The 118,756-nt window shown below is 40.4% G+C and overlaps 3 protein-coding genes across 5 annotated transcripts; all 3 read left to right on the top strand.

Moving 5' to 3' along the window:
• Positions 1-8,629: 8,629 nt before the first annotated feature.
• SLC17A8 (solute carrier family 17 member 8) lies at positions 8,630-37,097 on the top strand. Its single transcript, XM_065647056.1, has 12 exons — positions 8,630-8,772; positions 15,995-16,247; positions 19,266-19,384; positions 24,589-24,703; positions 25,176-25,263; positions 28,091-28,177; positions 29,064-29,200; positions 30,748-30,897; positions 33,140-33,272; positions 34,532-34,642; positions 36,017-36,144; positions 36,759-37,097. Exons 1-12 carry the CDS (start codon positions 8,630-8,632, stop codon positions 37,095-37,097), a joined length of 1,803 nt encoding a protein of 600 aa, XP_065503128.1.
• A 25,147-nt stretch (positions 37,098-62,244) lies between these two features.
• NR1H4 (nuclear receptor subfamily 1 group H member 4) lies at positions 62,245-97,497 on the top strand. Of its 3 annotated transcripts, none has more exons than XM_065654144.1 (9): positions 62,245-62,329; positions 73,600-73,962; positions 79,781-79,921; positions 83,500-83,633; positions 84,154-84,252; positions 85,367-85,466; positions 87,361-87,507; positions 96,604-96,717; positions 97,259-97,497. In XM_065654144.1, the coding sequence occupies exons 1-9, from the start codon at positions 62,245-62,247 to the stop codon at positions 97,495-97,497; spliced, it is 1,422 nt and encodes a 473-aa protein (XP_065510216.1). The 3 variants fall into 3 exon arrangements, with proteins under 3 accessions (XP_065510216.1, XP_065510208.1, XP_065510222.1); XM_065654136.1 differs by having other exon boundaries at positions 79,781-79,933; XM_065654150.1 differs by lacking the exons at positions 62,245-62,329; positions 79,781-79,921 and having other exon boundaries at positions 73,608-73,962.
• Positions 97,498-103,944: 6,447 nt separating this feature from the next.
• Positions 103,945-115,075, top strand: GAS2L3 (growth arrest specific 2 like 3). Its single transcript, XM_065654255.1, has 8 exons — positions 103,945-103,994; positions 104,941-105,109; positions 105,478-105,596; positions 107,014-107,155; positions 111,039-111,102; positions 111,771-111,909; positions 112,848-112,955; positions 113,657-115,075. Exons 1-8 carry the CDS (start codon positions 103,965-103,967, stop codon positions 115,031-115,033), a joined length of 2,148 nt encoding a protein of 715 aa, XP_065510327.1. The 5' UTR covers positions 103,945-103,964; the 3' UTR covers positions 115,034-115,075.
• The last annotated feature ends 3,681 nt before the right edge of the window (positions 115,076-118,756 follow it).

Below are 118,756 nucleotides of genomic sequence, written 5' to 3'. Positions count from 1 at the left end.
CAGACACAAATGCATTTTTTGGGGGCATCTCAGAAGCTGGAGAGCACTGCAGTTCCTCAGTACATTGGAAAACTCCCTCTTAGGGTGACAAGGTGGATTCCCATTTGTTGTGCCAAACTTAACCCCAAACTTATAAACTAGGAATTCAGAAATAAACTTCTACCCATGCACAAACCCAAGAGCAGCTAGGTAAAACAAGTTATTCAAGCTCTAAAATAATTTACTAAGTATTCTGGGCATAAATTTTAATCTATGAATTTAAAAACCATCCAGCTTTCCTTTTTTACTCTTCAGGATATCTGCCTATTAACGATATTATTATGGCTCTAGTGTAGTTTCTTACTGCAAATTAAGGCAGTTGTAGATGTTGAGCAATTTAGAAATGATAGAGATTTAATGGCCTGCCTATATCTGCTTACCAATTTTTAAAGGGTTTTTTTGAGGGATCAGGCATTTTGCTTTTGCCTTAATCATTATTTGGCCTTTTTGAATGAAATTTCTTAAAATGTATCACCTTTTGCAGGACATTCAAAAGACTAGGTTTTACGCTGTTCTACAATAACTAGCCATGCAAATCAAGGATAATCAAAACAGAAGCTCTATTTGAAACTACATCAATGAAAACTTTATTAACTTTGACCTGAAAACTGAGTGTTTTGTTGTTCAGAGCTGAAGTTACTAAACAGGCAACATTTGTTCATGTCTTGTCTCCATGTCTCCTCAATGCTCACTTCAGGCTATGGTTTGTAAGAGTGAAAAAAACAAAGCTTTGAAGAGGTTCTTTTCCAGCAGGTGACTTAAGAACCAGGTACCGCAAGGAGGAATAACTGGCTTACCTTCTGAATGGAAAAAATCTAATACTAAGGAAGAGAACACTTAAAAAAAAAAAAAAAAAAAAAAAGATAAACCAAAAAGTATAAAAGAGATTTTTGCCCCTGCCATGCCGATAAAATAAATGGTGACCTATGGCACCAAAGCTGTAAGTGCTTAACTGATGTCACAGATGTGACTTCAAATAAGTGCAAATAAGCAAAAATGCTAACAAGGCAATCAAATACATCTGTAACTAGAGCAATAAATTTATCTAAAGAATATATACTAACATGATGGCAGACAGATATTTTTCTAAAAAGAATTTCTAAAAAAAATTTCATTTTACGGCGATTGTATCTTACAATGATTTTATCTTACAAAATCAGAGCAAGAGAATGAGAAATAAAATGTAATTTTCATACTTTTTTTGTTAAACAGGAACTTTAAATGTAGCCTTTCCATAAAAAGCCTTTTGCTACAAACCTTGGCTTTACTTGGTTATGAAACAGAAAAAAATCTATCTAAAAAATTAAAAATATGAAAACTGTCATCTACCAAATGACAGAATATCCAGTGCCAGCCCCATAGACATGGACCTGTTCTCTTTGAGACAGTGCCCCCTACCCACCCACTCTGTTCCAATTCCTAATTTGCCTGTGCAGAGGGTGTTGGCCGCTGCTGCCTCATGAAAGAGTTTTAACTTCTCCTGACAGCTACTGCTGCTGCTGAGCAGCTGCTTGAGCTCAGATTCAATTTAGCCATAACACGCTTATTGGAATGTTTCATTTCTGTGTGTTTATTTTTATTGGAAATTACTCATTTTTTTAGGTTGAATGACTGTGATTAGAAAGTTGAATAAATGACTCTTTTTTTTTTTTTTTTTTTTCCCCTCCCCTTTTTTTGCTGTAGCACATTTTCAGGTGAAAGGTAGGTATAATATTCAGTATCTAAAACTACGTTGAGTTTATTTTCATTTTAAAAGGAACTCTATTAACCCTGTGTATTTTAACACAAATTTATTTGAACAAAAGTATTAGTGATTATGAGGACTGTCTTAACTGTGCATTACCAGTCACCATGTCCTTCAAGATGCCACAGTTGATTAATTGCATTCTTAGTTCTTTTTTTATGCATGCATTGTAAGGGAAGAGAAGGTTTTGCTTCTTCAGTGTTGTGCAGTTTCTTAACTTCAAAAAAACCTGGTGTTTTTAAAGGGAAATAGAACTGATATCCTTTCCACTCTTTCAAAAAAACAGCAGCTGGTGCTAGGTGCTTAGCCAGTGATTTCAGCTAGCTTAGCAATACAAATATCTTTAAAAGTCTGGCGAAACTGTGTGCTTTTTGAATTTTTTAGTTTATAGATTGTAAGATATGACTATTTTTAGTCGCTGACTTAGGTTGTCTGGACATAAATATTAATTTTAAACAGACTTATTTTGTTCAATGAAACAAAAAGTTGACTTGCCATTTTAAGCTGTCTCTATGCCATAATAATTTATTTAATGAGAAGGGGCTACATAAAAGGTATTCTGGAGCTTATTTTATTCTGATATTAATATAAATAAGCTTTACCTGCAGTTCAGCATAAACGCAACCCCCCCTTGCAAGGCGACAGTAGCATATGTGGATTTTCAGCTCTGTTTTTAAGACGAATGTGACTGCTCAGTCATCCTTCTCCCTCATTCCCTCTCGGCTCTGTGCAACCTTGAACCTATTGCCCACTTTCAGCTCTTGTTTGATGAGTGTGATTAAGATACTCAAGGTAAGGAATTCATTGAAGTTTTACAGAAACCATTGGCTCATTAGCAGGACCCACTTTGCACTTCAAGTGAGGGCTGTAGAGTGAGATAGCTCCTATTAGACACTAGAAAATTCATGTAAGGGTGAGCCCCAGGAAGGCAAGCTTTATAAATTCTGATCTTCATGTAGTAGCTGGTCTGAATATTTACTTACATATTCTACAGGTTTGAATTTCAACAGTATTTAAATGGGAATTTTTTTTTTGTTAACTTCCATCATGATGTTTTCTTTTAAAGAGTTCAGACCTGGGATTAGAGGAACACAATGGACCCCATGCTGTAATTTAGTGAATCAATCCAGTAAGACACTGTACTCACAAGTTGGGTATCACCACATACCGTTTTGGATAGCATGTTATGCATGTACTGCCTGGCATAGATTACCTGTTAAACATGGAGAGAAGTAAGTAGCAAAGACTATTCCCATTTAAAATCTATCTTCCTAGTAAGACCAAACGTGAAATCAGAAATAATTGAAAAGATAGAATGATCTTTTTACTAACTTCTAACAAAAATATTTCTGAAAATATCAAAGCAGTTCCTTGGTGATAGTGACAGGCTATAAAAGGCTGTAAGAGATCTTAACTTTCACAATGAGCCGTAAAATATAATAAAACTACCATAAGGTGTCACTATAACCCAAGCAACTTCAAAATAAATTTCAAACATTATAGAAATGTTCTTATCCAGCTAAAAGACTTTATTTATATTGCTTTCTGAAAGTAAAAAAAAAATACCTATTTTTAAATCACATAGGGTGTTAGGAGAAGTTATTACAAATCTTTTCCCCTAGTGTAGGATTTTTATTTGCCATATTTAATGCTCTGCCTCCTGAGGTGAAGGGACAATTTCAGCTTTGAATGACTTGAATGCTCCCTGAAACTTCAGAAAGGAAGAAGGTAAATAAACCCATTTAGAAAAGAACTCTGATGCTTTCTGAGCTGTAATCTTGTGATTCCTTAGAGTCCCAAATGTGATTTTAGCTTTGTGTCCTACTGATACAAAACAAATGTATTAATCCTGTCTCTTCCTTTGTGCTCTCTCTTAACTTTTGAGCCAATTTCAATCCTTTTTACAGGAGTAAAAATTTCTAGGATCCTAATTTGCTACATTTTATAAAAGAGAAGCAGCAAGATAGCACACGCTTGACAAGACACCCAACAAATCTACCAGAAAACTTTCACAAAGGTCTTGTCCAAGGGAAAAGCATTGTCAAACTCACTCTGCTGTAGATATCAAAGTCTGTCAATCGTATGGCGTATGTGCAGATGAAACCACTTCTGCTTCATTGCTTTGCTCCATTTGGAAGAGAAAGTAGGTATTCAAAACTTCCAAAGAGATTTAATTTTGAAACATCAAAATGTTTTAATCCAATTCAGACAAGAGAGATCCAACAAGCAGCTCACAAGGATGTGATCGCATGGCCTCCAACTGAAAAGAAACCAATTAAAAATTAACAAGGTTGTTCTAGCCTGGCTGTCACTGCCCAGGCTGTGACAAGACTTTTCACTTGCGCGTGTTTCCACTGGAGGACCCCAGCAGCCCCTGGTTGATGTTAAGGTTGACCACACAGTGTGAAATGAAGCAGCTTCATGTTAGTTCAGCAGAGACAGCAAAAAGTTAAATTGACTTTCCCAGGATGTTAGTGTCAATGACTATGATGATTAAATTACCTAAAGAGTTCAAAATTGTATATTTTACAAACATTGGGAGAAGTGGTGGCTTGCAAGGCTCTTTCAGGAATTGTGGTTAACAGAAGCACACTGTCTGAATGACACCTGCACATGAAATGTGTATGCCATCCAGCCTACAAATTCTCCTCTCCAGTAGCAAAATTCTCCTTTAAATGTGGCAAAGACGTTACCTCAACCATTATTTTGAGGAATCAACAGCAACAACAACAACAAAAATAACTGTTACAAATTAGATAGCCTCTAGGTGTACATTTACTTGCACTTGTAGAAAATATTCTTCCAGGTGAGAGTTACATTCATTGCTAGCTCTGACATTTTGATGCTTAGTTTTCTTAAGGGGATGCTGCAACCCCAAAGCTCGCCCTCTGTCTGCAAGATACGGCTATTGTTAGAACGGCACATCTCCTGTACCTGCACTTGACCAGTTTCCAAGTTTTCTTACAAATAATTTTATTCTTGAGCACCTGAGGTAATGATAGTATATGAGCCCAGAGCAGTGGCTATCTGCATCCTCGTTTTGTGTCCACATTGGCTCTAAAATACAGTTTTAATACAGCCTTACTAGAGGTCTTTGGGCTTGAGTCTGTAGTTTCAGTGGTAGCTACGAGTTGTATGAGCCAGGAGTAGTTTTAATTTTGCAAAATATTTTTTTTAAGTGCAGCCCTGAATTATGCTGTGTCTTGGTCTTAGATTCCAACTTGTAAGCAGCAGGCTTACAGTAATTTGGTATAATAAAGTGCGTTTTAAGGTCTGAGACATCAGAAGAGAATCACAATGGGGTAATTTAATTTCTGCAAAATAAAATTAAGGCAGAGAGTTAGAAGAGGAAAGAACAACGTAGGAACAATGACAGCTGGGTCCACCATGGCTATCACGTTAGGCCTTGTTAAGGAAGACAAAAGATCTCCTCAGTTGATGCTCCAAAATGTGTACTGGGATTAGTCACATCAGGATTGCCATGGCCTCCTCAGCGCATCCTTGCTGGGAATTGCATGCTGCCCCTGCAGACAGTTTCCCAGCAGGAGCAGGGCTCTGCAAAGCTGCTGTGACATTCTCTGCAGCAGCATTTTGGAGTCCATGCATTTTCCTACCCTGTGAACCTGGAGAGGAGGAAGCAGGGGAGCAGCACTGCTCCTGCCTAGCAGCCCCCCTATAGAGAAGCCAAAGTGAGAAACACCCTTTAAGCCTCGGGGAAAGGCTCAGTGAGTTTCAAAAGAGGCCGCTGCTGCAGCACAGGAGAAGTGCAGGCAGGATTGCAAAGCCTAAAGCAGAGGGAGAGATGAAACCCGCTGTGAGAAATGGACAGTTCTGCTAGTGGTGAGGTGGGCAATATTGCTAATGAGAGCCCTTCCATCCATGAGGGGAACGTACCCTGCCCAGTGCCACCCAGGACGTATCTCTGAGGGAGCTGCTTGAAGGGTTCCCAGCTGCACAAAGTTGGAATTAGGACTTTCATGCTGAATGCAGTTATAGAATGTGTGGATAAGTGAACAAAGCACTAAATTTTGAGCATAGCTCCTTTCTTGTGTCTGCTCTGTGCTCTCTATAACTGAAGCGGGACCAGAAGTTCAGAAAGAAGGGCAAAGTAAAAACCTCTGTTCCACACCTGCTGGGAGATATGGGTTTTGAACATCACTTTCCAACCTGAGCCCCAGTCTTCCAAGGTGAATTCCTTGCACTGGAATTTGCACCATTTCCAGTGTGGAGGTGAGCTCTTACATGGTTTCAGGTGTTCAGCTGCCTTAAGAACATTCAGGAAACTATCTCAAATGCTAGCAAATACATTTTTACTTAAATGGAAGGCAATTTCACCATATACTTCTGCATGTATATATCCCTAAAAACATACACACCTCTGATGTTTGTCAGCTGGCCTGCTAGGCTTCATTTTCTGTGTGCCCTCTGAAAACTGGAAACCCAGTTTTAACACATGGATGTGATTTTGTCAGGCCTGTGCTCCTTTCCACAGTGGTGACCTTGCTGTCAGCATGCCCTGGTGGGCCAGGGCTCTGGAGTGAGAAACCAGGAGGAATTGCCTCCTCTTGCTCAGACTGTGGAGGTGGCCAGATTCAAACCTGAGCAGTGTGAGGAGGAGGAGGTGCAACTGCTCCTGGGGCAGCAAGACATGCTGCAGGGAGGGTTTACCAGGGAGTCCTTGAATTGACAGTGAGAGTGTTTGCTGTTCAACCCGACAAGACAGACATACACCCAGAGAAGCCCTGCCACAGGTATAGGGGTGGCAGTGCTGGGAGCTGGCTGGCCCTGTGAGCCTGGCTGCACCATGGGAGGACTCCCTGCTAGGGCAAAAGTGTGAGCCAGCTGTGTTAGCCTGGAGTTTTCAAACACTGCTCTACAGCATATGAATTATTCAAAGAGGAGAAAGAAACTGTAACTTGTTCTGCAACAAAAGAGACTCCAGCCAAGCAAAACTTCCAAGTCTTGCTTCCTTCTCCTTCCCCTTCCCCTTCTCCTTTTCTCCTTCTCTTTCTCTTCTTTCTCCTTCTCCCTCTCCCTCTCCTCTCTTCTTTCTTCTCTCATTTATACTAGAAATAAAGGATTTCACTGCAGTCTGCCTTACCTAACCATGAGGAAGTGCTTTTTCCAATATTCCCTTCCTCATAGTGGAGCTGGGACGATTCAGACATTTGATATGCATATTATAGAGACATCTAAAATCTAGAGGCTGGCGACCCGCGCAAGGAGCCAGAAGAGGGATGGAGGGGCAGGTAGTCCTTGCCCTGCTTTGGCCCAGACTTACTTCCCACTCAATCCTGCTCCCTCGGTCCAAACACCCAAATGAGGAGCCTGTAAGTGACCTAAGGCAGCTGAAAACAAATCAGATCCAGTTTGTTTCTCTAGAGAAATCACTGTGTCTTTCTCTTTCCTTCTCTCTCTCTGTAGAGTTTGGGTAGATCAAACTCTGAACGGAAGTTAGAGAGAAAAGCATGAACCCTGTGCCTGGAAGCATAATGACAACTATAGGGCAGGAGGGACCAGAGCCCCACCAGCTTGCTCAGGGCCACCAGGTGGCTGGTGGCAAAGCAGGAGCCAGGGTTTGTGGGTGGCAGCTGCCCACTTGCCGCACCTGCCCTCCACCTGGCTCCTTGAAGCTGGGGACTTCCAGGGGAAACCGGTTCTTCTCCTGCTGGTGGCCTGAGAAGGCACTAACAGGCTCTTCATTTAGCTTACATTGGGAGAGCAAGGGGAAGGTGGCAAACGCAAAGCTCTCAGGTTTTCTAACAACCTGGAAGGTTTCTGCCTTCCCTTCCAACCAGGGAACAGGGAAGGGCTGACAGGAGCCCAAAGCCAATATGAAATGGGGATTCTTTTTCTTCTTTTCTTGTCATCCATAGCCCAAACCCAATAACTGAGGCCTTGCCAAAAGTAGAATTTCTTCATTTGATTCCAGCCAACATGCAAACTTGACAAATGTCCCGGCAGGCTGCATTTCCACAAGTGTTTCTGTCAAATACTTTCCACCATGCTAGGAGAAGTGTGTTGTTGTCACGAAGTCACATTGATTTGGACCGGTTCACCTCTTCCAGCCACTTTGTGTTTCAAAAATGCAATGCATTTAATTTGTAGCCAGTATTTCATCGGTTATTCAAACACCGTCGCATCAATGCACTTCTGTGTCTGTCTGCCCAAGGGCCCAGGAGCATCAATAATAAATGACCAGGCTGGGGAAGGTGGCTCTGGGTTCAAACCAGCAGGTGCATTGGGGTAGGGGGCTCATTTGGACAAGGACTACATAGTGAATGGGAACTGTAGCTTGCAATAATTCCCTCCCTACAGAAAAGGCTCATAAATGTTTAATAAACTTCTTGCCCTTGCCACAGACGAGGTCTTATTAGCGAACTGGAGTGGCTGGAGGACAGGTATTGTGTCCGTTACTATAGCACCACCTTGCACGGGATCTGGAGAGGCAGAGGAGGGAGGGAAGGAGGAGGATGAGCCCCAGCCAGCCAGCCTGAGGTTCGCCCGTGGAGCTGGCACTGGCAGCTGTGTCCTGCCCGGGGACACCAGCCCCGGCAGCAGCCCCAGCTCGCCCACTGCAGCCGCGGGACCGGCCGCCCCAGCACAGGTACCCGACCCTGCGCAGATGCACGGCAGAGCTGCTGCAAGTGCATCCCCGAGTCCCTGAGCACTTCCAGAGCTCACCCCGACTGACTTACTGGCTTCGGAAGATTTTTTTTTTTAATTATTTTTTTAATTTTTCTTCCATGCTCCTTTCTTGAGCAACTGGTTGTTATTGCAGAGGTCACTGAGGGGACTGGTGGTGGCTCCCGAGTCTGGCATTGGGAAATATGACAGCAGAAGTGAATGCTTGTTAACGTAAGGGATTTATTGAAGAAGAAAGAGAAAATGCCTTTCAAGGGATTCGGTTCACTGAAGGAAAGATTTTTTAACCCAGGAAAGGAAGAGGTGAAGAACACCATTAGTGACACGCTGGGGAATCTGAGAAGGTAAAATCCAACAGAAAATTCCCAGACGGGTCCATTGGTTCAATTTATTAAAGAGAAATGAAGTATAGAAAAATGTATAAACATAGAACACAATTTAGACTTGCAAAATCAATATCTGAGTTTAGACAGTGAGAGACACCTTGCTGCAAGACAGAAGATGTATAAGGAGCACTGTTACAACAGCATATGACTATAAATGATAGAATATTTATATTGAACAAAAAATGTGAAACTAAGTTTTAAAATACTGTTCTAATACTACAAAAGCATGGAAAAGTATTTTAATTTAAAAACTTTTCAATAATTGAATGTGAATAATTCTGTGGTTTAGCTTGCATAAGAAAAACTGATGATTTCATGGGAATTAACACTCCCAATTGATGCCATTCTTGAAATTAGACTTAATGTTCCTAAATTACAGGGGCTTTTTTGAAAATCTTGTTCTGAATTGGTAAAAGAAAATGTATTAATCAGAGATGTGTATGTGTGTGTATACTGAGACTAACAAATTAGAAAGATAAAAAGGAGAAGCAGCTGTTTGCTAGCAAACAGGGAAAAAAAGATTAAAGATTTTTATCTTAACCTGAGAGTTTATGAAGTAGCAAATGGAAATATTTTTATTTTCTTAATAAATGAAGATACGGTATAACAAATGGCCGGTTTCATACAGGGGAAGAGATTTCTCATTTAAATGGAAGATTATTTCTATTAGTAATGGCCACTGACAACATTAACTCGTGGAATCCATAGATGAGAGACAGCAGGTTCAGTGATGTTTCTTGCACACTTGATGTTAAGTGTTTCAAATCTTTGTATGGATCAAGCCAGAATTTTAACAGAATGTGTTTTTAGTGAGTGCATTGTATTTGCTTTCCTATCTGTCCCTTTACCTTCTTTTGGGAATGCTATTTTGAGTCAAGATACAGTTCTTGGCATATCTGAAAAAGGCTTTCATCTCAAGAAAATGTATAATATTTTACATGTGTTATACTACAGCACATATATGTGAGAAAATGAGCATGTGTACTTTTAAAGAAGTTACTGAGATGCACTGATACATTGGCCGTTACACTATTTCTATACCATGTGAACAGAGTGTTAGTATTCCACACAGTTTCAATTTAACTTTATTTACAGTGCCATAAATGGTAACTTTTTTTTTTTAACTTTTAAGATATTTTACAGTGATTCCAGGTATTCAACTTTTCTTTCAAAACATCAAGTTAAGTAATTTATTCAATGAGAAATTCTCTTTCTGTGGGCTCTTCTGGTGAATTTGCCCCAATACATGTAGGGTTTGTACATTGTGAGTATGTAATATGGCAGTACACTGGGTTTTCTACGTGGAAATGCTATGCAAACTTTAGATTACCTGAATTACTCTCCCGTTGTAGCCACGTATCAAGGAAGGCATGCTGGCTCCTATGCAGATGATATTACAGGCATCCAACTTCAGTTACATTGCTGCTGAATCGAACCAAACCAACTCTGACTTGAGATACAAGAAAATTTGCTGGACTTAATTATTTTCTGTTTTAAACACATGTGTACCTGTGCCTTTCTTGGATGTACTAGCCAGTGGAAGAAACAATCCAAACAATAAAAGTATTTTTTGCTATGTCTGCAATCAGATCTAAGTAAGAATTTCTGCAAGTTTAGCAGTCTCCTGGGAAATGTATAGTCATATATGAAGGTTTCTGTAAGGAAAGAAACATGCATGTTTTGAACTTCATTCTCTACAGCTTAGCCTACAAACAAGAGTGTAGACTTTTTTTTTTTAATATAATGTACATATGTGTACGTATCAGCTGCAACCTTGGCTTTGCACTTCACCAAATCCAATTGGCTTTAATATATTGCAAATCAGCAAAGAATTTGGTTCCTCTTCTAGCATTTGATAGGTGATTAATTATATTAATGTGCAGTCTTGCCTCACATTAATGCACGTGCTTCATTAGGTCTCTAGGTATGATGCTACTGACTGCCATGTGTTGATATGAGATCTAACCTAGCAAAGTGGGTAGAAAAATATTTTATGGCTTTGATAAATATGATGAGTCCATGCCTTCCTACCACATTTCTGTCTTACAAACAACAGAGCAGATCCAGAAGATCAGCTGTCAGATACTGGCTGCTCCATAGCTTTTGCCCGTAGGCAAGTTCTAGTGCTAAAGCACAAGCAGCATAAAGTGACTTATGGCCTCCTCACAGGTGCGTAGCCACCTCAAATTATTTTGTGGGTGCTGCCAAACAAGAGTGTGCCCACAGGAGGTTACTTAAGGTAGCTGGATGCTGGAGGTGAGGCAAGGGGGACTGAACTGACCCAAGAGGTGTCCTCTCTCTAGGCTGTTGCCAGCGGTTTCATTTGTGACACCTTAGGAAAAGACACCTTTGTTTTTAGATTATCATCAGATGGAATAAATTCATTAGGTATTTTAGAAAACAACCATGTGCAAAATAATTTTTAATGCAAAATTTTGTTTGTTCTTGATTAGGAAAATAGAGCGAGGCAGTAAAAAGCAATTTAGAGGATTCAAGGCTTGGGTCAACGGATATCAGACCTGAGGCTCTGCAACTCTTATAAGTTTCTCAGAAATCAAAGTTTTTTCCTGCAGAGCTTCTTGGCAGGCACAAACACCTTGGGCCTTCTGTGAACTCAGTGTAGTCAAAGAAAAAATCATGAACAAAAGTAAAATCTCAGGCTCTGCCTCTCTGACGATTTTATTAATAGGAGTCTCGGATCAGCTAAAAGCAACTGTGGGCTTACTGATGAAGTGGAAAGTGACTAAGTGGGTTCACAACTCTGTAATGTCACTGTCAATGCAAAAAGCTGTATGGGCCATGTCACACAGCTGCTGTGTGTAGTCTGGGCCCTGATAGGTGTAGCTCTGCCTGCTGCAGGTGTCCCTTGATGAATTAGATGGTTTAAACTGCTATAAACCTGCACCTTGAAGCTGGGCGATATGCCCTTGCACTGGACAAGGCTTGTCCACCTGTGTTGGGTCATAGCCTGAGTCTTCTCAAATTTTTCCTTTGCACACAAGTACAGAGAGTTCAGGTCAGTACAGCCCATGCAGCCTTGTGAACACAGTGGGGGTGTCGGGAGTCAACGGGTCTGTGAGCCATGCAAGGTTCCCTTGCACAACGGTGTTAATGCAAGGGCACAGTACACACGTGCAGCGCTGCGCTGCAGCACCCATGGGGCATCATCCCTCCAGAACATTGAGGCTGTGCTGAGGAGGAACTGTGAGCCTGCCCTGCAGCCTGGGAGTGCAGCACCTGTGAGATGCAGCCCCATGGTGTGTACATTGAGACATGCCATGAGTTTCATGCAAATACCCCGTAGGAACCAGCTGGAGAGGTCCCATGCACTGAGCAACGTAAGAGGGTTTGCCTGTCTGTACTGAGACTTTGTGCCAATGCATCGATTGCAGGATTCGGTGTGGACAATTATCACCTGGGCAAATCCCCAGAGAGTAAATGAGATCTCAGAAAATTGTATCTGCTTTTGGATAAATGATTTTTTTCTATAGTCAGTGTATATGTTTCTGAAGTTATGGCAGGATCATCAAAAATTGTTGCATGGGGTGACTGATGCTGGATTTGTAGGTGTGAGTCTTGAACATTGTGCATGATTGTGCTGCAGCTGTCTGTGAAAGACTGTAATATCTGTTAAAAGCCATTCTAGATTGTGTTCTAACATGTGGCAACTATTAACATTTGCCCCTTATTGTAGAATCTATGTGTTTGTAATCAAATGAAAAGAACGGTATGATTCCTGTTCACCCACTAAATCATTTGAAGAAATAACTAATGTCTATGCTAAAATCCCATAACTACAGATTGATGAATATATATCTATTCTAGTGGTTTTCTTTATTACTGAGGTGAATTTTTGAAATTTCTTCAATTCTTCCAAAATTCTGTATATGCCAGAGTAAGTTAATTCAATAAAGAAGAGAAATTTTGCATAGAGTTATTATAACATTTAGGCACAGAACATGGACACGGATACCTTCAAACAGCTTCGCTCTTCTTACTTACCACGTGTTGTATGTTTGCTGGAAAAACAAGATTGATGTAAGGACTGAACATTTCCCATGCAGCAAAATGCTCTCCTGTGTTAGTCAGTTAATTAGAGGACAGCCCTGGCTCTAAAACAGTTTCCTTCTAACTCATTGGTGTATAACAAGTAAAAATTTTCAGTGGTGCTACAACTATACAGATCAATTGGAAGATGTATTTCTTATCTTTTAATGGAGTTGCCATACATCTGTTATATATCTTTTCAATAAAATAAAGCCAAAAAGCTAGGTTAAACACTGGCTCTGTGAATGTCCGCACTGCTAATGTTTCACTCCAGCTCCATTTTTGGAATGCTGTTGCAAAATAATTTTCTCTAAAACAAATCTGTTATGAATGGGTTCAAGTAAGTTTTGGGGGTATGAAATAAAATGTGTGGATTTGGGGTTGTGGATCAGTCCTCAACTTGCTTTTATTAATGAGTAGTTGAATACAATAGCAAAACAATTAATTGCACTGCAGAGGCAATGTTGGCTTATTGTGCTCATCCTGGCTCACCACTTTTAAAAGTGAATTTGGAGCAGGATGCTATTTTCATGCCTATGTGAATTGACAGGCAGCTGAAAATGTCCAGATCGGAACAGATGTTTTGGCCTTGCATGATGTGTCTAATCTTTGCAAGCTGCCCAAAATCATGCACCAATTAAAATCTAATGTCTCTCTTATAAATAGAGAGTGTGGTAAAGGTATAAAAATTTGAGGAATCATACTTAGAGCTAATTCAATCAGTATCCTAGATTAAGTTGGAGGAAGACAAATTACTTCTTTTGGTTTGTTAATGACTCTTTTAAGACAACAGTGGTTCTAAAAAATAGTTTTTCAATTGTCTTTTTACTTCCTGAGATCTTTATTTTTGGTATTTTATTTAGTTTAAGCCTACCTATATTAGCACACAGAGCATGGAATATATGGTATCTTCCTTTTAAAGTGGCTGACTGCATTCCTCTCTGTACTCTCATTTCACTAACAAATGCTGTTTCCCTGCCAGTGAATCATAAGATCTCAATCACCTTCAATAACACCACAGTAATATCACATTTCCCGTGTTACCTTGCTGTAATGCAAAGTCTTCCCTCCAGCCTGACAATGAGCTAATGATCTAACTTTGCAGTTGGCACTGCTTTGAGCAAGGGGTTAAATCAAATAGCCCCTGGAGTTCCCTTCTTGCCCCAAACACTCCGATTCTAGAATTTCTTGGAAATATGAGCTGATGGACTATAACATACTTTTTTTCTTGTTGCTTGAATTATGGCTGGAGTAATGCTTTGGTGATACGTTGTAAAGAGGAGTAATATAGTAAAAGATGCACTAGTTAGGCTGTAGCTCTAAAGACTAGAAATGCTGAGATTTTTAATTGAAATTTCATATTGGAAAGATATCTTTAAGTCCCCAGGAAGCACCTCAGAAGGCCATACGTAACACCTATAGTTGCAAAACCTTTAGTACAGAGTACTATCTGTTAGATTATGGGTAGTACATTAGATTAACAGCAACTGGAGAAAGCTGTGATTAAACCAGCACTTTTCTCCCCAGAAAACCCAACCAACTACTGTGTAGATTACCCATGTGTAGGCCATCCCTATAAGCTCTGGCAACATTTCTTTATAGCCAATTTGTATACGGAAAACCAAAGGGCATCAGATTTCAGATGCATTCAGCCAGATGTGTGAAAGAGGGAAATAGGTTACTCCTTTTCAGAAACAAGTGAATGCAATCATTTCATCATCTTATATGGCAAGATGGGCTTCTTTTATATTAAGTAACTGTTCATATTTTCACAGTACTGAGAGTAACTCCATGGCAGACACAAGAGGAGCTGGATCCTCAGCTCACTGCTTCAGAGCAATGCCAAAACTGAAATGCTTCTTAAATAGCTGCTGATTGATGTCTCCCTTTAGTGAACACTTAACCTTAAGCTTGAGAATAGTGTTCAGTGGGCTAGTCATGTATTCACAGCTAACCATCTGCTGAAGAGTTTTAACATGTCAGCAAACCCATATTCTGCATTTACAACAAAGGCATGGGAAGTTAATGTTAGGAAAGGAACTATTTACCTCTAGTCCAGGGGTGCGTGTGCAGTTTTTCTGACCTCACCTTTTCTCCCAGAGACATTCCGTGGTCCTACAGAACAGGATGTTAGTATCTCCAATCAGAACGGGAGACCAAATTGATTTTTAATTGCACTATTATGTAATTCCAGATTACACAGAAGTGCCATTTTGATCAATATGAATCTCTCAACTGGGGCGCTTGTAGGAAAAGGAAAAAGGCAGAATATACAAAGCCAAAGGAGCTGTGCTTCTGTGTTAACCAGAGCTGGTGGGCAGCCTCTTGCAGACTGAAGTGGCTGGGTACCATTTGCTCCTATCCCAAATAAATGGGAGAGCCAGCATCCCTGGCCACTTCCCTCCCGGTTCCTCCTGAGAGCACTGCAGTTGCCACACCAAATTTGGTCCCAGGCCAAGCCCTTTCAGCCTCTGCTGCTGAGGAGTGATGAATTGACAGCCCAGAATGTCAGTGTTCCCCTTCAGATCTCATTTAATATTAAGTATTTTACACAAAGGGCAACACGTTCAACGACAGGATTTGTGGAGGTTCACTTTGCAATGACCTAAGTCCTCGTGGCAAGAGGATGTTTCTGAGAAGAGTGGACACAAGGCTTCAAATACCTTCAGGCAAACGAAGTCTGGGCCTGGCTCTTTTACATCTTAAATAGGTACTTTTGGCACCAAAGCCTCTTCTCCTCTTCAGTATAGCCCTGATTTCTGTCTCGCAGGTGAAAATAAATACACAGGGAGCACTGGGCTAAGCAAAATCATGCTTTGTGCTGTATTTGCCTGTTTCTCGAAAGCTACTGCCAGCTCTGCTTAGTGGATCTAATTAGAAATGATGATTAATTTCTTCATATGTATATTTTCCTAACAATCAGTAGAATTAATCACAACAGAGCTCAACAGAGCTCTTATAATTATGCTCATGAATAGCCTGTGAACATTTTTCCAGCTAGCTATCCGGCTGGGTGGCTTGGATTTACACATTTCAGAGGTTGTTGATGAAAAGCGTAGGCTACGCTAACCTTTCACGGCCTGCCCAGGATTAACCCCTCACACCACCATTTTCTCTTTCTTCACCCGTTCAGGAAAATCGATGGCACCAACGCAGAGGAGGATCGCATCGAGCTGACAGAAGAGGGGCGGCCCGTGCAGGCGAGCGCCCGCAAGCCGGCACCGTGTGACTGCCACTGCTGCGGCCTGCCCAAGCGCTACATCATCGCCATCATGAGCGGCCTGGGCTTCTGCATCTCCTTCGGGATTAGGTGCAACCTGGGTGTGGCCATCGTGGAAATGGTGAACAATAACACTGTTTATGTCAATGGAAAACCAGAGCTGCAGGTGAGAAACCGCCTTCCTTTCGCTATCCTGAGCAGATCCCATTGCAAAATCATCAAAATGATACATATTGAAGTACTGTATATACATAGATCAAAAATGGAGGCAGGAAGACACATGAGTCTGGATTCATATAGTCGTGTGGGTGCTTAATTGCTGTTTAGGTTTCTAAGTCACATTAAAAATCCGTAAAATCTGAGGATTTGCAATGTCATACAGGATGTAAGTGGCAGAAATGAGAACTGAACTGGCTTGCACGTCTATCAGGTCCCTGATCTTTCAGTTGTAGACAGATTTTGTTGCAGTAGCAGAAGCTTTTACTATTTACTATCTCTCAGGGAAGTACGGTCTGATGCTGCTGCAGAAGGAATGATTAATTGCTGTATGTAGTGCTTCACTCTTCAGATCAGTGGATGGCTTTCAAGACTTTAAAGTAGTCACTGGCAATAAGGCAACAGGTTTTTACAGATTATTAACAATGTGGATTGCTGTCTAGAGGTATTGGGAGCTAGGTGCCAAGCTGTTTTCAAATTTGCAGTAGATGGCATGTGGTTCACAGCAGATGCCTACAAACCTTTAACAATGCACCCAAGGAATTGCATTTCCAATGCATACCTTAGTTTCCTCAGTCCTGCCTTGGTAATAACTGTGATATCATGAGTCCCTTTAGGGACTTTATGAACTTGAACCTCATTTACATTTGCTCTATCTGTTGACATATTTTTTGGTTATTTTTGTCCTAACAAATTATTCACAGGAATATTGACTCTTACCTGATGGTTCCTCATGTGCTGAGGGCCAGGAGGAAAGATACTGCAGAAGGACAAATTTATAATCAGACCCTCCCAGGGAACAGAGGCTTCCCCCAGCTCATGGATATCCTTTGTCAGCACATTCCCTAAGACAAAACACATCTACCAGAGAGACAGATAGCTTCTGTCATGTTTCTAGATATGAATGAAAAGCTGTGCAATTATTTGTCAGCTTTTCTTCTAGATATTTTAACTTGTTAACAAAAATTGCAGGAAGTGTCCATGGCAAATTTCCGAAGTTAAAATTATGCCTGCCTGCGTGTCTCATGGTCACAGGTGCTATTGATCCGCAAAGACCCAGAGATGATGCTTATGATTCTAAGTATGCGAGTTAAATAAACCTTCCTTCCCTTCCCACATTATGCTGTGGCCAGTCCTTCACTGTTTTACTCTCGCCTTCCTACTTATCAAGCAAAGTGTATCTAATCAGACTCAATAAACCACAGGAAGATTTACCAAAGCAAATTAAGAGCTTGCTAGTTTTTCCTCATCTGCAATCTGCTCTGACCAGCTCCTGCTGCTTGGACTTGCTGAGTTTGTATTTATTCAGCCTAATTCCTGCTCCCTGGGGTCCTGCTGTGACTTCCTGGTCCTGTGCTTCACCCTGGAGCAAGAGAAAGGATGGGTTGTGAAGTGCAGAAGAGGTAGTTTGAGGAAATTAGGACAAACTCATCTCATGAATCTGAAATCTTCTCTTTGGGCATGAGCACCACCTGATACAGGAAGTTTTTCCACGTGTTATGGTATTTCTGCCTTCAGAAATTAACAGTACCTAGAAACTAAGCTGGAAATCACTAGTAGAAAATCGTATTTAAAACAGAAATGTAACTCAGCACAGGAAAGTGGGTCTCTTGTCAGAAGGTATACTGATGGGAAGGAATACCGTTTAGCCCTCTGGAAACACGCCTGGTAATTAACATAATCTATCTCTCTGCACATCAAATGATGATCTATTTCTTAATTTACTTGTTTGGGAAAAAAAATCAACCTACTGAGGAAAACTGGTTCTTCTGTATACACACAGGAAGTAATACAGAAAAAATAAATGTTAAGGTTTATCATTCTAGTGTTCATTTTTCTGTGGTGTTTTAGTGACAGTTTTAATTCAGAATCGAAAAGACATCTGTGCTACTTCCTCATATGATGCTTAGCCACCTTTCCTTATGGTGTGATTAGCATAACAATGATCATGAAGCACAGCATCACAGTTTCTCTTGGTTTCAAAACAGCTCTTCTGAACTGAGGGTTCAAGAGGAAAAGTTGACACTGACCTTACGTCAGTGTGATTAAATGGAGCCGGGCCCTGCCTGACCTCCCAGAATGGAGGGCAAGAGGGGCACCTTGGATCACCTTTCTTTTCTTTGCTTCCTCTACGTTTTGCCATGAGCTTTTGCTGTCCCTCCTCTTAACAAGATGTGTCAAACAGGCTCATCAGAGAACAGGAATGTCCTTGTTCAGGAAGAGCCTTGAGAAGACTGAAACTGCTTGGTATCCAAGGATGAGGTGTATGGTGAAAGCATTTCTCTTGGCTGCAGACATTTGTGACTAGGAACCATCTACGACCAGCCTGTGAGTGGCCTTCTGTATCCAAATCCAGCCCTACAACTGGCATCACTTTTAATAAAAGATAAACCAGTCAGCTAGCTAGTGTTACCAAGCCTTATTTCCAGATTGCCTTCTCTTCAGGTATTATCCCCCCATCACCCCACTCCCCCTTTTCTGCCCCATGTTACTTCATTCAGATGGTGGATGGTCAGAGTTTGGCCCTGAGAAGGAGGACTGTGGTTAATACAAGACCAGTCATCTGATCAACCCAAAGGACCTGAGCAACCTTGGTAATCATGGAGAAATGTATATGGCCAATGAAAGGCATCAGGCCCCTGCTGTAACATCAAGCACATTTCAGGACTAAGCAGCTCAAGAGGAAGCAGTGACAACTGACAAAGACAGAGGTCCAGCATTAGGTGCCTTCTGGCTGAAATCTTTCCCTACTCCTATCCACCCGTCTGAAAGGTAAGAGCCAATGCAGTAATCTCACATGGGAATTTGACATCCTTTTACCTTTACTGCAGGGGATTCAAGCTCATCAACACCAGCGTAAAGACTGCCTTGATTTGGAGGATGAGTGACTTCTGTGTGACTTCGAAATAGTGGTTATCTTACAATGAATATGCTTCATCTTACAGCATTTTTTCTGATTCCTTTACAGAAAGCCCAGTTCAACTGGGATCCAGAGACAGTGGGACTCATTCATGGCTCTTTTTTCTGGGGTTACATTGTGACACAAATTCCAGGAGGGTTCATCTCAAACAAATTGGCTGCTAACAGGTAAGAAAACAATAAGCAAAAGAATTAAGCTCTACAGCCTGATGACTGTTTTACACTGTTTAAATGATGATTACCAACACAGTGAATTAATGTGTTTCAGGAATGCACATCTAAACCAAAACTTTTAGTACTTTTGTCCATAACCAAAAATGGGACTAGTTTTCCATTACGGGTCTATTGCTGATTCTCTCAGTTCAGCTTTCTCATATCAAATATTTACGTATTTCTTATTCTCTAAACAATAATGCTTTCTGGACACTGTTAGGAAAATCACACTTAATGCTTCAGATGATGATTGTAGCATTTGTCTTCCAGAAGTTGCCTTAGTGCTTTTTAGCTCAACCTAACACCAAACTAAAATTTTCCAAGAAAATTTGTCTTCTTTCCTTTAAAATTTTCCCGTGGACTGAAGCTGGGCATATAGGCATTGCATCACCATTTGTATTCTGAAGACACAAATCCATCCTCATGCACACGGATAGCCTCACCATGGCTGGATACAGTACTGACATTTGCAATTAGAATTGCCTAGAACTTCTAATAGAGCTTCATGAGTTTTCTTTGGTGACCTCTGAGCATCTATACACATTTCTTACATGCTCATTGTGTTTGTGGGCTGATTTTTTTTTTTAATTCAGCTGCTTTTGAAAATGAAAGTAAGAAAAGTAGATAGTATTGCCAAAGCTAACTTTGATTTTGGGCTTTACTTCAAAAAGCCTTCAGAACTTGGAATATGATCACAACAGAGAGAGGGTGATCGTCTGAAAACAGCTGTTTGTAAATGAACTCATGAGATGTGCATCTTAAAGGCATTTGGGATCTATAGACAAAAATGATGGCTGGTATTCATTTCGTTTTCTGAAAATGAGATGTGACTTATCTAGAAACACTTTCAGAATTGGAAAAGGTCTTTAAGACTAGTTAGATATTGTTTTGTCCCAAATCAAAGCACTTCGTTCTCTGCATTCTGCAAAGAGCTGTAGGGATTACAGACAGCCTGGGAGTTCTTCCCACCTATATGCCCTTATGGAAATCACTCCAGGATAGAGTTATCCCACAGAATTGCCTAGAAGTTCAGACCCAAGTCCCATCTGTTTGTAACCAAAAGTTACTCGGAATTCAGCTTGCACTGCTTCTTCAGCACTGCTCGCATCCCCAATTATTCATTTCTCTACCACACAAAAGTGCGTAAGCAGAGTATTTTGCCATCTGCTGAATAAACCAAATTACCTAAGCTTAATCATTTCCCCAGCCTTTCTGGTCTTGCCACCAGCTTTTGCAGCAGAAGGGCCTCAAAACACAGATGTACACACTGTTGGCTGAATAATTCAGCATATTATTAGTTTGGCTTTTGTTTCCTTAATTTTCTTGCAAACAGTAAAATCAACCATGTTGACACTGTAACTCAATGCATTCTGTCAGCTGACTATTTCCTTAGGTATGTATTGTGCATATGGGCAGAAAGCTGTATTTCTGTTCCCATGCGACTTTCAGACTCAATCTAATACTATAATAAAACATAAAATTATGTATTTGACTATCACAACTGGGTTTAGGAGTAGAATTTGCTGAGGAGCGACAACATCCCAAAGGCTGGGCTTGAAAAGAATTTCTCTTTGTAGTAATAGGATTCACAAATCTGGCTAAGACAATGTTTTTTCTTTATTCATTGTTCACCCAACCAATTTCAGCTTGGGTAGATTCAACAGCACTGCTGTTTCAAAGGGGTTACCTGCTTGCTAAGACACAGAGCAGGAGATGTGGGGCCAGTCTGTGAACACACCACCAAATGTTTTCTTTTGTCCCAACAGCACTCTGGCAATGAGATGTATTATTCTATCCTATTATTGACATTCCAGATTTAGGTAGACTCTTTTGTGACGTGTTTAAATCTTGCTCAGTGCTGTGCAACCTTAAATATACGTGAATGTCCCCACTCCAGGCATTTATCTAATGCAAATAGTTATCTGTAATAATGAGGGACTCAAATGGATCTCAGAACAGCTGAAAATATTGAGGGCTTTACGGCTTTGCACCAAAACCATCTAACACCATGTAATTTCCTTTATACATTTGTCTAAATTTGTGTAGGTCTGCATTCCACCAGAAAGTTCATGAACCATTTAGTGATAATGTCCCTTTAACTTGTTGTTTATCCTCAAATATAATTTCATCATTGTTTGGTGGTGACAAGGATACGTGAAACATGAGGCATCTCCTGGTATCGGTTTTCAGTAACAGCACCCTGCTGGGCAGAGGAGTCCGTCACTGAAGCAGTCTGTTTTGATCCCAAAGTGACAGCTGGCCTGGGATCATGACAGAGAGGAGAGAAGAATGTGTGAATGAATTGAACAGAACTGGGACATTTTTAGTCATAGTGGGGATCAACATCTTTGGGACAAATGGCAGTGAACTGCTAGAAAGACGCTGGCTCTTTGTGGAAACGCTACTCACCCTCTTAAATATTAGCAGAAGAGTCACTGGTTCTGACTCAGTATAAATGATGCATTTACAATCTACGCATACTAAGAGTTGATGCTGAACTGAGTAGCAGAGATTGGAAACTCAGTCTTCAGAGCTAGCTGTTTGGATAATTAAACATGTTGTCTTTCTTACACATTCTTTCATGTGCTTATTGGTTTACATAACTTGCTGTAGTTCCCTGAGACTGTCAATAGCATTAGGATAACAGATCTGATATTTCTATTAGTGGCAAGGAAACAAGGTGCAAACCTTTCCCTCAGTGATCATAAGAGAGCACTAAATAATACTTATTTTTCAGCTAAATGTTTACCTGACTTTGAAAGCAGTCTGCTAAATGTAATGATATGATCATGGGCTTTGTATTCCAGTTCAGATTTTTTGACCTCTTTCTATATAAATCCGTTCCTTTGTCACTTCCCTCCACCAGCATACCCAGCCTCTTTGCTTTTGTGTTCATCTGTTGAGTGCTTTCTTGTCATTCAGATTATGAGCTGTCAGGGCATGGACAGTTGATTTTGTCAATGGGTGTACAGACTTTAGATATAAGAGTGTTGATCTCCGACACTAAAGTCTTTGCACTATAATACTGCCATTAATACTGTTGTGGATAATAAGCCCAGATTCAAAAAATGAGATGACATATATTTCCTGTGAATAAGTTTTCAAAAAGGCACTGGAACATAAACAGTTGAAATCATTATTAAAAAAAAAGGAGAAAAAGAAAGAAAAAGAAGAAAATAATGGCAACAAAAGGTTTTAAAACTTTATAAATATTTTGAAGTGGAGCATGATAAATAGCTATGCATAATAAGATGTGTGCATGTCTTTGGCAGAGAAATCAAAAGGGAGAGAAATACCACTGTTGTACAAATCATATGATTTCAAATCAAATATCTATCTATTACCATTCATAAATCAGAATGAAGCTTAATGTGTCTTTCTGAAATACCACATGCATAACAAGACAATTCAAAATGTTGTTAAATGTCACCGAATTTGAGTAGTTTGAAAAAGGAACATGAATGGTGGTCCACAAAGAGCACCATGCTGCCAGCTAACATCAGTGTAGCCATGAGCTGAGAGTCTGGAACAAAAAGGGCTGCTTTATTTTCAGGGTGTCACCTTGTGTCTCAGAGCAAGACAGGGCGGCTTTGGGCTCCTAAGTTCTGTGATCCCCAGGGCCACCAGCCGCTGCAACTTTCTATCTGCAGGAAGAAAGATCTCCCACACATAGGCAGTCCGCAGGGACCCAGACGTGGCTGCTTTGAATTGCAGACAACACAAAGAAGACAGTAAACTAGAGAGGATTAGCAGTAATCCATTCAATTTAAATGGTGCTTGACAGTTGTGGAGAACTACTGCCGGTTCTGATATTTTTAAGTACTGTTTTAGGATCTTAGAGGGGATCCTCATGTATATCAGTTTCCACAGATGCTGGAGTAATGAACTCTTGATATTTGGAGACTGCATGACTCAGCTATTGAACCTCTTTCATTGCATAGAAAGGAAACCTGAGACTTCAGTCAGCCCGATGTGAAGATATATGAAATCTAATAAATCGAGTACAGCTCATTCCTCTTAATGGTAGTAATTTCAACGATAGTTTCAGCTGGTTATTCCCAGTCCCTTTCTTGATTTCCAGTGGTGTTTTTCATGATGCAGCAGCCTCAGTTTTCAAATGAGCTCCCCAGATGTCCTTTCAAGAGCTGGGCACACAGGGATGCTTTTTCCTACAGCATCAGTGCCTGGCAAACCTGCAGCCCATGCCATACTGAAATGACTGTCCTGTAGCCCAGCTGTCTTTCAAGTCTAGTGTCACTGTTGTTTATTATTGATAGAGGAAGGTAATTGTGCACCACTCTTCAGACAAACATAGGAAAGCCTGTGTCCATGCTGGGAAAAGCTCCCACAGGCTGCATTGAGTGAGTCAGACAAGGCTTTGAGTGCTTCTCCAGGCTTTCTGAGTGGCCTGGACTTTCTGGGATATTGCTTGGATCCATTACCACTACACAGAGGTTTCTGCTGCCTGTTTCTTTAATGGGTTCTAACATTTGGGAGGTTGCAAATGATTTCCCAAAGGCACTGGACCCCAGATGCATTTAGAGCCTCAACTGGCTTGTGCCAAGCTGTTACCAAGGGCTCTTTCCCAGCAGGGTAGCCAAACATTTATATCATGTTTTTCACAGAAGTTGTCTTCCAGAAATGCCCTTTCTATGTCATAGTAACAAAAGAGGCAGCTGAGAGTTGACATTGGAAAGGAGTTGATCTTAAGCAGCCGTATTAGGCATAATAGCAGCAGCAAGTGGAACTAACCAGCACACGCCTATGTTAGAGAGGCACTTAAACCAATCTTTACCTAATTTAAGTTAAACCCTATTGATAAAACAGAGTTTAAGTGCTTCCCAGGCTAGGAATGCTTTTCTCAGGTCAGGACTCATATAAACAGCTTAGCCTCCACTACCAACATCCATATCTATTCCTCTGATACAAATAAAAATCCAGCAACTTTGTTTAAGTACATATAAAACTTCTATCCTGAGAAGCAAATGTATTGATCATATGGGGATTTATCCTCTTTTGCCAATTAAGGAACTTTACAAATATTTGGGTTGGTGAGACTGTGGTATGTGTGATTGTCTCTGTGACTGTACCCAAGAACAGCATTGCTTCTGAAAAGTAAACAGTAACTATATCCCTTTCCATGTTACTTTTTTCCAAAGGGTATTTGGAGCAGCTATCTTTCTAACATCTACACTGAACATGTTCATCCCCTCTGCAGCAAGAGTGCATTATGGTTGTGTGATGTTGGTAAGGATTCTGCAAGGTCTGGTGGAGGTAGGAGCACTCACCATTTAGTCCTTCCATACATCATTTGTTTTTGGAGATTTGGCTCTAAAAAAATTGTAAGATCTTTTGGTCAATTTTTCCAATCAATCTAACTTTTTACTTGTTACTCATATTTAGGATAATAATTTTTTCACCTTATGGATTTATATTTTAAAGTTTGCTTAAAAAGAAATAAAAAGCTTAGGTTTCTGATGTTGCAATTCAATTTATTTTAGCTTACTTTTGCTATCCACTGCATGTACGAAACAGCATTTTTACCCCAGAACATATTACCAAATATTAGTGATTATGCAAATTAGTATGACATCTTCATACCCAAACAGAGCTCTTCCAGGCTTACCAAACCCTTCCTACATCATTCCACTGTGACAAACAGCTAGACAGGTGGGACAGTATCAGCAACTGCTTCAAGTAGGAATGCAGTGAAAACTACTGATATGATGTGTGAAATATCTCCCAGGGTGTCACCTACCCAGCCTGCCACGGGATGTGGAGTAAGTGGGCTCCTCCACTGGAGAGAAGCAGGTTGGCCACCACATCGTTCTGTGGTAAGTTGACAGGCTTATATGGTTTATGTAAGTACATATTCCTATTAGATGTGATTACACATGATTTAAAAGAGAAATGCAAACCCTCTGCCCTTTACTGCACCTGCTTACATACCCATTGGGCTTCTACTCTGAGCTCAGGAGCCTGACAGTCTTTTTGTTTAATATGTCATCATTTTATCATTTAAAGCCAACCCTCAGAATGGCTCTCATAGTAAATATAATGGGTCTAGAAGTGCCACATGAGAGAAATCACACTTTTTTTTTCCATTTGCTCCATCCTTAGAGATTCCATGTATTATACACATTGAACTGACCCTCCTAAACAAGCATGCACTTTAAAACTATCTTAAAAGTATTGGAGTACTTTAGGCTGGCTGCTCAATACAGTGCAGTGGAGGTAAAGTAACTTATTGCCACTGGCTGTTCTGCTTCACTCTGCTTCAAATTATGATCAGCCTCGTGCTTTGCTCTCTTCTCTGGTTCCCTTTCCAATGCCGACAGCTGGCTTTTTGGAAGGTGGCTTGTGGGAAATTTCAGAAGACTTTGGTGATAGGAACCCAGTAGAATGATGGGAGAAATCAAACTTTCTCATTCCCTTTGGAGTGTTTCTAGCCTCTGGCAAGAGCTTTAAACCTTGTTGTGATGCAGGGAGTGGGAAAAATACTGAGATTCTACACCTTGTTCTTCAAGGAAGAGACCCTCTGTTTACTTGCAGCAACACTAAAGAGAAGGGGAAAAAAAGGGGATTTTCTACTTCTAATTTAACTCTCCAGGTTTTGCCACAGGTCACTCTGTGCTGCCACAGTTCACTCTGTGCTGCCACAGTTTCTTTCCAGAAAAGATTGCCGTGAGTGTCACACCTGTCTGGCCCTTTCCCAGGTCTAGCTTGAGCTGTCTCCACCTCATACACTCTCCTACCTAATGTCTTCATCTTCTTTTTGTACCCATGCAATCTTCAATTAGCTGCTAATTCCAGGCAAAATAATCAATGTTAATATCTCTTTACCAGCTCCAGGCTTGGTTTAGGTAGATGGCTAAACATAATGAATGTAAGGCATAATCCAAGTATACTCCCTCTGCATTCTTACCCTAAAAAGTCCAGATATGCAGAGTACAGTGTAGGAATGATTCTGCTGTAATTTCAGATGCACTGTGTTGGCAGTGAAGGAAAAGGCACTACTCATTACTTCACTCTCTCGTTTCCCTCTAAGACACTTTCACAATCTGTATTTGGTGTATCCTTTCCCATTTCTAACAGGGGAATTGGAACAGTGAGTGGATGTCTAATAACACTGGAGAAAAATCAGAAACAGTAGGACTTTGAAGACTAGGCAATTCAGAAAGGTGGAAAAGAAAACAATGAAAATAAATGCAGGTGGTGGAGTAAAAGCAGCTAAAGCTGAATGTCTGTGAGAGAGAATATTTAATAGAAAAAGTGAAAGTCAGAGGAAAAATGAGTCTGTCCATTGGCAGTGGAACTGAAAGTCTAGGGAAAACAGCACTAAAATACAGGAGAAAGGGTAAAAGGAGGAGTGAAACGGGAAAAAAAAAAAGGCAACTTTTCATATTATGGGAATTAGATTTTTACTACACATGACTCCAGGATTTAGTGCTTACTTAGGTATTTCCATTTTCTGTAGAAGAACAGACCAAAAGACAAGCCCCTCCACCCTCAATGCTCTCTCCTTGAAATCCTAGCACTGGGTAGAGAAAGATCCATCCTGCGGCACAGCACCCATTTTAGTGGCTACAGATCGCCAATTCTTGCACTCGAAAGGTACACAGGAACAGTGGAAAAATTAGGAAACCCTATGTTAACCAGGTTCCTGATTTCTCTGCCTGTATCCTTGCCTGAGGCTTTTCTATTGCTGTAGGAAAAATGAGTTACACAGAGATGAGGGAGAAGAGTCTCTGTGAACCATTGCAGAGCAGTATTTGCTAATGAGTAGAGCATTACCATGTTCATTAACAACGTATGTTATACTCTCAAAACTACAAGTACCCCATTTCCTAGAATAATTCAAAGCAACACTTCTCGCATGTGAAGCCACTGGCACCATCTTGTGCTGAAACTAAATTTCCCTATTGCGTGAATTCTCCCTAAGCTCCTAATGGAAATTCCTTTCCAAGCACTTAGATACTCATCTCTTTGTACAAGTCACTTAGAAACATCTTTCTTCAGCATTATATGTTTCCTAATCAGAAACCTTGGCACAGATCACTTTTTAATGCTTTTTTCTCAGTCAACTTTTGCCTGTTTATTCCAGCTGTTGTTCATCCCGCTGATAGGAACTAAACACGGTTAAACAGACTCAGGGTTGGTCTGAACAACCCCTCCGCCAGCAGCACTTGTGGGATCATGGGGCTAGAGCCATGACAAGAGCCTCCCAGAATACCTGCAACCATTAGGACCTCTGAACACCAAGAAAGCTTCTGAAATTTGGGGCATTAGCTTCTCTGGAGCTCACCTCAAATGCACAGGGTTAGGAGGGATTCTCCACTTCAGCGCATACAGCTTATGTTTGCGTGGTGGTTTACCATCAGTTTTGGTTTTGCAAATCCCATTTACCTACAGAGCACAGCCCTTCTGGCTGCAAAATGAGACTGGTAATCCCACACAAGTGAGGGCCAGTCATTCCCACCACCCCAAGATAAATTTGACAGTTGCCATTCCATTTCCCATGTTCACAAGAAAGCATGGTGCCAATCAGACACAGGCATCCCTCCGTTCTTCCCCCATACATACCTGCCTGGATCATCTGTACTGGAGGCTGGGCTTGCCTCTCATAGCTGACATGTTTTCTTAATCCTTTTTTCTCCTCAGGGTCTTATGCTGGTGCAGTGGTCGCCATGCCACTGGCAGGTGTGCTAGTGCAGTATATAGGATGGTCATCAGTCTTTTATATTTATGGTGAGTTGCTTAACCTGCCAGCAGTTTTGGTAAACCTGTACAATGAGTATGGACCAAAGTTGTTTTGGGTAATGAAGAAGTTGCAAATGCATATTCAAATTTATTCCCTACTTATTGCAGCTTCTGAAAGCTGTTATTTTGTAATCATCTGTTGTAAAATGTTTTAAAATTGTAATGACCAGACTACAGCCCATGGTCACAGGGCTGGATGCAGTTGCAAAGGTTGCTCTGTAGCACTAATACTCAGGTGGTAAGTGTCCTGGAGTGTACGCTGACAGCAAATGCTACAGCATATGCATCTGATGGGGAGCCAAATGCCTCTGAAACCTTCTGCCCTGAGATGTCTGCCCCATCCTGCCCATGCTTGGTAAGAGCAGTACCACTTTTACAAGTGATCCCATCACACGGGTACAACCTCATGCCTGATCTGTGGTGCCTCGTGCTTCCCCCCACCGTACATGGCAGATATGGCTCAAACCCGGCCTTGCACAGCAGCAACCCAGTTAAGATGGGATTTCTCTGGAGACACAGAATGCGCCGTAAGATTTGCTATTGCAAGCTGATTTTGAAGTTCTTCTATGCAGATCGTGGTCATGTTATGACCAATCTGGTGTTTTCCTTCTCCAGGTCCCACATAAAGCTTCGTTTCTGCCTTATCTCTGTCCCATGCATATCACGTAATACAGGTGACAAAATGTTCTAATGATTTGCAGGCAGGCATACAATATACACAGAGTTACTTATCATATTTTCTTACGTCCCTGGGCATATTTTCTGCACAGATTTGGTTTAACTGACTCTTGAAACGAACTTCAAGGCCTGTAGATACTGAAGTGTGGCTGTATTGGTTTTTAAAAACTGAGCTTTGCTTTTCCTGCTTCTCCAGGAATGTTTGGGATTGTTTGGTATGTATTCTGGCTGCTTCATGCCTATGAGAGCCCTGCTGCACATCCAACAATAACCAACGAAGAAAGGATATATATAGAAACAAGTATTGGAGAAGGAGTCAGCGCTAGTGCAAGTGTAAGTAAAAAAGGCTTTTCTGGTTATGATTTGTGAGATTTTTACACAAGACGTATACTACCAGCTGCAGAAGAGCAGCAAAACTATTTGTGGTTGATGTTCCGGGGCTTTTCCTTTTATGAAAATTACAGGATCAGGCTCATGAAGCTGAACAGGAGAAGTTCAACAACAGGTAAAACACATTGTGCTGTGTCAACTCTCAGTTTATAGAGCGTCTCTAATGTAGGGAGGGGAAAGAATTGAGGAGAGAGAGAACGACACACTGATCTCCTTCTCTTGAGTAACTATCATGTTTGTTCTAAAAAATATTAATGGAAATAGCTAAAGAAGAAACTGCGTGCAGATGTTAAATTATCCAGCTGCCTTTTGAGATCTTTTTAAGGATGATTGATATTCTTAAAGCTTAAGGACAAGGTTTCTGCCCTGCTCACTCTCACAGCAGCTCAGCTCATTGTTTTAGGACTTCTCTCTCTGAGAAGATCCTGGAAGATCCTGGAAATTTAAACTAAAACCTATTTTCCCATCAAACTTCTCCCCATTTCCTTAGATATCTCATTTTCGCTAGTGGCGAAAACCAAATCTGTTTCTTGTTGAACTATTTCTTCTTGGCTTTTACTTTAGAACATTCTGGAGTAACATAACTCCAAACTCTTTTCTCTACATGTTTTGTGTAATACCCTTGCTGAGAGTATAAAGAACCAGACTCTCCTTCTGGGCATGCTCCTGAAGTTTGGCTGAAGACACTCAGATCTTGGCTGGAGACACACACACTTGTTCCAGGCCACGGTTTTCTCCTTGCTGTACAGTGGTTTTACTGCAAAGGACACTAGTATCACCACTGTGTTCACACACAACCACAGGCATACAGTTGCCCATAGAACACAACTACTGTTTTTTTTAAAAAAGTAGAATGTCAATGTATATTGCCACAGTTACATATTTCAGCTTCTGATTTGAAGTCTATTATAAGTGAATAGGGCACTGAAACTTTTTTTAATTTTTTTTTCTTGCTGTATGGAGTATTGAGGCATAAATAAAAACTGGAAATGCCAAAAGCAAGTTGTAGAAATTAAATCTTCTACTATAAGCACTTTTTTTGGCTGACTGAAATGAATTGGGTTGAAGTGGGTAGCTGCCTGTTGCTGTGCTACCACATATTTCTTAGCTTGGATAATCCTTTTCTCACAATCTTTTTAGCAGAATATCTCAAACTGCATCATGCCAAAAAGTGGGGAATGGCACGAAGTTTTCTCTAGTTTTCTTTGCTTCTGTTACTGATTCTGTTATCCCAAGAGCAAGATTCCAGAAGATCTTGTGTAATTTCAGTAAGCAGAGCAATAATATTAGAGTAGGCATCTTAAGAATCCTGACTATCCTAAGAAAGTTTCTTTACTTGTCTTTCGCCACTAATCCAGGAGATATCTTTCACTTGCATTGTAAGTGTTTTCAGTGTAAATCAGATACAATGTACTGGATAATCTGATACTAAAAGGTACTGGGGTCTTTATTCTGCCTTCTCATTTTTTTTTTTCTTTTTTTTCCCCCAGAAATTTAGTACACCCTGGAAGAGATTTTTCACTTCAATGCCAGTTTATGCAATCATTGTGGCAAACTTTTGCAGAAGTTGGACCTTCTATTTGCTCCTTATAAGTCAACCTGCTTACTTTGAAGAAGTCTTTGGGTTTGCGATAAGTAAGGTAAATGACTGAGATGAAGCAGCAATGTCCAGACCTCACCCTAGGAGGTGCAGGATGCTTGAAGATTCCCAGATCTCTCTGGAGCAATTACAGTAGATTATTCACAGTAGTTGGGATGACATACTTCTGGTGATCTGATAGAAGGAAAAGCTTGTCAGCATCAAATTATTAGCAAAAGGAAAGAACTGAAAAGTTGTTTTGGGAAAGTTGATTAAAAAAACATATATCATGAAAAACACAATGTAAGTAAATAGAAATGCGTATTTTGTTTAGTGCCAGCAGTTTAGCATTACTTTCCAGGTAATTTTCATCCTCTTTTATTTTTTTTTTTTATTTCATTACTTTTTATTGACAATGAGAGGTCAAATTCTGTATGAACTTAGATTCCCTTCCACTGCCACTTCATTAAAGCCAGTATTATTGCACTCCCTCTTCAGAGCATGAACAAGGACTTCAGAATATTTATTCCAGAAAAGTTTTCCCAAAATTCCTTTAAAGAAACCTTCTTGCTGCACTGTGAATTATTTTCAAGCAAGTGTAATCCTGCGAACTGATAACAAACAACATCATGGTCTGGGAGCACTAGTGTGTCCAGGTTCTGTAATGCTGTCATGACAGCAATGATACTCTGAATGGCCAAGAGCAGCATGGAGGTGAAGTACATGGCTATTAAGACAAAACAGGTTTGTTTATTCTGAATTGCGTTTCATAGATCTGAGAGTTGCACCTCCGTGTGCCTCACTAGTTAAAAATTGGTGTAAAACTGACTCAGTGTCAATGTAAGGAAGTTGCATATCCTAAAAAAACAAACTCAAACTTCTCACTAAATTACTTCTTCAAAGAAAAGCTTCTAGAAGATGACATGCTGATCACTGGAACTCCACCAAATAGTCTTTTTGCATATCTGGGATAAATACCAGAGCTAACAGAAACAGTAATAACCCTTTGGTGGAAAATCCACCAAGGGAAAGTCACACTTGACCAACTTGATAAACTTCTACAATGAAATGACTGGCCTGGTAGACAAGGTAAGAGCAGTGGATATTGTCTATCTAGACTTCAGTAAGGTCTTTGACACCATCTCCCGTAAGATCCTCATAGAGAAGATGTTGATGTAAGGGCTGATTGAGCAGACAGTGAGGTGGATTGAAAATTGGCTGAATTGCTGGGTCCAGAGGGTGGTGATCACTAGCACAAAGTCTAGCTGGAAGCCAGTAACTAGCAGTGTGCCCCAGGGGTCAATACTGCATCTGATCCTGTTTGACATCTTCATTAATGATGTGGATGATGGAGCAGAGCGCACCCTCAGCAAGTTTGCAGATGACACAAAACTGGGAGGAGAGGCTGATATGCCAGAGGGTTGTGTTGCCATCCTGAGGGATCTCGACAGGCTGGAGGAACCTCATGGAATTCATCAAGGAGAAGTGAAAAGTCCTCCACCAGAGGAGGAACAAACCCATGCACCAGTACATGCTGGAGGGCCACTCAGCTGGAAAGCAGCTTTGCAGAAGAGGACCTGGGGCTCCTGGTGGACACCAGGTTGAACATGAGCCAGCAATGTGCCCTTGCAGTAAAGACAGTGAATGGTATCCTGTGCTTCATTAGGCAAAGTGGAGGAAGATGATCTTTCCCCTCTACAGAGCACTGATGAGGCCATACCTGGAGTACCGTGTCCAGTTCTGGGCTCTCTGGTACAAGAGAGACATGAACATACTGGAGAGAGTCTAATGTAGGTCCTCAAAGATGGTTAGGGAACCGGAGCCTCTCTAGTTCCTATAAGGAAAGGCTGAGAGAACTGGGACTATTTAGCCTGGAGAGGGCTCAGTGGGATCTCTCTGGTATTTACGAATGCCTCATGGAAGAGTGCAAAGAAGACAGAGCCAGGCTCTTCTCAGTAATGCTCAGTGACAGGACCAGAGGCAACAGGAACTTTCTAAAACACAGGAGGTCCCATCTAAACATTAGGAAACACTTTTTTACTCTGAGGGTCGCCAAGCACTTGCAGAGGTTGCCAAGAGAGGTTGCGCCTAAAGTCACCCCATCCTAAGGTCACCCAGGTCTTGGTTGCAGGTTCTGTTGGAGGAAAAGTCGACAATCTTCCCACACAAGGATCCAGAATAAAAATGTGTCCAGTGGGAGAGGCGGGGGAAGAAGAGGTGAAGAAAAGTTATGGTTCCGGTTCTCCTCCCCCTAACCCTTGAGGAAGGACACAAACCCTAAACACTCATTTGTCTAATTGCAGGTTGGCCTTTTGTCGGCAGTTCCCCACATGGTCATGACAATCATTGTACCCATTGGAGGGCAGCTAGCCGACTTCTTACGGAGCAGGAAGATTTTAACCACTACCACTGTAAGGAAGGTCATGAACTGTGGAGGTACTATTGGTTTCTGAAAATTTGATTTTTCAATTGTGCACTGCAGTAGATGCAAATATCATAATTTGGTCCATGTTTAATTGTAACAAGAGGCAAATTACTGTCGATTGCATCTGCAGCTGGTTAATCTGAAGCATTTAATGGAGAGCTGATGGTAAATGTCCTCATGGTGTAAATCCTTGCTCATATAAGCATGTTTTAAAAAGGGAGGAGGCACGAAGCCCGGTTACAAATTAAAAGAGCAATAGGGGGCCCAGAAGACTAGTGTGATCAAATGGGTCTCATCCTGCAAACTTTTACAGAAAAAGTTAACCACGTACCGTGGTGCTGGAGAGACCCTTTCCCAGTGGATACAGCCTTGCAGTAACTGGCACATGGGAAGGTGCTACTTCCAGCAGAACCCACTGGCAAGTTTAGGCTGTAAGGGTTGGGTAAAAAACCAAAAAAGACAGGGGACAGACAGACTCACTTTTACTTAGCACAAAATAATTAGTTTCCAGTTCAGTCACTAAACATCAATAACATCTACATGTAAGGAAGATACTAAATTAGAGCAAAAATTTCAAGGCAGATAGCCTATGGCGCCGCTGTCATCTGCCAGTTCCTGGCTTACATTATTTATGGATGACATAGGCTGCCTGAAACAGAGATGCCTGCAGTCAGAGATGCCATGCAGCTTGGCTACGCAGATAGAACAGATACTCAGAGTCATTGTGCTTTCAGGGTGCATTTACAGTGCCATTAAAAACAAAACAAAACAAAACAAAAGGATTGTAATATTACGTACTAGAAAATACTAATTTGCAGTAATGGCAGAGACTGGAACTTTCCTGTGATACCCAGGGCTGTCCTATTGTGTTGGTGGCACCCTTGTCTGAAAAATGGTCTTTTGCTCCATTTGCCAAGAACATCTCAACCACAAGAGATTGGAGGCAAAAAGTATTTTTCTTCTTTCTCTACCACATTTGTGTGTTTGTGAATTTTTCAGTGCTTTGCACAGAGTCACTTTCTCATAGTTTCCCTGTGTTGCTCTGTGAGTTAATGCCACCAGTTTCCTGGGTCACTTACATAGCAATGAGGAGAAAAAAAGGATATTCTCAAACATGAATCCACAAAGCTGCCAAATACGTTCAAGAATAGCTGTAAGATATGAAAGGATTTCGTCTTATTTTAAGTTGCTACTCTGACTAGACCTTATTGGTATCTCTGTGACCAATAGTAATTCAAATGTAATTTATTCTTATGTGTTCTATTTGAAGGATTTGGCATGGAAGCAACCTTGCTTTTGGTGGTTGGTTATTCACATACAAAAGGTGTGGCTATTTCTTTTCTGGTGTTAGCAGTAGGCTTCAGCGGCTTCGCAATTTCAGGTAAGAGTTAATCTTGTTATTGGTTTTACTATTAGTGATAAAAGTGATGTTATCATCCTCACTGTTGTTACTCAGCATTTCTATTATTCTGTTTGCTCTTAATGTGGCTGTTTACGGGATATTCCCTATTTCTTCCTCTATCAGAAATAGCTAACTTCAGTATCTATGAAACATGTTGCACACAGGACATGAAGCTTTTAAAGAACCTGCTCTTTATTGATTCTGGTTTACATCGGTTTTGTGCTGTTATTTTCTAATATACTTTTACATTGCCAGCCACTTTTTCTTCTTGCATAAACAGTATCCCTAAAAGGAGAGAGACTCTGGAATGAATAGTTGCTAAAAGGGTATCAGTTGCAACCCCGCTCCCAGCCCTAGCTGCCAGTTTCTGCTTTCTAGGTCAGTTCTCTCTGTCATGTCCTGTAACCAGCCCTTCTCCAGAACAGCCATTTCTAACCTTTTCATGGGTCTCACCAGTTTCAGACTGACTTTTGTAGCTCCAAGAGTGCTGTTGTTATTAAAAACCCCCTTTTTTTAATGAAGATAGAAGGCCATCAGCTAGCAGACTGCCAAGAAGATGGATCTATTGAGCAAAATTGAACAGCGGAATAACTGCTGGTCTTTAGTTGTTTCAGGATTATGCAGATGGGAAGTAGTTTTGCTACTCAGTTATGAGGTGCTTGCATAGCAGGCCATTCCTATCAATCAATTTTTATTGCAGCATTTTCCCAGTACTCAGCTTTTTACTGTATTTAATCCTATGGAATTGGAATTCATAATCCTTTCTTGTGATCATCCATAGCTCACATGGCTAATTTTCATTACCTAAGGCAAGATAATTATCTGATCTGATTTTCACTGTTTGTTTTTATTTCTTAATAAAATATGTGCCCAGATGACATGCTACAGTAAGGGTAATTATTTTTTCTATTGGTTTATATATATCTGTAGATAGATACATACATACATACATACATAATGTTGTTAAACTGCTACTTACAGTACTGGAAAACATGTATTAAAAACCACTACTACCTAAATAAAAATATATCAGATATCTGATGAACATGAGGCATTAATTCAATAATTGCAAATGTTTGCTGAACAGATACTTTAAACAAGCCCAAAGCAAACTGTATGTTCTATGCAACATCATCCCCACAGGTGGGGAAAAAGGAGGTTTTAAAAAGGAATAAAGAGTTGCAACATATCTTCCATCTTTATCACCAATAAAATACTACCCTTCTTTGTCATATAGATGGTAATAGGGTTTCCTATCTTCTTGAAGCTTCTTTGGCCAGAACAGCTGTTGAAAGCCCTGTTGCCTGGTAGTGCAAATCTGTAGAGCTGACCATTGTCTCTCATTTGCTGCAGGATTTAATGTGAATCACTTGGACATAGCCCCACGTTACGCCAGCATTCTGATGGGGATCTCCAACGGCGTGGGGACGCTGTCGGGCATGGTGTGCCCGCTCATCGTTGGTGCAATGACAAAACATAAGGTAACCTTTCTTCATGTTTTCTAGGATAAGGATTAGGTAATGCAACAAAAGTTAAGGCATTTCAAAGCTTTCTTGGAACTCCATCTCATCATTGATCTCTGCAGCTGTTTTTAGGTCTTGTTTGTTTTGAACATTCAGTTCTGCAATATCATGGAGTCAGATTCTTGGCTATTATAAACTAATTATCTGTGTAGGGAGATATTATTTTATACCACCAGAGGCTGGATCTCTGCAGTATCTCCGTACTACTGAGTAATGCTTATAGGTCTTGGGAAACTCTTCTACAATGCATCTTTGGTAGGGTTCCTAAGCAATGATTTATCTACAACAAGATTAACTTAGTTGCTAAAGAAATTCCTGCGTTTCCAGCTCACGAATATTTCACATGCAAGAGAGAAACTTCAATGTGAGAAAAAAAAATCCTGTGTTTTATTTTATTAGCCATTGTTAGGAAAAAAAAATCTTCACAATGACTCATAAATTGTTCTATCTGTAACATCAGGAATAAAACACTGATGACAGTCATTGTTCAATATGTACTAATTAATGGTCTACTTCAGAGAGTAATATTTCTTTTTGTTGCAAACTTAATGAGACCTACATGATTCTTTCAGACCCGGGAAGAATGGCAAAACGTCTTTCTGATTGCAGCCCTGGTGCATTACAGTGGAGTGATATTCTACGCTATCTTTGCTTCTGGGGAGAAGCAGGAATGGGCTGATCCTGAAAACCTCAATGAAGAGAAATGTGGCATAATTGATCAGGATGAACTAGCTGAAGAAACAGAGATGAACAATGAAACTTTTGTAAGTCCAAAGAAAACATACGGTGCTACCAGTCAAAACAGTGAAGCACAGAGAAGGGAACAGAGAAAACGAAAGCAAGTAATTCAAGACATGGAAGAACAGACTTCTTACCATTATGAAAATGGAAATTTTCAAGATTTGTCATAATACTTGAAATTGTAAGGTTTGTATAGCAGCTACTCCCATCCCTCCATTCTACCTAGCTGCCCCAGATCATCTGGTATCCATATTTATTTTCTTATTCAATTGCGTAACACCTGGCCATGTGGCTAGATGCAAGGGGTGGTAGTTCCCTTCTAATAGTATGGCAGAGGGCTAACAACAATGGGACTGGGAGAAGTGATACTGAATCCTTGCTCAGCCATCGTATTGCCTTGGGAGGACCCATTAGGAGACAACCAGCCCTGGCAGGGCTCCTGCTTGGTGCAAGCCTATGGCTGTAGGAGCAAGGAGTGCCCTCATCTTCTCGCCTGAACAGAGAAAGGACAAGATTGTATCAGATGGTGGTTCCACAGTGATATGTGTAATTACAGTGGCTCCAGTGGCATGAAAGTCTGCCCTGAGTGGCCTTGCTTTGCATTTTTAGGCTTCTGAGCCGCTTAACCCATGTGAAATTGCAAGCTCATGCTGAAAGAAGTTTTATGGCGGTAGGCTGTAATTAATCACTAGTGGTCACTCAACAACAGGAAGAGGAACATGTAGCAGAGATGGCACAGTATTGCTTCAACAGTTCCTTCAAACTGATTGACAATCTGCTTTATAGGCATAGCCCACAGAGTCCGGATAAGGCAATAAAATGGATACTTGTGAGATTTCTTCCCCTACAAAGATTTTGTGCTGGCATGAAATAATTTTGAACACAAAATCATCGTTAGTGATGCAATATTATTAATCCTTATGAAAGGAAATCTTAGTCCTGTTGAGATTGAGTTTCTCATTCAATTCATTATTGTGAAGTAACTTAAATATATTTTTCTAGTATTATACTGATAGAATTCCTGGCCTCAACACCAACAGTCCTCATTTAGGTGAATGAGCTTACTTACAAGAGTAAAGTCTTTAGTTCTGGATCTGTAACTTTTCAATGCCTCAAGTTTTGCTCTTGCTACAAATGAAGTACCGTACCATTTGAGACTTAACAGACTATCTATGTCTGAAAGTAATTTTCTTTTGCCATTGTTAAATGTTTGACAATATATAGTGGATTTAGCCTTTTTCTACCATTTTTAGAATCAAACAGTGGAGCATGCTGTATCATCTCAAGCAGTTAGCTGCAACTCAGAGACTCATTGTGGCATTAATACTCTTTTCAGAATGGAGAATTTCAGTAAGCTGTGATTTAATTTGTCTTTCATTATGTGTACTGCCTCATTAAATTCAAGTGAAAGCTATCCTGCCTAGCCTACGATGTGCTTTGTGGTGTTTCAGTGTTATTGTTCTCATGTACCATACATAGCCACTGTGATGCACAGGAGATTTGAACATTTATAATATGTTTTGTTATTTGTCGAAATGCAATTGGATACCATGAGTGGCATTACACTTGTACATTCATTTGAATCCATGGATGACTTATCTTCCCTACAAATGTAATTAAACAGGTAGACCAGGAAGTTAGCTGATTCTCTTTTCACATTTCTGGTTCCTTTTCTACCTAGCAAAATCCAACCTACGACTATATATGGATGAGAAGTAAGGTGAATGGATGCATGCCTAGTTTGACTCCAATGAGGATTTTTAATTGCTATCAGCAGATAATTTCATTATATGGGTATTGTTATGGTACAGCTTAATCCTAACTCGACCCAATACAGTTTATTAATAAACCACTCACAAAAAAATCATCACTTTATTACATTGGGACAGAATTTTTTTTTTTTTCAAAAGTGAAACTTCAGTTTAGATTAGGTCTGCTTATTTCACTACTGACATTTAGAACAGGTATAAGAAAACATCTTATTTCTTGCAGGTTATAGTCAACATTTGGGGATTTCAGTGTCAGGAGCCTGAGTCAAATGTTCTCACCAGTCTATCAAAGAAGCTGGACCAGCTGCTGTCAAATTATTTTGTGATGTTCACAGTTTTTGAAAGAGAGAGGGCCACTTCTTTGCACGTGGAAAAATCAAACAGCTTCTTCCTCCCTCTCCAATCACATGTAGTTACTATAGAAACTCTTAATAGGGAAAATTGTATTATGAAAGGACTTAATTTAAGAATTCCTGTATGTATAATCTGGTAAAGAGGAAAGAGTAAGAGAATCAGCTGGCCTTACTAAAGAGAGGACCAGACAATGGACTATTCCAGAAACAGCAATGTTTTCTGAGAAGAATCATCATTTTTCCGGTAATGATAAAGGATAACTTTCCTGTCTCACTAAGAGGAAGACAAAGGGAATGAATGTCATTGTTATGACAAAGAACTACAAACATCCTGGAAGTTTGGGAAATGGCCAACCGGCACATGAGAGCTTGGTTGCCTCTGTGGTGAATGTATCTGCTATTTCTTACTGTTACAGACATGTGCCACAGCTGTCACAAATGACACGTGATACAGTGAGGAGCTCAGTTTCACAGGATCATTTTGCACCTGCAGACTGCACTGATTTAGTTCAGTGGAAATTTGACTTCAATGGACATTTGAGCATTATTTAATGCCCTGACATAAATGTTTCAAAAACATTTAGATGAGCTTTTGCATTTAAATAAGCACTTCCTTTTCTAAATTTAACTGCTTCCAGAGGCAGAATGTAATTTCTGACTAAATGAAGTTATGCACAGACCACAATGCTTTTCCAGGCAATCACATTCAGATGTTCGGGCTTTTTCCCTTGCCTTTTCATCTATTTAAAACTGTTCAGGTGCATTGCATGAAGTGTAAATATCAGCACTGGTTGGAAGTTAGTTTTACTTTTCTTTCCTGGAAATCTTCGTTACTTAATCAACTCTTTGATCTACACAGTGGCTTCCATGATGCTGTCTGACCAAGAATAAAGCCAACTTATTGTGATCAAGCAGGCTTTGTAATTCCAGTTTTGCTGGATGTATCTATCTGCAAGCTCCTCCAACAGCCTTTACTTGTGAGGTCTGAGATAACACAATCACTGAAGGTGTTTCTGCTAAAACCGTCTTCTTAAAATATGTTATAATTTGGAACATTTAAACAATCAGGCAAACAGCTGGCATATCCCAACCTGACTCCAAAAAAGTCACAGCTCTAACAATAGTGAATGCCAATAACTCAAATAATATTTTCTAAGGAGAAATATTACCTTGATTAAACTTCATTTATTGTATTATCTGCATATTTTTCTGTCCCTATGTCCAAAATAACTTTTTCATATTTTCAAATATAAGACAGTGCTCATACATTCAGAGTTTGACTTGCAAATGGCTTTCTGATTGCAGAAGGAAGCAAAATTTGGTTTGTATTAGAAAAGAGATCTTAAGCAAGCTAGAGGAAGAGTCAGCTCTCCATAATGTGAAATGGTAGGACAGACCACAGAATATTAATTTAAGTCTGAGAAGAGAAAAAGCAGGACAGTAAGTCCTGGGTGTATGTTGCTCAGTGTTGTTACTCCTTGATCTTTCTTAACAAAGAAAGCTGAAGCTTTTATTTCCTTGACACCTGATGTTTTCCAGGCACTACTAGCAGAAGTTTAATCATAATTAATACTCCTCTTTTATTTATGTAAGAGTTAAACAACATTTTCCATGTAGTGAGAAAGGAAAAATTAATGACAGAAACAATGAGAATTCACCTGAGTAGAAACTTATCCAAGGAAATAATCACTTGGTCCAAAAGAATATACTGACTTCTGGGTAAAAAAAGGGCATCCAGATGTTGACAAAGTGCCAGAAGGAGTCTCATGTGTGTAACATAATTATTTTGAAAGTAGTAAGGCAAAAATTAATTCAAAGTCAAGCAAAATGTGTCACAGTTTCACATTAATGTTTCTAATTGACTCCTGTTCTCAGATAGTTACAGAGATCTTTAAGTTTGGTCATTAATTTTAGGATTTTTAAAGGAAAACTTTGTAAAAACCTGTTATCTTACTTTTCTTCCTATTTTCCATTAAATACCTTAATGTGAGACTGCTATTTAACTATTCATAGTTTTTAGAGAGAGGAGTGAGTATTTCTTGTGGTTAAAAGTACAAAAAGTGGAAAGGAGAAAAAGAAAAAGCAAGTTAAAGAGTCAATACAGACAGAGGGCTGAGGAAGGACAAGAAATCAGCTTCCCAATCCTGGAAACAGAACTTGGAGTTCTCTGGATTTTTCAGCTAAAAACCTACAAGATGGTTCAAGACCTGATATTCTGCATCATCCCAAGGTTCAGGTAGTTCACTCAGGTCTCATTTTAAAGCTTAACTCTCATGAAATCAAGAATAAATAAATGCAGAGATGAAAACCTCCACTTTCTTATGTAACCCAAATTCTTATGTTGGATTAAATAACACAACTAGTTAGAAAACACCACTAACACTGCTGCAGCTCTGTGTGTACACACAGAAGACAGTCTGGTAAGCATCTTAGTAAAAATGCTTTTAATTACTCACATACTGATACCAGTTATTTCTTAACTTCCATTTGATAACAGTGTTTAGCTGTGACAGGAAATATTGTCCCTTTTTTATCTCAACATTTTTTGGTTTTAGTGTTTATACTGCTTATACTGCTTATACAGCTCTTCTATATGAAAAATTCCATAAGTAAATAAATAAATTTATGTAAGAAATGTAGTACGATTGTACTTCTTTGTGCTGACTTATCATTAAAAATAGCATAATAAAAGCCAACACATATATCCCCAAGAGCATACCATTTGGGTATTTTAAGTCTCCATCAAAACAAAAGCTTGACTTACTTTACTTTTTTCTTCCCCTCATTTAATTAGTGTATTGCATATCTGCAGCAGCCAACAGACTACATTTGTTTATATATAACCCCATTTTTCTGCTCAATAAAGTCAGTGCCCAGACTCTTGCTGTACAAACTTTTGGCATCTACTTTGCTCCCTGTTTTAGGCTTAGTTCTACCTGCACAATAAATTCAGAGCTCCTTTGAGCAGGCTATGGCTGTTTTATTAAATATGTGTTAGGAAAACACTGGAACTAATTAAAAATAAACCTCTGTTAGATCGTAGCTGTGGTTGCCCAGAGGTGTCTCATGAATCTTTGGAGCACCAGCCTCAGGAAAACAAAAACTTTTGTAAACCAGGAAATATTTAAGATACCAAATAATGAAAGCTCTGTTCTCAGGAGCTGGCAGTCACCACCAGAAGCACCATGCCAGGTACTTTCTCTCTGCTGGGCGTAGCTGTAATGAGCAGCAAGGGAATTAGTCAGAGAAACTTGCTGATTAAGATAAGGGAAATGGGACTTAGTCTTGTTTTAGGGAGGGGATTTTGATCCCATCCACTTGCTCCCTGCCCCCTCCCAATGCATGGAATCAGAAGAAAGATTTCTGTATGTCTTGAGAGTCCCACTGTACGCCCTGACAGTGTTCATATCTGTAGCTCGTGCTGGTAGAAGTCTGCAGGGGGAATGGTAGCAGCGTATGGGTCCCTGCTGATACATGGTGGGAAAAGGCAAATCATAATACTAACACATAACCTGAATTTAGAAGTGAAAGGCATTAACATCAAGGACAAAAACAAGTGAAGGACAATCAACCTGAATGGGTGTAATGTTACTCCTGTGGAGTAACGCTGCTGTATGGGGCAGGCAGGACCAGATTGGAGCAACCCCAGCAGGGAAGTTTTCCCTCAGCACAGGAATGCAATATGTCCTGTCCTGCACCTTTCACTTCCCATTTCCCATTGCTTTGTACTGGCTGCAGCTTTACCTGTTACAGCACTTTGGGCATGGTACAGAAAAGAGCTGCAGTTGCAGTGGACTCTAATCTTCAATCTGTATTTTGTTGTTTTCATATGTGGCTTCTCCTGACCCTTGCTAACTCATGGAATGGTTCACGAGACCCTGAGGCAACACAGAGTCAATAATAGCAAGAGTTTGTTTTTTCAGCAAACACCCTGTTTTTTTATTCAGGCCAGAAAGAGGGACATTTTCGGCTGAAGTTCCTGGTCACAGCAGCAGCTGCAGCAGCCGGTCTGCGGCAGGTATCTGCGGTGTTCTCCTGGCTGGCCAAAGGTCAAGGCCACGCTGGGCTGCTCTGCACCCTCTGCTCTGCCAGAGCACAAGGGGAAACGTCACATGTGGACAGAGCTGGAGGGCAAAGTCACTGACAAAGCTGGGAGGGACACTGCAGTCAGTTTCCCTGTCCCTTATCCTTGTTGGCTGCATCAGTTACGGGAACTGTCAGAGCATGAGAAGCAGCCAGTGTTTCTAAGTTGTTTTCTGCATTCCTTATCCACAGTTTTAGTATTTCCAAGCAACTACTTCTATCTCAATTTCATTAAAAGCTGTGAGCAGCTGAAAATGCCCCTTGCTGACTGGCACCCTCTGCTATTGCATTTGCTTATGACAAGGGGCAGCCCACAGTTAATTCCTCCTGTCTCCTAAACTGCGTCCCAAGCTGAGCACCCATTCACCCCAGTGCTCCCAGTCCATCCCTCCCTCGGCACTCTTAAGCTTTACCTTTGGCCCATGCACCACTCTACACCTAGCCCCCTCCATGTGCGGAAGGGAAGGACATATTTTTAACCCCTGCTATGCAGGAGGTTGAATGACTTGAGCCAGCTCTGGTGGCTCTTCTCCTCCTTAACACTGCAGGGTGTCCAGAAATTGCAGCATGCATAAGGCAGGGGTGAGGGCAGGCCCAAAGCCCACCGACCTGCTGGCTCTCTCATGCCATGGCTCAGGCAGGAGGATTATCTAGAAGTTGTTCTTGGGCAATTTTATGTCTTTCAGAGAAGAGATGATGCTGACTTGTGCCAAGTATTGGGAAAGACTTCCTCAAAGTTTAACAAAAGAATCTGCCTCCTCAAAAATGCGTGTAGGAGAAGTTTTCTAACAGGCTGTTCTCTGGTTTGTGTAAATGGCTGGGATTGGTTTTGGAGGATACAGGCACGTGCTAGTTTGAAAAAAATCACAGGATGTTTCCTTCAGCCATCAAATTACTGCAGCAGCTGAAGCTCAGCAAACCCTCCAACCCAACACACTACACATGCAGATTTCCTCATCAGGAATGCTTGGTACGAATCCTTCTAGGAAGCATAGCATTTCCTTCATGAATATTTTCATTAGTGCTTCCCCCGAGAAACTATGAAATAGCTAAAGATAAGTAACTAAAATCTGTCAAACTTGTGGATAGTCTGAGCTTCTGCACCTGGTCTGCTTCCCATAGCATGAGTAGGCTTAACATTTTAAATTATTTTCTGATGCTATATTTCCTTCAGGGAGCTGGATTTCTGTACATAGCGTCTTAGTGAAAGGTGCCCAGATTAATTCGGTTACTCCACAACACATCACTTCTTACAGCATCACAGAATAGTCGAGGTAGGAAGGGACCTCTGGGGATCATCTAATCCAACCCCCTGCAAGGTCAGTTAGAGCCAGTTGCCCAGAACTGTGTCCAGCCACGTTTTGAATATTGCCAAATGTGGAGACTACACAACCTCTCTGGGCAACTTGGTCCAGCGTTTGGCCACTCTCGCAGTGGAAAAAGTTTTTTCTTATGTTTAGATGTTGTTTCCTGTATTTAAATTAATGCCTGCTGTCTCTTGTACTGTAATTGAGAAGAGTCTGGCTTCATTTTCTTCCCCCCGTCAGGTATTCATACACATCAATGAGAACCCCCTTGAGCCTTCTCCAGGCTGAACAGTCTCAGCTCTCTGAGCCTTTCCTCAGACGCCAGGTGCTTCAACTCCTTAAACATTTTCATGGCTCTTTGCTGGTCTCACTCCAGTAAGTCCACATCCTACTTGCACTGGGGAGCCCAGAATTGGACCCAGCAGTCCAGAGGGGTCTCACCAGGGCTGACCAATGGGGAGGGATCATCCCCCTTGACCTGTTGGCAATGCTCTTCACAATACAGCCCAAGGGGCTGCCTTGAAGGCAGATTGCTGGATCATGTTCAACTTGTTGCCCACCAGGATGCCCAGGGCCTTCTCTGCTAAGCTGCTTTCCAGCCCACCAGTGTCTACTGGTGCAAAGCATTATTCCTCCCCTTGTGCAAGACTTAAATTTCCTTTAGCTGAAGTTCGTGAGTTTCCTGTCAGGCTGTTTCTCCAACCTGTTAAGGCCCCTCTGAATGGCAGTACAATGAGCTGGTGTATCGACCATTCCTCCCAGTTTTGTACCATCCGCAAGGCTGTTGAGGATATGCTCCCTCCCATCATGCAGGTTATTAATGAATGTATATGGGTCCCATTATTAACCCCTGGGATATACCACAGATTGCTGCCTCTAGCTGGGCTTCATGCTGCTAATCCCAAAACTTTGAGATCAACAGTTTAGCCCGTTTTAAATCCAGCTGACTGTGTCCTTATCTAGTATGTACTTCATCATTTTGTCAATTAAGTTGTTATGGGAGACAGGGCTGAAAGCCTTGCTAAAGCTCCCCCCTTGTTCACTGAGCTGGTCTTCTTGTTGTAGAAGTCTATCAGGTTCATTGCTTTCCTCTTAAATATAGAAGTGATGTTCGCATTTTTCCCCATCATGAGGAACCTCTCCCAGTCGCTGTGACCCTTCAAAGACCACTGAAAGTGGCTTCACAGTGACATCAGCAGCTCCCTCAGCACTCTTGGTACATCCCGTCAGGACCCATGGACTTGTGCATGTCAAATCTGTTTAGATGTTCCCTAAGCTGATTCTCTTCCATGGAGGGTAAATCTTTCTTGCTCTGGACTTTCATACTGGTCTCAGGGACCTGTGTTTCCTGGAGGCTGGTCTCACCAGTAGAAAACTGAGGAAAGGAGGCATCAAACACCTTGGCTTTCTTAACGTCCTCCATCACCCAGTCCCCTGCCCCATTCAGCAGCAAGCCGAAATTTTCCCTAGTTTTGTTTTTCTGCTGATACACCTGTAGAAGCCTTTCTTGTTGCCCTTCACATCTCTCACCAAATGCAATGTCAGGTAAGCTTTGGCTTTTGGCATGTTTTGCATGCTCTATATTCCTCCTGGGTCATCTGACTCTGCTTCTACCACCTGTATGCTTATTTTCTATGTTTGATTTTAGTTGGCAACTCCTTGATCATCCATGGGTGCCTCCTGATGCCTTTGCTTAATTTCCTGCTTTTCAGAATGGACTGTTCTGTAGCTTGAAGGAGGTGATTTTTGAATGCAACCCAGCTCCTCTCTCTTCTCTCCAGGGCCATATTCTGTGAGATTCTCCCAAGCAAGTCCTCAACAAATCAAAGTATGCCCTCCTGATGTAAGGTTATGATCCTGTTTTTTGCCTTGTTTCTGCCTCTTCAGATCTTAAACTTCACTATCCCATTGTCACTGCAACCAAAGCTGCCTATGATCTTCACACTCCCAAGCAGTTCTTCCTTGTTTTAAAGAATCAGATCCAGCAGAGCATGTCCTCTTTTCAGCTCCTTTGTCACTTGTTATCAGCCATAGTTAGTTACCAGTTATCAACAAGGCACTCCAGAAACTACCTGGATTGCTTGTCCCTGTTGTGCTGTCCCTCCAGTGGATATTGGAGTGGTTCAAGCTGCTCATGAGGACCACAGCCTGCACACAAGAGACTTCTTCCAGTTGTCCAAATAAGGTCCCATCTACTTCTTTCTCTTCAGACAGTCTTTAGGAGACAACCACCACAACATTGCCCTCATTGGTCTGCCTCTAATCCTGACCTGCAAACTCTCAGCTGGCTCAAACTCTGTCCCAAGGCAGAGCTCCATGCATCTCTGCTGCTCCTGTGTACAGGGCAATTCCACCTTCTTGCTGACCTGGTCTGTCCTTCGTAAGGAGCCTATATCCACCCAAGGCAGCACTCCAGTAGTATGAGCTATCGCACTGTGACTCCGTGATCCCAATGAGATCAGAGTCCTGCAATTGCACACAGACATCTAATTTATTTTATTTTCGGCCCTATGCTGCATTAGGGAGCAGGTAATTTTTCAGCAGGAGGTGAGTCAGTATCCACCATCTAAAGGTGAAAAATGGAGGCAGCCTAAATTTTTAATTAATTTATAAAACTCTGCACTATGAAATAGATAGTGATAAAATACTGTTAAATTGTGATACTAAATGGAGGGATCAAGGGTGGGTACAGGAAAACAGTACTTTTTCACACCTCAGTTATTGCCTTGAAAAAAATCCAAGGTCAGGTATAAAGGCAGTCAAGGTCTCATTTCATTTTAGCACCTGTTGGCTGACACTCCTGTTACAGAAAACATAATGTCTCTGCCCATGTTTACTGACAATCTCAAAAAAAAGAAGAACCATATCCGGGCCATTATAGATCAAGCTTTTCCACTTGAAAAAATGAGGAGCAGTATATTTACAGAACAGAGATTTATTACATTCAAGAAGCCTAAACTATCTGGTTATTTACAGTTAAATTCCTGGAATAAATTGACAATATTCCAAAGAAGACTTTATCAGCTTCTTTGTAATACAGTCCATTTTACTGGAATGCTGTTCAAAGGTTTCTGTTGCAACTCATATTTAGGAGAGTTACGTAAAACTTGATGTAGGAATGAGTGACAAAGGTTTTATTTATTTCATATTATTATCTGTTGACTTTGAAAGACCTAAGTAACAAGACAGGTTAAGCAACAAGTCAATGATTAAACTGATAAAATGAGTATCAACTATGCTAGTTTTAAAAGAGATTTAGGAAGTATGAAGTATAAAATATAGTTCTCTGGTTTGTATGTAATTTGAAGTACTAAGATTTTCAGTTTCGGTTATATTTGTCTGTTCTACTGCTTATTTACAATCTCTGATATTTATTGATTATCATCTTTCTCAGGCATTTTTTTTATAATCTTTAAAGTCACAGGAGAGGTGTATGTTTGGTAAATCTGTTTTTTAGATAAACTTCAGAACATGACTGTGTTATGCTTTCTCAAATTTTCCCAAAAGATTTAAGAATTGATGTTTCTTCAAGCACACACTTTTAAATATAGAGGTTATCATGCTGTAGCGGTGACATTGAGGTCTTACATAGTTCAAGGTTACAGTTGATCACTTACTTAAATAGCAGTTCCCTCACATTTTCCAATTTTGACTTATCTTTCTTGGAGTAAATTGAAAGTGGTAAGAGCTAGATATACCCTTCCTTGGCCCTCTCTGGAATGCATTGGATGTGCAGAAAAAAGAATACGGTTCCAGGGTTTATGTACATTTCCAGGTTGACCTCACATATCCAGGAGAAAAATATTTTCTGTTTTTCAAAACCAATGTTGCCACATGTGGTTTTTTTTTTCTTCTATCAATCTTTTATTTGGCAGGATATGTGTTTACTGGCTGCACATTAATGAGACACAATCTGAAATACAGAATCATCTGTTAGTATCTGGGTAATCTCCATGCATACAGGAAGGAATCCCCTTGTGTTTCCATGAAGAAGATTTTCTGGCAGCATGCATTACATGTGTGAAGTCATCAGTTTAATAATGTTAGAACAGCATTAGTTATATCTAATAATCATGCTATTGCTCCTGTATTTGGTACCTTTGATGCTCCCATCAGCTTCTACTGCTGTGTTTATCATCATCAGATCTTACAGGGGAAAGACTACTGCAAAAAGAATAGGGCATGATTTTTGCCCCTCCGTTGTCAGTGACATTGATTTCTTCATTAACCATATGCACAGATTCTGCTTCCTTTGTGTAGAAATAGCAACACTTACGCACAGACACACACATATGTTTTAGCCAAAAAAACCAATCACGTAGAAGTTTGCTGCAGCTAAGACTCAGCTGTTGTCCACACAATAACCAGAACAGCAGCTCCTTAGTTATCAGTCATTGTTGCTGTTTTTTTTTTAATTTTTCACTCAAATTGAAGACATCAGAAACTGGAACTCCATTCTCCATACTACACAGGGGCTGGTTGGTGTGGGCTGAAAATGTTTTTGCTGAGTAGTTCTGTATATCAAAGTGATTGGTTTGAGGGCTCCTGATTCCTGCTGGAGCACATTTCTCTGGTAGTTCCTACCAGACTGAAGAGTTAATGCCAGTACTGGCTGCTCAGTCCAGCCCTTGCTCTGAAGAACTTCCTAGACGGTGCTTCTGTAAGAGTAACATCTTTCTTTCCCCATTTGCCATGTCGGTAATCAGTTTCTATGCCTACAAAATGCAAATATGGCTAAAATGGGCTGGTGAAACACAGGGACCAGTCCCACAGGCTCCTGAGAACTCATTACACCACCGGTTAGCAGCTGAGAAAGGGCTGTCTCCTGTATGAAAATGGCTCTTCCTCTGAGTGGGAAACTCCATTGCTTTGGGGAAATACCAGTTTTGGGGGAAGCCTTGTAAATGCAGAGGGTTATAGCCACAGTCTCCCACTAGTTTGATGCAATTTTGAGGAAGGCTTGAAGGAAAGAATAGAAGCCTCTAATTTGGCTCCATACTTGTGAGGAGCCAGTGCAGAGAGAGGAACAACAGCTTATGCTGTTGAGTATGTGAACTGTCATGCATTGAACTGATTTTTGCCCTTTTTCACATAAATTGTTTCATCCTACACACCTATTTAAAGAAGCAGTTAAAGCATGAAATCCATGAATTTGTAAGACCCCTTCCTTGTGAAGGTTTAGTAGAACGTGTCACTAAAGACAAGAAACAGAACTAGACAAATTTCCCCTGTGTGTAATCTACTTTATCACTATTCTCTAGATAAGCTGTTTTTGTTATACCTTTTCTATTGTTGGATGAGATGGGAACACGAATGTATCCGCCAAGTGAGATTTGAGATAAATGAGGGATCTGCCAATGCAAATGATTCACATTTTGGGATATGACCCAATTTTGGACAAAGAGGGTAATCAGATTAGGTTTTGATAAATGAAGCTCTTCTTCAGAGTGAGCCCAAGTTAATAATTCTATGACATGAGTAACCTCTGCATTTCTTGATTTGTATTATTTGAATTTCATTAACTTTACATTGCATTTAATTATTTCCTCCAAAAAGGGAAGCAATTTGTTTTCAGAATGCAATGATGTAACCTGAAGATCAGGAAAAGAAGGAAAAGAAGCTAAATTCTTTAATTCTCTCAAGACCTATTGTATAACATCCCCTTAGCTTCCCCTTCAACCACCCCACTTCTCTTTGGTCTTCAGATCTCTTTCTCTCCTCAGTACCAACTGTTTCCTAGGTGGAAACCAAGAGGATGATCTGACTGACCTGGGCCCTAGTACCTGAAATAAGGATCCTCTGCCCAGTTGTCTGTGGTCTTCCCCACTCTCTTCCGTTTCACCCCTGTGTTTCTTAGCCCCCACTACAGGGGCACTGCCTGCTCACTTGCTTGTTACTGTTAATTATGGCAGTAAATACCTCGTGCTTTTTTTGCACCTCTATGGCTGAGGAGAACTGGAGCCATTTCAGAGCTCTTTGATGTAACATGCCTAGGAGTTGTGCACCAGTTATCCTACCGATATCTTCCACAATGAGGTGAGAAGGCCTCCACCAACACAGTCATGGCTGACTTTATTGGAATTAAGGTGCAGGTAACTGAAAGATAATATGATATATTTTCTCATTTTTTTGAGCTCGGTAATGTCTATGTCCAGGACCCAATGTTATCTAATTTCCAGCCCCTTTCAGTTTTCCTTAGCTGTGTGGAGTCATGAGTACTCTTCAGCTGAACTTGTGACATAGAGTTTTTGATATCTCAGCCTTTCCAGTGTAAGTTGGACATTAAGGTTCTAGTCCTGCTACTATTTCTCTTGCCTCCCACAAGCAACCAGAAGTGTGTTCACCATTTGTCCAAATTCTGGATAAGGAAGAAGAAAGAGTCAACAAAATCCTTGAGAGCTGCTCTACATTAGGGGCCTGAGGACACTAATAGGCTTTAACAGCCCTGATCGGCCACACCTGGGGCCACCCACACACCCTGCCCACGGGCTCAGGATACTATTTAAGCTCAAGCCTGGACCTCTAGTCCTTGGCTGCAAAAAGAGAGAGGTATGTTTGGTGCTGCCTCCTTATGTCCTGGCTTGCTGATGGATTTCTCACAGGTAGACTGCAGGTATAAGCTACAGCCTGTTTTATCTCCAGGCTGTCTCTGCCCTGTCTCCTGGGTGAATCTCAGGCTGATTCTGCGGATAGCTTGTCTCCAGTCCTGCATCTGGCCCTATCTCTTTCTGCTGCTCTTGGCTGAACCCTAGATGGCCTTCTTGCCTTCTCTGGGCATGTTGCTATCAGCACTCTGGCCCCACTCAGGCACTGTAGGGCTATGCCATGATAGTGGGGTTGTCCTCAGCTCCTGGCTTAGCTTCCTCAGGGAACAACCCTGTTCCAGCTCCTCCCTGATGTACAGCTGTCTTCCTTGCAGAAGGAAGAAGGCAGGTTCTTCCACACTGAGTCCTGCATGTTTCCTTGTGGCCAAATCTGATATTCACTCTCCTCCTGGATGGATAGGTAGGTGCAATGAGCTTTCCATCAGCTGCTGAGTGTGTGATGTCCCCCAGTTCCCTGGGTGGTCATGGACATTTTGGGGCAGGATGGGGTGGTTCCCCTGGACTTTTCTCTGAGTACTTGTCCGGGGTCTGATGCCTGATTTGCAGCCCTCACACTTGATAAGGAGTGAGAGCAGTCATCTGCCTGCAATGCTTCAGAGCACAGTAGAGTGTCCTCTAGAACAATAAAGTCAAAAACTGAGGATTTAAAAGGCTAACAGTGACTCTGGCTTGCCAGATGGCATTACAGAGGCTCCTCCTGCACCTCCAGTGGCTTATGCTGTTTGTTCATATGATACCTAGACTACTTTCCCTCTCCCCTACTGAAATAAATAGTTTCGTTATCTACTCAACTGGTCCTTTTAAATGTATATTTTTTCTTGACACTAGACACAGTATGAGAATCAAGCAGAGGCTTAAAAGTTCACAGAATGAATTTACTTAGTGTGACTATTTTAGCAATTCAAAAGCCCATCTAAAATTATCCCAGTATTTATTTTTTAATAATGTTTCACTCATCACCTTTGACATTTAGTTTAAAAGAACTACTTATTAATGAAAGGACAGTGCATCCATTTACTGGAATAGATCAACATTTCATAATATTTTTATCTCTCCAAATATTTGTATAAATGAAGCCGAACCCTTATTGAACTCAATCACTATTATACTGTATAACATCAAAATGTCAAGAGAAAAAAATGGAAAGAATAAAGTATATATTTACTCTGCGGCCTCTAGGATAACTTCTTATCAGCTAATACTGTACTAACATATTTAACTTAAACCTATGATTCCTCTAGGAGCTTTTAAACTTGTAACCCCTAGCAGGAATAAAAAAAAAAAAAAAGTATGTAATATCAGTGCCTTAATTAACACTTAAAATAATGAGAGAAATCTAATGTGGAATAAGCAGAATTTATTAATAGAAAAACACATTCTGAATTTCAGTTGGTCAGCTAGAGGGAGGTAGACCAAGTTCCCCATAGTGAAGTTTAGTATCTGATACTATGGCTGATTCCACATATGCTGAGCTCTTGCACTCAGGCAGGTGTAAGATGGTATCTTGTTAACAACATATATGCTCTTGCTAGAGCATGTTGGCTAACTATTGACTGCCTGACATCAGGGGGGAATTACGACAGATTGTTCCATGGTGATTTTACCTTTCATGACACTCCATTTTAAATATGTGAGTGATAAAGACAGAACGTTGGATTTCATCAGGGCACAGCATAGGATTGTTGCACAAATTTTGTCCTGTTCGGAAACTGAATGATCAGAGAGCAACTTATAGCAAAGTGGCTCTGATTAATGAAAGACTTATTGAATAAGATACACTAATCTTAAAAGTGGAGCTATTCCTCTGCTTTTGAAATGCAGAAGAAAAAAAAAAGATGATCAGCTACTGGAGTTCACTCACTGAAATTTGCACCCCATTCCTTTCTTATTTTTTTAGCCAGTATAGAAGCAGTCTTATCTATTAAGATTACTTAATTATCTTCATACGATAAAATTTATTGTAAGCTGGTGATAATTTTGCTTGTCCTTCAAGAAATGAAAAGCTTCCTTTATGCATTAGAGGTAAACAGTGATTTTTCTGAGAGTAAGAAATGGCTGGTCTGCGGAGACAGACCATCATCCAAAGTGGCGTAGATGATGGGTGTCCTCTGTGTAGCAATGATGAATAAGGGGTGATGCAGTGGTGAAAGAAAAGCTGCAGGTGAAAGTTGCACAGGTGTTGACAAGATTTTCTATGCAAAAAGGAGAAGGTACTGTTCATTTGTGGGTGTATCTTTTTTTTTTTTTTTTTTTTAATGTGTGGTGATGCGTTCGTGGAAGTGTGAAGAGAAGGAAATGTTGAAGACAAATGACCAACCTACCTTTTCTTCCTTTCCTCCTGTCTCCCTTTGTGCTAGATTTTCCCATCCACACTTGTGATGACAAACTTCTCTGTTGCCAGGATTTGTCTTGCCTTTCCATGGCTGAGGCCAAGACACTAACTTGTCAGTGCAAGTGTGGAAAAAAGCCAGAGGAGCAGGAGGAAGAGCAAATGGGAGCTATGACAAAACTTGCGATTCTTTCATGGATTTTATGAAGCAGTATTTTCTAGACGGACAGATTTCTAGCCCTGAATGTTGTCTATGTCCCTATTTTTGTAACTGAACATGTATTTGCACTGATAATGGCATGAATGTATTTTAGAACATGTGCTATTTGTCAGTTACAGAAGTAACATTAGTATTGTCTGAGAAGTTTTAGGATGTCAATTAAGTTTCTGAAATCTTAAAAATTACAGCTTGTAATGCTATTTTAGAAAAGACATTCTATTTATAGGTAACTGTATTTGCATCTTTTCTTTTCCTCTTCTCTCCCTTGATGCTGTGTAGGTAGTCTTGTAATGCTACAGAAGATATATTTGATTTGCTCTAATTTCTTTCTGTTCAATTTTCATTTGCACATCAGACACAATAAAATATGAATACCTGGCTTGAACTCATAATGCCACATGTTGTTGCTACAGGCAACATCCCCTCTTTTGATCATCTGGATTCTTTCTTTGCTTTTACCAATGCCTTGAAAGTATTGATTAGTGGACAAAGCACAACTTTGCCACTTGCCTCTTTATTATTGTAGAGAAAGAAAAAGTATTTTAATGTAACAAATTTGTTAGTGAATAGGGGTATTAAATTCTGCTTCTTTTGTAATGAGCTCTTCACTATCTGACACACAGCATCCACACAGAGGAAAATACTTTTGGAGGAAGAACCTTTATTGCAGGTTGGTCTCTAGAGACTTCTAAAACACAACTGCTCTATGCCACCAACTGTCTAGGACCAATGCTGCAGGAGGCTGAATGCTGAAAAAGGAATTTAAGGTCTTTAGAAGCAGCCAAGAGATAGAAAGCTCCATGAGACATAATATGACATTTGTTGGACTTCTTGGCTCTACTTGGCCTCTACTTCTTCAGCTGGTAAGGGACAAATCCCATCACTGGGTTCAGGATGACTGAAGAGAGAGGAGGTTTTTTTAGCATGGGTTTCCTAGGCACCACTGCAGTGGACGTTTACTGGAAAGTGTCAGATGGGAAGTTGGCATGTTTTGAATTGTGGAAATCACCTGTCTCTTCTGGGTAGGCTTGTTTTGGAAGAATTCTCTTGCTTGAAAGTACTTTGTCAGTTTTGCTAAATATGAATTTTGTAAAACAGAAATCTCATCATTTACAGTAGTGACGGCTTTCAGATATTCAGAAATGAGGACTGGGAGCACTTTGGATGTAAATGTACTTATTGTATGGCCAGTGCCTGTTGGAACGAACTGTAGGCAAAAATCTCTGAAAATAGTAGCGCTCCCAAGGGGGTAATGTCCAGTGTCAGCCTTACGGCATCATTGATCTCCTCAGAAATCTGTCATACCACATGTGTTTGGCTGGCTACCAAGTGAATTTGCAAGGGAAAGAACACATGAGAAATACCCTTTATTAATTACATTTTAAAGAGAAAGACAGTTTGTGTTTCCTTGAGATAAGCTTGAGGATGAATATAGCCTTTAATTTTTTTTATTTTTTTCTCTTAAGCTAGTCAAAAGAGGGAATTTTACTCTTGATAACTTCAAGGCCAGTAGCTGTCACCTTTCTCCTACAGAGAACTGTGTTTGCTGTCCAATGCTTTCTTTTCTGGAGTAGGAGGTACAGCTCGGGCCTCTGTGTATTCATTCTTAATCAGACAGTGTAAATATGTAGAGAAGGACGGAAAGCCTATACTATGTGGCAGACATGAACTCATTTACCATGAGTGATGTTGCTAGCTGTCCCCTCTGGCTGGAATTTGCCTCAATACCACTGCCAGATCACATCATCCCCACTGGATGTGTTTAGCAATGCAAACAAGGAAATTATTACCCTTGTTGTGTAGGTGGGATGTTGAAACAGAACACCCGGGATTCATTCCACTTTACTTCAAATTCCTCTGCTGGGTAAGCAGGGATGTAGTGGTTCAAGGCTCCTTTTCTGTCAGTGGCAAGATATCAGCATTTTCAGATGCAGTGCAGCCCACCAAAGATGTAATTCACCATCTACAGGTACCAATTTCTTCCCCTTGTGCACAAAAAGTGCATGAGGACACTAGGTTTAAAGTTAAGGGCCCCACAGTTTGATGCCTAAATCTTTATGGAATGAGCCCAAATCAAAACGATGCAGTTTGCTAGAGAGTGTGGCAGATCCAGGAATTGAACTTTAATGTCCCCAAATCCCTATGATGCTGTATAATAATTTGTAGCCCTTTCTGCTTCTTCAGTACTCAGCATGATGCTCAGTTGCCCTCAAAATTCTAAAGAACAACAGAAATACTTAGAAGTCGAGTATATGTCTTGGAATGATATCTGGGCTCCTTGAGTGGGACAGATATTGTCATAAAAATGTATACAAAAAGTGTTATAATCAGCAACAAGGTACTCTCAACCCACTTTTTTAGCCCACTTCCCCCTTGCACCCAGACAGAGTATTAAAGAGCATCTCAGATCTCTGTGCTGAGGGTCAAACTGGGATTTGCAACATTTTAATGCAGCCTGTGTTTGGAGAGTTTCGCAAAGAAAGAATTGTTAATGAGTAATCCTTGTCCACTAGGGCACTGAGCCAATGAGCCCAAGCTTTGATTCATTGTGTTATCACTACAGGCTTCTGCTAAACCTAAAAAAAACAAAACAAAACAAAAATGTTCCTGTGTGAGAATTGTTAGGATACTGAACTGAACGCAGAACTGTCTTACATCCTGCCATCCGCAGTCTTCCAGAAAAGGACTGTAAGTAATGATTCCTTAAATTGATAGGTCTTGCTATTGTATAGTATAAAAACAATTTTCTCACCTAAGTTATTCAGTGGATGTTAATGGATTTTTGACCATAAAAAAGAAAAAAAAAAAAGGGGGGGTTTTATTAAGCTAGTATTTTATTGAAGAATAATATAAACAGAAGTAATTTCCTCTATAAAACTGGCACAACAGCAGGAGTTCCCCTTGGGAAAAATGTTAAGGTCATAAAAAATGATGACATTGTTGGAATATGTCCTTAGAAAGCTGACTTCTGTGTCTCTGTGTCACTGGAAAAGAAAGTGTAATTTTTATACCGAGTCTTTCCTGCAATAAGACTACCTAGTTAATTTTGTGCATCAGCTTGTTAATTTTTTTATCTTTTTAGGAACAGAAAATGTTTTAAATGTGATTATTGGGAGAATAGAGGACAATCTAGAATGGAACAGTTATATTTGTTTTATGTAATTTGTTTGAGAGTTTTGTGTACAGATTCCAGGTGCATCTTTTGAAGTCCAGGACTTCAGTTATTTCATGTAACTAGAACAAGCAAAAAAGAGTTTCATATTTCAAGCAATTACTATTAGAATCCATTGACAGTTCTTAAGAAAATGTCCATTTATTCTGAGTGTTCCTGCTAGCCATTTATCTTCAGAAAACTATAATCACAGTGGGACACATCTGGTTTTGTTATTTTTATTGCTTTGTTCATTTATGTTTATTGTTTGTCTATTTTATGACTTGTGTTATGGACAACTTAGTGATCCCAAACTAGGCTGAGATCCCACTAGGCTAGATGGGAGTCCAAAAACAGGTTAAAAAAAGGAGGGTTTGCAGTTTTATCAGGTGAGATAGGAAAAAGATGCTGGAGAAAGGAAGACAGAGAGAAATGGTGTTCAGCAGGTCATCCCAGAGACAACCAGAAGCTGGCTTCAATCTTTGCATTTACTTGCCTACCTACAGAAATGCCACTGAGACTTTTGGTAGAGTTTTCAGTTCTACCTGTGACTGACTTAAAGATACAAGTTTTCCCTTCAGAATAAGCTGTAAGAATATCCTATATTTTTTGTCTCCTTTGTCTCTTTGCTCCTCTGATTTTTAATATCACATTTTAAAAATCTAACCAGTAAATTTCAAACACACACAGTAATGCTGGTGCTGCCTCTGATTCTCAAACTTGCTCATAAGGTTGCTCGTATTTTTGCATCAGTTGCTGTGTAGCTGCCTGTGATGCCATGCATGCCAAAATGATCTGGCAGCAAAAGGCTAGAAACAAGGAGCACAAATCTTCCTGATGTTTTCATGTCTCTTTGATACAGTTTAAAACAAACAAGCAAGCAAATAAAAAAAAAAGCTGCTCAAATAAGTGAGGCACTACATTAAATGTTTTACAAAAAAAGGCTATGAGGCCAGATCAAAAGCCTGTGAACTAGATGGGAATCTTCCCATTGATGTTAACAGTGTTTGGATCGGACCGTAGATTAATGATGTTACCGAAATTTCTCTTTGAGCAATTGGCAGCCAGATACATAAAGAATAGGATGATATTACAGGACAGAAGGAGGGAAATATACCTCACTAATATTTGTGAAAACTTTTGTCAGTGCTTCGATATATCTTCCTTTACTGAGTAATTGAAACAGATTCACTCATTCTTCTTCTGAAGGCAAAACACAATTAGACTATCATGGAGCTTTCCTTATGATCAAACCTATTTTTACCTTAACTGAAAGTATGGGACTACAATGCTTTTGTCTTTCACTGAGTCCAGTTCATTTTAACTATAATTATTCCACTAAGAGGGTTGGCTTTGCTTACACAGAAATCAGGGGAGGCTTTACTATTGACCATAGTAGGGTCAGAGGTCATCCACTGATAAGAATCCACAGTAAATCTGAAACTCACACAGACATGCATATTTGTATACATATAGATTTGTATACACCTGCGAACAAACATCCATAAGAAAGCTGAATAAACATGCATACATATACATACAGTGAAAGAACAAGCCACATATATAATAGACATCTCATTTTTCTCAGTTAAACATAGAATACATAAACATGCAGTTATTGACTTCTGAGGTATGCTAAAAGACACATGTAATAAAATTTTATGGAATGCAGATCTCCTAAAACGCAATTGATGAAAACAATCTCAAGCAATTTGGCATATACTTTACTTCATACATATTGATCTTTTTATTTGCTGTTATTTTGGAGGGCAATTATGATTTCCTGTGCACCTACTGCCTTTATTTCAGCTTTTACCTATCTGATGCATTTCTTCATTACACTTCAGGATGGAGTATCAGTCAAGTTGGCTAAGATAGTCTAGATTCATCTTGATAGAAGTAGCTGAAAGATACACTTCATGTAAGGAAGCAAGCATGAGGCAGAAATACCTATGAATGTTTAGTCATACCAAAGATGCCTGTGAATATCAAGAAGCACTCCACTATTATGTGATTTTGGTGGATAATGAAATCTGAATTAAGAGAGTGAGTACTGATCCCAGTTCACATAGATAAACTTATTCTGGAAGCTGAGATGACTTAGCTTTATGTCACCAGCCAAAAAAACCCAAACCCGAACTCTCTATCTTTGGAAAGAAACCTCTGCTGAGAGGTTCTACGGGCAGGTGCTGCAGATGGTCCCCTTTGTCACCTGGCTGTGTTGCTGGCAAGTTGGGTGCCTCTGTATGTCTGATGTGGCTATCCCACTGGTCAGAGCAATGCTTGTGGAGCTGCTCCATGGGACCTGCAGGCAGCTGGGACCACAGTTGTTTAACCACAGCAACAGCCTAGGAGGATTAGGCTGAGAAGAGGCTAATGATGGGGTGTGCGTTGTGGAACCAGATCTTTGAAAGTGGAGTCCGCCCCTGGGTCTGTGATGCCTTGCAACACTGTCTTATGGTGATCTATACTATTTCCCAGACTTGAACACGGTGTCGAATAAGTCGTGCTTAAATGCTCTATATTGTGTACCTGCTGTGTCTCTGAAATCTGGAAATCAGTAGCTGCTGCTCTTAAATACTGGTGAAATTAATTGGATAAATCTAATATATGATAGATGGCTCACAGTAGGCTGGAAATGGAGAATAAACACAAAATGTCAATGAGTATTTAATGAGAGTTTAGTGTTCAGGAAAATTTACAGCAGCAAAGCTACATGTAATGGAATATATATTTCCTGCCTTTTTAATGGTGATCATGTCTTGTGCCTTGCAGGTATCCCCAGAAGAGAGAATTAATTCCTTCCATGAAATCCAGTAAATGGTCTACATCAGCTGAATACATTAAAGAAAATGAAGTATTAAAAAAAGGTGGGAACTGTAAAATCATAATGGACATTTGACTCAGACTGAACCTATGCAGATCAAAATCAATGTGACAGGAGCGGTAGAGTTACAAAACCTGTAATGTCCTAGTGTACTCACAGGTTGTGACAAATACATTCTCAAGTTTCTTAACATAAACAAGGCAGTATTTATAGCACCATGGGGGTATTGTGTGTATGTAAAGAATAACAGATTCTAAGAAATTTATCTTGAGGTTAATGAGTGACATTATCTAATGACATGTTAAATGCAATAGCCTCAAAGGAACAAGAAACAAACTTATACACTATTCAAAGAGACTGTAAAACCACAAACACTATCTTGGTATTTAAAACTACAGGTTGCCTTCTTTCTCCCTATTTGAAGTACAGACTACACAGGTGTAGGATGTATACTTTATAAGCTAAGAAGCTATGCATAAAAAGTCTGACTGTATACCAAAATACTTGGGAATGGATGACTTCTTGGGACTCTCTTTAAAATATTCTGATATGACATCCAGAATTCCCTAAGAAGATAAATTCAAGGTTTTATATGAACATACAGAAATTCACAATCCCAATGCCAACATGTTAGCTGTTGCAGTGTTAGCTCCTCATATAGAGTCTGTGGAGACACGAGAAGTACTAGTAGTGATGGAATGTAGTCTTCAAGTCTGGCTGCAGGGAGAGCTAATCCTGTAAGGAACTACAAGGGTTGCATGCCTGTGGGCTGTAAGAAAGCTACTGAAGAGCTCGCACATGAGGAGAGGGTGGAGATGGCCTCTCTTCTCTGGTATTCATTGAGGTGTGTCATTTTGACATTTCTCTTATTGACCATTATAAGGGTCCAGACTGTGCTGCTGTCTTCTCTCATGGCAGAACCCTTGTAACTGGCTGTAAGATGAACCCACTTCCAAGGGTCTGTCATGGGCAGTTCATGAGAAAACTGGCTGTCAGGAATTGTAAGACCTTTGCAGCCATATGGGCAGCTCCACCTCTTGAGCGCAGCAGATACCTTCCCCAGTAAATGTGGTGGCGAGGCAGTAAAATGTTTGGGAGTAAACCTGGGCCTACAGGGGTGGCTGGGCTGCTCCCCAAAGCCCATCCCAAGATATGTGGATTTTTTTGCAGTTGCAAAATTGCGTTTCTGCGCTAGATTTGAGACTGTGTGTTTACATGTTATTCTCCACAAGAATCCGATCTGGTCTGTGATACAAGTAGCTTTTGACATTTCTGAGTAAACTGTTTAAATTATCTGTCGGCAGACATTTAAAATGCAACTGTCTAATTAGAGGGCCTTTGTTTATGTTAAGAAAGAACTTAATGAATCCTTATGGACAAATCTGAATATAATTACACAGCGTGCTTGCTGCTCTCACAAGCTGTTTCCCAGTCTGCTCAGCACTGGGGCCTCCTGCTGCCTTCATGTTTTTGTCAGATGACTTCACTTCTGCTTGAGAAACATGCTGAGCCCTCACTGGGAAGCAAACTGGGCTATAACTCTCAAACGCCTTCAGTGAGTGGAAACACGGTCCCGGGGACAGTCCCATGGGAATAAAACCCAATAAAGAATTAAGAATATAAATCAAAGCAAAACAGATTTCTGTCAACTTATTGCAGAATCCTGTTGGTGTCTGCATAAAGCCTTGAGACATCTTCTTGTTGGAGCTGTATGTTCTCCTGTAGCTGATGGTCCTGCCCTAAATGCAATCTTGAGTTGCGCCATCCCACCCACATGCACCAGACCTGGATAAAGGAGCCTTTTTCTCGCCTTTCTCCTGGATGCAGTGCTGCTCTAGCTGTAACCTCTGCTCAAGTAGGAGGCAATGGCTGGTCTCTTGCCTCTTATTTAATAGCCTAGCACTTGGAGCAAGAAGGAGAAGACCTGGGTACAGTGCCACCGTCAGCCTCAGGCGATGAAAGCTGCTCCATCGGACTGGCTGGGAAATATGCTGGTGAGCAGGGACAAGCATCTTCAAACCTCCCCAAGCAAGAGACTTGTACAGCTGCTTCAGATGCCAAAGGGAGCTGGTGGGCTAGCTTGGTTATTAGACCAAGGCTTTGCTTTCTGGTTTTGCCACCATTTATCTTCTTCAGACAGTAATTACTGAAGGCAAGATAAAGGCCAGTCACTGGAAATTTAGCTCAAGTTTCCTGGCTTGGTTCGTCTGACCTAACTATAAATTGTTCTTTTTCAGTAAGAAAAAAAAAAATTGAAAGGGTGATGGAAAAAAATAATGCAAACACCTGGTATTCCCTGGAAGGAGGGCTGGGCAGCATACCCTCAGTAGGTCAAGCCAGTGCTTCGGTCTGCGAATATTTTCATGCGTTTGAGCATGAACAGCCTTTAGTTTTAAAAGAACAGCAGAAAGTTGGCAAATAGAATATACCACAACAAGGAAAAAACAAAGAAACTAGATGCAGAATCTTATGTAAAGGCTGAGTTAGGTATTGTAGCTTCAAGCTAATGTTTGTTACAGTAAATATTGAAACAACCTCCTGAATCCTGCCTTACACTAGGAACACAGAAATGAGTTATTTTGTTTTAAATAATTTTTTTTAATTAATATCTCTTACAGGGTCTCCTTTCAACCTATTTCTTAATTAGCATATTCATCCTGAACTGAAGAATAAATGGGATCTGAAATGAATTTAATAGGACATCACCAGCTAGCCACTACTGATGGATTTTCTCTTGCTGAAGGTCCTCATTTGTTTGGTAAGTCACCAAATTAGCTTAAAATAGCAAACTATCCTTTACTCAGAAACCTAGAAGAAAATTCACTGAAATCTCAAGTCAAGGATGTGTGGTATAAATGTGCCTACCTTCCTGAATCTTCAACACCTATAGAAGGAATAACACATAACGGGTCTGTGGTGTTAATCCTGTTCACTGTTGCTCTCATCACTGCTCATAGCAGAGCTTGTAGGTTGTTTTTATAACACTATTCTAATACCTGAAACCACTCAGCGAAGACAGACCTTTGAATGTAGGCTGGATGTTGTCTTCATGTGAGCCATTTAAATCAAGCTGAGCAGATACATTTTCAGTTTATTTGTAATAGAATTATGCTGCAATGTACTCGCATTGCCGTATTATGCAAATTTATGAAAGTAATTTCACCCAAATTAAAACTATTGTCTTATTGAGACCATTAAAAACTTATATTATCAACTTTAATGCACTGGAACATTTATAATGCAGGCTGGAAAATTCTCCTTGCTCCAGTTCCACTGAATTTTTCAAGGCTGAACATGGGCTTGTTAATGAATGAAGAATTCTTGATCAATATTTTATAAGCATGGGGAAGCTGTCTTCTGTTATATGTGTTGCTCAGAAAAAAAGGAAAAAAAAAAAGAATAATACATTTTTTAGCCTTTCTTTTGGCAAAAGAAAGGGAACTTCGTTGAGTAACATGATACATTCAGGGCCTCACACACAATACAGATCCCCACAGAAAGCTCTAATACTTCAGAAGTTTCCAGTCCAAATAAGACAAGAAGTCTGTCTTTTTGAGTGCTGGAAAAGTTGAAAACATTTCAGTTTCATCTATCTGAAACAAGACTAGTGGCTCAGGCATGGAGGGACTCTGACACGCAGAGCCATTCCTGCTGCAGAGCTATTAAAAGTCAGGAGCATCTCTCCAAATCCAACCAGTTCCAGTGTCCTGGCTCCATACAGTGAAACTAAAGTACTGTCACTAAAGACAAGCAAAACCCATTGCATTACTGTGTGTTATTGTTCGGTTTTGTTTTTTTTTTTTCCTCTAAATATGTTGGCTTTTGGTGGAAGAAATGTTTTTTTGCAGTTGTTGAAAAAGTATATGTAAGCAGCCAAAACACTTCCTTGCTACCTGTTAACTCCAATGTCGGGCCATGATATACAAAGAGGAGGATGTTCGAATCTAGGGTGGATTTTTTTCCCAGAACATTTTTTCCCTTGATGCCTACTTTTTCACTAATTATTTCGTATTTTTAAAGAGTAATGATCAGGTAGCTTCAAAATACAAGGAAGGATGTTAACGTGAAATACTTTCCCTCCACACTGAAATGTTACTCAGAAATTGTGAGGTCTTCAGAAGAGGGATTGTGTCTCCCGTTATAGGTATTCAGAGCCTAGCATAATGGAGATTTAATTCAAACTGACATTTCTGTAACAGAAAGAATCAGGGGTCCCATTAGGAAGGAGTCTTAGCACTCGTGCTGTGTTTCATTTAAGCTGACTTCTGTTTTGTATGGCCATTTGGTCCTGTTTTGCAGGATGTCACTCAAGTCTCAGAAGTAAATTATTTAAAAATTTGGTGTCTTCTGCTTTCATAGCTTGGAAAAAACCCCCAAATCAGAAATAGTATGCAACTGAGTCCACAGAAAGAGTTACTCATTTTGAAAATATGACTCTATCTCTTCAAGATGCTCTTAGGAAATCATTTTGCCTCTCAATTTTATATTTTTAAACTACGTGCATTTTTTGACATTCAGTTTTGGCAGGTAGAGGCTTGTGAGCCCAAGGAAGCAGGAAGAAAGCTTTTCTTTAAGCAACCCTTAGAATATACATTTGTCCCAGGGCTTATCACACATTACAGCTCTGATGTAATAGAAGTAAGAAATTGCTGGCTTACAAACATCAGCCTTTATAAAAACAGTCTCCTTTTACAAAGATGCATACTAAAATCCTGTAAAAACCCTGGAAATACATTATCCTTTCATTATGCTTCACTCAGTTTATGAGGAGAGTGTTCTTAGACCTTCAAAACCAAATCTAAGTGCATCTCCAAACATTAGCACCAGGCCCAGGTCTCTCAAAAGAAATGTCAATCGTGAGTTGATTGTGCTGTGAGCCTCATCACCATGGTGATTCCAGGGCACTTTAAGTACTCACCCTCAGGATTTCTAGTTGCAGCAGGTTTCAGAAGAGCTTAAAGAAAAAAAAAGGTTTTCTACCTTTCAGTAGTTGGAAATGTATGTTGTTATTTTAACAGTATTTGTCTAAGGTAAAGTATCTCTTTATGTCTTTGGAGTTAATGTGTTTTAACTGCAGTTATAGTCCTTAGAAGAACAGCCTCAAAATGAAAATGAGGAGGGATCTTTAACCAAGCAGAAGTCAGGGTCCTTCCCTTCCACCCTGTCTTCCTGGAAAACTGCTTCCATTTTTCTACTTCACTACTCAGTTGATTTAGAAACACCCTAGATCTCTTTACAGAAAACATGTTTTTGAAGAAGTGGTCAAAACCAGATAAGTAAGAGGCATCATCTATAGCATCTGCCTGCAAGATCAACTTTTTCTTTCTTGCAGCTCTGGTTTTCCCAGTGAGGGAAAGGGACTCACGATGACAAGAAATCCGAGAGGTGTAAGGGGTCTCCATGGGACTTGTTCTGTTTTGTTATTTCTCTTCCTCAGTCAAAGCCTGTTCTTATTTCACAAGACCTGTTGAATTGAACAGGGACCTCTGTCTGAAGACTGGTCCAATTTTATATCCTGAGCTAAAATAAAGTGTCACACCTACCAATCTGCATTTTTGACCCCTGTAATTCAGGACTGAAATCCTGATGTACTTTAAAACTTCTGGGAGCTCTGCAGCTCACTTTAGAGCCATCAATTTGTCCTGTGGACACTTCCACCATGATAGACATAGACTGATGTGAGCTCCTCCACTTTGTGACAAATTGGCTGGACACAAGCTGTGACCTAGGAGATGCTGAGGTGCATTAGCAGAGCCCTGTGCTGAAGCTGACAAGCCCTGCTCTAAGGCAATAAGGCAATTCAGCTGAGACAGCAAGCCTGTTGGAAAAAGACATTTGATAAGATCTTCCAATTGCCTTTGAAAGCTTTTCATATTAGGGACAATACGTCTGTTAAATACCCATATCTCCATTGTTCAAATTTCGTCCAATGGTTATCACTTGCCCTTTTTTGCAAGGGACTGAACTAATTTTTCAGACACAAAAAATGTCTCCTTCATATTTTAAACGTGGAGTATGAGCTTCTGTATTTGTATGGCGTCTGAAATACATACAATGTTTCACTGAAACTGTCATTTACATGGTAAGTAAGTAGCAGGCATTTAAAATAATAGCCCTATTCTATTTTCTGTGAAAGCACCTTATATAGGAGTTATTACTATTCATGATATGAAGTGTGAAATTCTAGCTATCAGATTTTTTTTTCCTGAGAACCTGGAAAGATAAATCAGTACTATTACGTGTTTAATTTGACTGAAGGCCTCTTTTAAGTATTTTTGATGGCCTGACAATGTTTTCTTGTAATGTAACAGAAAAATACAACAAGACATGAAATGCTACCCTCATTGTGCATGTCCCTATCTGAGAAAGAAGTTTGTTATGGTGAATGAGCAATCTAAAAAGCTGAATTGAAATGGACAAGGAAGAATAAACAAAAAATGAAACCTGCAAAGGAGAAAAGAAAGCAATACATCTAAAATTGTCTTAGATGTTTGACAAAGTAAGAACAATGAGATGACATTGAAAATTGTTGTAGGCATAGAACAGTACCCTAAGATGAGCTTAAAAGTCTGATTCCCTTTAAATAAATATGTATTTGTCCTGGTTATGCTTAAAAAAAAAAATAGTAGATCAAGTGTCCAAACTGATTAAACAGCTTCAAAATCGTTAGATATGTTAAATAACTACTTGTTTTTAGCACCACCTGGCATATGATGCAACATCTGGCTTCATCCGTGCAAAGAAGATAATTAGGCACATAACAGACCCCCAAATCAAAAGGAAACAAACCAACACAAATTAAAACAGAAAATCATGTATATATAATAATTATGAAGTGAGCCAAACTAAACAGAATGGCAATTGGGGGTGGGGGGGGAAGGAGGGGGGGGAAAAAAAAAAAAAGGAGGAATGCAGATGAATGGGGCTCTGAGAGTTGCACCATAGAGCAAAGCAAAACCAAAATGCATTTGTGTGATGCTTTCTTTTGTGCATCTGTGAATCTTAGCCTGGAAAAGAGATTATTTTGTGAAATAAGAGGAATCTTGCAGTCTGGGACTTGATTCTCTGCTTATTTACTTCCATATGGTTCTCAGATATACTTCTCGTCACAAACCTGATGTTGGGGTTTAGTGGGCTCATCCACAGTGCTGAATGAAAGAGGCTGAAGAGTGAAAGAGGCTCAGCACCCTTGACTGTCCATCTTGACCCCACTCAACTTTTAGCTTACGCTGTGGCTCTGTTCTAAATTGCTTTAGTAGGTGCCTTTAAGACATGGGATTTCTCCAGGTACTGTTTCCAAAAAGGCAGCATGGACAAGATTGTGGCAGGTTTGTCTCCTTGTGCCCTACACTGCCCTCTAACACTGTCTCGGTGGGGTTTGTGCCTTCATACCTTAGCTGTCATCGAACCGAGACAAGTAACTCCATCTTCTGACTTCATGTTGTCCCAGTAGTGCTGTGGTGGCACCCAACACAGCCCTCACGACGTCACAGGAGCTCTCAACTGAAATGGCCTGCCTGGACACATTCCTGTGAGATCTGCTCTAGGTGAACCTGCTTTAGCAGGTGGCTTGGACTAGATGATCTCCAGAGGTCCCTTCCAACTTCAGCCATTCTGTGATATTAAACAATAATATTTGAGAGCCACAGGGAGGCTACATAGGCCCAGAAGAGTAAGGTCAGCGACAAAGTCTATGTAGTGCCGATGCATCCTGCCCACTCTAGGCAGAGTTAGAATTACTTTAAGCTACACAGATGAGAATAGATCCTTGACTTTTTGTCTTGGGGTGAGAACATCTCTTTGGCCCTCTTCTATCTTATCATACAGATGTGTCCAGCATGGCCTGAGCACTTTGGCCTTTATTTGAAAATACAGCATTTCTGTGCTTAAAAAACATTTGTTAATCCATTCAGCTAAAACATGCTTCTTGTGATATTGAAGTGGTTAATCTATTGCACAGAATCACATGACATTGTGAAATATTTATTGATAAAAATTTGTTGTAAATAAACCACAATAGGTACAAAATTACGATGGCTAGGCTACTTGGAGGCATCCCCTTAAATGGTAACCAAATTTTATGCAGGTAAATCCACACTGGCAATGGACATTGCTATTGTTTCAGACATTTACAAACAAGTTCCTCTGTAATGAAGTTAATCAGTAAACTACATAACCTCTGGCCTGTGTCACTCCTTCGCTACTCTTAAAATTCTCACAGTAAAGAAGTCAACAGGATACAGACAAAGCAGAATTAAGAAGGTTTATTTACATGTAGTCTTTAGCGGGGAAAAAAAAGAAAAAGAGAGGACAAAGAGAATCAGGTAACTTAAGGAGGGTCTTTTTCTTCAAGAAATGGTCAGACCGAAGACAGCCTAAGGTAGGATATTGTGGTGTTCTTCCTTGGACGTATTTGCCATCTGATATTGTTTTATTTCCTTGAAACGATAGGATGCTGGGAGGTTGTTTAAATCAAGTGATCTCTAAAGATCTGGAAATAAGTTGTTTGGAATTAAATCAGGATTTCATTAATGGTTATGCTATAGTTTCCAAATTACTTAATCCTGAATCTTGTTCTTATTGAAGTTCCTTCATGAATAACCTAAGAGCCAGAAGTTCGTATTTCAAACCTGCTTAGATTTTTTTTTTTCCTCTTCAATTAGCTTTATACTAGTGGAACAATAATTTTTACATTAAAATGTGCTCTCGTAATTTCTGTAATATGCTGGATAAAAACACCTTCAATCTGCATGTAATTTCAGTATAATTCTGCAAACTGAAAACAGTTTCTTTAGTTCCTACAAGGGAAATTCCCTTTCATTTCTACAAGTGGTTAAGCCTATGTCAAATATTTCTTCAAGTCTTATGTGAAATATTCTGTTTAAAATTTAAAGGAACAAAAGCAAAAAATCTATGATGAGTTTCAGTTAACAAAGTTTTATTTATATGCAGCCTTTAGGGGGAAAAAAAAAAAAGAAAAAGAGGGGCCAATGAGGACTGGGTACTTTAAGGAGAACAATGTGGAAAAATATTTGTAAAATGACAACCACATCTATGTGAAGCTTTCACTTTGGTATTAGTAGGTTTTCCAGATTTCTGTGAAATGTTTTTCATTGAAAAACTTTTATTTGCTAAACATAATCTAAAAGATGTATAGCTATAACTAACATGACATTTGTGTATGCTTAAGTAGTCTTACTTTAAGGTTTGTATAAGGTTTGCTTCCAAAAGGAAAAACAGATAAATGTTTCAAAATAGTGAAGACCACACAAATGCAAAATATCGCTGTATTCCAGTGAGCTGGTTTCTGACTTCACTTTCACTGCCCACACTACTGCAACTCCAGCCATTTCAGTGTGCTGGCTCATGCTTTACAGTGGCAGTAGACCAGCCCAACTCAGACTTTTACTAATATGTATCTGGATAAAAGCATATGTGCATTCCGTCTGGCAAGATAAGATTAGTTTTCTCTTGAGATAAGAAGCTACTTGTTCTAGACTCACATGTACTTTGCAAAGCATAATTCTGAAAATCAGTGTGGTTTTCAAATGTCACGCAGGACAGAGCAGTGTAGCGTGTGCCTCTGCAAGCAGAACCCCTTCAGCTTTTGTTGGAAGCCACATGCATGCAAAAGGCTGGGGAACACAGCCCAGACCACACTTTTTGGATCAGGCCATAGAATTACTTTGTTCCAATAATTTCAAGACTCCTAGTTTCTATTTCAACCTCATCATTTGTTTCATTTTTTTAAGAAAATATTTCAGAATTAAAGAACATTTAAACTAAAAAAAATGAAACAATTTCATTTTGAAATCATCTGTATGGAACACCTCCACAGTTTTAAACAATTATTTTTAGGAATGATTTTAGATCACTAACGTTTTGGAGCACATCATTTCTTGTAATGTTTAATTCTAGACTCACTGACAATTTTGTGGGGAAAAAAACAACAAATTCACTACTGTTTTTCATCTGTTCTGGGTGGAGAATGGTGTCTCATTGAGTCAGCCCAAGTCAGCTGATTTCTAAGGATGAAATACAGATACTCACCAAGCCCTACAAACAGGTCTACTTGAAAAAAACAAACAAACAACAACAAAAAACCCGCCACATCTACAACCCCCCAAAAACCTCACAAACCTAATTATCTTTAAAAATCAGTCTGGCCTCCATAACTGTAGTATCTGAGCGCTTCCCAGAATTTTAGCTAGAAACCTGTTTAACATAAAACAAGACCATGTTCTCTCAGCCTCTCTGGACCCTGCCTATCCTCCCTTTCCCTTCCAATGCACTGAGCATGGACTCAATTCAGATGAATTGTTTAACTATGTACTTGACACATAAGGAAAAAGGAGGAGATACAGGATGACTGTGTTTTGTTGTTTGTTTGTTTTTTTTTTCCCCCTGTATTTAACTCCATGCATTAAGACTCAGATTTTTTTGTTTCCTACAGAAGCAGAGTAGAGTTAATGATTGTGAAGATTTTTCTAAACATATCTGTAGCCCAAATGGATCTATAGTTCTTTAAATAAACATCCAATATTGTTTCAGTATGTGCTGCAGTTCTTTAGCAGTCTCTATTTTTTTAACAAGTCCTGAGAGGTATTTTTTTTCCTGCGGAAATAGTTTTGGCTTCTTTTCTTGCTCTTTCAGAGGCCTAAGCAGATCAGGAGGCTGGCACAGAGCTTTTGTGGAATTTCCTGTGGATGGCATAAAGTTAAAAATCAATAGTTTCCTTTTATTCTGGGATTGTCCCACTTTCCTTTAGCAAAGTCAATCAACTAAGTAACTACTATCAAGTGACAACTTAGGTTTCCATGGTGAACAGATTCCTTTCCAACGAGAAACTGAATGATTTGTATAACGATTGTGTATCTCACAGCACCAGTTTTTCTACCTGAAGTACCTTGACCAGTCTTAATGAGCAGCAGCCTCAACAAATGGTCAATATAATTAAAGACCACCCAATCATTAAACCCATTGCTGTCCTCACCCTGTACTTGTTTTGTCACTGCTGCAGCTGGTAGTTATCAGTGCCAGTTTGCATTTGATGCAGGAAGCTGTAACTTCACCTCCAGGCTCTTCCATAGAGTCCCCAAATGCCTGTCTTTTGTCTCAGGTCTCCATAGGTCTATGCTTTTTATTTATTATAAAGGGCATAAATTTGAGTTTGGAGTGTCTGCCATTCTGCTTCTACTACTGCAGTACTGGGGGCCCTGGCCTCTTATGGAGCAACTAAATGCAACCATAATTAAACTAATTGCTAGTAATAAATGTCACCATTGTTCTCATTCAGTTGTGCATCACATTTTTCCTGACATACATCTTGCTGCTTATTTTTGAACTGGGACCTCAGCATTTGCTATTGGCAAAGATGTGCTGTGGACAGTACAGAAATCACATAAATCCAAACTACTTGTATGGCTTCTGCAGCACGGTAAAGTGGGAAGGGCAGAAGGCTACAGAGCAAGAGCCTGAGACCTTGAAAGTGAAAAAGTAGTTGAAATGAGAAGTTTAGTTCCTCGTACTAACTGAAGTGAGACAAAGGAGAGGAAAGAATCCCCTAGTACAGATTTTTATTCTTTGTTTTCATTGCAGATGCTCCCTCAGCTGTTGGCATTTCTTCATTGCTTCTGATTCCTCAGAAGTGAAGAAGGCTTGCCAGGGAATTGACTTTATGTCAGAAAAAAAAACATTTTTGGAGTGCTTCTGAAGCACTGTTTAGTAATGGTCACCAATGAATATTAATCTATGATTTCCTTGTAAATACTGCTGTTGACTCCAATAAAAGTGGGACTCAGCATTGTTACCGTTTAACCCTGGGCGGCAGCTAAACAGTAGACAGCCGCTCTTGCCTTTCCTTCCCCAAGGGAAGGAAGGGAAAAAGAGGAAAGACTCATGAGTTGAAATGGAAACAAATTTACTAGAATAATAATAAAAGAAGAGTGAATAATAATGTGAATATTGTAGAATATACAAAGCTATGCAAATATACAGAGTGATACTCACTACTGGGACATGTGCTCCCAGCAATGAATGCCAGAGGGCGGACAGTGCGAGCACAGCGAGCCCAGTATAACGGGGAGATCACGGCGGGGGTAGGAAAGTCACGGATCAGCCAACAGGAGCAGGAACCCTTACAGATGGTGCCAGTCAAATAAGAAGGCCAGTCCCCAGCAACTTCCCACTTATATATGCAGCATGACATTCATGGTATGGAATATTTCACTGATCCACCTGGAAGACACTACTGTCCCATTATGTTCCCTCCCAGCTGCTATTCTGCATTTGCAGCTGGGCAGTTGAAAAGTCCTTCATCCCCTTGGCAACAGCCAAGATATCAGTGAGTTCTTACATTCTTTTTGTTCCAAATCACAAACACTGGAAAGCCACCGGAAGAAAATATTAACTCTATTCCAGGGCGATATCTCATTATTCTCAAGCTAAATCCAGAACAAAATACTGTGCTAGCTACTAAGAAGAAAACATTCTAACTGCATGGAAATTTACCTCTATTTCAGCTAACCCGGCACATGCATCTTCCTGGAAGCGTGTACTATTTTTCTCAGATTCTCTCATTGGAACTAATGAAGGAATTGTGTCAGTGTTTGCATGAAACAGCAAGATATGGGTTTCTCCAACAGAAAATATGAAGTAGTTTGCAACTAACTTTTAAACCACCTTTTTCAGCTGCTTGGCATTTTAATTTTGGCTTGATTTTAATTACACTAGGGACTGCTAGATGTTGTTCTCATTTTTAAACCTGCTATTTAACGTGCAAAGTTAAGGTAGCCTCCAGACACTGTGTGGATCCTGACAGGAAAGCTTGCAACTGCCAGGTTTGTTGCTGGCTCAGAGGTGCTTCATCTGAGAACTGCACAGCTGCACTGCCTGGTACTGGCTTGTAGGGGCTGTGGACTGGGCTGCAGAGGCTCTCTTGATGGCCACTGGAGGGTGGAGGGTGGATGGTGAGAATGTCGCATTCGGAATATCTTCCCTGCTCCTTCATGGAAACCTCAACTTTCCCCTTCAAGGCTCTTCTAAAAGATTTCTTTCAAGTTCTTAGTCTTCTAATTAAGCCTCACTCTTGTTGTCTTTCCCCAGTGCAGTTTTTCTCTATCATGATGTAGGGCCACAAAGATGATGAAGGGAGTGGAGCATCTCCCTTATGAGGAAAGGCTGAGGGAGCTGGGTCTCTTTAGCTTGGAGAAGAGGAGACTGAGGGGTGACCTCATTAATGTTTATAAATATATAAAGGGTGGGTGTCACGAGGATGGAGCCAGGCTCTTCTTGGTGACAACCAACAGTAAGACAAGGGGTAATGGGTTCAAGCTGGAACTCAAGAGGTTCCACTTAAATATGAGAAGAAACTTCTTCACAGTGAGGGTGACGGAACACTGGAACAGGCTGCCCAGGGAGGTTGTGGAGTCTCCTTCTCTGGAGACATTCAAAACCCGCCTGGACGCCTTCCTGTGTAACCTCACCTAGGTGTTCCTGCTCTGGCAGGGGGATTGGACTAGATGATCTTTCGAGGTCCCTTCCAATCCCTAACATTCTGTGATTCTGTGATTCTGTGATTCGTTCAGTGTTAAACAGAAATTAACATGAAGTTTGAGTCTTGACCTAACTTTCACCAATGCCACAGGATTTTTGGCTTTTGTTTGGATTTCTTGTATTCTGCTGTGAGACCTAATGTGGGTTGCTAGCTTCTCTTTGGTGTGGATTGCCCTTTCTTGTAAACTGAATGTTTATACAGTTAGCTGCATGGTATTTTTAAAGATTACTTTATTTAAGGGCCAGTGCTGGACATTTCCACCAATAATAAAGGAGTGGCTGAGAATGGCTAAGTTACTTTTAAAATATCTCGCGATGTATTTGCATAGGACCAGGACCACAGCAAATCTGAGCTCAGATAATTCAATCTTCATGATGATGCCTTGTTTTTGAATTGGATGTCTAAAGCAGAAACTTCAACAACAGCAGTTTCAGAGTAATAACAGAAATCATTTTTGCACTATTATTTTCCAGGTGTCCTTTCAGAGCAAATGAGTTCTCCAGTGCAAGAGGCAGATGTGTCACCTTACACACAGTACAACAGTGTGCCGTTTCCCCAAGTTCAGCCTCAGATTTCATCACCACCTTATTACTCCAACCTAGGCTTCTACCCTCCACAGCATGAGGAATGGTATTCCCCTGGGATGTATGAGCTCAGGAGAATACCCTCAGAGACCTTTTTCACAAGGGAGACAGAAATAATGGATATCCCTGCAGCCAAAAAGCCTAGACTGGGTCACTCCACAGGAAGAGTGAAAGGAGAAGAGCTCTGTGTGGTCTGCGGTGACAAAGCATCTGGGTACCACTACAATGCTCTTACTTGTGAAGGATGCAAAGGTAAGATGAAATAAATTACAGAATACAATTCAGCTAATAAGCACAGCATTTTCTGAAATTTGTTTTGTTTTTCTTGTTAATTATATCTGAGTGATCCATCATTTTTGAGATTCACATTTGGATCTGGTGCATACTATTCTGTGTTTTCTCCAAGACAGATTAGCAGTGTCTTTCACCATTGTCTGATGAATATGGAGCACAGTTGGCCAACCTACTGCTCTTAAGCCATCCTTAGCTCCTGGTAAACTGAGGAACAGCTTCCACGTGGGGGCCTGGCAGGCTGGCTCTGCTGTCTTGGCAGCTGTTGATGCTGATATTTCAGTCCTTAAAAGGGGCCTATAAGAAAGATCGGGACAGACTTTTTAGCAGGGCCTGTTGCGGTAGGACAAGGGGTAATGGTTTTAAACTAAAGGAGGGGAGATTCAGGCTGGACATGAGGAAGAAATTTTTTACAATGAGGGTAGTAAAACGCTGGCACAGGTTGCCCAGAGAGATAGTAGGTGCCCCATCCCTGGAGACATTCAAGGCCAGGCTGGACGGGGCTCTGAGCAACCTGATCTAGTTGAAGATGCCCCTGCTCATTGCAGGGGGGTTGGACTAGATGACCTTTGAAGGTCCCTTCCAACCCAAACTATTCTATGATCTCTGCCTGTGGCAGGAACCAAACCCATGGAGGTTCCTGGGAGTTCAGTGTGAGGCTGCCTTAGAAATTGGCTGCGAACCCAGCCCAAATACCTCCTGTGGTGTGTATTGAAAGGAAGTGAAAGCTGTCACCTCCCATCTGCAGACTGTTCCCAGAGAATTTCTTTCCCTCAGCTCCCAAAGGATGCGGTGAGTGTCTTCAGGTTTGTGAAACAAAAGGATTTCTAATTCTAGGCTTGCTTCAAGGTATAGCACCTATTCTTAGGGAGGGAGCTTCTTCAGGAAATAGGTGGCATCTGATAAATATCTTGATTCACAAGCTGGTGTCAGGATGAATGGCAAATAGAAAATCATTGTCATTATTAGAAACATGATTGCAAAGTATTTGAGGAGAGAGGGACAAAAAGGTTATGCTAATGGAATAACTATTACACCTAAAGACAGTTACTCTGTGACAGGGCTGAGGTACATTATACAAATAATGCCCCAGTTTTTCATTCTGTTCTCTGAATAAATATCTCATTACTATTTCTGTTCTACAGATAAAGGCTAAAGCATGGACATTACTGAAGCACTAAAATACCTTAATGTGGAGCTCACTGTCACTGGGAGTGAACTTTGAACTAATTTGATAGTTTTGCTTTATCTACTACGAATTAATTTCTGAGGGTACAACAGACCACACTGGTCTACCACTCTAAAAATGAATATAGTCAAGGGTCATATATTTAATCTCAATAATTCCAATAAAGAAGAAATTAGTTTCTTTATGCTGTCCATGTGAATAATCTCAAAGTCAAAAAATATGAATTCACTCATATGAATGCTGTCATTATAAAGCAGATTAACCTTAATTTTAATGTGAGGATTCCGAGTATTGATACATTTACTTTGTTAGTTAGCTATTCCTACTGTTTATTACTTTCATTATTAAATAACTTAGTCATTTTTCAACAACTTACTATTACAAACTATGGAATTTGTAAAGAATGCTTCTAGGATAAGGGTTAAAACCATCAGGTACATACTCAGACTAGAGCCCATTGTGAGAGGAAATAGGCTTTCATCTCTCTACTAATTCAGTTTGAATCACTCTACGTAACCATAATTTTACTGCTTTATTGGGATAATTTATTTTATGTTTTCACTCTGTTTCATGACTGCAACATCATTTACAAAGAATAGTACCCTTGTTCAAACATAGTAAAAGTTGAATTATTTAAAGATAAAGTGTTCTTTTTCTGCAATAAACTTTTGAGGTGGCTCAAGTATCAGCTGATTCAGTAGAAAGATGTGCTGAGGATAGTAATTCTGTTTGACAAGGTGAAGAGGTTACTATGTTTTCTAGATCTCTGATCATTCTTGTGTATCTGTGGAATTTTTCACACAGCTATACATTATCCTCAAAGCGTGGTGACCAAAACTGGGGTCAGTACTTCAGTTGTGCTCTTATCAGTGCAGTAGTATGCAATTAGCCATTCTTTTTGGCAACAAGTCTGTTAATTCATGCTCAATGTGTGTCCAAAATAATATGCAGATCCCTTTCTGCAGGACTGGTGCTCGCCTTGAAGCACCCCTTCTCCATTGATGCCATGGACATTCTTATTCAAAGTGGCAGGCATCATGCATATTTTTATGGGATTCAGTCCCCTGTGATGAATATGTTTTGGTTTTTATTTTTTCATTTCTTTCTTGGGTAATGCATTCAGCAACACCCTCCATTCTTTTTGGTTCTCGTTCTTGGGCAGAAGGAACAATATTAAGATCTTATTTATCATCCTGCATGTGAACATTTATCTAAAGATATGGGCAGGAGTATACACTTTTCTCTATATATTTTAATACTTTACCATCCATGAACAAATAAGTATGAACTATTTAATTAACATTTTACATATTATGTAAAAGCAGAATAAACAGAACATTTGCTCTCATACAAGATCTGCCTGTGGTTTACCAAAAAAAAAAAGGCCTCCTTAAGGTTTCTCTCACCTCAAATATGTCACTTCAGAAAATGCTGCCTTGATTAACAATAATAGCATCACAGTTGTGGTCCGTAAGGGATGAGGCAGTTCACAGGCATTGCTACAGTATAGTGATGAATATACAGTACTTTAAAGCCTGCTGCTGTCGACATAATTTCTGAGACAAACTTTGCAGAAAGACATCAGAGACTTTTTGGTATAGCTTTAGTCTTTGTAGTGATACTGGGTTTATGGACAATTTTAGATGTTGCAGAACAGGTGTAACATAGAATTGTGCTTGTTCAGTAAAGCCACTGAGTAAGTTCTGCTGAGAGAAAAGCCAGTCGTGAATTCCCTCTGCACAGGCTGTTGCTAAGAGGTTTTGCAATCTTCAAACCACCCCTCATAATGCTTGGTGTGTCTCTCACCAGACTGGGAACACTTCCTGCAACGAAGGGTCTTGCTTTAATCTCCCCGCGCTAACACCCACCACATGGGCATGAGGAGAAGAAACGCTGTAGCATGTCTTGACAGAGAGGAGCAGGTGCTTTGTTAGCAATTGTGAACCATAAAAACTTTTAAATTGAAAAAATCAAAGCCGTTGGCCATGAGGATGGCAAACTGAGATACTTACAAAACTTTCATCTACATTTTTAACAGCTGTCCTCCTTCAGCTTTCATAATTTCCATAAGAAAAATTAGCATCAGTAACATTGGAGCAGCTCTTGCCATAATTAATCATATTCATGACTAGCTAAGAGAACAAAGCAAATTCAACATTTCCAGCCAACATGAGCTTTTTGTTGTTCCGTAAGATCAGATAAAATTTAGACCGTGCCAGAAAAACCTTCAGCTTTTGAGGCTGTCCCTTCATTATTCTAACAGATGCCATTTCTGATTGTCTCTGGATTTTTGTAAAAGCCCTCCTGATATAGAAAGTCACAGATTAAATATTACAGGCAGTTTAAGTTCATTTTGAAGTATTAGTAAAGAGTGTATCTAGAAATTTGACTCGTACAAAAAAGCTATTTTCAAAATTAATTATGGATTCTGTTCAAGAATATAATTAAAGAGTCACTTTGTGATAAAACTAAAGCAAGAGTACGGTTAAAATACTTTTTGCCAAAAAATTATTTCACTTTTCATTTCACGTCATTTCACTTTCTGAAAAACTTTGTTTTCAAGAGAAAATATTTGACTGCTTGAATCCTATTGATTCCTAGCTTTTTGAATCTGTAGTTTTGCATTCTTCTTTCACATTCTTACATACTTAAAAAAAAAGAAATAATTTTATGGAAGCTCCTTTTCTTTGCTCCTACATGAAAAAGTGAGCAACATCTTGTGGACAGGGTGAGTGATAAAGTCATCAGTCGGACTAAGAATGCCATAAATATTTGTGCAGAGCTTTTCCACATTTACTACTAATTATTGTGTCATGAATTACAGGATTTAAATTTAACAAATACAACTCATAAATGATGTAAAGCAGATGCAGTTGCCTTTAACTGGCACTGAGAACCTACAGCTTAAACCCAGGGCTCTCTCTTCCTTTCCTACCCAGTAAATGGTAAGGTATTAACCACCACATGAATGATGAATAAAAATAATGCCCAGGGCTGCTGGAGGTTCTAAGCAATCTGCATTTCAAAAGAGACCGATGCCAGTCAAGAGTATTTATCTGAAAAGAAGCCAATAAAACAGAGTGCATGGAAGAGATTTCAAACAGGAAATACAGCAGATTCAGAGAAATACCAGTTTTTTTTGTGACCAGATAGTGTTATTGTTCTACTGGTAGCTACACATTGGTGCTTGGAAGAGATTATGCAATTATAAAAACATGCACAAAAGTTGGGAAATTGTCATCTGACAATGGTGAAATCATTGCATCATGTGTTATCTTGCCTAGATTTAGCAGGACAGTATCTTAGCTCAGTGTATTCTGAAAAACACAGACAAAATCTGAAATGGAAAATAATTCAGATTCACACGTGAATTTTCACTATAATTTGAGTATGGGAGCCTGGGTCTTATCTGCTGCCTCTCTTAGTGCATTGAAGTGCCAGGTTGGAAAATGATGGTGTTTTTATTGTGTCAGCCAGTCGCAACAAGAAAGCAAAAGCTTTGTGAATAGCTCTGGTTAAAGTAAATTTACACAGAGCTCTGGTTTGAAGTGCACTGTGAATCAGTGAAGCTCCCAAGAGTCTATTTCAGAAACCTGCCCTCAGATGGGGAGGAAAACTGAGCTTCCGTCCTATGCCAGAGAGAGTTAATTCCCTCTGTAGTTGATATTAAATAGTGTCTGCCATACAAAGGATGATGTAAAAAGATTGGGATGACACATTGAGCCAGACTATAAATTCAGGAAATGTTCAAGTCATGATTGTCAGCAAAGACTCTTGTTTTGTGATGACTCTTTTAGTCAATTATATTTCATATCTTGAGCACTCCACATTTTTCCCATGTTTCCACTCTCAGAGATGTGCTTGACAGTGGTCAAATCAGAGATTTGGACAGACTGAGGAAAGGTCCTCTCAATTTCTTGGGTCAGTTGCTGTTGGCAGTTACCACTGTGCAATTTTGGAGCAAATTCAGTGATGATACCAGCAGAACTGCCTGCGCGGGTGAAATTAAGTGACTGCTTAACTCATCAGCCGGACAATATTTAGTGAATGAGACTGCAGTATCTTGTAAACAGGGGAGGAGGACACATGTACAAAAGGCAGATACAGTGCAGCTTCCTCATTAAACTTGGAGGTGTGTAAGCAGAACAGTACGTGGACCTTCTGCAGGGATGAGTTACTCAGCTCTCTTTCTGCACATCCTGTACCTCAAGAGACTTAACAGATGCATATCGTTTTTCACTGGCTATTTGTATGGTGACATCCTGCAGCTCCAGTGCTGGTGCTCAACTTGCTCCTGGTAGGTTTCAGATTTGGGTCTGAATTTTCTCAACATGCACAGTTCCGGGGCCTTACTTCGGACTAATATCTCATATTTGGGCATGTGATTTATCATGTTACTAAATTATAAGACTTTGATACTATTCTCAATACAAATAGCAAGAATACAGTCATCCAGGCACTGAAAGAAACCCATGGTGCAGCAGAACAGGTGTCATTCAGAAACCTAGTGGAGTTGGAGGTGCTCTTCAGCTTGACTACTTTGCTTCTTTGAGTGTTTTCTTTTATCTGTGTCACTGCTGTGTTGTGCAGGGTTCTTCAGACGAAGCATCACAAAAAACGCAGTATACAAGTGTAAAAATGGAGGCAACTGTGAGATGGACATGTACATGAGGAGAAAATGCCAGGAGTGCCGTCTGAGGAAATGCAAGCAGATGGGCATGTTGGCTGAATGTATGTATACAGGTATTTGCATCATACAATCTGGGTGTGCGGAGAACACATCCAATACTGTATTTGTTTAATTGGGCTTGTTTTAATAATAAAGCTATAAATAAGTATTTTAATAATAAAGCTATAAAAGATGCTGTCTGGCAGGTGAAGGGCCATACCTGTTCATCAAATCCTGTTGAAAGAAACAACTGTGTTTATATGCAACAGCATTTAGTTGGTGGTCTGGGACACAAGGGTATAAGAGCTGAGCAAACAGTGAAGGAAAGGCTGTCCTACACTAGATGACAGCCATTGAGTGGGAAGGAAAAGCAGTCAAGGGAAGCAAGTCTACAGGAGACTCCCCAGGAGTGAGGAGTTCATGGTGCTGTGGAAGCCAGAGCAGAGAAGTCCTGGCACTTCCCTTTTCTACTCTACCTGGGGCTCTCCCTGTCAAGTTCTTGCTAGCCAAGTCCAGATTCTGGCATTTAAACAATGCCATTCTGGAGAAAAGAGGAGAACTGCCACTAGCAGGAAGTTTCTGTGGACTTGCCAAGCGTATGTTCCCAGACCTCACCCCGCAATCAGGCAAAGCTTGCTGAGGTCTAGCCCTTTTTTATAGTCTCATTAGCTTTTCTCATGGCACTATAGACTTTCCTGCCTTGCATATAGGCACATAGGTAGAACCGTCTCCAGAAATGAAGCTGATGGACTTTAATAATGTTTCACATTAAAGCGAATATTCTATTCAGACTGGCAGCTTATGAACTTGAGCTTCACACTGAGTAATTTAGCACAATGAGGATATTGTTTAAAACTCCATTTTGAGTAAAATGTTGGCCAAACAATTATTTTTGCAAGCTTCCTACTGAAAACAGTCTGTAAACATCTGCTCTTCTGCCTTCCATGAACAGGGCTGCAATTTCTTTTCCTTGATAGCTCCAATCATTTTAGCATACACATATGTGTGAAAACAATTTGGGTTCATACAGGAAATTAATCTACTTGGAATTTTTAATATACTTCTATCCCTCAATCTGATCAGAAGATGCTATATTAACTGTTGGTTTTGTGAGAAACAATAAGCTCCATCAATATTTGGAATGCATTGCCAGCATAATGTAATTAATCTTTCTTTCTGCAAATTGAACAGGCTACAATGATCCTGAGATATGACATATTCTCGGGCAATATGTAAATATATGAGCAGACACAACTATTGAGACAACAGGACTCAATGCGTCAGGGGAAAATAACTCCCCTGTGGTGCTGACCCTAGGTCCATTGTTCCAAAATTTTGAGGCTTCAGAATACTCTGAGTAGCTCAGTATGACAAAAAACAGGTCAGCGTAAATAATACCGATGGGGCACACATGAAAGTTTTAAACTCGCCTATCATTTTCACAAACTGGCACATGGGAAACAAAAGCCAGTGAGTGCCACTGCCATTTGACTCCCCGCAATGGAAACACTGGGTATCTCGTGATGCTCATGACTTAACCATAAGCATACTCTAATGCACTGCAATGAGGATGTTTGGCAAGGCACGATGTAATGGCTTTTAAGAAGGAGTGTGCTCTGTAATTGCTTTTAGTTCAAGGCAATCCAGGACAGTAAAACATGAAGCTTCTAGTAGTATAGAGCATTTATTTGAAAAAAAATGACTAAGAAATAAAAGGTTGCCTTGAACTTTGTTTCACTTACTCCTTTTGTAGGACTGTAATTGCAAGCTCTGTGGATTCTTTTTTCCCTCTGAACAAGGAGGTAATGTCTTATAAACATTTATGGCACAGCTACTCAACAATCCTAGTCCTGCCCTTTAGACACAAACCACAGACAGATCAAAATTACTAAGCATCAATTTCAGTAATTTGTTGCCATTTTTATATAAACAGCAAGTTTCTTGGGTGAAATGTCTACCTAGGCAAGACCCAGGTTCTGCCATTCTTCTTGGAAGATAATATCCATTTAATACTTATTTAATACCCATTTAATACCCATTGAAATCTATCTATCTCTGAGGTAAAAACTCAAGTCTTGTCTCTCACATGAGCTTTCCAGCCAACTTAAATGTAGCCAGAATAAGATGTCAAGGCACTACTCAGTAGCAGGAAGCATGAGAAAAATCTCTTGCTGTTTGAGGGAAACATAAACCAAATTTTCCCTAGAAAGGTAGTAGACCAGATCCTAAGCTGGTAGAAAACAGTATGAGCCCATTAACACTGCCAAAGAATGCACTGAATAATTTAGAAAAAGAAATCTATGATATTGTGCAGCAGCAAAAATTACGTCTCGATACCAATTATTATCTCCATCATTCCTACTCCCCCCTTTCAAGGTATTATTTGCAGGTCTTATTTTAATCATGTAAATTTCCTCTTCTCTCAGTGGTTCAGGTAGGTTATTTTATATAGTGCTCAAACAGGAAATTAAAAACATTCACAACGAAATTCACTGTTTTCATGGTATCTTCCTCCACCATCATACAATGACTGAATGAACCTCTTTTCCTGCTCTGCATTTTCAAAAGTGAAGAATGGGAAGGATACTTGAAAGAAGCTCAGAAAAAAGAAAGAAAGCGGGGGGAGAAAGTCCTGTGCTGATAGGCTTATTTTTAGATTAATACTTAGCTATTTACTTTTTCATTTGTGCTTTCTGGCTGTCTTCCACAGGTTGTGTAGGGTACCTATTTTCCCTTTCTTTTGTTAGCACAAGCAAATTGCTAGTTTTTATGACAGCCACACAAGGATGCTCCCTGGTTCAAGGTGCTGAAATGCAGTCTGGAACCACAAAAACCCACAAATGCAAAAATCCTTTCATTAAGGCAAGTGAAACTCTACACTAAAACCAGGGCTTTAGTCAATCCTCTAATACAATGAAATGCAAAATAGCAAGACCAACTGGGTGACATTTTAAATAAATACATTTTACAGGTACATTTGCCAGCCTGAGTTACTTTTGAGCCTACAGTTTCAGCTGTTGGTCTGTCTGTACAGTGATGCTGTGATGCTTAAAGCCCTGGAGTCCTCTCTTCTGAGAGGGCTTTCAGCGGGAAGGTTCTGCACTACAGCCACAATATTGCTTAAAGATTACTGAAAACATCCAGTGTCTTTTGCATAAGTGCAGCTGCAGCTCGATTACTGCTTTGGATCAGATGAGGAACTTTTGACGACGGTCTTCCAGTTGACCCCATTTACTCTGCTTGGGTTTGGGTGTTGGAGCACATGAAGGGATTTTCTTTTGGATGAAAGTGAACCAAAGACACATTCTAGCGCACTCCCATCCCTAATGGGTTTTCTGTTTTTAAGACCAGATTAGAGCTGGTCCAAAGCACGACCCCTGACATGTACACTTGTGGATGCTGGGTCACCAGAACCATTTTGCTCTGCAGATGGGCTTCTGCTGGGCTAGACTACTCATTAGTGTACACTTAGTATGTCTCATTAGATTCACATCCAAAGATAATGATATGTTCAGGAAATGATTTACACAGGTAAGCAGGTTTGTTAGTGTAAAGGGTGTTCATGGGCAGGTTTATGTACCCATTCAGTGCCTGAGGCATATATAAATCCAATTGCTATCTGTTGCATTATGTGTTCTAGGTCTGTTAACAGAAATACAATGCAAGTCAAAAAGGCTACGGAAAAATGTGAAACAGCCCCCAGATCAGACACTCAACGAAGATAATGAAGGCCATGACATGAAACAAGTGACATCTACAACTAAAATATACAGGGTAAGAAAATTCTTGTAATAGTTCGTAGAGTAGTGGTGATGTTTGAACTAAATGTGGCTAGTACAGTGAATACAGAGCACTTGCGAACTCCCTGGAGCTGTCTGTATTAAATAAAGCTCCATCTCACACTAAGTCAAGGAAATACGTTGAGTATAGAAGTAGTTCTGATATTTTTAGCCAAAACACAGTGAAGCATCCATAAAATCCATAAAGTACTTTTTCTGTCATACGTCAGGTATGTATCACATATGGTGAGGTGTGACATTAAAGTTTGAGCATACCTAGTTATTTGCTAAACATTTCCTTATTTAAAATAACAAACCACACAAACCCATGCAGTTTAGAAGCATTATACACCTCTCTTCTGTACCCTTTTATAGCAATCTCAGTGACAAGTGAACCTCTTGTCTGCTTGGTCTCCAAGTGTGAGAAATAGATGTGTAGCTTTTGCCTAAAGCAAGGGATGCTAGGTCATTTCTACGACTATATTTCATGATGGGCTTTTTTTTTGCCAGTATAGGAGAAAGTAGAATTTACCCCAGAACAGCAGAACCTTCTTGATTACATCATGGATTCATACAGTAAACAACAAATACCACAGGAGGTGTCAAAAAAACTAGTAAGTACATTGAAGAATTCATTTTTGAGATGCAGATAATGAAGCTGGGGATTACACAGCAGAAAATATTTGCATTTAGCAAAAGTAGGTGTAGTAAACAGAGAAAACTACGGGTAAAAGCTCACAGTTAAAACATGCTGCAAAGGGGTAGAATCTCTCCCATTCAGTCAGCAGTTAGATCGCATCTTTATTTATCAAACTTAAATGCTAAGGAAAAGCTTTCAACTCTGGAAACGTACTTCCATGCTCAAATCTAACTTTTATGATTGGAGCTTGTTTTTTTGCATTGTCAGTATAGGCAGTGATTTGAGTTTGACCTGCAGCCAGTCTTTGTTTCTATAAAAATACCAGCCTGGAAGCTTGAAAATATTTCATTTTTTTAACCCAAATTCCCAAAATTTTCCAAGTTTGGATTTTTGTTTCATCCCCTCTTCTTCCCTTTTCTTCTCTACCTTTTAGAAATTGCTTTTTCTCTTTAAGTTTTCTCTTCTAAGTTTTCATGGTAGGATGGAAAAAGGTTGGGAAACAGGGAGGAGAGGAAAAAAGTGTTTAAAAGAGAGATTTCTTTTTTTTACAAAACTGTCAAGTTCAATCTTAAAATAAACCCCCCCAAAAATAAACAACAACAACAACAAAACCAACAGACAAAACAGTGTAGAAAACTATTTCCTAAGTTGTCAACTTTGAAAACTGTAAGGAAGACACTTGCAGAGGCAGCGTTGAATAATCCGTAACTAACTTGTGGAATGTATTTCTATGGGAGGTTGAGGAGGTGAAACCCAAAAATATATTAAAAAAAAGAAATGGACAAATTCATGGATAGCAAGGTTTTTTAAAAAATATTACTGTATGCATAGAACTGCTAGCTCAGGAAATGTCTAAATCATCGCTCGCAAGACATGGCAGTGCAAGTGAGACAGGAAAAGACACCATCTACTTCATTTACTTCTTACATTGCCTCCCAAAATACCTGGTTTTGACAACCATTGGAGACAAATTACAGGGTTAGATGTACTTCTTGCCTTAACCAGTCTAATAATTCTTGTATTTCATGCTCTTAAATGTGAAGTGACAATGAATATTAACAGATTTTGTTTGGTTTGATTTTTAACAGTTACACGAGGAATTCAGTGCTGAAGGAAATTTTCTGATTTTAACAGAAATGGCCACCAGTCACGTGCAGGTTCTTGTGGAATTCACTAAAAAACTACCAGGTATATCCAGTGTGTTGGGGAAAATTTTGGTTTTGCCAAGCTCACATGCCTTTCAGTTCCCATTTGGAGATTGTTGTGTATATTTTGAAGACTATATAAAAATGCCTCCTCCTCTGACACACGTGCATTCTTCAGACAATGTCTAAAGAAAAGGAGCTTGTGCTCTGAGGAATAATATGTTGAATAATTCAAACTGTGCCATTCTGAGATGTGGCAGCCTTCACCTATTGACAAACAAAACAGTCAGAGAAAGGATTGTGTCTCTAGAGAGAGTTTATTTTCATATATCACTGCAAGGCCAAATAGTCTGCCTCTAAATTACCACTAACTCTTGCCAGACTCTGCTTCACTGGTTTTGCTGCTTTTCTCAGCAAAACCTCTAGGTCATGGCATCCACTGAATTGTGAGTCCTAACAAAGAAACTTCTCTAGTTTCTGGCACCAATATTTATGGTCCTTGCAGGGTGTGTTATGGACAAGCACTGAAAACCTGAGTTTATCATTAGTTGATGTTACCTCAAGAGTGAATACTGGGCATGGTACAGGTTCCTGGTAATTAAGGAAGGTGAACTGTAACGTTTAGCTGTATGAAAACATTATTTTCCTGACATTCCCATCATATTGAATGTTCCTCTGTGTGTTACAGGCTCGCTTCAAAGCCTAGCACTGCAGTTGTAAACGTAATTTTTTATGCTAACTGGGATAATGGCTCACAGGGAATGAAGAAGGAAGGAGCTTTGTAATTGAATAATCTGCTGTCTTCATTGTTGACTTAGGGTACATATGGCAGGATTTATCACTGTTTTGTTTCATTCTTTATCTTTTTCTGTGCTTCCTCACAGAATCAGGGGGTGGGTATAAGGTGGGTACCTGTATTGGCAAGTACAAGAAGAGTTTCCCATGATCTTCAGCTCCTCGTCCTTCTTTAGAGGAGCAGCTCTGTATTCGCACGTTACTAAATTCCTTCTGATTTCTTCAGTGAGTTTTAGAGTCCTTCCCCTCCAAAAAGAGAAACACATATTTAAAACACAGGAGGAAGCCTGGATGTAAACTAGTACCTTAGTCCAAAGGCAACATGAAATATCCTAAATTAGGTGCTTCAAATGCTGATTTTTGCCATCAGAGCACAGAAAGGGCCAAAAGCAGCATGGCAGAGGGAGAGTCAGATAGAGAGCCCTGGCTGAAACATAGCAGATGATGTTAGGCAATGCCACCAGGCTAGACAAAATCTCCACTATTGGTTGTGCTACACCACTGAATTTTGCTTATCATGTTCCTCTTAAAGTACCATGAATGCTTATGAGGAAAGGCTGAGGGAGCTGGGTCTCTTTAGCTCGGAGAAGAGGAGACTGAGGGGCGACCTCATTAATGTTAATAAATATGTAAAGGGCGAGTGTCACAAGGATGGAGCCAGGCTCTTCTCAGTGACAACCAGTGATAGGACAAGGGGCAATGGGTTCAAGCTGGAACACAAGAGGTTCCACTTAAACTTGAGATGAAACATCTTCTCAGTCAGGGTGATGGAGCCTGGACCAGGCTGCCCAGGGAGGTTGTGGATTCTCCTTCTCTGGAGACATTCAAAACCCGCCTGGACGCCTTCCTGTGTAACCTCATCTGGGTGTTCCTGCTCTGGCAGGGGGATTGGACTAGATGATCTTTTGAGGTCCCTTCCAATCCCTAACATTCTGTGATTCTGTGATTCTGTGAAGTCTAGTTCTCATAAACTTCAGTTATTTTCTGGAATCTGGGTTTCAATTTCCACAGCACTTGTCACCCCTGCTAACACCAGCATCAAGGTTAATCAGATACATAGCAGCTCATGTGCCAAAACTTCAGGAGAGGAAGTAGAGGGGACTTTTCTGTTGCTGCCTTATTTATCTCTAACATCCTCCCAGGCTTCCAAACCCTTGATCATGAAGACCAGATTGCTTTGCTGAAGGGCTCAGCAGTAGAAGCCATGTTCCTCCGTTCAGCTGAGATCTTCAGTAGAAAACTTCCTACGGGACATACTGTTCTTTTAGAAGAAAGAATTCGCAATAGTGGTAAGTGTCTTGTTTAAGGAGGAAAAAACCAAACCATACCATTACACTTCTGTGTCAGTATTTTGCCCTTGAAAAGCTAGTAAAATTGTTTATTAGCATTGAAACAGGTTTATCTGAATGTTCTTATATTAACTAGAACAAACGTAACTCAGCCTTAAGTCTAAAGGTCATAAGGTAAAGGTTTCTTTATAAATACATTGCAAGTATTATGATGACACAGTATCAAACAAACCCAGTGCAAGTCTCAAGTTATAAGCGTTCAAGAACAATGAAGTACCACCACATCAAATTATTCATATAAAATATCGACATTTATGCTTTCAAATGCAATTACTATGAGAAAGAAACAAACAAGAAAAGATTTTAGGATGTTACTGGAGATGACTGTAGGGAAACACATAATGTTAGGGTCAATTTGGTAAAACTGAATCACACTGCACAAGGTGCATAGAATTATAAACATGGCATGTTCTCAGTATGTTTTCTGCTTCTTAAGGTCCATCAAAGGCTCAGTGGCTATGACAAATTCTACTGGCTCTAGACACGAATCTTAATAATTAAGAAAATTATCAAAGATTGGATATTGTTTGTTCCTTACAGCATGAAAAGTTGTGTTTTGCTTGTTATGTATTACTTGTGCCCCAGTGATGCAATATTGAATGTTTTGCTCTTTTCTGTACTGACTGGCAAACTTTATCCACCCCTCAGCTACCTATCATTCAAAATACAAATGTAACAAAAACTCCGAATCAAAATGTCTGTCTACAGTCAGAGAGAATGCTTTGACTCTGACTTCTGGCCTTCATTTTTAATGGTCAGAAGGAGAAGAGATATGATAATATTTAACCTCAATACTAGTCATAGAAAGTGGCTTGAACTCAGTTCTGAAACTCTTTAAATCAGTAATACGAAGGTACTATTGACATAAGCATAATTAGACACATACTTACATACCTCAAACCCTAAAAAGAAGATAGGAAACATGAGAATAACTCTCTGAAGGTGTGTATTTAGTTCAGCTTAGTACACTCAATTCTAGGTTTAGATTTTGTAGGGTTTGTTTGTTTCTCATTTTGATTTATTATAAGAGGCTACTGTTTGATGGACTGGAAATGGTGACTTTAAGAGTGATATGGATGGCCTCTGGTCCAGGTTCTGCGGGCAGAGAAGTATGCCAAGAAGGCCAGAAATATTTCCTAGCAACTGTAATGAGTTGTCATGGATCCAAATACCTTCATTAAGAGATTTTTCTACTAGAATATAACCTAATTTTTTAATTAAAATAGGTCTTAGAGAAATGAATCCACATGAATACATGATTACTGAAAGCTTCTGCTCCTCTAATCTGTACAGTGTCAACTGTTAATAAAAAGCAGAAGCAGGAAATACTTTGATCCAGAATATTACATAAGCTATTATGTCATACCAATTATTTTTTCCTTACTCATAATTTTAAAATACTTAAATTCTCTGCAACTCTGGAGTCCAGATGAGATGCAATATCATTTTTTGCAAGCTAGTACTAGACCTAAAGAGAGCATTTCAAATCATTACGTGACTAGCTGGAATATGACATCGTATCCTGCAGTAATATGATTTACCTGTCATGAAATAGATTGAAAAAATGATATTTTGTGTAGAAGAAAGTTTCAAGACAAGTAATGATTTCAAATGTGGTATTATTTATTCCAAATAAAGTTTTCTGCAATTGTTTTTACTGGGAAAAAAAAAAAAAGACCAAGGTAAATGAAAAAGGAGTTCTGGATCAGAACAAAACCTGGGCTAAATAGTTTGCAAGAAATGAATCACGATAATCATGCACGCACATATATATATTACTGTGCTTGGAAAAGGCTCTCAAAAAGATTTTTCCTCAAGCCAGGATCAAGTCGGGGATGCAAGAAGAAATACTGCTGGAAGAATTGCTCTCTCCCTGTATTACAGGAGAATAATGTATTATCCAGGTTACTTGCTGCTGTCTGCATTATTTCCCTTCATTAACAGCCAGAATACAGGACAAAATATCCTTTTCCATTTCTTTTATTTCTCGACTCTCTGCAAATTCAAGTCTATTTAAACACATTTTCCTTGGCTGCACTTAATGAGGCTGTGACAGTAAACAACAAAAGCAGCTTGTAAATCTTTGCATTTGTAGCAGTGTTAACTTAATTGCCGCTGCTGGTGCTATTTAACTGTTAGTGCTGCTGCACAGACCTAGAAGTCACTCAGAAGGTCCAGAGTCTCTCATTTTGGACTGACATTGCTGCATGCTAGACTGTATCTGTCAACCTGGCAATGTCCCTTGCATGAAAAGGCTTAAATTTTTTAAATGCCCCTCTGCCTATGTTTTCAGTATTGGTAACTGCCTGTCAGTTAGTTGTATCACTTCCTTTGCACCAAAAATGCAAACAAATTGGTTTATAAGAGAAAGGATTTTTACTAGGTAGGTTTGACTTTTGCATGCTTGCCCAGTGTATTTCTCAGTGTTCACTGAATTTTCATAGGAATCTTTGCTTGTCATCACAGAAGTTACCAGAGTTTTTTTGTTTGACTTTAAAAGCTCACATTGGTGCAATTTTGCTGCATGTTTTGTTTTAGTTTATGATAAATTCCAGAATTACACATTTAGGCAAATTGAATAATTGTTGGAAAATAGCTGCTACTGAAACATCTTTATTTTTGTGGTTTAAATCATAAATCCTGAGTTTAAACAAAATGAAATAAAGGCATCCAAATTCTTCTGTTATCATTGCTTACACATACAGGTTTCAAAAATATTAAACATGCAGTTCACACCCCTGCATGTCACAGGGCTCAGTACCAGGGCTCTGGGTGGAATAATAGCCTGTACTAAACGTGATATTAGGTTAGAAACTTAAGCATCCTCTTCCAATCTTAACCAGTAAGGATACATACTACTAGAAACAGCAGCTGGCCATTATCATGTCATAGACCAGTCCAAGAGAGAAAATGGATAGAAGAGATTAAACTCAAGGCAAATAAAGGAGAAGACCCAAGAGAATTACACATAAATTTGGAGATAGGGACTTTTTTTTTGGCATACACCTCGCTGAAAAACAAGACTAAACACAGAAAAAACACTCTGCTGAGTTGAGAGTTTAGAAATTAAATTTATGGGTAACAAATGGAGAAGAAGCATCAGGATTATTCATGGCTCCCAGAAAGGTCCTAAACACTGTCAGGCCATCAGCCATAAATTATTGCTGTTAGTCAGAACTTCTGTCCACATATTTTTAGGTGCAGACAATTGTCTGAATGTCACATAAATCCTATTGTGAAGCCTTAATGTCTGTATTCCTAAAATCAGGGGTGGGGATTCTGCCTAAAAGTCACAAGCTGTCCAGACTTCTGTCACCTGCCACCATGTCTGCTTGGAAGCTGCTCTCACCTATTAATATTTATGCCTTCCCTAGTCTGATTGTACAGAATGGGGTTTTTTTCCTGATAAAAAAGCCAGAGATCTGGTGGTGATGACCTTTGAGCATTAGCAGCCTTTGCTTTTATTCTCATGCTGATGAGGTGTATTTTTATTTCTTAGCTTGAACATATTGCTCGAGTCCTGGTGCATCTCGGTGACTGCCTTTGTTTGTGCCCTTATGGTCTTTCTCTATAAGGTGTTATGGAAATTCTTTCATTAACTGCTCCTGAGACTGAAATCCTCTCCTTCTCAGTCTAATATTGAGACTTAATGAGAAATGTAGACATTTTATTTAATGGTAATAAGAGCTCGTGCAACTTACTCATCTTATTTGATGCTTCACAACGCATACACCGGTTGTGAGTGATTGATGCATTCTGTGAAAGGCTGACATCCTAGTAATTTACTATTTATTTTCTTTCTGGTTTTTTGAAAGCAAACTTTCTCCATTATCTAGCAGTACAATATTTTTAAAAACAGAGTTGAAATACTGAACGTTTTTTCAATGAGCATTTATAGCTCATTTTCCTAAGGACACCAGCTTTCAGTGGTCATGAAAAGCCTCAGATTTTTATTTCATCATTTTATTCTACAGAGCAGTCCTACTAATTTCAGTATCAGGGCATACGATGCTGTCTGATATGGACAGAAATGGAAGAATCTGGACCCAAATTTTCGGTTTGCAGCAGGACACCTGACATTGTGAAATATACTGCTGTCTGCCTGGATGGGTTACAGGTGCTGAAGTACAGTAAGATACAAGGGAAAAAAGAATTAGCCACAATTTCAAAGTATTGGCAAGAAGCCACCTTTTGCCCTTGAATGTGGATATAAAGCCTCCATTGATTTGGACAAGAGACTTCTGCAACCAAGGCCAAAATTTGGCACTGGAACAATGGATACTTAATCATGCTGCCTTTGGCTTCTATTATTTGATTATTAGTACTGAGTAACTGTATTCCTTCAAAACCTCATTGTGCTGGGGTTTGTGAAGAGAAACAAAATGAAATGATCTTCACTGCTGAGTCCAAATAATCTAAGAGAAAGCAACCTGGCCAGTATCTAGCCCCTTCTTTCTAAAGGTACCTGCAAATCATACGGGTCTAACGCTCCAAATGGTCATATGCATCCACACAGAAGGAGTCATTTACCGTCCTGTGACTCGACCCAAAACTAGCACACTGCCCAAAATATTTGAAAATTAGGACCACTTTAAATGACAGTGTAGGAAAGTGCTTTTCTGTTGGTACTGCACAACCTACCACACTGACTTAGCCAGTGCCATGTTCCTGAATTACAAATAAAACTGATAAAAGTGTTTAAAACATATCTACAGAGTTAATTTATACCCATGAAAACAAGACCAGATGTCAGAGGACCCAATCTCTTTTCTTCTGCGCAGGTGTGCTTCCCCAGGCCAAAAACTTATTTAAATAGGCTCAGCCTACGTGGCCGAGCCCAAGGCAGCGCAGATGCTGCTGATGTGTGCCAGACCACGCTTCCCTCCTGACTGCTGGCACTCAGGCCACTGCCAAAGGATAGTACATGGCAATGTCGTTTGCATCCTCCTTGCAGGTTTGGTTTGTTTGTTAGTTTGTTTTTAACTAAGGTTTCTTTGCTGAAAATGATGGCTTCACAGTGGCCCCATCGAAGACTTCTGAGAAGATCTTTTTGTTTTCTATCCTGGTTGCGAGTTCTCCTTGGCACGTGCTAACCTCTCATTTAAGCTGGCCATTTACCCTCTACAAGGTGATGGCAGAGCAGAGGTCACACGAACATGCTCTGGTGTATCTTCTCTACTGGCTAGATTTCCCCCTTCTCAGCTCTCAGCATCAACATGGTGAATTTGGTCAGTGTTTAAAAGGTCACTGATGCGTTTGAACAGGTTAGAAGGCAGAGCTCATATGCAGCATATAAAACAGTTCCAGTAGATGAAAGACGGTGAAAGAGAATACGTAATTTTGTGAGTAATTGATAGATTTAATTTTCATAAAACAGCTACTAATATACCCTTGGTTTAATATTCACTGGCACCTCCATGTTTATCAAGAAAAAAAGATCTCTTTATCCATATTAATCACACAGTCCTATTTACTGTTAATTAGTACTTACTCTCAAGCTTTCTTCTTGCAATAGACTAATCTGTGCAGTTTTAATCAACAGCCAAAATAGAAGAGAGAATACTGGTTTCAAAAACCTGGCAATACTGACTTGATATCACAGTAAAAACATCTATTCCAGGATTATGTTAACCAGATAATTAATTATGGCCTGACACTGCAAACCTTATGAAAATATCAGTCATTTTACTTTCAGAGAGAAATCATAGGATCAAAACTATAAAAAAGGCCAGGTCTAAAACCATGCTGTGTGTCAAGCTATGGATAGAAATTAAATTGTGCAAGAAGTAAGGACTGCTGAATGAATAATGCTCATGGGTTTAAATCTGCTCCAGTCTAATGCCACAAGTCTGTATTCAGTAAAGCTAGTACTTCCCATTGACTGCCATGGGGTTCACAGCCAGTCATCCATTAACACAGTGAAATCAATCAAATTAATTGCAGTATCTCCCACAGATGATAGAATTGGGCTGGTGGTTAGGCAGAAATCCATGTCATTCAGAATGATGCACAGTGCAACACGAAGGAGGGGCATCTTCTTATTGCCATAATGCTGCATGAAACTAAGTTTGGGAAACCTTTTTGAAAAAAAAAATGTTAAGAAGGATGCACCATTAACATGGCCCAGGAAGCTCTTCCTACCTGACATGGTACTGGGCAGTGCTCTTGTATGATCTAAATAAAGAGGGTTAGATGGAGCTAACTTTTCTGTTCTCAATGAAGACAGAAATATAACTTTATTGATTTGGGGTTTTTTCACTTCTGGAGTATGATTTGTAAAAATGACATCCGAAAAGTCATAAAGTCATAAAAGTCATAAAGTCGTCATAAAAGTCATAAAGTCATCTGAAAAGTCCTCCTCTAGCCTTTCCAGTTACAAGCATCAAATCGCCTTTAATTATTTTTCTGATAACTTGAATTGAAGTGACAACTTCTTGTACAGTAGATAAGAAAAAAAAAAAAGCGAGAACTATAAACATCTGTTTCCTGCTTTTCTGCTTTCTGGTGGAGCTTATTAAATCCAAACCGAAGCATTTTCAATCACATTAGAAAACAGCCCCCTCTTGTGGTGGAACAGTGGTTCTGTAATGTGCATACAGGATGATGAAATAACAGGGAAACTCCAGCACAGATGGGATGAGGGCAAAAGGAGTAACCAAGAAAAAATGATCCTAGTCTCCAAATTGCTCATTTTGCATGGTTTAATTCATAACTGTCTTGTGACACATATCTGTTTAAAGATTTCAAAGTTCCATTCTCTTTAGTAAAAGCAGGATAACAGTTGTGTTGTTGAAACATCCCTTTTTACTCCCTGTCACCTCTTCTGTTTTATTTTCTGTTTTATTCACCCATCCATGCTTTAGTTTCTTAATGTGAGATTATAAGCCTTCTGGGGCAAAGATTGTTTTACTGCATGCTTATCAGTACCTTGAGCAGTGAGAACCTGAATTAGTTACTCCACACCCTGTTCATCAGCATCATTTTCATCTCACTTTTGCTATATTGACACCAGGACTTGAGGAGCTTTGTGGTCAGCAAATCAATGAATTCATCCAGCTGAAAACTAACCTGACCCCCCCCCAAAAAAAGAGAAAAAAAAAATCAAATTGTGAGTATGAGAAACAAATGATGGGAGACTTAGTCACAGCCCACTTCCTCCCAGTTCCTGACTGCTGCCAAGATGATCATGCCCAGAGGCACAATACCTTGCAGAGAGATGTCTAAAAATATCCAGTTTGTCTTGGACTTTTTTCATGTCATTGCTGAGCTATCCTTTCACAAAAGGAATTCGTTTGCTCTGCTCTAGGGCTCAGCTAGACTTATTTTTCCTGTCTCTAGATTCACGTGAACTTTAAGACTCGGGTGTGTCACATGTGTGTGCTCCTTACATATGCGATATTGCAAGGAACTTTGGCATTTAAAATTACCCAAGAGAGAACCAGGCAGTTCCCCAAAAGTTAGCAATAAGAAGTGTTCCAAATTTTAAATAGTTAACACTGATGACTAATGACATAAACCTCACAGAACGTTAGATGTGATGGCAATTCTTTGCTCAGTATAAAGCTCCAGTTGTGTTACTAACTTCCACAGGATGAGCTGACACACATCACATATATCTGCTTAACTGACTTGGACTCTTCTCAACAGTGTTGGACTTGTTAGAAAACCAAGATTTGTGGCTTGTTATCTGAAGTGAACACAGGTTGTTCATGTCACATGTTTAAACACACCATCCAGCCACAAAACAAACCACATCCTGCAAGACCATACTTTCACTCTGTTGGGACACATAATTATTCCAATGAATAAGTTCCCACTTGTTCATAGTTAGTCAAGTGACTTCACGTCACCTTTCTTTGAGTTCCACCTGCTGAGTTTCATTTTGAATTTCCCCTGTTGGAGGCACTCCAAACCTTAACGGTCCTGGACTTCAGACTTCTTTCCCATGGTTTCCACACAAGTTATTAAGTATTCTCCCAGAACAGCTCAAAATTATGTATAGAATGACAAGAAATCTTATGATCCTCCTCTGTGGGAACGGAGGAGGTTTCCATCCTTTCAGCCAAAGAACACCAAAAGGCTTCTTGCTACAAAACCACTGGTTTAGATCTTTGTATCTCGTTGGTGCCACAGCTTCAGAGTTGCAAGCAGCCATTGTCAACAGTTAAGTGGCTGCTCTGAGTGACTCACCAGTTTAAAAAAAATGAATTTGATGTCACAGGACCTACTTCTCTTTTACACCAAAAAGCAGAATGAAGTACATCTGTAATTTAAGGCTAAGTAAGAACATTGTGACCTGATGACAAAGTCAGTAAGAGGAAGCCCAGTCGGCATGCCCCAGTTTGGTAATCCCAAAGGCGAGAGAATTGCATGACCCCATCCTTAAACCGGGTTGGATTTTAATTATTTGTGGCTCTGTACTTTATAGTACACTAGTCTGTGCTTTAAGGTAGTAGAAGTTGCAAGCAAGTAGATCTTGGACTACAGGTAATCCTAGATCTAGCTAAAGTTTCTGGCTACATAAAAGGAGCAATTAAGACTCTTTATGGAGACAACTGAAGCAACTGCCCAAGGCAGTTAGCTGTAGAGTTGAGCTAGAATTAAACCATACATCCTCAGATGTTTCCATATAACTAATGTAAAGATAGGGAACATGAGGACTGTTACGCAAACTGTGTGTACTGGAATCAGAAGACAGTTAGAATATCAGCAGGCAGTGAGAAAACCATGTATGAAACTTGTCCTGAAGAGCTAGCTGGACAAACCTGTAGATGAAAAGGAATTGCTTGAAAGAAAAACTCCGAAACTACGTGAAAAGAAATTACCAGCACTTGCCTGTTTCTACTGTGATCTGGAAAACAAAAGAGGGATGTGCTTGCACTTTTGTAACTAATTGTCTTGCATCAGGCCTGATCTGTGTAGTAAATTTCTCCCACCAAGACAGTCAAGGCTTCAAATACTAAATAATTGCTGTGTGACAATAAACCAGATTATTTCGATAATTTAAAAAATATTATAACTTTTTTTCTCTCCCAGGTATCTCGGATGAATTCATAACTCCCATGTTTAATTTTTATAAAAGCATTGGAGAGCTGAAGATGACACAGGAAGAATATGCACTGCTCACAGCCATAGTTATCCTGTCTCCAGGTAACTGCTAATCCAGAATTAAATATTAGTGGGTTTGGAAAGAAAGCATGAGGAGCGTGACCTGAGACTTGCAAAAACTTACATTCTACATAGAGTGAGTGAGCATACACGCTTATTCAGGATATTCAGCTGTTAAACCAGAAAACAAGCACACAAATCCAAACTCTAAATGTCCTGCTCCACCATTTGGTTGTGCATACAAGGAAAAAAGTGCTTAAATACCCCGTTTTTTAAAAAATTACTGGTATCTCTTCACTGCTTAACGTAACAGGCTTCTTCCTTCAGAAAATCCCAGATGTGCTTACATGCATATCACCACAGACCATCGTGGAATGTCACATTTTTTAGAGGGAAATTGGGAAACCCTATAACTTAGAATAGAGAATGGCAATGAGGGTCTTCAGCCTTTATGAACAAACACCAGCTGGCAAGAGCAGAAGGACAGTAGCAAGTTTCTCGCTCGACTATGAGGGCAAGTGTTGGAAACTGACCTTTCAGAAGAATTTGCTAATTACTTCTTTTCTTTTAAAACCATAACCAGATCGACAATACATAAAGGACAGAGAGTCTGTGGAGAGGCTTCAAGAACCCCTGCTGGATATTCTACAAAAATTTTGCAAACTTCACCATCCAGATAACCCTCAACACTTTGCTTGTCTTCTGGGCCGTCTTACAGAATTACGGACATTTAACCATCATCACGCAGAGATGCTGATGTCATGGAGAGTGAATGATCACAAATTCACACCTCTTCTCTGTGAGATCTGGGATGTGCAGTGATGGATACTTTTTACTTTATTTCAGGAAAAATGTCTTTTTAAAGGACCGCATAGCATTTATTTTCATAGAAAAATACCCCACAGTATATTAAATGTTCTTTACTGCATTTTTATAGAAACATGCCATGGATTCATAAAAGTAATTTTATTCACTATATACACAATATTGTATAGCTAGCAGATTTTCACATGTGAGTATAATTGTCTCTGTATTTATATTTGCTGATCAGAAAGAGTCCACCAGCTCCTCAGAGGAACCCTGTTAATTCCTGCTGCAATTAAGCTGATTGCAGTTACAGTTTCTCTTGACAAATGGGGAAATGCAGGTTTCCATTCATATTTTTTTCATTGCAGTGTTTTCGTGCTTGGCCTCTGTTAAATAATGTATTCCAGATATTTATGGTAATAAAGCAGCTGAAATGATCAGTGCTATAGTCATTTGCTGTTCAGCTGTGAAATGTGTTCACGTAAGACATACAAGCTCTTATCTCTTTAGAAGATGAAGAATGATGTAATGGAGAGATGCCACACACACACAAAACTTTTCATTATATAAACATGTAACTTCATTTGCATTATTATTTCAAAGTAAAAATTATACAGTATCTACGCTTTGTGGAAGTGCATCACAGGTTGTTTTACTTTAAAACTTTTGATAGCTGGGACTTAGCAGCTCTGAAAAATACCATCAGCAACAAACATCCCAGCAACAGGTGTGTTCGAACGCTGTGGCGAGGTGGCGCGGGCGCCCTGATGCTACCGGGGGCTGCAGGCAGGGTGGGTGGTTTCCTTGTGCCCGGGTCTGCTCCGAGCAACGTGAAGCCGGACACCCGGGACACCGATGTGCTGACCGTGCTGTCCTGCAAACCGCAGCCCAGCACTGCTGGCAGCGAGGAAGATGCTGGGTGCAGAAAGGGCTCTTTGCCAGGCTGCAAATGTCTCAAAGAGAATGGGACCAGACCCTTTTCAGTGGTACCCAACAACAGGATGAGGGGCAATGGGCACAGATTGAAGCATAGGAGGTTCCATCTGAATATGAGGAGAAACTTCTTTACTCTGAGGGTGCCAGAGCCCTGGAACAGGCTGCCCAGAGAGGCTGTGGAGTCTCCTCTGGAGGCATTCAAAACCCACCTGGACACATTCTTGTGCTATCTGGTCTAGGTGAACCCACTTTAGCAGGTGGGTTGGACTAGATCAGGACTATTTTAGGACTGTATATAGGAGTAGTTACATTTATACCGTCCTAAAGTTACATTCGGCCCTTTGGAAGCAACCGCGAGGCTGATGTGGCCCCCGGCGAAAATGAGTTTGACACCCCTGGACGAGATGATCTCCAGAGGGCCCTTCCAACCCCAGCCATTCTGTGATTCTGTGAAAAAGGCCCCTGCGGGTGCAAGCGCCTCCTCGGGCCGGCACCTCCCCGCCCGCCGTGCAGCCGGGCCCCGGCTCCCACCGCCGGGGGCCAAACCCGCCACCGCTGGCCCGGGAAGCAGAACCGCGGAGCTGGGGGCGCTGAGGCCGCCGCTCTCATGACAGCCCAAGCGGCCCGTGGGCGGGAGCACCACCTGCCGCAGCGCCCGAGCGAGCAGCGGGTCCGACACCCAGCCCTGACCCGGCCTGCGGGGAGGCCTGGCGGGGGCCCAGCTGCCAGCGCCCTGCACCGCCCCCAAGGCCGCGTCCCCGGGGACTGCCGGAACCCCCGGGGCTGCCCCCTGGTAAACCGGGCGCAGCGGGGCGCCGGGCGGGGCGGCAGCGGGTGGCTGGAGCCGCCCCAGGGCTGAGCGCGGGGCCGCGGGCTCGGCCCAGGTGCTGCGGACACGGCCCCGCCCCGCGGGCGCTGATTGGCCCTTTCGAACGGAGCGGCCGGCGCGGGGCGGGCGCGGCGCGGCGGCGGCAGCTGCCGGTGAGTGGCGCGGCGGGGGGTTGCGGAGCGGCGGCAACGGGAGGGGTGGGGAGGGTGGCGGCGCGGCGGCAACGGGAGGGGTGGGGAGGGTGGCGGCGCGGCGGCGCGCAGCTCCCTCCGCACCGGGGCGTGGCCGGCGGGTGGCGGTACCCCGGACCCGGCCCGCGGGTAAGGTGCGGAGGGTCTTAGCGGTGGCGGGTCCGGTCCCGGTGCCGCGTGGGTACCGGGGTGCTGCTGCGGGGTCCCGCTTGCGGCGGTGCGTGCGGCGCGCAGCTCCGGAGCGGTGACACTCCGTCGGTTACGCCTGTCTGCAGGGGCAGCGCTGAAAGCGTGCTGAGCATCGCAGGTCCCGGGGAGACCCGTGCGGCGGGGACGGACCCCGGTACTGGGCTAAGGCTGTCACCGGGGTGGGCTCGGTCGCCCTTCCAGGAGCAGCAGCTCCCGTCCGGCCGAGTTCGCTTGTCTGGCATAGTTGAAGTGCCGCGAAACTTACCCTGGAGAAGGGAGAGGGGAGGGGTTTTGCGTAACACCCTTCAAACCCGTCTCTCCTGTGCCTCACGTAGCGTTTGAGGATGCAGTGCTGTTTTTGTAGGAAATTTGCCCTGGTGCTCTTGGCTAAAATATTCATTCATATTGCTTAGTAAGGTGAAAAATGTCTGGCTCCTCTCTTTGCCCAAAAGCTGACTGTATTCCAGGGATGCTGTGTGTCACCTTTGGCATAGTTATCAGATCAAGACATGGGCAGAAGTACATATATACCTTTAGGACCTATAAGGTGCAGCTGGCCTATGTGTTTGTAATTCTAAATGTACTGGGTGAATCTTTCATAGTAAGACAGGATTTTATATTTAGGTCATAATAAATGCCTCCTGACTATGGCCATCCTGCAGCCTGCTGTATGGACATCAAATGATGCTCCCCTCAGTGTTAGTTTGCTGGAAGAACTGTGGGGTGGAAATGGGAGGGAGAAGAGTTTGTGAAGTTGAGTGAGTGGCAGGGGTATCCAGCCTCTCCCCAGACTGGATGCTCTTGTGGTGAAGGAGCCATCTGCACGTCTCCTGCGGAGATGCCAGCTGTTGAGATGAAGTGCTCCTCCCTGATTTCAGGTGGGTTTTTCTGCCCTGACAGGTGAATCCAGGGGCTTCACTGCCCTTTGGAAGGGGAGAGCAGGCTCACTGCCATGTGCTATGTGTGCTGTTACCAAAAGGTGCAGAAAGGTGGTCCCCAAGGAGGGCAGTCAGCGTGCCTTAATGTGAGGAGTTGTTTGCCACCTTAAAGCCCTTCATCTTGGACTGACTAGTCTGGTTCTTTCTCTTTGGTGCCTCTGAGGCTTCCCCAGGGAAGCAGAGCTCCTGCTGACTCAGTAATTCAACAAAAGGGAACAGTAATTGCTGTGGTGATGGAAAGAGTAGCACTCCATGGATGTCTATTGTTGTACCTGTCTCTTTTCTTCTGCATGTTAGGATATGTGTACCAAAAAAAATGTTGGTTAAGTTTCAACAGATACTGACTTGACAGCTTCTTTCATTTCAGAGTGTTTTAAACTGTGGGTTTCAGTAGGTACTGTCAAGACTAATCTACGGTTTCCAGCTGCTCTGGGTTAGTCTGTTGTGACTGCCTTTGGCTGTTGATGGAATGGAAGATGATGTGTTATATATCTTAAATATAGGGTGAGGATGTAAAAGTGTTTTTACCCAAGGGTTTTTTAATGAGTCTGTGAACATAAGGCTTTTTAATGAGTCTGTGAATCCCTTTAGGTTCCACTTAAGCTAGGTCAGTGGCTGCCTCATCTATGTTTTAGGTATCTGTGGAGTTGCGGATTTATTTTTCTTGTTGTTTCTTTGTAAACTGTGGAGTCAAGTAAAATGGGACTTAGACTAGATCCATCTTGTGCTAGAGAATGGCTTGTAATTAGTGTAGTATGTCTTGCTGGTTAGGCCCCAGTGAATGATCTATAAAACCTGATACAACTGATACTAAGCAGGCTATCTTGTGTAGCATCTAAGAGCCTGTATTTAGCACCCTGAAGTATTTGCGTAAAGTGCTGAAGTATTTGCTGACTTTGCTGTTTCTCAGATTGCCTGGGGGCAAAGTGGCAGGCATCCCTCTGAAGAGTAGACTATGGTCTTGCGAGACTGTCCTGTGCGGGTCCTGTCTGGGGTGTGTCTGCAACCACTTTCCTGACAAATGCCTGTCCCTATGCCACATGTCAGTAGACAGGTACGTTTTTCTCATCTCTCTTTCCCAATGTTGATCCTTTATTGGAGGTTTAGCAGTCAGTCAGCCAGCGGAAGGCAGCTCCTGCCTTCCCAAATATATCATTTGGAGTTGACCAGTCATCTCACAATAAATCAGTGTCACTGTATTGATCCAGCTGTAATGTGCTACTGGGCGGTGTTTGTCCTCTCCTCTCATCCCACGGAGCCTGTTGGCAGCAGAAGCGCCATCAGGAATGAGGTGTTTTCTGAGGCTGGTGCTGGCGGTGAGGGACCTCTGCGTTTGCTGAGCTTGGAGCTGGGCTGGTTGCCCCGCTGGCTGGGAAGCTCTTTCAAGTTTCTGGCGCTTCCACTGTTTTAAGGAGTGAAGCAGGTAGAGGGTCCTTCCAGCGACCTTGGGGGTATCAGCTGGTCTGGAGATGGGAATGGCATGGCCTGAAGCTATCTATGCGTGGGACATGATACAGTGCATTTTCATTCCGGGGTCTTTTCTTTCACAAATGCGATCCCTGAACACCAAATGCCTGTTGAATGAAGGTTAAGTTGATAAAACTGGCATGCGTAGAAACTGATATGGTTCTAGCTGGAGCTGCCTGCATTCAATATCAAATACTTGCTTCATTCATTATGTACACCTTTTTGATCCAGGGAACCCAACTGGTTTTAGGAGCCAGATTTGGTTATGACTCTACTTGGTACTGCAATATTTGCCTCACCACAGCACCTTCTGCACCTTTGCAGGCTGACTGCTTGAAGGTGGCAGACTTCTGGGTCTTCTCATCACATGCCTCTCCGTGCAAGTGGTAAGACTACATTAATCTATATTCTCTGCAACCTCAGAGCTAGACTGTTTGGGATCTGAAAATGGATAATTGTTACTATATTAATTTTTCAGCTCAAAATTCACGCAGGGTAGCCTGTATCATCAGAGGGATTTTTAAGTGTTATTCAGATGCCCGGATAATAAGTGAAGCCTTTTGACTTTCGAGCGCGCTCTTTGACATATGGGCTTACAAAATAACTTGTTTTAAAAGAGCAGGCCCTTGAAGTTCAAGTGCAAGAGTTTTCTTCAATCTCCTATTTTTTTTTCCTTTTTCTTTAGACTAGTTTTTGTTAGGCATGCCACAAAACTGCAGATGCTGAGCATTCTTGTGATAGTCGCTGTGTGAATATTTTGCTTTGTTCATGCTTTGAGTGCTCCTTGTGAATTAGGCTGCCTTTTGTTTTCCCTTGGCAGTTAGCACGCTGGAGTTCTTGTTAGCCTATATGGAGCTCCTTACTTTAATGAGACCAACTTCTCTACTGGCTGTTCTGCTGTTGTTTTATTTATTTTTTTCAATCAACGAAGCCTCTCACTGTGACTCTCTTGGGACAATAGCTTTCTTATGCTAAAGAAAAATGTATTCCCCTGGACAAAGCTGTGGGAAGCATAACATGCTCATTAGTAATGCTTGGTATATACACTGCCCTTCCCTTGTTCATTCATAAAAGGAAAAATGACATCAAGGAGAGGATGTCTCTCCTGTTTTTGTGGGGGTTTTGGTGTTGTTTTTTTTTTTTTTTTCCCCTAGAGATAAAAGGAGGGGGAAAGATATCAGCTGAAGTATCTCTGATAAAGTTTGAGAAGTGCTGGCGGTCCTGATGCAAGGAAGTGGCTTCAGTTTGAAAACAAACTGGTCGCTTGTTCGCTGCTTGTAGAGGTAAGTTGTTTGACATGCCTGACGTGTGGTCCTATGTAGCGTGTGAGGTTCAAGGCAGTGGGAGGGAAAAATGAGGAGGAAACAGCACTGTTCTGCTTTCTGGGTAGGAGGAAGGGGGAGAATTTTAATGAGAATTGCATCTTCTATGATGGGGTATTCAGCCTTTTGCCACAGGAAGGTGAGGTTGTGCACCAGATGGAGGAGGAGAGAAGAATACTGTCTATGTATAAAGCTTAAACATCCGGGACAGGAGAGGGGAGTTACTCATTTTTAAAGGAAAACAGATGAGTTAATATTGTCTGACTGTGTCTGCAACCTGGTTTCCAGCCTAACCAGTAAGATGAAGTTTTATTGCAGCTATTAAGTAATAGGGCAAGAAAGTTGCTTTTAACTGGTACCAAGACACAAATAGGTACATTTTGAAGTTGCTGCTTCACTCACGGGCAGAAAACTGAAGTTGAATACTGGATCAAAACTTTAGCTGCTGAGATACTTCCCTCTTTCCCGCCCCCCCCATTCCTGATTAGACTCGCTTGTATTTTGCCAAAACAGCACTGACTGGTGGGTTTTTCTTGGGATTTTCATGAAACCAGGAGGGAATGTATTAAACAATTCTCTTATCTTTCTCCAGGGGGAGAAACTAATGTAAATGCAGATGACCATGCAGAATGCAGTTCAGGTAAATGCCTTTTGTAATGTTTGAATTCTGTATAATACCTTTTTTAATTCAAAGTTCTACCCTGAAGCAGATGAAATGCTAGAATCCCCAGAGTTTTCTCTATTTTTTAAATAAATAGTAATTTTCTCGTTTTACAAATGGAGCAATATGACAAGATAGATAACCCAGTGTTCTATCAGATGGGTGATCCTTTCTCTTCCTAAGCGCTGTTACCTACCCGAGAAGGTTTTGAAGCCAAAGGCTGAAATTGTTTAAAAACTTGCTTAGTGATTAATAAGTGTTTTTAAAACCCCTATATTCTAGTTAATCACTTAAATATAAAGAAATATATTTTATACACACACTGAACTGAAGTTAAGAATACCAGAAGAACTCTTTGTCTTTGGGAATTCTGTACATGAAATTTCAGTGTGGTCCTTTTCTTGAAATGTAAAGGTACCTCTCAGCTTGAGAATATGCAATCCTTTAGAGAAATCCTAAGGATTCATGTTAAATAAGTGTATTACGTTCTTGCATGGGAATATGTTTCCTCTTTTAACATCAGCATTTTAATAATTTAAACACATAATGCCTCTGAAATGTTTGATCGGAGAAATCGGAAGTCTGTAGTAAATTACATGATCAACTGCAGATTTTAATAATTAAAATATGCTGAGGAAAAAAATGCCACCAATTTAATGCATGTTTTCTTTATTTAGTATTCAGGAAAGTATGTAATTTTAAATTCAAGATAATGAATGTAGTAGTATTTTTGATACAGGAGTTACTAATGAGAGCTACACCCTTTGTGATTACTGTCGTGTTGGTTTGGTGCATCTGTCTGAAGGGGAATGAACGATTATTCTTTCAATAATAGATCTTTAGCATAATTCAGAACTGCAATTTTTCATCATCTGATTGCAAATATGAGAGCCCACCATCTTCAGCTTACTAAAATCTACTGCAGGTGTGGTTTGGAGATGACCTTCCTTTGAGTCCCCGAAGTCCTCTGACCCCCAGACATGGGCCAGGTTTGGCAGATGTATGCCTGTATGACCAATGGATATCTGTGCGGCACGAAGCAACTTTGGTGCCTATGCAAGAGGACCTGTCGATCTGGCTGTCTGGCTTGCTGGGTGAGGCTATAAATAAATCACTGCCTAATAAATTTCAAAGCACTTTCCAGTATTCCAGTCAATGCTGACACTTAATATGTATAGTACTAATAAGATCTAGTGTATTTGAGCCTGAATGACTAGGAGAATTGTGTTAAAATCATCCTACCTTTTAGAGGTAGGATGGTTAATTGTTCTAATTTATATTTGTGAATCTTGTTAGTCTAATTAAAATCTAATTAACTGGATATTTTATTTTAGTTTACTTACATATTTCTACTGCTTTTCAGTCTTTAACACTGGAATGCTATTTGAATTGCCTCCAAGTTCATATGAAACTTCTTTACCTTCTGTGGAGTAACTCTAATATTGACCTTGTTTTCTTTTAGGAATGGAAGTCAAAGCAGAACAACTGCTAGAAGAACTTGATAATGGGGTACTACTCTGCCAATTGGTTGGTGTTCTTCAAAACACAATTAAAAAGTGTTGTAGCTCGAGTAATTTAAGGGTGAGTCATTGTGATTCTTAAAACATATAAAAACTCTTTAATTGTCAGTAGTGGTAAAAGGAAAGCAGGCGAGTGAGGCTTCCGTAAGTAGTGTTCTGGGTGCTCCGTAGCCAAAGACTCATTAACAACAGTGTGGCTTTATAGATGGATAAACTGGCCTTGTGCAGCAAATTACTTATTTGCTTTGTTAATCAAATCCTAAGGTTCTTACTAGTTTTTTAGTTTGATTTCATTAGAGGTCTTGCCAGAGGAAGAGCTAGTCCAAGTCTGGAGTTTGTTCCGCTGACATCAGTGTGGGTTGGTAACAAGGTAGTCATTGGCACTTGGTGGCACATTTTATGCCAGAAACCGGTGGCTAAACTCTAGTACACTGGTCAGCCACAAAAATACCCAAACTGAGATGTACCTGGAGATGGGCTTCAGTGTTTTTGTTAGGAACCAAAGCTGAGTTGAAAGGTGAATCTCAAGCAACTTCCAGTCTGTGTTCATACAATGAAGAATAATGATCTGTCACTTTGGAGTATAAAACCATGTAACACTGGTGCAGGTAGCATATGTTCAATGTACAGGTACCCCGTATAGCTACAGCAATGCTTGGATTTGTCGAACAGTAGGTCACCAGCTAATGTGCCCTGATTGGCAGTGTTTGCCTTGGAGGCAGGAGGAACTCTTTCACCATATCCAGACCATTTTTTTAATGTGTTCACTTTTTACTGTTTTATCTAGTAAAACAATAGTTTTAAATAATGGATATTTACCAGTAAGTAATAAAATTACTAATATTAGAATTTTTATTAATTGAGGGGGACAAGACAGCAGTCTTAGGATGCCTAACGGTATTTATACAAAACCCATGTGAATGCTGCAAATCCTGAGGGGTTTTTTTAGGGAGGACAAGATGCACAACTTGTGTATCTTTGAACTGCTTTTTTAGTTTTGAAGATACCAATTTAAAAACAAGTACTGAATTGCTTTGAAGGAAAAAGCCCCTTGCTCCCTTCTGATTACCTCCACTTTCTAGAACAGGCTCTAAAATGTTGAGGTCTGGCACCTAAGTATGTTCTCTAGCCGTGCTCATTCTGCTGCTGTGAACAGAGCTTGGGAAAGGGGAATAATTATTCACACCTGCTACACCACCGGTATGATTCTACCTGAGCATGTGGGGAAATGGGAAAGCAACTGCATGGGCAGCTTTGGGAAAGGCTGCAGAGCAAAGGATCGTTCATTCAGTGACTGTTCACAATGATAAAGAGGAATGCCTTCTACATTAGCGTAGCTTTTTTAATAGAATACATGGTGGGTTGAACACAAAGTAGTTATTCTGAATTTAGGGTTTATTTTCCTTTGCAAATATGCTTTGAAATCTGTTGGCGATGTTGATGTGCACAATGTACTTTTTGTTTTCTTCCCTTGCCAGAATTTTCCTATGAGAAAAGTTCCATGTAAGAAGGATGCTCCATCAGGATCTTTTTTTGCCAGAGATAATACAGCCAACTTTCTTAACTGGTGTAGGGCCATTGGAGTTGATGAGACTTATCTCTTTGAATCTGAAGGTTTAGGTAAATCTACCTTTTTGTAAGATTTGCTTTGATCTGTGTGTGGATAAATGCCTGGTCAGGGAAATCTCTTGTGTATAGTCTTTTGAAGCCTTTGTCACGACTGTGCCTGTCTTGTGCAAGCTATTAATGTGTTTATTTTAAGGCAGTGTTCAAGTAAAAACCTTGAGAAAATCAGTTCTGTGACTGCTCTAACTTGCATGATGCTTTTCCAAACTACTAATAGTCACCGTGTGGGATGAAGGGGACAGTAACAGCTTTGCAGCAAGCTTGCATGTTTTCGTTCAGTAAAAATGCCCACCGAGAAACTGAGGAGAAAAGTCTGGTTTCGCTTTCCCTGTGTGGGAAGACCACAGGGCCATGGAGTCAACTCACAATAAGATCATTTATTTGGTATTAAACGCATTCTTGTTGCAGAAAGCCCTCAGAATAATGCATTCCTGACTGCTTAATTTGGTAACTCCATCAGGGCGTTGTGCCTGAAGTGACAACAGTCTGTTGGTAATTAACATTTACTTCAGGACCTGCTTGACATGTCTCTAAACCATTTGTATTTTCCTATTTAATAAGATAGTTATGAAAATAAGTATTGCCAACTGTGTGTATGCCTGCCCCAGTGCACAGCCTGTCCCTTATGACAAACAGCTTCTAGACTGATACTTCCAGATGGAATACAGTTTTTTTGACTCTTAATTAAGAGGAACTGTGCTTTCATCGCATCGTAAAGAATGAAATGCTCTTTTACCAGCTATTATGTCAGTTAAAATTAATCAATACAAACCTTTCCGTGGCAAGCCAAATACTGTTTGTTTACTTGTTGGTTTGTTTTTCAAAAAGGCAAAATATCTGCCTGTCAAGGTGAATAGCAAAAAATTGCAAAGTAGCTTTGTTTCCAGTAATCAAATGAATTTGTTACAATATTTACTAGATTTTCTTGAAGTCTTTGTGCCATTTAATGCTATCTAAATGGAAGGCACTGTTTTCATTAACTGCTTTTCTTCTAAGCTCTCCTCCCTGCTAGTTGGACTGCCCATGCCTTCTCTACTGGATAAGTCATTTTAAATAGCTGAGAAAATATCTTCATTTGCATCTGTCTCATTCTGATTTAACTAGGGAGTGCATCTTTTTTCAGTGCCGTGAAATACAGATGAGTAGGAGAAATGAGCTGTAAGAAAATCAGCTTTAATATTTTTTTCAGTACAACTTGTATGAACTGCATTGCTTAAACATCTTAGTTCCTGTAAGTGGATGGGTAACTAGAACCTGTTTAGCCTCCCTGAGATAAGCAGACAGGATTTCCTAATGCTGTGGCTTTCACTCATAGCCAAGAAGTGTTTTGAAGTCTGATTATAACTCTTGACACGAGCCTGCTTTGTGGCATAAATATCTTCTGTTAGCCTTTTTGGCAGTTGAAATGAGGAGACTTGCAGCCTCCTCGATGAAACATTCTTTCCACTGATGTTCTCCATCAAACTTTCAAGCCATTCTTTATGAATGAAATCGGGGAAAGACAATTTGGCAATTGTCCTTTTCCCATCAGATACATATAGCGACACTTCCTGCAAAGTGTGGATGGCTGTGAAGGAAATAAATCGAGTGGTCCTGAGACAGCAGAAAGCAAGAGTAGCCATCATGGGGTGCCCTCTGACATCAAGCCAAATGTCTCGATCTCTGCTAGGGATTTTTCTCTTCTGGATTCAGGCAAATTATGCCTCTCCTATTACAGCTGACAAAAACACTTACGGGGTGGGGGGGCGGGAAAGAAGACAAAATGACCTCTAGTACCTTCTAGATTATAGCTGTGCCAACTTTATTTTCTAGATTTACCCGTCATAATCAGACCTTTTAAAAAGTAGTCCTACAAACTGGAGTAGATGATGTAAAAAAGAACATCTCACTTCATACTTGGTTCATACTTTAGGAAACACTTCAATCTTAGGTAAAGCAAAGTGATTTTACATATCAAATTGAACATCAGAAAGATGTTAGATTTCATCTGTAAATATAGAGCTGGCTCATTAGACTTCTCTTCAGAGTGAATTCCAGTTTCCAGTAAATATTTTTACTGCGCAGTGTGAAAAAGTCTGACTTGTTTATATAAATGTTACACCATGTGAAAATTATATCTATGGCTTTTTGCTTTTCTTATACTTGGTGGTGGGGGAAAGAATGGTGCTGTGTGGGTGGAGGAGAGTTGAGTGACCTTTCTCTTGGCCTTTGGTTTCTGAGTTATTAGGCAGTATATCTAGCTGGCTAAGAAAGCACAGGGATGGCTTGTTTTCTAGAGCGTTCGTACAACTGTTCTTAGAACGTGTTGAAAGCATCTTGATTTTGAGGCTTAAATTGGGGCAAGGGAGGAAGTAGTTACTTGTGTGTGAAGTTTTTAAACTATTTTCCTTCGCTGTTCGTGACCCTGGTTTCTTTTTCCTTTTTCTTGCACACCTGAAGATGGAAGTTGCAAGAAACCAAAACAGACATTGCTTTCCTTTTGCCTCTATTCTTCAGTGCAGCAGTAAAAATAATTGAATGTTTTCATGTCAAAGTTGTTAGGAAAACCCAGAAGAGATGCCATGGTCACCTACACACCATTTGGCTATCAATCCACTCTTTCATCTCATTCTTCAGCTCTCCTGATTATGATTTAGTGTGTCTACGCAGTTGAGTGCAGGCAGCTGTCAGGGCTACTCTGAACTGAGCGGTGCAAAACTCGGTGCCTCTTGCGTATCCAAAATAGTGTTGCATCTTTTCTGTGATCACAGATAGCATCTGATGTTTGCATCTGAATGTGCTTTTTACAGTTGGGTTTTGACCCTCTTTCTCAGATAGAGCCTCGCAAATATACCGAATTCTGAAGAAAACCTTTGGGTGGATGGGGCAGGAGGTGGGGGCTGATAGGGAGGGGTGAAACGAGGGTATAGTGTGGGGCAGGGGAGCTGCCGCTGGCGAAGTGGTATCTGCTAGTGCAACTGGGTGAACAGGCCATGTGGTTGGACCCGCCTGGCACCCAGAACTTTTAAAGTGATAAGAAAAATGATCTGTTGCTTACTGAAATAGTAACAATCACCCAATGATAGGATGAGGGGCAATGGGCACAGGCTGAAGCACAGAAGGTTCCATCTGAATATGAAGAGAAACTTCTTTACTTTAAGTGTGCCAGAGCACTGGAACAGGCTGCCCAGAGAGGTTGTGGAGTCTCCTTCTCTGGAGACATTCAAAACCTGCCTGGACACCTTCCTGTGCAATCTACTCTCAGTGAACCTGCTTTAGCAGGTGGGTTGGACTAGATGATCTCCAGAGGTCCCTTCCAACCCCAACCCTTCTGTGATTCTGTGGGTTATTCTTTCACAGCCAAGGGTTTAAACCACTTAGGCTGACTGGCTGCAGAGCCACCCGCTTATCAGCTGGATCCCTTGCAGTGTCTTCTCCTATGGTTGTTCACCTATAGAGTGTGTGTCCCTATCTGTGTCTGTATGCACAAACATGAACAGATGGAGTATATTTTCCTATTTGCAGTTGCTGAATGCTTTTCGTCTTTAAGACTGCTATAATATATTTGGCGATAGGGAAAGGAAAGCTCTCGGATCTCTTTCTTTCCAGTTCACATCAAGAAAGAACAGCATAAAATCAAATAAAGTGTATTTCTCTTAGCAAGTGGAGGACAGTTTGATTTCAGGAGTGCCAGGGTGGCTTAGAACACTTTATGGAGTAGAAAATTAGAGTTGGAAAGTATATAGTGCTTTATCCATGATAATGTAGTTTGCCTCTGGGTAGAATGATGACGAAGTTATAGTCATCCGTTCCTTATCTTCCCTACTCTGTACCTAATGGCAAGGCCTCCCCACAGTAAAAATGAACTGTAAGTCCCTTTTATTCTCTTCCCTTTTAGTTTTGCACAAGGATCCAAGACAAGTGTATCTTTGTTTGTTGGAAATTGGACGCATCGTATCCAGGTATGTGATCCATGCACGCTCTTAACAAGAAATTGAAGAACATATTCTATTAAGTAAAAGCTAAGACAAAGTTAAGATAATCTGTGATCATAAAGTGCAATGCAGTAAATGTTAATTCCGTGCAGAAAGTAATGAGTATCTTTTCTAGGACGAACGTACAGTATGAGTTGTTCTTCAAATATTTATCCAACTCTTTTCATGGAGTAGTGCTAATCCATATTTTTTTTATCGCTGTGTATTTAAATACTTCATTCAGCATATAGGTATCTTGGAAGAACTCACTGAACATTAAATACAGTTTTAAGGTCTTTATTTTTAAGCTTTTTGGAAGGTGTCTCTTTATCATTCTCTAAGTTTAGATTTCTAATTTATTTCTGGTGCAGAGCGGGAAGCTTTAAGATAGTTTATCTAAATTGGGTGTGACCTAAATTGTGTAGCTTTGACAGTATTTTTACTGCCTTCTCTGGTAGCTCCAAGACCGCATTTGGAAGAATGTCTACTAGAAATTCAAGTTGCTCCTTCTCTTTGCATTATCAAGGCAGTTATTCCTCTGACTGATGTAGCGCTGTTCTCTGTCAGTCAAGCTACTCAGAATTTTGCAGGTTTGTTATCAGTTTCTTTTTGTTTTCTTTAGCAATTAAACTCTTTACTTTTGTGTTTATGTTTAGGTATGGAGTTGAACCTCCTGTACTGGTAAAACTAGAGGAAGAAATTGAGCTAGAAGAAACACTGCTGATGACCTCTGGACCACCATCACCTGTTAGCACAGCAAAGTCATGTTGTCAACATGGGGAGCTACATGAGGCAGTAAGTACTAATTTATTGTGATATAGGCTTTGAATCAAACTCTAAGTTTAGTACTTGTATGATCTGGCTCAGTAAGCATAGGCTGTTTTTATTCTTATATTTGTGAGCCTCCTTAAATAGAAAACAGGGTATGCACCTGTTTTGAACAACTTTTTTTCTTTTTTTATAATGTAAGCAAAATGCCATCCTATGTGTTTTGGAGTTAATGCCTCAGTGCATATAATTTGCATTGATTTCCACACCTCTCCACCCCCTTTCATCGCTTCTTTGAGTATAAGAAATCCTCTCATTCAATTTTTCTGGTGTGTCAATATTCTATGACTATAACATATGCTTCTCTTCAATTTGGTGTTTTCATAAAACTTCATCAAATGTTAAAGTAGACTTTGAAACTCTTTTGAAAAAGACTTGAAATAAAACCTCTGTGGCTGTACCAATTGGAAATGATTATGTATGCAGAAAAGGAAATAGTTTGTACATCTTCTGAATTGGTCCAAAAGGAATGATGAACAACTTTCCTATTTTGTTTAAAAACACATATTGAGGCTTTAAAATTTATTTATTTTAAAGATCCTCTGTGTTGTAATGTAAAACTTCTGCTTCACAAGGTCATGGTTAGAATTTATGCTACTATGCACAGTGTTATGGGCAAATCTTAAAAACAGAAGTAGAAATAACTTAAAGTTGAAGGAATCATGAAAACTGGATTGAAACAACTTGAAATATTTGTACATACAGTTTGTTCTTTCTTTTAATCTTTTATTCTAGGTTTTGAAGCTCTACATAGCTGAGATTTTCTTGCGAGGCAATAGAATTCTAGTGTTTTCTTAGATTATGGGATAAAGATATCAGTATCTTTTATTGTATTAAATATCTCAAACTGCTAAACACGTGCTTCTGTCAAAATGCTGACAAATAATTTCAATGTTAATAACTAGGTTAAACACATAGCAGAAGATCCTCCCTGCAGTTGTTCCCATCGATTTTCAATTGAATACTTATCGGAGGGACGTTATAGACTGGGAGATAAAATACTCTTCATACGAGTAAGTAGTTTCTCAGAATTCCAATTTATATTCATAATGGGGAGAGAAATGCTTTTAAGTGGACTAGCTCGTTTTAACAGTATTGTTTTAGAATTACGGAATGATTTAGTTTGGGACACCAGCTCATCCAATCACCTATTCAAAGTTTAGATCTTACAACCATTGATTTTACAACCACACTAAACTAAGTTAGTTGATGCTTTTCTGTGGTGTTTCTAAAATTTCAGTAACAACTTGCAATATAAATAAGAATAATGCTGTGGAACATCCTGAGAACGTTACTTGTTCAACATCTGGGCACTTGGGGTTTATAATTTGCAGGATAGTTGAGTACTCTATTCAGCAGGCATACGAGTTTGTGTTATGAGGACATCCATAATGTAAACTAAATCTGTATCCAAAACTGTATACAAAATAAAGACAATGACAGAATGGTGAAAATGTCTTCTGTATATATACTTTCATTATTTCCCAACATATAATGACTGCTTCTGCAGGAGATACTATCTAATCAAGAATTAGGAAGCATAAACCTTATTTATCACATAATTTCCCTTTCTAAAAAAAATGTTTCTCTGTAAGAAAGCAGTTAGTCAGTTTCAATAGGTGTTAGTATAACATGAAGACATGATGCTGAATAAAACAAGATAGAAATTTATGTTGTTCTTCTGCTCCCACCCCTCCTCTTCCTCCATTCTCAGATGCTACATGGCAAGCACGTGATGGTACGTGTTGGTGGAGGCTGGGACACTCTTCAAGGTTTTCTGCTTAAATACGATCCATGCCGAGTGCTTCAGTTTGCAACTCTGGAACAAAAAATCCTGGCATTTCAAAAAGGGGTCACCAGTGACAGCGTTCCCAACTCAGCAGCTAGAATTCAGGAGCCACCTGTTATGAATCCAATGTCAGCTGTCAATATGTTTCAAAAGCAGCCATCAAAACCCTCTACTCCCATTTCAGCTCTCGGGGCTAGTGCCAAGAAGGCTTTACCTAAACATCCTCAATCCCCTGCCCTGGCATCACCAAGAGTGCCCCCATCCTCTGCAGCCAAGTCATTAACAGTCAGGTCCAAGTTACATGGGTCTTCAGCAACAGGCATGCAGCCTCGTTTCAAACAATTAGCTGGCACCTCAAAGAAACTGGAGTCTCCTGCACACAACTCATCAGCTTCTGCTCCTTCGCAGCCTGTAAGCAAAAGTTCATCTGCAGGAACGAGAATGGCTCTTGTTCACTCCGAAACATTGCGCAAACGTATTCGCTCCCCCGATGCTCCCAAGGGGAAATTTGCCCTGCCTGAGGGCTCCCCGGCACCAGCGCTGCATCCTGCCCTCTCGTCCTCCAAAAACCAGCCGTCTCCCTTGCCTGGGACAGCCAAAACAATGGCTTCAAAACAGAAGCATGTCCCTGCTAAATGCAAACCAGTATCTGTCACTAAAACCAAAGTGAATTCAGTTGCTCCGAAGGCTGCTCAGTCGCCTGTTACAAATCTGCATGCCGTTGCCAAGTTTGCACGTTCTCAGCAGCTCCTTGCAAAACCTCCTTCTGAAAATGCTATTCAGACCTCAGGAACTGGGTCTCAGCATCCTCAGAAAGCTCAACAGACAGCTTCTGACCTGGGGAGGAACCTGAAAAGTGCTTCAGTCCTAAAACACTCAGCTTCTGCACCTTCCCTTGCAGTCAGCAAAGCATCAAAGTCACCACCCACACTGGTATCTACAAGCAAAAATGTATCAGCTGTCAATAAGCAGCCAAATGTCAGTAAAACCCCTCAGGTTGGACCCACTTCATCCAAACCTCCCGAACGCACCCCTTTATCAGTTGTACGGCTTCCTCAAACTTCAGCCAAAGCAGCACTGACCAGAAAGCCAGCGCAGCCTTCCACAAAAGCTCAGCCTTCCACCAAAAACTTGCAAGCAAAGGAAAGCTTGGCCCCAGCAGCCAAGAAGCCTCTCCCTAAGGGAAAATCAGCAACGGCATGCAACAAGGGAACACCTGGTGTATCAAAAGGTCCTCTTACGAAGAGTAGGCAAGATGATAACTATTTTGTTATGACAGGGAGTAAAAAACCCAGAAAGTAAGCTCATTCGTTACTTTCTGTGGAAGTCTAAATTTTGTTCAAATGGGCCTCGTGTATCTGCTGCACTGAGGACAAGGAAAAGAAGTTAAATAACACTACATTTACCACGAAATATTAGGTATAACCTACATTTTTCTGCATAACTTACACTAAGAACTGCATTTATTTTGTGGTTTAGAAACTTCTGTTTGCGTATATTTAGAAGTGGGCTTGCATGCTGTGTAGCACCATGGAACAGAGAATGTCCCTGCGTGCTGCTAGCCTGACGTGCTGCAGGGAAGGCGGGAGAGAGGAAAGGGGAGCTGGGGCTGCTGCTTTTGCTGCTGCTCGTTTTCAAAGGAGCGAAGCCTGCATGAGAAATGTCTACCTGGGGCAGAGCCTGGGCGATTCTGATGGTTCTGGTACATCTACATTGAGGCCTGTGACAAGCTGTGCACAAGCTGCAAAATTTCTAATACCTCAAACAAAACTATGTTTTTTAGTTCACCAGTGTCCCAGAACCCAAATTTGGGTCTCTTGCATGTATTAGGAGAAAGAGATCTCTAGTCATGTTTAGATTGGATAGCTGATGTTATCAGTGTTCACTGTGCCCCCCATATGCCTTAAAGTGGTGTCAGTTCACTTGGAAATGGAGCTGCCTTGGTTCATGTTAAGTTGGACATGGAAAATCATGGCCTTGATTGCTAGCTCTTGTTGTGCCTTAGCATCTCAAATTCATGACAGATCTCTTCAGAGAGCAATGCTACTTTTAAAACCCTGGGCAGATAACCTTGCTTAGTTCATGTTCAAATCTAATTATAAGTGAGCCCAATCTTCTTCAGAAAGCTCTTGCTGCATGAAGGCAAGCGCCTGAGTTGGTGGGGGGACACTTTCCCCTGGGATGGAGCCCCAAAGCGGCTCCTGCTCCAGCAGTACAGAATTGTAAGCGCCAGCAGAGCCTTACTGTTCTACAGGAGTGGCCTTACGTGTAAAACTGAATTGCTAAATACTTTTTAGTGCTACAGGTTAATTTTTGTGGGCAATCTTAATCTGCAGTGGCCTTTTTTGTTTTATTTATGGAAACGTTCTTACTGGCTCTCCTGTGTTACTTTCTGGAGGTAAGGAGTAGTTTCCTGAAGAGGTAATGAAGGACTACGTTTGCCTTTAAACATCTGAAAGTGCCAGAAAGCTATGCACTGTCTACGCTTTCAACTCCTGAAGGCTTTCAGTGGGTTATAAATCTGTGGTGCTCAACACCTTTTCCCTTAACAGAAGTGAGTTTCATGGTAGAAGAATGAACGCTACTTTGAGGTTCTTTGGGCCTTACTTGAGATATTTTGAGTATAATGAACAGTTATTCCTACAAACACCGAGGAGCTTTCAGGTTCTGTGAAGAGACACAGCTGACTTCCACAGACCATCACTTCTGCTGTGTGCTTTCAAGATATTTACTTATGGGCAGGAGAAGAGATGCATGGAAACTGCAGCTTGTGATGGTTTATATTTTTTTTTTCCTCTTAAACTAGAGTAAGCAACCATCATAAACTAATAATGAATTTTCTTGAGCAGTGGCAAAGTCGTTGAGCTGCCTTTCTGAGCACTTTGTTAGCTTTTTAATTTATTATTCTATTTATGCATATCTACTGTATAATACTGCTTACAACCTGCTGGGAGTAAGCAGTAAATAACAATATCCAAACTGTTGCAGGAAAAAAGGTCAATTTTAATAACATGGACACAAGCCCCACAAGCTCATGTACAAAGTTGTATGTTTGGGCAACGCCTTACTGCTTACTGGTTTTATGAATACACTGGTCAAAGCCACTCCTGCAAATGTTAAGAATAGTATTAATTGTAGTGGATTGCTTTCAGGTTTGATAAATTTGGAACTGTTCTGTATGCTGAAAGCATTTTCCAGTAGATTACTTGCTTTTGATTTTGGGCTTTCATATAGCGAGCTACGATGTGACATATCTCATGCGGATTATAGCTGAATTCTTGGGGTTTCTTGCTGTACTGGGTCTGAAAGAGATGGAGTTAACGTTCTTCACAGCATCCTGTGTGTTGCTGTGTTTCAGATTTGTGGCTAAATCGGTGATGATAGCACACCTGTGTTTCGGCTGTGGCTGAGCAGTGCTTGCACAGAGTCAAGGCTTTTAACTTTTTCCTGCTTTGCCCTCACAGCAAGTAGGCTAGGACTGGGCAAGAGTTTGGGAGGGACACCGCTGGGACAGCCAACCCCAACTGGCCAAAGGGCTATTCCAGATCAGATGACGTCGTGCTCTGCAATAAAAATGGGGTAGAGGAGGAAGGTGTGGGGCGGCTTTGGTTTCCAAGGTGGCTGTTGTTTGCAGACTGGCTGGGCATCGGTCTGCCTGTGGGAGGTAGTGAGTGATTGCCTTGGTATCACTCGGTGTTTTGTTTTTTCCCCTCTTCCTTTCACCTATTAAACTGCCTGTATCTCAACCTGTGAGTTTTTCTGCTTTTGCCCTTCTTCTTTCCCCTGTCCTGCTGGGGATGGAGGAGAGAGAGAGCGAGCAGCTGTGTGCGTGTTTGGCTGCTGACAAACCCACAACACTTTTTGAACCTTTTACAAGTTTTTTTAGTAGTAATTTAAACACCAAGACTCTTGCATCTTGGTATAATGGTATCTCAGCAGCTACCTTTTTGAACTGTAAGTTCAGAGAAAATGAGGTGGATGGCTTCATCTTTGTGATCCATTATTTCATGTAATAGACTGAATTTTATGGTTCAAAATGACATAAGAAGCGTAAGCTGGGAAACTGGCACTGGAAAAGGCAAAATAATTCCTTTTACAGTTGAAACCTTAATCAGGTAATCTAAAGATGGTTCACTTGTTACATGAGTAAGCTTCGTTTGGTTTTATTACAAAAAATAGTATATTTGAGCATGGTCCAACTTCTGTGAATATTGCTCCAACTTTATAGTCATATTCTAACTATGGATGTCATGTAACATGAGGTAAGCCAAGAATTAAAATGTAACAAAGAACCTCCTAATGGAAATGCATATTCTTTTTGCTATGTTTACATTGCCAAATAGCAAGTCTAATCTTCAGCTTACATTACTTTTTGTGAGGGAAAGATAACTTGGAGTAAGAATCTGACTGAATTCTCCCTGTGTTATTGATGTCCTTCTGTATCAGTACTTATTTTAAATAAACATTACTGCACCTGTTTTACATGCAAAGATTTTTTTTTTTTCTGCTGTCATCTTTTTGTGGGGAGGGAAGGAGAATGTTTTTCAGAATGCTTATGTTTTTGCTCTGCCACCAGATAAATAGTAGCTTCCATCTTAGGCTATTATAAAGACATAAATAGCTGCTTCTAATCATAGAATCACAGAATAGTTTGGGTTGGAAGGGAGCTTCAATGGTCATCTAGTCCAACCCCCTGCAATGAGCAGGGACATCTTCCACCAGATCAGGTTGTTCAGAGCCCCATCCAGCCTGGCCTGGGATGTCTCCAGGGATGGGGCATCTACCACCTCTCTGGGCAACTTGCGCTAGTGTTTTACCACCTTCATTGTGAAAAAACTTCTTCCCCATGTCTGGCCTGAATCTCCCCTCTTTTAGTTTAAAAACATTACCCCTTGTCCTGTCGTGATTATGTCCTACTAAAAAGTCTGTCTCCAGCTTTCTTATAGGCCCCTTTTAAGTACTGAAAGGCCGCAATAAGGTCTCCCTGGAGCTTTCACCAGGCTGAACAACCCCAGCTCTCTCAGC

The sequence above is a fragment of the Caloenas nicobarica genome, chromosome 1 (genome assembly GCF_036013445.1).
Source record: "Caloenas nicobarica isolate bCalNic1 chromosome 1, bCalNic1.hap1, whole genome shotgun sequence".
Taxonomy (NCBI): Eukaryota; Metazoa; Chordata; class Aves; order Columbiformes; family Columbidae; genus Caloenas; species Caloenas nicobarica.
The sequence above is the reverse complement of the archived record's forward strand: the minus strand, read 5'-3'. Positions and strand labels throughout refer to the sequence as shown.

What these genes read in the sequence shown, in the direction of transcription:
- SLC17A8 (XM_065647056.1), top strand. Translation starts at nt 8,630, where the DNA reads ATGCTTGTTAACGTAAGGGATTTATTGAAGAAGAAAGAGAAAATGCCT. An exon ending in CAGCGGCTTCGCAATTTCAG is followed by an intron (nt 34,643 to 36,016) that starts GTAAGAGTTAAT and finishes CATTTGCTGCAG; the next exon opens with GATTTAATGTGAATCACTTG. An exon ending in GTGCAATGACAAAACATAAG is followed by an intron (nt 36,145 to 36,758) that starts GTAACCTTTCTT and finishes TGATTCTTTCAG; the next exon opens with ACCCGGGAAGAATGGCAAAA.
- NR1H4 (XM_065654136.1), top strand. Translation starts at nt 62,245, where the DNA reads ATGGGATCTGAAATGAATTTAATAGGACATCACCAGCTAGCCACTACT. An exon ending in TGAAGGTCCTCATTTGTTTG is followed by an intron (nt 62,330 to 73,599) that starts GTAAGTCACCAA and finishes ATTATTTTCCAG; the next exon opens with GTGTCCTTTCAGAGCAAATG. An exon ending in AGGAGGTGTCAAAAAAACTA is followed by an intron (nt 84,253 to 85,366) that starts GTAAGTACATTG and finishes GATTTTTAACAG; the next exon opens with TTACACGAGGAATTCAGTGC.
- GAS2L3 (XM_065654255.1), top strand. Translation starts at nt 103,965, where the DNA reads ATGCAGATGACCATGCAGAATGCAGTTCAG. An exon ending in CTGGCTGTCTGGCTTGCTGG is followed by an intron (nt 105,110 to 105,477) that starts GTGAGGCTATAA and finishes GTTTTCTTTTAG; the next exon opens with GAATGGAAGTCAAAGCAGAA. An exon ending in CTTTGAATCTGAAGGTTTAG is followed by an intron (nt 107,156 to 111,038) that starts GTAAATCTACCT and finishes CTTCCCTTTTAG; the next exon opens with TTTTGCACAAGGATCCAAGA.